At 39.5% G+C, this 131,592-nt stretch overlaps 2 protein-coding genes across 2 annotated transcripts in view; both read right to left on the bottom strand.

The window, feature by feature from the left end:
* Positions 1–15,025: 15,025 nt before the first annotated feature.
* On the bottom strand, positions 15,026–95,959 carry USP32 (ubiquitin specific peptidase 32). Its single transcript, XM_059829268.1, has 34 exons — positions 95,902–95,959; positions 73,337–73,464; positions 64,951–65,056; positions 64,237–64,355; positions 60,758–60,917; positions 49,732–49,863; positions 48,114–48,221; positions 47,224–47,339; positions 46,770–46,832; positions 44,808–44,891; positions 42,034–42,095; positions 41,810–41,912; positions 39,806–39,998; positions 38,306–38,481; positions 37,412–37,552; positions 34,104–34,221; positions 31,681–31,835; positions 30,884–30,965; positions 29,027–29,101; positions 28,273–28,411; positions 27,887–27,992; positions 27,111–27,284; positions 26,406–26,580; positions 25,596–25,747; positions 24,738–24,849; positions 23,968–24,179; positions 22,349–22,533; positions 21,669–21,755; positions 20,678–20,798; positions 19,879–20,070; positions 18,983–19,274; positions 18,083–18,516; positions 17,649–17,741; positions 15,026–17,113 (listed from the first exon to the last, which is right to left on the bottom strand). Exons 1-34 carry the CDS (start codon positions 95,957–95,959, stop codon positions 16,940–16,942), a joined length of 4,827 nt encoding a protein of 1,608 aa, XP_059685251.1. The 3' UTR covers positions 15,026–16,939.
* Positions 95,960–129,629: 33,670 nt separating this feature from the next.
* APPBP2 (amyloid beta precursor protein binding protein 2) overlaps positions 129,630–131,592 on the bottom strand; it is a 23,076-nt gene continuing 21,113 nt past the window's right edge. The window contains exon 13 of the mRNA XM_059829242.1: positions 129,630–131,182. Coding sequence (XP_059685225.1) covers positions 130,929–131,182 — 254 coding nt within the window. The 3' untranslated portion in view covers positions 129,630–130,928. The remainder of the gene's footprint in view (positions 131,183–131,592) is intronic.

Below are 131,592 nucleotides of genomic sequence, written 5' to 3'. Positions count from 1 at the left end.
GATTATAATTAGTCACACAAGTAAAATTATGAGTGTAATTAAGTACAGCAATTAATTGAAATGCCTTTGGGACATTATTTCCCTTCTTGCAGTTGAATGCAATTTGCATTTGAAGTTACATTGTAAAAGGTATAAGATTGTAATCAATTTGCGTTATTTTATTATCTTTTACCTGTTAATTTCTTCTGAAATGATTTAGACAGCTAGTACTCAAACATGGTTCTGATTAAAAAAATCCAAGCAGCTGACACTATTTTAATAACTATGGGTTTTGTTTTCTTACAATCAATCTTCTCCTAGTTAAACTTTTCCATGCCCTTTCTTTTTATCATATGAAGAGAACCTTGCAAAAATATATTAGTTTCCATCGACTGAAATTACCTTCCTAATGACAACACCCATCCACTTCCCACATTACGAAGACTACTCGTTGTTCCCAGCACGTAGGAGAAAGATCTTGATTGATTAGTTTCCAGCTCTGTGTGGTTATGAAGAATTTATGAGAGAGAAGGGAAGGCAGAAGTTTTACATTTTGCTGATTGTGTTGATGTTGAGATTAAGCCCTAAATAAATCATAGTCGTTTTCTATCAAGAATGCCATATCTTTGAAAACCTAGAATCATTTGAGTTTGTTGTACATGAAACTCTCAGCATTACACAAAATGCTTTCTTACCTGCAGTAAAACATCCTGTTTTATGTCCTGGAACCCAACAGTCACTGCTGAACCTATGAATAAACCTGGGAGAAAAACAGTAGGCTCCCTAAGGTACAGGAAAGCTGCTGCTTAAAAGAGCAGGATAAAGACACAAGGGCAAGCACCGAGGTGCTGAAGTCTTCCTCCAGCCCCTGCAGCTGCAGTTCACTGCAACCGATGGCTGCTCGGCGTTCTGTGCAGCACTTCATTCCAAACACATCTAAGTAAAAAGGAGGATTCATCATTAATTTCCATGGCCTCAGAGAATTTCAGTGCTCCAAATCCTTGATATAGCTGAAACATTTTGGGAACTGCGTGTTGGGACAGTCCCCGTCCAAGGAGCGTCCCTGTGTATAGAGAGCTCAGATGAAGCCTACGAAACAGGTTGTAAGCAGAAAAATTGCCAAAGGCCCATTTGCTTCAGTGGTTTTACAACACTTTGATTGGCAGAGAACACGGTGTCCTATCAAGCACTGCAAAAGGACGCCGGTGTCAATCATATAAAAAATCCTGAAATGGGTTTCTATTGTCCTGATTGTCAATATTGCAGTGCCAGAGCATAAACGGGAAGTTCAGGTTTATGATCCCACAGATATGAATGCACATGTTATGGAACAAGTTTGATTTATTTTTAAAAACAGCTATTAAAGCTCATAAAACACAAACATTCAGATTGCATGGAAACACATTTAAAAAGTCAGTGCAATTTCCACTGCAACCATAGGAATGTTCTGAGATCGTGACAGAGAAGAGTTGCAGGACAACAGGCAATCCACAGTTCGTGATTTACAAATGCCTCATATCAAGCTTATTAAAAAGAAAAATCACGCCTGACCATTTCTAGCAAGTACCAAATGACCTCAGTAACTGATTCAGCCTCAAGAAAGAGATGTCAGCTTGGTGAAACCGAGTCGCTTGTTTTGCTACACACATAGGAAGTTTATAAAAGGGCTGTGCAACAGAAGTATATACACAGAAGCAGCTCTGACAGATAAAATTCTTTTACGAAACAAAAAGAGCACGCACAGTAAGCTATATAAGATGGAATTAACTCTTCCAATAGGTCATTTCCCCCTCTTTGACTAAGACATATATGGCTAAGTAAGTCTTAACTTCTCCAGAAGATATAGCTGCCTAGAGTTTTCAACTTTCTGGCTAAACAGACTAAGTACAGGCTTAAAAAAAAAAAAAAAAGACTGAGATAAGGGTAAAAAAACCCCTACACATGAGAAAGTAAAGGTTTACTTTACGAAAGTTATTTTGCAAAATTGGCCCCCAGCAGAGCCTGTAGAAGCGATAGCGTAACTTGCTTCTCCATTTAGAAAATCAGGAAGAACAGTACAATAATAAAATCTGCCAGTCGCATGGGCAATGCTAATAAAAACTTCAGGATCAGTGCCTGCTTCACTGTAACTTACTGCCAAGTTCCCGTCAAGAAAGCTGAAATGGAATGATTAACACATCCTGCGCCCTCATTATGGAGCATTCAATTACCCCAGGATACTCCGTGGCAAACAGATCACTTTCGGTACAACACCGTACTACGCTCTCCGCACTGCACAGTCCATCAAAGCTTGGCCAACGGCGGGCTGCTTTTCTGCACCTGATCCTGGCGTTTTGTGTGTTGGATTTTCTCGTCTTCAAACTCAGCTGGAAGGGACTTTAAGAAAAGGCAATGCTGTTATGCCAATGCTTTTAATGCTTCTGGGGTAGAATTTGTATTTAGTAATTTTTGTAAGAAGCTCCTTGCGGCACGTTCTCAATATCAACAGTGCCGTTTGCTCTTATTAAGAGGAATTCAATCATCACTGTTGACTTCTAAGAGTAGTCTACCATCAGGAACATTATTGCTAATGCTGGAAGGACAGTATTTTCCCCTTCTCCCACCCCTTGCTCCTTTTTTCCCCCTTTTTTAAAAAACAAAACAAAACAACAAACAGTGGCACAGAGCAAAACGCACCATTACCAGTCTTTCATATGAGCAAACCAGTGATGTAATACAACTCTTGACTCTTAGAATTATGCCTTTCCTGACAGACCAGAGGAGCTATAGGAACTAAGATTAAATGGACAGAAGACAATGGTAAGACTCCAGACTTCTGTACGCACCTATATATAGGCATACACACACACATCTATACATCAGTGAAGGTAGTAACACATGAAATAAAAGGAAATGGTAAGTACATTTTTAAAACATAGAAGGATACAAGATATAGGGAGGGTATTGTAATATACAGCTACCTTGTGCACAAGAAGGAAAGGTTAGGTTTCAGGAGTAGGTAGCTACCTTCACCTATAGCTGAAAGACTCAATCACATATAAATAAGCTTTTTGTAATAGCATTTACTAGGTGCAAATTCTAAATTGGAACTCTAGCAGCATTCCACAAACCCAGCCCGCTGCTCCTGCGTGTCATGTCATGATACAGTAATGTGTGTTCTTCAATTATCAATTCATTGGGTCTCCGCAAGATATTCTGGGACAGCGAGTTGGGGAAGTGGGGCAAAAATTGACCCAAATCAAATTTGTGTTCAAAAAGATGAAGATTAATAGTGAGCCAACCTGGAAAAAATTGTCCTCTACAAAACCGATTATAATAGCAATTTTTTTTTTTTAATGATCTGTAACAATTTCCATTAGAAATTATTTTAAGTTCATATTTAAATTTCAGTCTTCACTGGGGCAGAAGGCAGGGAATCCAAACACTCGCAGCTAGTGGGACATTATTGGGATGGAATTTGACTTTTTTACCAGTATGCAGTACACTACTGGACTCTGAAGGCGGGTTCCTAGCACCTCTGCCAGAGACCAGCGGAACAGCAAGGAATCCAAAGACAGCTTTGTAAATCACGCCGAACGGCACTGCTCCCCCCAGACCACCACTTCCCTAGAAAGCTGCTCTCCGCTGGTCATGTTTCAGAGTCAGGCATTTGGGCTCAAGGCATCACCACCGCTTTAACCCAAATCTATCTGGAACACGATTTGTTAAAGCAGGGTATGTTTTTACAAATTAGATCAAAGTGGTTTATGGCATCAATTTGTAACCCTGGCAGGGTCATCTATGCAAAGGCCAAAGGTCCAAAGCTGATAGACTGAAGCGCACAGCCAGGGAATAACCTGATACATGAGGGTCTCCCCAGCACAACACTGTAAAGACTAGACGAAAATACTAATATTCTGAAATAAAAATTAAATTAGGGCCCTAACAAAAGAAATAAAGTCCCATATAGGGTAAAGCACAGCACCGAGAAGTTAACACAGCCATGTAGGGTACGAAGGGTATGAACTCCTGCGAAGCTTTACTGTCACCCCGCTAGCAAGTGCATCGTGTGCTGTGGCAAGTTAAAGTATTGAATACATTTTTCAGACTGACCTTATAACGTTTATCAGAGTGCTGTGGCTTTGAGGAAAAACACGTGCGAATCACAAGGCTTTCAGTTAAGCTGTGAGAATAGATGGCACCAACCATTTGAAGAACCCTGGCAGAAATAAAGGCTGTGAGGACACTTGAGAACTGTTTCACTCTGAATCTCTTCACTCTGAGCCAGGGCGTACAACTGTGGACGTGGAAAAAATACAAATAGGACAAGTGACTTGCCCATAACACACTCTGGTTTTGGTATTCCAATTATTTGGGGAATCTAAGTAGTAAAACTGCTGGAAAATATTTGGTACAGCTCGCAAGGGATTGTCAGCCTAAGTCAGTTCAGCTAGGGCACGTATTCTACATTAGAAGTCGTCGTGGTAAAGGGAACTGTAAGCAGGCTGAAGGTCTCCGTGAACTGTGCGGGTTGTTCTCTAGCTGACAGGCCAGAACAGCCAGCCAAAATAAATCTGGCCTCTCTCTGCAAGTAGTCTTCCTCAAATACCTTCCTCTGGAGTAATCTTTTATTTTAAGCAAAATACATAAACAGAAGAAATTAATGTCAGTGTTTTACCATTGTACACATGAATCCAAAATACTCATCACCAAAATAAATTATTGTACCTGTTTGAAATGGTGGGAAACTTCAGTTTTCCGTTCATTCAGATGGAGAACATTTTATAGTACGACATTCCTCTGGAATAGTATATATTTTCATGAATTCAGATAACAGTTATCATACATATTTTTTCATATCAAGGCTACATACATTAAATTTAGTCCCGTGGGAAACAGAAAAAGAGCCTGATGAGAATCTTAAATGATCATTTTTGTGCAAGAGAAACACACAATGCCATTTCCAATGGCTCTTGCAAGAGCCCCTTAAAGCAACAGCTTTCCACAGACTTCTAAAAGCAACATAGCAGATATTTGTGCAAAGAATCTATTTTCATATTTGAATGACTGTAGCCTCTTTCTGTAGGTTGGTAACTCTGTGCAGCATTTTTCCAGTAAGTGGTGTACAGCTGAATTATAAGACAGAGAACCCAGCTAAGAAAACACTCCCCTGTCCCCCTTTTTCCTCTTTTTTTTTTTTTTAAGCACAGAGCAAAGAAAAAGAAGTTTTGTTTAACAGACTGGAGCGATCTGAAAAATCAGAGCTCAGGTTGCGTACGTGTCAGCTTTTCCATCGCTGATACTGTTTCCTTCAGCTATTCTGCATTTATTTTTAAAAGGTCATTAAGCAAGACACAAAAGGTGAAGTGCAATGTTACAGATTTATAACCTGCCCGAGCACTTGTTAGACAAAGGGTCAATGCTGCCTTGAACACAAAAGCCTGGGTAAAGCAGGCGTCTGGTTGCTACCCTGGAATATCAAAGCCTAGCAGTTAAAGGAAGCAAGACCAAACCCAGCTGAGAGTGAAATACATCAGGAGGGGATAGGCACATCTGTGCTCTGTCCCTTACCTTCCTTTAATCAACTCTTACTATATTTCATTTATTTATTTGAACTCTACTCTTCTTCACACCCAACCTGTCTTTGGCTGTGTTAGCCTGCCTGCCACCCACACAAAAAAGCCAAAATATAGCTAGCATTTTTGTCCCAGTTACATCAAATAGGTTAAACAACAGTCCAAACTTCTTATCCCTAAAGATTTTGTGCTAAAAGCTAATAATTCCTCAGGTCACTCTTAATTCTTACTACTTTAAAGTGCTGCTAGTTTGCCTCGTGCCTCGTTAAGCAGTCAAATCTCTGGATTATGCTAAAAGTAAAACTGAATGCCTACTTCAATTGAGTCACTATTTGAAAATACCATATACTCTAAAGGCAATCGTGTTCTAGCTTATATTTCATTCATAACCATTTAAAGAAATATAATTAGAGGGAAAGGTAAGAAGTTTAAACACCCAGTGTGACATCTTTGTTCACATCTCATGGTCAAATTGGTCCTCTGATGTGCTGCCAACTCTTTATCAAAAACCTTCCACTAAAATTGTCTTTGTTACAAGTTAAATACTGGGGCTGCCTATGCTCTAAGATGCTGCGGGCCCACAGATTTATTCCCTTGCGTAAGTCTTTTAAACAGGAACATTTTTATAATCAGAACTGAAGATAAAAAGGCAAGACCACACGGCAAGAAAATTACAATTCACTTGCTTGTGAGAGAGGTCATAAACATGAGCGTGCGCTAACGGTCAATGAGCATCATTTGGGTCTTCCTGTGTGGAATCCTTTCCTGCCCCTTGAAGCAGCACGCTGATACAATGTGAATGGCTTTGATTAAAAAGTCTCCATGTGAAAAGGAAAATATCATCTAACTTTCTGTTCGGTGTGCTGGTGGATCACAAAAGAAAAACTCCATTACTGAGGGAGTGGTGAAGCACTGGCAGAGGCTGCCCAGGGAGGTGGTGGGGTCACCATCACCGGAGGGGTTCAAGGAACGTGCAGATGTGGCACTGCGGGACATGGGTTAGTGGGCACGGTGGGGTTGGGTTGGTGGTTGGACTTGATGGTCTTACCAAGGTCTTTTCCAACAGTAGTGATTCTGTGATCTAGATGAAGCATTGAGCCATGAACAAATTGCTGCATGAACATCTGAACATCAGGGCTTAAAAATTCAGCCAGTTCTGCCCTTGTGAGTTCGGAAGGGAGTTCAAATCCTAGGAGAACACAGGCTGGAAGGGCCCCCGGAGGTCTCTAGTCCGACCTCCTGCTCAGAGCAGGGCCGGCGTGCAGCCAGAGCTGGCAGCCGAGGGTTTATCCAGGCGGTTCTTGGAAACCTCCAGGGACAGAGGTTCACAGCCGCTGTGTCAGCCTGTCCCCCGCTGCACTGCCCTCTGGGCGAACAAGTTTCTCCTTGTATCGGGTCAGAACTGCTCTCACTTGAATTTCTGTCTGTGGCCTCCGTCCTCCTGCCTTGCACCACCAAAGAGGCTGGCGGCATCTTTGCAGTTACCTCCTTGTCTGTCCTGGCCCGGAGGGGGCTCGGGGAAGCAGACGCTGTCCTCTAGATGTGGCCTGACGAGCGCGGAGTGGAGAGGGATAATCGCTTCCCTCAATCTGCTGGCTCGGCTCCTGCTAACGAGGCTCCGGCTGCTCTTGGCCTTCCTCACTGGCAGGACACTCCGCCGGCTCCTGCCGAGCTTGCCGTCCTAATCTTTAGTTTACTTTGAGGCTGCATCGCATCAGTGTATGCTCATTCAACCCCCATTGCTGAGCTCTTCCTCCCTACCTCGGGCAAGCCTTCATGCACAAACCCCGTGTACTTCGCTCTCCCCTTGGTACCCTCCGGCGTGGCCCTGGCACCCACAGCGGTGCACGGGGACTGCTGTCAAAATGTCAACGGAGCGCTTTGGAGGAGGGATCTGTCTAACAATGTAAGGGCCAGATCTCTGTAATCACACTGTTCCTTGCATTGTCTCGTTACTCCAAACATCGCAACACAAACATCATTTGTAAAGCTTTCTTAATTTGCCACTGGTGGTGTTGGATCCTGTTTCTGGCTCCGAAGCAGCAGCTTTCCTTTGTTGTTACCCAGTTAACTAACACGCGCTCTTCGGTTTTCCTGCGGTTTCTCATTGGGAGGCCAAGGTTTATTTATAATACATATAAATATTTTCTCCATCAAAATGCTGCATTAATGAAGGGACAATTTTTAATCTGCAAACCATCTCAACCATTGTATGCTAAACACAAGGAAGGTTTAGATGAATGCTGTGCTTTCTAGATCATATTTCAGCAAATTTTAAACGAGATCACCCATGTACCCAGAGCTACTGAAATACGCGGCCAAACTTCTCTCTGATGTTAAGATTGACTTAAGCCTGTTGCCTCAAACTATTTCTTTGACTCCAAACATAGCCAGCACATAATCCACCACCTTTCCAATTTACTTGTCAGTTTAGTTCCCGTTTTCTACCTCAGTTTGACCAAAAAACCCTCAAATAGGTGGTGTAAAGACAATATAAGTGGCAAGATAATTTGAGGAAATAAAAAGCTATAGAAGAGTCAGTAAGAAGAAGATACGTATCTGCAGACAAGATCTGAAAGTCTAGATAAGATGACCTGACTGGATAACCAGAATACTGACAAACCAAAGTAAAAAGAAGGTATTTAAGAAGAGAAAATATCTTAATTCAACTTTTTTTTTTTTTTTTAAATCAACTGTACCTGCAAGCCTGAGGGCATGCCCAAATTCAGTGACGACACTGCTGTGAGCAGAAGGCTGGACTGGATCAACTCTTGAAGCTCCTTCCAACCTGAATTATTTTACAATGCCATAGTTCTATGCAGAATTATACACCACGCCATCATTTCATTTATATTAAGTCTGTGTTACACTCTGTGGAAAAGGCAGTGTTAAAAAAAACCCCTGATCCCTTCGGTTTGAGTAAAAGGGAAATGTATCTGTTCCTTTGACGAGGGAAAATGAAATCTGCCTTGGTAAGCTGCCCAGGCTTCCCACTGTCTGGGAAAGGGAGAAGCGCGTTATTTTAGCATGTTACGCAGAACTGGGGAACAACTTACTGAGAAATGTTGGAAGTGGTAGTGTGCAGAGCAGTTTGGAGATATAATTTCCAAAAACCAGACAGCACAGTCAGTTCACCCAAGAGCTCTATGAGCTGTCTCATTTGTACCTTGCACCCAATAAAAATCTAATGCTGAAAAAAAATTCAGCAGTCCTTAAGATAAATAATATTGCTTAACTGAGTACAAGGAGTCCTATATTTTCAGAGCTCAGACAAACACTTTAACAAAGGCTGTGAGGCATCTGCTGCTGTATTTATTTTTTTTGCAGGGGATGGAACTACATGAACTCTGATAAACAAAAGCAGCGTGTGACCCACCTAGGGACATCTGTTCGCTCTGCGGTCACGGTTTTTAAATACAGCGTTAAAAGTGAGAAGACGAGGTTCAGTAAGTCAGGTAACGTGGGACAGGAGATTCAGCTGCCTTAGCTCTGTTTTTACAATTTTGTAGTGATGAGACATGAATGGCTGGAACCAGCACTGAGGTGATGGTTTGTGTCTAAAGACTAAGGAGAATGTTAGAATCTGAGAGTTTTCAGACTGCTGTTAGGTACCACACAGCGCTACTCGCTGGAAGAACCCCACGCCGCTCCTTGAAACCGCGTGGTCCCTGCGTCTGGCCCCAGTCGCTGGCAGGGAGGGAAGTAGTGACTTCGATGGAAGCCTACGTGGTGGTCATCAGACTGGAAACACGCAGTAGGATGGCAGCTTCAAATCCATCGAAAGGAAGCATTTAAGTGTTAGAGATCTGTCTGGAATGATCCTAAATACAAAAGAAAGTTGTATTTTGCCATTATTTTTCCTCATTTGTATTCTACGTTAACAATTAACAGAGAGCGCCTGCTGGATGTGCTCTTGTACAAATGGATGTTCTTTACATACTTGTTTATTTATCTTGTTTTAGTCTTAAAATTAGTATCCACACCCACACACACTTTTGTTGTCTCTGCACTTCCCACAGACTTGAATAAACACAGGAAAGCAGCTTGGGTTGGTTTTATCCCCATGCCTGATCTGGGGGCATCACCGCCACGCAGCCATGCGAGATGCAAATGCCGCCAGCAACCGATTGTGTTAAAGCACAACAATTAACTGCAGTTTAACAAATTAATAGAAATCTTCCTTGCGATTTTCAGTCTTGAAGCCACTTTTCATGAAATCTAAATAAAAGACTAAACTTGATTTTCCAGTATCTTTCAACTATGCCTTTAGGCAAACAATCACGTGAGCCTATGCCACATCCTACGGACACCCCGACGTCCTGCCCCGTTACCTTTCCTCAGAGCCTACCAGTTTTGGTGGCCCAGACAAAAGAACTAAATTGCAAAAACTAGGAAAACTGATAAAGTCTGTCTCAATGATAAACATTATTTAATCCCCAAACCCCAAGAATCTTGAGTTTGTGTGTCTATATAATAAAACAGCCGGGATGTCACCCATCTGTTTTAGTTTCTCTGTGAGCTACTGAGACTCGTGAAGTGAGCACCCATCAGCGAGAGCAGCATCTCTAGATTCTACAAATATGCTCAGAAAATTTTGATTTCTATTAAATCCAGAAGTATCCTTAATATATTTTCTAGTTCGTGGATGATTTTGCTCAAGGGACCTTATCAAACATTACTTTTAATTTTCACAAACAGGAAATCTTCTACACATGAAGAAGGAAGTTGGAGGCTTGTCCCAAACAAGAGGCACAATCTTCCAAGCTTCTGTCAGGTTTTTATTTTCCTGAAACGATAAATCAGCAAGCATGGATGACTGCATTTTACTAACTTCTTGCTTCAGTTTACTGGACTGAAGGGAATAAGGGTAACAAAAGCTGCAATTAATACAGACGCTGATCCTATGGGCCCTCGGCCAGCCAGGCAGCTGTGCCCGCGGACCGTGCGCTTTCCCAGGACACTTGGTGGCCGTGGTCTGTAGATAACGGATAAATCGATGACACAGAGAAAAGCAGCAACACAACCTGCTGTGCCAACCACAGGGAGTGCAGGGAACAGGAGGATACACCGCCGCCATAACCAGCAACTTCCACCACAGATGCAAACAATAGGATGAAGATGAAAAATACTTCAGGAGTTGGGCTTTCAAGATTTAAGGGGAAGAGACAGCGGTCAACTCCTTTTGGTAGCAGGGCATTGGCAGGAGCTGGTGCATGCGTGCTTCCCGTCACGCTGGGGGAAAGAAGATTTTTTTGTATGAGAAGGTACTTTTCCTGCTGCGTCTTTCCCCCTCCCTCCCAGGAGAAGGACCAAAAGCCATTGGGTTGATGGACTTTACTCAAGGTTTCACGGAAGGCTACCTAACCACCTCCAAGTGTAGGCCACGTATTCTTAGCACTTCAGACACACGTGAAGGTACATGGGCAGAATTCCAGCACAGCTCATTTCACAACTGCTCCTATCGTACAAAATGGGCTCTGCTAATTTCAGAGTCCTCGTCTGAGACGTGTACAGTTTTGATCTGGGAAGTAAAAGGCATTCAACAGCAGAAAATGGCTGCAGTTTTTTGGCAGTGATATGATCCCTTCATCTATTTAATGGCCTTTGGTACACTTCTGAATCAATAAAAGCTTTACTGCTGAAAACAGCACGTATGAACATCTTTGGTAATTAGAATTTTTAGGTTTTTTAAATTGCATTTTCAATACCTAAAAGCATTAACAGAGGAAATTCATGATAGGAACAACTATAGATATTTTTTGATTCAAATTAAATTTTCAATATTGAAAATGCACAAATGACTCAAACGACACTGTGGAATTACCACACTTGTGAAGAATGACCACTGTGAATGCTCTGAAAATTTATCGCTAGGCAGTAAAGACGACTGCATTGAGCAAGTGTCATCATTTAATGCTGCACAAATGCTCCAAGTGCAGCTGATAAGTATAGCAAGAGATGGCTTCATTTCCAAAAACACTAGCTTCTCTGGCATCATCCTTGGTGATACTGATGCATGCTAATCCTTGGTTGAATACCCATTTAGCATCTTCAAGGGCCATAAAGTAAGAACAATAGTTCATTTCCAGCTAAACGTAACCACACTGTTTTTGGAACCATGCAAAAAAAAAAAAAAAAAAAAAGCCAAACAACCCCAAGGGATATGTGACTCCTGCTAGACCAGCTTACTGTGGACTTTGGTCCAGTTGCCAACTCTAATAGATTTACTTCCTTTTTGGAAAAAAGCACGACTGTGATTGCAGTAAGTCTCTCATCGTCAGCATCTGCTCAGAGGAAATGTCTCAACACTATATACAATCAAGCAGAAAATACATGAGCAAACACTCATAGATGCAGAAGCATGAGCACGCCAAGACTGTACATAAAGTACCTTCAGATCCTTGTTTCAAAGGCACCACTTCCAAGAGCAAGACTTTCATGTACGTAAGGGATCATTTCACTGTTGAAATTTATTGCTTTCTAAGAGTAAGTGTCATTACTATTAACAGCAGTACTGAACAAGGGATTCAACTGAGAAAATAGCAAGCAGACTTACCTTTTGTAAACAGTAGAAGAGTTTCAGATGAAAACATAGTTCAGGTACAGTCTGCTTATCAGAGTTACTGGAGTTACCGTTCCCTTTCTTTTCAGGAATCCCATGAACTGACAACTGGATTCACCTTCTGAAGTTTTATTTTCTACTAAACTGCAATCCACCTGCAAGTGCACATGTCCAAGCAACAGCAAGATCAATTCTGACCTCTTACTCCGGCACCTTTGTCTCAGAGTTTTTTCCCCCCCAGAGACCAAATGAAAGATTTTCGCCTTTGACTTTCCACTTTGTTAACCTCAGGTCTTGCATCAACTGAAACCTAGCAGTAGGATACATCTAAAATACACTGGCATACATTAAAATACTATCAAACACACACATGCATCATGAATGGAAAAGATTCTAGAGGAAATCTTATATTCAACTTTGAGTAAAAAGCCCAAATATTTTCTCAAATATTCTCTTTCTTCCTTTCCTTTTTAAATTTCGGTGTTATGATCTGACCCGTGCAGGGAAGTGCTTCCTCTAGCAGTAACATATCAAATGAGCCAGACTTCCAGTAGAGTTTGTAAACTCAGGTTGTATCCTGTGCAAAATTTTCCCAGGACTTTTTGCCAGTAGCATTAACCTCACAGTTCACAGAATCCTCAAGGTTGGAAAAGACCTGTAAGATCATCAAGTCCAACCATCAACCCAACCCCACCGTGCCCACTAAACCATGTCCCACAGTGCCATGTCCACACGTTCCTTGGACACCTCCAGTGATGGTGACTCCACCACCTCCCTGGGCAGCCTGTTCCAGGGCTTCACCACTCCCTCAGTAAAGAAATTTTTCCTAATATCCAGCCTGAACCTCCCCTGGTGCAACTTGAGGCCATTATTTGGATTCATCATGAAGCGTATCTTCCTAAAAAGCCATTGTTAGTCTCTGTTTACATAAAACCCCATCTTATTTCTGCAGGCAGTACTAGAAAGTGGGCTTCAGGATGGCTTCAAGTTTTTTCCCTTCTTAAAGAAAAGAAACCTAGTGGCACATTTGCCACAGCTTGTAAGGAAGAATAAAATGGAACCGAACACATCGCCCTCTGTATTGACCACAGCCACAATGCAGGGAACTGCTACAATACGTAAACGGAGGCGTACTTTCAACAGTTAGATGGAGCCCATGACCTCCTGTTTTCCAGCCCAAGTTATCCTGAGACTTTACAGACTTAACAGGTTACAAAACACCACCAGAGGAAACGATGACTGCCTGTGCTACAGCATGTCACTCTTCCACAGGAAAGAATTTCCTTTGCTGGCGAATGAGGCCATTCTATTCTCCACCTATGCAAACTGCTATCTGCAGACGCCCAGGCATCGACACTGAAGCAGTACAGACACATTATTTCTTGTCCTGTTATTGTAAGCTATATTTACTTTTTAACTTGCATCTTTCCTTTTGCTTCTATGTCTTTTGTATGAATCGTATGTTGAGAGAGCTGTTTCCATCTGATGGAAATGGATATTCTGCTTGACCCAAGATGCCTATTGATCAATTATACAAGAACAATTGAACAAATGCTAACACGCAGAATTACTAAGTGTCATTTACTTCAGATTCTATTATAACATGAAAAATTTTAACTTCAGGAATTGTTCCCTCTGGTGAGCCAAAACCTTGTGCTAATAAGCAATATGCAGATGATTCCCACTGCAAATCAACTTTGGTTTATTTTCTCATTTTAACGGGTTAAAAATAAGTTTTTTCATGAGAGAGCGTTGTGGAACGCGAATTCGGGTTCCTGTGGCAAAGCAGACAAGGCGGGGAGTGCTGCCGCCGCGGGGCTGCGAGCACCGTTGCGCTGCCCCAGGTCCAGCTGAAAGCAAAAATTCAGCACATGCCATTAAAAGATTTATCTCAAAACTGCCTATCAGACCCTCCAATGATGGAAGTCACTGCATGATTTTCTTATAATCCCATTCTTTCTGGAACATTTTGAAGCAAAGCCTTTTTTTACCTACTTTTTTGTTAAACTCAAAAGAAGCCTTATTTACCGCAGCATGAGAAACTGGAATAAAATTATTACAGCTCTAATTTTAATTGTCCAAGTACACATACAAAAATTAAGCAATTAAATATTTAAAAAGACATTTAATTTTTCTCTCTACTTCAATAACCTGCAGAAGGATTCTCAAGGGTAGGTGAGAAGGGATTCCATGTGCAGCCACTGTGCTTCTAAGTCATCACTGATCTCATTTCAGATCTATCAAAATTACACCACAGAAAAATGTGAGAACCACTGAATTAATGCAGTTCAGTGCACTAGTTCTTCAGACTTGAAAGAAGAAAAAGTCTCACTCACTCATGTACACAGGCACACATTTTAAACAGGATTAAAGGACGAATTCTAAAAAATGGAACAAAATGTTCTTAAAAGGAAAACTAAAATAACTTAAAAACAAAACTTAGAAGAGTTGAAATATCTTGGTACTTAGAATTAAGTGCTATGCTGGACAAACCACAAAGAATTGCTGTATGCTTACTCACACATTTCAGTCTTTTGGATTGACAAATCCATTTAAGCTAAATGAAAACAGTACAGGAACTTCAAAGCAGGAAAACACCTATTAAAAATTATCTGACAAGAAGTGACACTTCATCTGCATCCACAGTATTTAATTTGTTTGAATAATATAGTTACAGATAAACAGGTTCACTCCATATACAATTACCGATACCTTTTTTTTTAATACAGCTCATATTCCAGTACATCAACACTATTTTATTTACAAGGTATTTATGTACATTAACATCTTTCTAAAGTCAGTGCATTGTCAATAAGTTTTATACAATAATTTACAAAGTGAATGTAGTTAATAGTTAACTTAATAAATTTACTACTAATTCATGAATTAATTTAATTTAAAAAATTAATTACAACCAATGTAACAAACACAGAAGATCAAATAACATTAGTAGATTGTGCTACCTGCTTAAATAAAACATTTTAAAGTAAATCAGTTGAAAATCTTTCACTTTCCATGGAGTTTGTGTAGGGAGGAGTAGACAAATGGGTATTGAAAAAGCTTCTAATCTAGAAATTCACAAGTCATATTTGCTTTTCTTCAGTCTCAATGTTTATACCACTTTTAAGATAAAAGACCATATAGGATAGGGAGCAACACTTCACAAGAAAGACAATACTTCTTTTGGAACTGATCTGCTGTTCTCAAAGAGGCACGACCTCCAACAAAGGCAGGGAGGTTTTTGCCTGAGTGAAGACAGCAAGATCAGCTGACATAATTTCTTAAACAGATAAAACTCAGATCTTTCTGGAAATTATAAACTTACTGGTAGGTTTGGCATTCTTGTAAAACACATTAAAACGAATCCAAACATTTATTTCAGAGATCAACCGTGTAAGTATCAATTTTGTTAGTGAAGAGACAAATTCTAAAGAATTTGGAAGATGACATACGACAAAATTAGTAAGCTCCTTAGACTCAGTTGAAGAACAAAAGGCCAAAAGAATGAAACTTTTATCTTCATTCAGATATGCAAATAATTTAACACTGAAACTGCTTAAAGAAATGCCTACTCAAAAAATAACCATCTTTTTTCCAGTCTCTGCTAAGACTCAGTCATGCTTTCCTTCATGCAATAAGCCCGTTGACTTACAAGAGCTTGTTGCAAGGGCATGGAAAGCAATTCTGGTTTAATTGCAAATATATGCATAACCTGTACCAAAAAAGAAAGTTTGAAAAGGCAACCAAATTTTGAAAAAAAGAAACTCCATTAAATTATGAAACCAATAAAAAAACCCACCATCCATGAATGCTACGATAGCTACCTGACAGCCACAGCTTCTTATTTGTTTGAAATACACAGTGGATAATTCACAGCCATTCACTCCAGAGCCCTTACAACAACAAAAACAAACTATGTTTTTGAATTTAATTATACGGGTTTTTAAAAGTGCAAATTTAAAAGCAACACCAGTCATGAAACATAACCTCAAGCATGTTTCCTTCCAAAAGCTGGGAACATTTTGTGCAATGTGCACATTTTAAGACACCATGCGTGTAATCACAACTACTCTTCAACCTGAAGTTTCTTCTTCAGGCATTTCAAAAGTTTGAGCTAGCACTCTTCAGGCAGAAAAGCCATTCCTGAAACATGTTGATCTGCACAGCCAACACGCGGAGAAAACACAACTACAATAAACCATTCAAGTCTAGAAATTAATCTCTTCTCAAATTATGATTTGGTTGTGCTCCCAACATACAGAAAGAAAGCAACTGACACACGAGCGGTGGCAAAACTGGAAACTTCTTCTACTCTTGATGATAATTCTTTAAATTTGTGCACTTTTCATTCTCTTGCTTTCCCTGTTTTGCCAATAAAATGCAATAAAACTGCAGGAAAAAGGAGGTAGCAATATCATGTTGTCCAAAGACAACACTACAATTTTTTTTTCCCCATTATCTTAAACATAAAGAGAGCCTTAGGGGTTTGTTAGAACAGTTGGTAAACTCTACACTACTTTGTTTAGCTCCTATTTGGACTATTTAATTTAGCTCTTATTTGGTCCTAGTTGGCTTTTGTCAAACCATTTTATTTAAAGGCCAATGGCAGTCTCAGCCTGATGTCTAACATCAGAAATGTTTAGAGCATGTAGTGAGATAACAGAACAAAACAATACTATCCTTATATTAACTGCTATTTAATTAGGGTTTTCTTCTTGTGCTTTCAGATCACAGGGTACAATAACTACACTTAGGTTATCTGTTTCAATAACATTTTCGCCAAATGTAAGTTTCAGGATGTTATCCCTCACATTCTCAGAACAGTCCATGGAAGATCATCTGCTTACTGTAAAACACAGTACTTCTTATAATCTGACTCAAAATCTTCATCCATGCTGCTTGTGTCTGCCATCTTTTTGCCGTCTATCTTTGGCAGAAATTGTGCATAGTCTACCCCCTGCTGCTCATAGAAAAGAATGTAGGCAGAGTCGGTGTCGATTTCATCGGGATGCAATTCCTGCAAAAGAGAAAAACATGTTCTGAAATACGCAACGGGGCAATTGTGCTACTGTCACTGAACTTAAAATACACGTAATTGCCCTAGAAACAGTATTTTTCACTGGCTGTTTACAACAAGAAGAATCACATTTTCTTTCTCCTTTATTATAGTTATCAGGCTCCATTATTTACTTGTAAAGTATGACAAATTTTACAGTGATAAATGCGAATACTTAGAAATATCAGAACATAATTATTCAGTAATTGAATACAAAACTGCTAGCATCATGAAAAAATATTCTTGGACTTCCATTTTTAGTAATTTTTCCATCTTTGTATAAAATAAGCATCTTTCCTTAACCATGGTAGCAGCTGATGAACAGATGTTAACTTGAAAAAATCTCATGTACAATTTCAGTTAACAACCTCAGCATTTATCCAACGCAACTTTTGAGATGCTCGTGATTTCAAAGAACAGTTCTCACCAAATGTAAATCTCTTTGGCTCTAGGTAACAAAGATGAAAATTATATGCTACAAAAGTAAATGATTTACCTTACAGCTACTGTCATTGTAGCAGTACCACTTGTTGTTCGGGTTTTTGGCATAAGTGACATAATGACCCCCTCCCATAATTCCTGAATGGCACTGAAGAAAATGAAGAAGAAAATAAATTCTGGATCAAACATCAAAACTCAGAATTCACAGAATGAATGATTCACAAATTCACAATCTTTAAGTGACTGACAATGGTTCATGACAATCTATACATCTGGAGCTGACTAAGCTTATATACTCAAGCAGAAAAAACATTATGCAGAGATGCACTTTTCAGTTGTACTCAGTTTTATGGCAAATTTATTTTGCTGACAATGGCTCTACTTTGCTCTCCTTCTCCCTACTTTTTGTAATGAAAACAACAGAGTAAATGCATTTAATCAAAACAATGCCACATAAAGATAGTTTACTTGCATAAAAAGTCAACTTACCGAAATTGCATATAGATTGTAGATAGGGTTAACACATACTTCTTCTCTTTGGTCATCTGTAATATCATCCTCACTGTGGTTGTCAATTTGACCATTGATACTGCCATTACTATATGCATTCTGCTCACAGATGTATCCGTTGGCTAGAGGCATCTCATTGTCCTGAGCAGTATATAGTTCACTCTGGCTACCACCCAAAATCTGCCCTCTAGTAAGAGCATCACCTTGATCAGAAGTATATCTCTGTTCCTGGTCAGTACCGTTCTCTTTACTTGCATCCAAGTTTTCTTTGCTACTTGACAGTTTGTTTTTACCCAGTTGTGGTAGCCGCAGACGCCCTTTACCTCTTCCTAAAGTCCTTGGGCTACTGTTTGGGCTACTGTTTTTACTTGAAGGACAGCTGGTTCCACTTTTCCTTCCCAAAGACGGAGATGCTAAAACAGAAAACATGTGGACTACTAAGGTAAGTAAACACATAGTCTAGATTTTTTTTTAAAAAGTGTTTTTTGAATAACGAAACATTAAGAAATACTGTTTCACTGCAACTAATGAGTAGTATACAAAAGTAAAACTGTATTTGTGCACACACATACATACACCTATAAACTGAAATTTAACTCTTCAATGCAGGAGCACATTCCTCACTCTTAATCCATCCCACTTACACAAGCAGACAGTGCCAATATCTGTTATCACTGAGTAACTTTTTTTTTCTTTTTTCTTTTTTTTTTTTTACGGTAAAGCTTCACTAAGCTTTCCAGGGCAAACAACAACAGAAAAGAGTGTTTAAAAACAAAGGTAGTGCTTTGGCCAAACAAACGTTAAAATTTTGTTCCTAATATAATTTTTTCCCCCTCCAAATACCAGTATTGACTGGAATTTTCCCTAATTATTACCTACCTTTGATATTATTCAAGACAGTAGTGTTAAGGGAGGATGGACTTCTGTTCAGTGTATCTCCTTCTCCTGGTGTGTAAGTGATCTGCAGATCTGTTTTTCTAGACTCCCCTTGGAGAGTCCGTGGTTCAGGAAGGCTTTCGACCTGGAGCGTTAGCTGCTTTCTTTGAAAATGACTTGGATCCCTTTGTACCAAAAAGGCACTTGGGTCAAAATTTTCTCTGGGAAATTTAACAATTTTCTGAGATTTTATCCAGCGGCCATTTACGAACTGAAATCTTTTCAGGTGAATGATCTAAGGAGAAACATGTTAGAGAAAATTAAAGGAGGACAATTACATCATAGTGAGTAATTTCACTGTTTAAAAATAATTTTCCCCGAAACATACACATTTTATCATATGCTAATAAAAAACAGTAACAATGCTGTAATGTGACAATTTGGATTTTCAGACCAAGCTGGTAAAATACAGAGCTAATATTTTCATGGGGAAATGATGGAAAAGGTTGCTTCAATTCAGTAATCAGCACTGTGTGTTTTGAATAACCTACCAAATTTGAAAAGCAACAAATGCAGGTGTTACACAACCAGACAAAAGATCACGTTACTGGAAAGACTTCCTAAGCGTGAATTCTAGATCAGAACAGATGACACTGAATGCAAAACACCACCATTTCCTGCAATGTATCAGCTAAAAAGATTCAAAAAAGGATTTGAGGTTTGTTTTATTTGCCTGTGTTACAGAAATGCATGAAACAAACTAAGTCAATGCCCCTCCTGAGACTGTGAACAAAAGCAAATCTTCTTATTCAGAACAAGGAGACATACCTAGCAATTCAAATTTGTGATCAATGTACTTTGGTTTTGTTGCTGTAGAGGAAAATTACACAAGATCATACCAAAATAGGGGGAAGTCTCCAAAGATCCAGTTTTTTGGTGGCCAAACAATGGGTCTTGCATTTGGAACAGTAGTACATCTCATCCTCCCCCAGTTCTTCCTCACTGGTGAAGGCTCTAAGACAACTATCTAGATTGATGGGCTCTGCTTGAGCTCGTCGGCTTTGTTCAACACTTTCATGTTCTTCTACAATCTAAAGTGAGACAAAACTGTATCTGACTTGGAAACATACAAACTGCTCAGAGGAAGGCTCTATTCACAGTATCATACAAATAATACCATATAGTTATGTAGGATTAAAGATAAAAACCAGGTGCAATAAGTTTTAGCAGAAATTTAATTTCAATTATGAAGAGGCAGACATACAAATGTCTGTCCTTATTCTTGGGTTCTGCTTACAAAATTATCCATAAAGCACAAGTTTATAGATTCAACTCACAAGTTTGAACAGCTATTCTACATCAACTCAGCTATAGGTTTACCTTTAGATATGTTTTGTTGATTCAAAGAGGAAACAGATTTACTCACATGCATAACTTTTTATAGCACTGGTGTGCTTAGAAAATACAGACAGAAAACACACTGCTGTGGTTTCTTAAAAGCTTCCCTTCCACGTTACGGTCAAGTAAGAGGTATAACATGAAGACATTAATTTATCTAGAATATACTGTTCAATGATTACTGACTTTATTTTAACATTAAATGGACAAAAGAAGCATCAATTGAAAAAAAAAATTGGTGAAATGGCGTGTGCTTCAGAGCTATTAACAAACAACAAAGGGTTTGTGTTGAAATTTTACCCGTTCTTGAGACGTCTGGTAGCGCAGATGGAGTGCTGTTGGATCCCAGTCTACAGCAATGTAAGCATTCCCAACACAAGCTCTGTCTTCTGTGCACTCAATTTTACAGCCACGGCAAAATCTAAATCAAAAAGTTAGAGGTGGTAAGTAAACTGCCGAATAACTAACTTTTACGTTACTTCACACTCCAATTCTGTGCCTTGTTTTGTAACATACGCACCCTCAAAGTTTCAGGCCTTGCCTTCAGTGTAAAAAAGAGGCATTTTTATAAAACAATAATCAGTGTCAGTCTGCTATTTTACTACAACACTTCAATAGAGATGAGAAATTGAAGCAGTTGGGTGAGCTCAACCATCTACCTGCATATAATGCTGACCAAGCCTACCTACAACACCAAAAAACTACAATGCTCTGTCTCCACAAGTATTTTACAACATGATAGCTAATGTACTTTATTTAACTAGCTGTAAGAGACTTTTTTTTTAAAAATGAGTATATGGTCTGAATAGCTTCCAGCAAGGGTCTGGAATTTTCGTTAGCCTGTCTTTGTTTAGGGAAAATTCCAAGCATGCTTCCAGGGTGAATTTCTTATCGGCCATTTTAGTTCTTACTCTTCAAATGGCACAGGAACTAGTGAGGGTAGATGATTTACATCTAAAAGTTTAGTTTCGTATGAAACCCCCACAAATCATCCAAATATGTACACCTATGTGCCTGCATATATACACACATGCATAGAAAATATTGTAAGGCGTTAAGAGGTTTTTCATAATCTGATGTCTGTCTCCTAATTTAAAGTTTCTGTGTCAGCAGAGCTTTCAGCTCTCCAAGTCCTAAAAGCCATACTACAGTGAAAGTCTTCCATGTGAGAGTTTTGGTTAAATTAGATTCCAGATTCTTATTGTTTGATATTACCTCTGACGTCTGAAACACATCACAAACCTTTCTGCTGGAGTGATTCCCTTCCTTAAACCTAAAAAGGACCATTTACCTGTACCATGGACACCAAGCACAAGAATTTCCATCCTTTTGAACTACCCTTAGGGTGAACGGATACTGATATCCCATGCTATCATCACTGAAACAGAAGAGAATGCAACAGGAAATATGAGCACTCATTCAGACTGCCAATTACATTCCTTCACTATGCTTGCTATGTTTACTTTAAAAAAACCACCCACCCACCCCAAATTATAATTTTGATCAGATTAAGCTGTTAAAAAAAGACCTGCCTTTACATTGCCTAAAGTCGTCAGATATAATTAATTATCAATTGCTGGATGAGAACAAATCAACCAATTTGTGTAAAGCCAACCTTTAAGTGCAGCTAGAAGGTATGCTACATTTAACTGTATTAAAAAGGATTAGAAGTTTTTTTTAATTATTGCCAATATTAAAATGCAGGACTCTAAAATGACTTCTTACAAAAATAACCCACTAAATGGAATCTGCAGGCAGAAAGCATTTGGGGTAAAAGCGCACACAATTGTTCCTAAAGTTGTTGACATTTAAAGCTTAATTATACATTAAAAAGCGTACGTTCATTCAACAGAGGTATTATGAGAAGTCAAAACTGATAAAGATGAAGATTAATATAGTTTTAAATCTTGTAAGCAAGTCCAAGTCATTGTATTACGTAATTCAGGCCAAAGATTGAGATGCCAAACTCACCAGTCCTGTGCATGATTACTAGCTTCCTGAGGCGGGAGAGGGCTAGCAAGCCTGGAAACCTGAATCCACACTGCATCATACAGGTCTTTTTTCCGTGTATGAACTGTACAAGGAACAATTAGCGGCATTCCAAAGAGACTAGGACGATTCTTCTGAGATGAAAGAAAATATAATTCTGTCCGCATCTGCGTATGTGAAATAAAAGAATGGCTCAGATGTAAGTATGCATTAACTCACATTACTGTAACTACTAGGATGATTACCTTGTTACTTATTTCAGGCTTTGGCAATTAAAATGGACCATTATTTCTATTAAAAGTGCTCCATTTCAGCAATTTTTTCTAATAATAAATACTGTACATTTTGATCATTGACTTGAAAACTTTTTTGTATTTTACAATATTATGGCAATATTATTTAGGCATTAGACCGCATCGAACATAAATCTGTATTTCCACCATGTCCAATATTTTATATTTCATATGAGGCATATTTCTTATTTTTCCCACCACATGGTAATATTGTAATGCAGACATGCACCTAATGATGCTAACATCTGTCTCAGAATGACTTCTACACTAGGCAAGCTTATGTTTGCTAGAGAAAGAAAACCTTTACGTCTAAAGGAGGCACTATAGACTTGTACACAACTTATTCCAAGTGGACAAACTAACCGTCATGCTACACCTCCCATTTATAAGAAAGATTTAACAAGCCGACTTAATGACACTGAGGTACAGCAAACGCCTACCACCTTGCATAAGTTTTATATGTTTAACCCTTTCCATTGATAAGATTTTTGACAATGACAAGTGTGGATTCCTGGAATAGCTTCCACAAACAACTTTTATTGGTTTTTAAGCAGTATAATTAGCAGCTTGTAACAGCTTAAAAGCATTATACCAACCACCTACGAGATTCTGCAAAATTTGAATCAAGATTAACAGTGATGACAGTGGTTAGTGGCCACCACTTGAGAGAATAAAGCAAAAAAACCTCATTCAAACACAGTAAAGAGGGAAGTTAAATGGCCTCCTGGCCCATATCCACCGAGCTCTAAACATCAACAGACTCTAAAGTCTGGACACAGTGAGCACAGAACGCGTGGCTGTTTGAGGTGTTCAGTCATCCAGCTTTGACATTTAGAGTTCAACTTAACTACAGATGCTTTTACAAAGAGTACTTCACGCTAACAGAACGACCCAGGAATGTACCATTTATCTTCACTCTGTTTGCATGTAAGAAATAAGGCTTTTCCACATAATGGGAAAGAAATGCATTAGTAGCTCCTCTAATTAGAATTTTTTCTGCTCAAAGGATCTGGAACATTTCATCAGGGAGTTAGCGAACGCCCAAATATGCATGTCAGCATTAAAGAACTGGGAAGCATGCCAGTACTAAGGAAAGAAAAATACACTAACATTAGACATTACGATTTAAATTTACAAGAGTTGTGTTTCTGTAGAACTTGGCGCTTACTTAAGAGGGAAATGGATTCATGCTCCCTCTTCTTAAGAAATAAAGATTAATTTATCATATGGACATTAAAAACATCCTCGTTGACTTTCTTTCAATGTGTGTTACGTGAAGAATATATAATAAATGCAAAATCTACTAACCATTTTTCTGTGGACTGCAATTATATACCCTGTACATGGACTATCAGAAAGCAAGGGCACATGACCATTGAGAGTCCAGTTGGCAAGGTTACGCTCTGTTCCACATGGCACTACAGTATTTGGCATTCCATTTGGAATTAGGGTTGGTTTAGGAAGGTCCCCGTTCATCATTATGTTGGGTGCTCCATTAGCTGATGGCCCAGCTGAGACATCTGTAGATAGACAATTACATTCTCAATTATCTACAGTAACCAGAATTGATCACAAGATTTTTATCCTTTCCATTCTGTTCAATGCATTTAATGAAATATCTTCTACTCTCCTTAAGACCAACAGCTAACCTTTTAATTTGCCTGCAACTTTGCAAAATCAGAGCATGCAAGCGCGAAGAATAACAGAGGTGTTTACAACCCATATATGAAACCACAAACAACAAAACCAAAACCATGCTTCCAATTTTTTCTACATCCTGCCTTAGAGCCAATCCACAAGTATTAAATATTTTGCTTGTTTCTTGTGTCTTTAACTAAAACAAGTATATAGCGATCCTCAGACTGCTATCCTGGGCATGATCCTAAAAAGGATCACAGACCATCAGTAGATACTGAGAGTGCTCACAGCTTCTCTGTGGATAAGAACTGTAATGTATTTGTCTTTCTTTAATCCTCAGTTTATTTATTACTAAGAAGTAAGGTTTTCTCCCGAATTTCTCCAGTAACTAAGCACTGTGCATTTTAAATGAACAGGAAAATAAATATATTTTCGTTTACCTGTCTGCACAGGACTTGATGCTGATGTAGGGGATCCTGGAATTGGTATTTCAAATGCACACAAAAACCCGCTCACTGATAACCGGACTTTCTGATTGTCTTGAGGAAAGTTCTTCAGTAAAAAAGGGAAAGTTAGTCAGACGTGTATATACTTCTATCTGTGACTACAAACATGTTTTGTTCTCTTGAAAACAGTGCACCTATCAGCTCATCTCTTCCCTCCCATCTGCTTTCTTACATCTTTCTGGAAGGCAAAAAGGGAGCCAACAAGCACACCCCTTTGCAGATCTCTGCCACAAGACCCGAGAGAGTTATCAATGATTCTCTAAACAGACTGAGAGCACCTTGTTTCAAGCAATTTTAATCCTATTCAATGACAGCAAAAAAAATTATATATATACACACACATATACATACATGTTAAAGCCAGTTATTACTTATGCCTCCAACATCTTGACAATGGTTAAGCTCATCATGCACTCTAACTTGAGATTTATTACCTCAAGATGATTTTATCCTTTTTTTCCTAAAAATAGCATTAGTAATCAATTCAGTTAAACTTCTGCAAGCTTCTACATCACTATTAATTTTGTTTACAAGTGCTTTATTTTGGTTCAGTTTACTTTGATTTTAAATCTATTTAAAGCAAGCCAAATTATGGTTTAAGGACAAAATAAAAGTTCCCACAGAGATATAACTAAGCTGACTTTCTTATCACACGTTTAGTTAAATCATTTCACAGTTCTTGTAAGCAAAGCTTAATGTCAAAAAGAATGAAGAAGTATGCCACTGTACACAAGTAACAAACAAAGTACCAGAAGTATTTTGCAGCAATGATTTAATTTTTTTTCTTCTTACCTTTATATTGGAGCTATGCACTTCTGCAAGTAGAATCTGTTCTGGTTTTAGCCCGCAGAGTTCACTTAACTGTTTTTTCAAACCTGTGTATTTTTCATCCATGTTCAACCTCAGACCATATCGAACAGGAGTAGTACCATCTAATTTAATTACTTTAAAGGGGAAAAGAAACACACTGGTCAGCAAACCAGGAAAGTTTTAATGAGAATAATACATTACAGCTACTTACTTATTAGAAAGTATTTTTTTTCCCCACTTGAAGGTATAATTTATTTTTTTTTACCAGCCAATTTTCAAGGTCTGCAGACAACTGTCAGAAAATCTCTTGCTATGTAGGCAGTAGAAAATGGTTTCAAAATTTGTTTCACTTTATCATCTTTCCTTTTGCCTCTTTTCCAACAATTCATGGGTTCTTCATAGTATAGTTCATGACTCAAAGTATTTTTTGTTTGTACACTCCCGACAGCCCTTCTTTTTTGCTCTGGGCAGATTTAGGACAACCTCCACAACACAGTGACCAGAAAGGTAGTTCTCAGAATCTCCATTTTACATGTTTCTGTATTAAGTCCTTTAGTCAAGACTGCAAATGGGCCATCTACACTCTTCTTTTAAAGGTTTTATTTTAGTTTAACTGTATTCCAATGAAAATTCTTGTACTCTGTTATATTAAAATTGTTACACTATTTTTAAGCGTAAGTGCTAACACAAACAAAATTTGGATGTTTTATAGCTGTTGAAAATCTGTTCTACATATACAATTTTTATTTTAGCACTGACAAGTTTATAGTGAGTTAAACACTACCAACTCACCTGTAATTTCTAGGTGCATGTAGCTATCCATTGGCAAAGGCAAGGATAAAAAATTAAAAGGGTCAAATCTAACACTTATATGTCCACAAGTTTTACATTTCACTTGGGATTTCAGCTGCCCATGAAATAAATCGACGACAATGGATCTGTTTCTTCTCAGATGGTTTTCCCAGGCCTAAAATGAAGTACAAAAAACCAACAGAAAGTTAGAAACTGAAGACTACTTGCTGGAACTACAGGAAGGAGGATATGCTGCAAGACCTCCAAAATTTCATTGGCCTATGGAAGTCATATTATTTCCACAGAAGTTGTTTACCAATTTCTAATAAATAGGAAGTATTTCATTTCAACATGAACTAAGAAAAGTTACTTCAATTGACACAATAATCAGGGTATGACATCATTGAAAGTACTTCTGAAAGAATCCATCAGTGATCTTGAAAAATGTTGATACTCCATAATTCTGAGGAGTTGTTCAAAATGATTGTGAAGTATTATCTTTATACCTTTATTATAATACTTAAAACTCATTTTCATTTCAAAGGTGAAATTGACTCCTTAAATCACAGGTCTAACAAGTTCCAAAAGACGGTACAGTCCTGAAAGAGTATTGCCACAGACAGCCTCATCAACAACTTAGCAGCTTAGTCCTGTAAGGAAAAAAACCAGCAAAGAAGCCCCAAACCCCAAAATTTTAACCCATACCTCTGCTGCTACTTCCCAGTCTGGTCGACCATCACTGTCCTTCAGTTCAACATATGGCTTATCGTGAACTCTGTTCAAATCCTCATGAAGACCATCCAAAAGAAAAGCCAGAAGCTCCTGTGAGTCTTGCTGTTGAAAACCATTAAATCTTGGAGCATATTTTGCTATTGTCCACTATTAAAAAAGCCAGAAAGTTACTTAACATCATGTAATAAAAGTCATAACAATAAATCAAAATACTGTAGGCATGACGCATGCTGTCAGCGAGCACAAATTCAATTGCCAAGAGTTAAGGGTAACCCCCTATTCTTCCAGAACAAAACACCATTAGCAGGCAAATGCATAATCTTTTGTCCCTAACAAGGGCTATAAAAGCCACATCTTAAACCACAACCTCTGATACCTATCAGGTAACTCCTTTGACCTTACAACCACTGAACCATGATTATATTCCCCAGAAAGCTGCTCAAGTCCTGAGCACCAGAACTGATGAATCCTGGCCTCCTTCAGATGTGCACCTTGCCCCTGCACAGCCCTTTCCTGAACACCTCCCCTGCATTCCTTACAGGCAACATGACACGGGCCCTGGCTTCACAGCCAACTTTCAACACTTGAAATACATGCCCAAGTTTCTCACTTTCTCTAGGGGAGATACTGAGTTGAGTCCCAGAACCATTACAATATGGGTAACATCAGGAAAAAGTGCATTAAAAGATTTCTGCTAGCCAAATAAATTCTTGCTTTCCACCTTTAAATAACACACATCACAGACTTACCCGCAGCTTTAACGGTGCTATATTCTTCTGAGTTCCACTCCACAACTCCTGCACCAAATCCCCATAGCACTTGGCCATGTGTCCTTTCATTCCTATTGGATTTGTCCTAGAAATCATAAAGTAATTAATACCATACTAAAATTTAAACAAAGTTCAAGCATGGGGATAAACAAGGAAGTGCAAAGGCTTCTTGCTGAACTGTTTTAACTCTCTCAGAAACAAAAGGTTATACTTTCATGTATCTAATCTAGTATCTGCTGTAGCTGATGGCTGGTAACACTGAACTTAAAAGGATTTATTCATACCGTCTACTTCCGAAAGCTGAAACTCATTTTAAATACATGTTACAGCATCTAAAATGCCAACGCTCTCAAATAGAAAATTACCTGTTAAGTTCATAAAGATGTCTTCCTGAGATGAAATACCGCGTTAGAGGTTGTGTATTACTGACACACTGGATACTGGAGTTCATGAAACATGTGTTACCCAGATTGCTTAACCCAGTAGCACCCTTTTCAGTAGGAACTAAGAAAAAGAAAACAATTATACCAGTTGTGCAGATGTGAAAAATTCAGAATGGTATATCAGTAAAGTTAAGAACGTGACCTTTTCACAGTAACCAATTCAATTTAACCTGCTCCCAATTACGAGACTACAGCTAGCACAGATGCAACAGAAGACCAGCCTGTTCAAAATGTCTGCTCTCTCAACTCTACTTAAGTTAACAGAAATTGAGATATTTTGTTGGATCTGGTCCACCACGGACATCAGTACAATCCATAAAAACTATTTTCAGGTAAATAATTATGGTACTGAAATTTCTGGATTAATCTGTTAAAATCTTAACTATTCCTTACCTTAAAAAAATCCAAGATAATAAACACAAAATCGAGAATTCGCTACATACCATTTGCTACTGCTGCATCTGAACATCTACAAATTTATCTGTCTATACATCCAACCCTCCCACATTTCCAGCATTTAAGTTAATAAAACAAGAAGAACAAGCAAAGCAGCACAGGCATTAAAGACCTCTTCCAATGTTAAGAGCACTTATATTAAAAAGAATTGTTTCAACATAATATAGCCTCTCAGATTTTTCTTCTCATCATAATTCAATTACTATGCCGAAACACTTACCTTTATGTCTGTCTATTTTACTGCTGTTTGCTATAAAAGACATCTCTTCTGGCCAGCTCATGTCTTTGTTTCGAACTAGAAAGAGATACGGTATACGGATTTTTAAAAATTGTTTGTTACTTACTCCAGAGAGCTTAAACAGCTGAAGAGGTTTAATTACATTTTCTAATAATTAATTGAGATTAGAAATATGCTTCTTTTTCGTTATTATTTTTGCTAGTTTTCATTTCAATGTTTCCAATCATTATTGGAAATCATTCTAATACTGGCATCATTCCAACCATGCCAGTAACATCTTTAGAAAGCAGCTTTGAAATTTCTTTCCTGTTGGTTAACAAATTTTATAGCACTTATTCTAATACTTAATCAGGATCCCCCAGATTTGAACAAATCTGTTTACTTTGTGAGCGATCACTAATATTCGTTGTTGTTATGAACCAACAAAAGATTTGAGTGTTATTTCAGAACAGGGACAAACTGCATGTGTTTCAAGATAAAGTGGGACAAAAAAATGCAAGCTTTCCTAGACCAGCTTTACCACCGCCTCCCCATAGGATCCCTCTGTAAACCTCTGTCTTGCATTGACACAAACCATACAACAAACTGGTGTAAGAAACTGAGGTAGCTGAAAAGAGGGAGTTATTTTTCACTAGATCACTTCTCACAGCCAGTTCATCAGATAGGTGTCAAGCAGCTGTCCATGGGTAAGGCAGGTAGCATAATACACAGAGGAAGGGCGGACTGCTTCTTTCAGTGTCAGTCTTGACTTAAGGCCGGTTTGTTTATTGAACTACAGCCTCGGGGTTCTGTTTCACCTGATACAGCAAGTTGCAGTCCCTCTCCGCGCTCCGTATGTATAAATTCCCATTTCTTCTCTTGTGTCTAGTGATTAATGCAATGAACTGCATCAGCCACTCTGCCAATTTTAAAGTGATTAAATATGAGCTGAGCCAAGTGGCAAAAAGGATGAGTCCATCTAGCACACCAACCTGAGGTGTAACGTAGAGCTATGCTAAGTGAAACTTGTACAGAAACAATGCAAGACCCAGATTTCTATATAGCCTCTGTGACGTATGGACAACAGTAGAGTGGATTAAGTATGTATGCTTGTACTTGTTTCTTATTAAAAAATTAGCCAAAAAGGTCAAACTAGTTGAAAACTCAGCTGATCCGGGCACCCTGATACCTTTGACAAAGGCTTAACGTATGTGTGACTGGTAGCACTGCCTAGCGTAGCAGCACATGGCAGGAAGGTAAGACACAGTGGACATAAACTGAAACAAGAAGGGTTGAGATCATTTATGACGCCTTTTCACCACGACGAGAGTCCATCAAGCAGTCAAGTCCAAATGCATTGGGTTCTCTCCAGATGTGAAAATAAAAGCAGCTTGTAATGAAAATCGTAGAAATTAACCTGACATGGACTGAAACATGTAGTTTCAGTCACCTTTTGCTTTGTGAGTAAGAATGTGTTCATGCAAATACCATAGCCTGAGTTCTTGTAAAATTAGCAAAAGAAAAATCAGACAATGAAAAAGCCTCAGATGCCTCACACTGCTTTTGTTAAATCTCTGGTATTTCAGTTATTACTGTAGGGGCAGTGGGTTATTTGAAGCTTTGGTATTTCTTCCTGTATTTCTTTCAATACATCCATATATAGAGACAGACATCTATTTACACATGCTCTTCCTTCTCAAAACACTTCCAAAAATAAAATACTTGGGCAGTAGGCCTATATATTTGTGTAGTTTGGGCAATTACAGAAATGGGTACTACACACAATTTACTAACCATATATACACTCATATAAAACTATTCGGTTTTAGCGTGTAAACAAATTATAGGCCCTTTTTATACCTTCTATTACTAAATGCTGCTCATCTTGGATTTTAAGATACTCCAGTCTGTGATCTTCATCATCCAGCAAAGTAAGATAGTTCTGCAGGAGAAAAAATACTTGATATAGTTATTACTTCTAGATTTAAAATTGTCTGAGGATATTTCAATCTCGAAGCAATGAAATGAAAACAGTATTAACAATTTCTTCACAAAAATGAGAGCACCGGCTTCCTACCTATGTTAATTAAATACAGTAGTTCACTGATCTCCAGAAGCATCTAGTTCAATGCTTTAATTTTATGTGGTATTTCTTTAGAATGAGATAATTACATGCACTTAATGATTTGGAGGAATACATTCTGCTTGTTCATTGCAATTTGTTCACATACACATTTGCAAAAGATCCTGGATGGCTGCTGGCTTCTGTGCCAACAAAGCCTACAGCATCATGCGTGTCAATGAAAGAATATCTTTTTATTTCCATTTAAAACAGTTTCTATGAAACTTCCTATCAAGCCTTTTAATAGGTCAACCAATTGCCAATTTTAAAATACATCACAGAATAATTTAATGTTTATCAGGCTACTAAGAAAACAGAAGATAAGTTTTCTGGGTCATTAACACCAAAATCTAAATTTCACTGCTTGGAGTGCACAAAAAACTCTAGAAAATAAGGGGCAAGAATCTTCCAACCTGGGTGGTTAAACTGCAAAGGAAACTTATGTCCACTTTTTTTTTTCCATGCATAGAAAAGAATAAGATATACAATATCCAAAAGCTGATTAAAAAACAGGAAGAAAAAAGACTGACATTACCTCACTATTGTATAACCAGAGGCGCATATCTTCTTCTTTTATACGTAGCCTCTGGGAGAGATATTCATGTATCTCTTTAATTGTTTGCATTCGACTAAAGCAGCCGGTGTAAGCCAACACTCTTTTTAAAGGAGCATTCGGTGAAGGTACATTCCCTGGATTCACAATCATAAGAAAAGGGTAAAAGATAATGCATATACTCATAGGCCAACTGAAATCAGATCAATAACAACTTATACACTACATGTACCAGAAGTACATTTTGTGAAAAAGAAGTACACAGTTCTACTCCTTTTGTTTATGGATAAAATAATGAGTTAGACTGAAAGCTAGTTGTTACTAAACCTTTGGGACAATAAACTTGCTATCACAAAGCAGATAAATTTACCGCCCTTCTTACCAAAACCTATTAGAAAATTGCTCCCCTAAGATTCTCATAGGAAATAAATAATTTCAAAGAAGTCTTAAAAGGCTGGACTATTCTTTTTTTTCTTAAAGGGACAGTATCAGAAACAATGGTAATTTTCAAACTAAAGGACCTCAAAACTTCATGACAATTTTCTTTTTGAGAGAACATTGTAAGTAAAAAATAAGGTCAAAAAAATCAGTCTGACTGTTCTCGGAAGTAGCATGACTTTACTTCAGCTCTTCCATGGAGATGAACGCTGATCTGTGAAGATGAAATCAGCCTGGCAGTTTCACAATAAAAGTATTCTTAAAGACTAAATTCCTCAAAACATACTCTGTGAAGACGCCTAGGATTTTCACCAGAATTTCTCAACAATCTCATGTTTGCAACACAAATTAATCCCATCAGTCGAGACTGTTGCTCTTTTCTATCATATGAGCAAGAGATGAGACGAAGTGTACAAGTTTTATTTTTTAAGCTTCTTTAGTTTAAACTTAGGAAGTTTCCCACTCCTCACAGAGACAGGTCTGTAACATATTCATGAAAAGCTTTTATTATACAGCCAAACCTAATTGGGCAACCACATTACTTCAGTAACCAGAGAAGTGACATTGTTCTACTTTCACTGTCAAAAGATTAAAATAAAATAAATAGCACCATATGAAAAGATGCAGTATCACATGCACTTTGACAAGAGAGTAAAAATATACTGTCATCATCTTTTAAGTCAGCAAAGCATCAGTTTTGCTTCAGTATACCAAGCAAAGTACTCATTTTTTTTTTTTTTTAAAGAAAACGAAAAAGCATTTTCTGAGATTAGGGATCAGAGGATTAGTTATAAGATTACAGCAAGAAAGCATATTCGAAAACTCAAAAAGATTAATAACTGATTGGACAAATAAATTAGTGCAGAGCAAAATAATTCCAAATCGAGATCAAATTTGGCACATCAGAAGATTCTCTTTATTTGAATTTGGGCATTTTAGGATGTCCAAACAAAGCAGTTTCCATTTTATTAGGTCAAGTAGGAAAAATGAATTTGGATAGCAGGCAGTTTCTGTAGCGGAACTTGATCAAGCAGGCAGCCACTATCTACATGTTAAGCTTGAGATTCTACCAAAGCAGTGAAAAACTGAGCATCTGCATGAGATTTTTAAACACAGGCTAACACTAGTAAGGCTAAAGGATTTAATTTTCAGTAGTCAGGTGAGCCCATTTCTGCATATAGGTTACTGTGGATGCATACGTATATCTGTGCGTAGCCAAATGCACATGCATGCGAACATCAGGTGTTTCTTCAAACAAATCCTGCAACACTTTTCAGCTGAAATGTGAAGCTGCAATCTAAAGATTATTCTTATAGCCCATTACTCGTACAATCTTTTGGTGAGCATTACCACCACAACTATGGCACATATATTTTAATTGTTTACACTTTCTACTGAATTGTCTTTCCAAACCGCATCAAGTAACAGTCTTCATATTCCATTAATTCAATCCCTTTCTAAAGAGTACTAAATAATTTTGGGCATTAAAGCCTAGCTGCCCAAGTAACTCAGAACCAGTTGGCTGAACAATGATTTAATTTATTATACCACCGTACTACCAGATAGACATACCCACCCCAATGCACAGATGCATGCATTCTGTGGCTACAAAATTAACACCAACAGGATTATTCAGATCTGCCCTTCTCAGCTGTTCAGTTTATGCAGTGCTCACTTCTCACTTTCAACTCACCAATCTATTTGCAGTAACTACGCGATTTAACTGACTTCACTGAAAATGCTCCCTCACGCCTCTTCCTTTCAAGAGAAGATAGGAGGGAAGCCTTTAAATCTTTACCAAATGCTGATTGTGCCTTACAGTTGATTAGCTGGTGTACAAGCACAGTGGCAGCAAGCTCCTACAGCTGTGGGTCTCGCTTGCTTAGAAACTGCGCACTTGTATTCTTGCTGCAATCTTAAGTTACCTCTAGGTAAATGCTGAGGAAACATTCTCAGGCTCATCATACCCATATTCACCCAGATGTTTGACTGCTGCGTTCGAGTGGCAGGCTGCTGTCTCAGGAAGAGCAGATAGCGAGGAAATAACTCTAGTTCAGGCACATTTGTTTTGCTGTTTTTGATCACCTAGGAAAGATGTTTAAAACACATTTTAGAGACTGCTGTTCCAAACGTGTAGGACATCCCAACAGGAACAGGGAGTAATGATTAAAGTAGATGGTTAAAAAATAAACTATGTTTTACTAGGAGAGGAGAAATCCTCTGAACTTCTTATGGGGTCTTAGGCAAATATCCACAGGAATAACAATTTACTGATTTCTAAGCACTTTTTGAAGCTTATTAATTGCAGATTGTCAAAAGTGAACACCTTATTTAGTGGAGCATAGCTTCCTGTACAACACCATGGAAAGAACATTTTTATAATTCCTGAAATACATGTGAATTTACAACGAACCTCATTAATTCTACTCAGTGTATACTTCAATATAAAAGTTTCACAACTGTTGAAAAAAACTCACACATGCTGAATAAGACATTTGTTCTGAACTTTTTGAACTATAGGATTGAGTTAAAACCTTCATATTGTAAGAGCAGACTGAAATTTACTTTTGTTGCATTTTGATATGTTGACAGAAAAAGCTGAAATTACCCCAGAACACGACTTGCAGCTTTTCAGTCATAATTTTTTGGGCAGGTTTTGCTATCTAGATCCACCCAAACATAGACATACATAAGTGGCAGGAAAGTTCATTATTTTTGCGACCATGTGAAGCAGAAGAAAACACTCAGCTGAAGTTGTGAGAAGCAATATGATGCACCAAAGTGCCATGGTATTAAATTTCATTACAACAAAAACAATAGTGATGACATTTTCTGGAAAGAAACAACATAATAGTCCCTACTGCAGGGTGGGAGACTGGGACTCTGAGTGCCTGTACACGTGGTTGCAATTAATCAAATGATCTTCAAGAATTCGAATGTTCAAATAACTAAGTGTCAAAATATTCCTTAATTATGGACCGGAAAGCTGAAGTTCATGCATACATTATTTATATTTTTTGCAGACAGGATACCCAAACTAAAATTCTCTCATTCTGAATAGAGGTCTCTTTTTCAATGACCCTGTTGCAAAAATCTCAAGCACAGTAGTTTGTGCTGTGTATAAAGAGATGTGGCCTTTTCTGGATCATGAAAGATGCTTGTTTCCATGGAGAATGTGTGGGAGGAGGGTAACAGAAGCCAGTGATTCTTCACTGTAAAATAATTGCCAGTACTATGGCTAACAGACCAAATCATCAAAAATCACACAGCTAATTCTCTCCCATTTGTGACACTGTATATTTGTGACACCCACCAACCACCTAATCTCTGTTGCTACCATCAAAAAAAAAAAAAAAAAAAAAAAAAAAAAAAAATCCCCTCACTTCCTTTTTTAAAGCATAGCTTCTGTAAGAGAGTACCTGACACAGAACAAACCAACCACTATATGGAATAAATCTACTCAACAGAAATTCAAGAAAGTTTCCAATGCCTCTAAGAGAAAACGACTTCAATTTTCCCTGCCTCTAACATCAGCCTACTTTTTTATAAATTCAGTATTAACAATTCAAGGCATGCCAGCCTTAGCTCCAAATGATTATGACCTGTTAATCATTTTGCAATATTACACACAAAGAAACAGAGAGATAGCTGAATAAGTTGCGAGTAAATTACATGATTTAACGACTATCGCTGTATAATTACTGCTTCTCTTTCAGAAATACTGTTGCTGTTTTAACTGCAACCAAAAAAATCTTATTAGGATAACACCGACTAATTACTATTCCACTTAGTCAATTCCATTTAATATATAGCACTTTCACATTTGAAAATTATATTCTGCAATACATTCTGTTTTGTGCCCAAAATTATTTTTCATTAAAGATATTACAGCTTTAATGTAGAAAATCCTAGTGTTAGTTACAGAAAGTGAATTTCAGTTCTTCAAGGTTTTTTTCTTTTAACAAAACTTCTATGCAAACAAGTACAAATAGTACCTTACCTTTGACAGGCTCTTTCTAATTAGTTAATTTCATTGCAAGATTTTAAGTGACTACAGGCAACTAGATAATTGTTGACAGAAACACACAGCATTACCAATTTGCAAATACCTTTTTTATTACACAGTGGAAACACGTTAATTGTTTGTAAAACTATATCACAATTTTATTGTGATACATTGGCTTTTCTGCTTACTGTAAAACGTAAGAAATGTAAAAATTCACTACATAGGAATTATTTGCTGACAAATGAGTATTCCATAAGTTTGGAGGAGTGTTACTGGTTCTGTGCTGAAGAATGTGAATGATCATCACTTGCCTCGCCAGTAAGATTTTCAGTTATTCATTAGAAAAAATAAAGGCAATTATCATAATCCTAGAAGAAGAATGAACAAAAGAACGTACTTTGAATATGTGATCTGCTCAAAATAACAACTGGTATTCACACAGCCACGATACTTAATACTTGCAACAAAAAATCAAAACTGAAGAATTAAAAGAAGAGCCTGACTGGATGAGTTCATCAGGTGAGATTACCAGTCTTTGCTTTTAGCACTGAACATGGTTAACCAGAATCATGCTGATTCAGCCTTAGATAGTAGATGCCAACCCAGTTTTACCATCTATATCTTGAGGAATTGCTTATGATAAATGCACAGCTTAACTGGTCTGTGCAGTACTCAAAAGCTGATATGCCCATACGCAAATTCTTTTTCGGAATACCTACTCTTGCTGCTTTTTAGATCTTCACCAAATCTTGTGCATTGTATTTTCTATGACCCTGAACTCGAAGGACAGCAATTGTTACCTTCCCCCCACTTCATGAAATTGTAAGAGAGAAGAAATGCATTTTCAAAGCTGCAGGTGTCCCAGTTTTAATTTTATTGGTTTTGCAGACCAGTTGAAAATTTATCTTAGCTTTTAAAGATAAGTGTTTTGATGCCAAGTCTTTTAAACTGATCTCAAGTTTACTTTTGTCTGCTTTAGCAATCATGATCAGTTGAGCAGCACTTCTGCCCTGTTGCAGTATCTCCTGGGGTTTGTGCTGCAGCCTTCTGGTAAATATTCACAACTTCCTCCTATCCATGTCCATTTCCAAGCCTGCTTTTTCCCAGCTTGGTCTTCAAGACTTTTCATTTAGACTATCCATTTTGGATGAAGTAGGAGATGACCACAAAGGATTACCTTGTGCAACTGGTAAAAGCTTCAGCACATTAGGTTGTTTATATTATCTCGGTGGTTATGGCAAGTAAACAGTGTCTATAATCACAACTTACCGGCCTGGGCAACGACAGATTTGCTCCATACCAATGGTAAAGTGCTCTCCAAACTGGTTCTGGTACCATTATGTAGTCCTTTCCTTCAATTAGCTGTGGAGATCGCTTTAATCTTCCACCCTCCATTGTTAATGATGCAGCCTTTAAACAAAAACGCATTTTATCAAATCTCAAGCGGAAAAAATAGTATACAGCTACAACGATTTTAGTTCATGAACACAGAACACTTTTCAATTATTAAAAAACTTTTAAGTAGCAATTAGCAACTGCTTTTCATACTGAAAGATGGTATTTAAATGCAACAATAATTAGTGCTCAAGTTTCACTACTTACTATTTCTCTAGAAGGCTGTCCAATATAAAATTTGTATTACATTTCTCTCTTGTGTCACCTACTCCAACAACTTCAGATATCGCATAGAGAAAGCCAGTCTATGCTCATCTGTGTTTTACGTTTTGTTTGCACTAATACTGGAAAAACTGTCAGTTTTGTTTTACTATTTAATTAACTATTTTCTGGTTTTATGCAATAGCAAAAAACTCTTATATTTAGATTGAAAACACTGAAGAAAAGTGTTTAATTGTTAAAATATTTTACAGTTAATGCTGAAAGTTGTGTTTTCATAAATGCCTTTTTCATTCGTAAGTTTTGTGAAGCTGTTTAAGAACATTTGGAATGTTTCCCTTCTCACAAAACACTCCATAGTAGCCTCAGAAACAGAACACAATTTTTTTCCTCTTAAGATAAGAGTAAGAAACCCAAATTTTGTTATATGACAAAGCAGTGGCAATTTAGAATTAAGCCACTAGCTGAAAAAAACAACACATAAAATGCTGTGATAAAAGCATGCTAAAAGATACTTTTCCTATATTCACATGACTCAGATGCATTTACCTTCACTGGTTCTTGTGTTACTAGGGGTTGGTTATCAATAGCTCCTGGTTTCTGAGGATTAAGTTGTAGCAAAGTATTCCCATTGGTTCCAAGGAAACACTGATTATTATTGTCCGAAGTATTATGCTGCCTAGCAAAACATACATCAGTCCCTGGTGTGCCAGGGTAAAGAGTATCTGTAAGAGAATACAAGAAAAAAACCACAATCTCTCTATTTCAGTTCATGAGTCCATAACAAATAAATCAGTTAACCTGTTGTATCCTCTTTTTTTGTTTTTAAAAAAGGCTGTTGAAGAAGTTTGCTGTCCTTCATACTTCAGGAAAACATGCAGCTCTTCCAAACTACAGAGTGACAACTATACTAGTACTCTCAGAAAAGGTAAAGAAGTGGATATACGAGATCCAAATACCAAAGCAGATACTTACACAAATACTGGTTTGAAAACAGCCTAACTAGGTTTGTGTGAGCAAATGTGTTTGGCATTTGCTTGTTGTCTGGATGTTTGAATATCAAACTCTTGAAAATCTTATACAAAAACCTGAATATATATGCAATAATGCCTTATTTTGATTCTTTCCTCTTGAAACAGCACGTATTTCAAGTAACGTGTGGACGTGGCACTGCGGGACATGGTTTAGTGGGCATGGTGGGGTTGGGTTGAAGGTTGGACTTGATGACCTTACAGGTCTTTTCCAACCTTAGTGATACTGTGATTCTGAGATTTTTGTTCTTATAGAACCTCCTTTTGTTATGCAGAACACTAAATCTAAGTTTCGGGTTAGAAAAAAGAAAAAGAAGGAACGTTTAATCTCAAACTTGTGTTCCTTCCTGCTCTTCCTCTATTCCCCAACCCCGACCCCAAAAGTGATCACAGGAATTTATCTACTTTAAATTGAAGTTACAATTTTACGATACAGCTTTTAAAATATCAGATGCAACACTCAGCTGTCTTACAAGGAAAAAACCATCACCTCGAATTCTCACAAGGACTGACTGAAAATCACCACTAAAATTTCTTCTTCTTTCACAAAGATGGCTCCTAGAATCTGCACAAACTTACAGTTTTACAGGGCATGTGATTTAAGTAAGTTTTTCCTAAATTTTTTTTCTGCTTCTTTCCATTTTGTAGTATTTGAGGTCATCTCATTGCAAGACATAGTACAATACCAACTAGGTATGAGCTAGAAACAACTTTATGTGAAGGGGGGGGTGTGTGTGGAATGAGCCACTCAGAAAACAGATGATAAGACAAAAACTATCTTGGAAACAATTGTGGAAACTAATCATAGCAAAAAAGATGAATTCCTGTTTAAACAAGACTGTTTCTTGTTTATCCACCACAGACTAAAAAATCCCAGTAATTCACCGACATCCACATGTAGGCCACTTCTGCAATCTAAACTGTGTTATCTTTTCGCCTGGAGGGATCCATGCAGTATCAAGTTTTCTCAAAACCTGTTCTACATTAAACCTCCAAGGAAATAAGATGTTATGCTTACTGCTGCTAGTAGTCTCTGAGGCTTCTGATGCAGTAGAAATATTATCTGAAAACTTTTCTTCTGTTGCACTGAAGTAATTAAGACCTCCCATTTTGTCTTCTCCCTGTTCTGAAGTATTGGCTGCAGCAGCTATGAGTGAATTCTTACCTCCACTCAAGACAGATGAAGGCTCTATCACAACAGGGTTTGCATCCTAAAATTGGTATGCAAGTAGAAAAGTTAATTATAAGCCAATATCAAAGACATTTAGCATCAGCCAAATCAATCACCAACATTCACAGCTGTGTGACCACTTTTGCATATCACAACAAGCTTTATAGAAAAAACCCCAACTTTCTAGATCTACTGATGAAAAATCTGCAGAAACAAACAGCCAAAATTGTTAAACCAATTGAATAAACTTTTCTGCACAATATAAAAATTGTGAAATACCAGAATTATTTTTCTCTGTCTAGATACATAAAAAGACAACCATCTTAGACAGCTATAATTACAGACTATAAATACTTGAAGATTTGCCCTTGTTGAATTTTGTATGGTTAAATGAGAACAGAAAGCACAAGAAAAGAAAAACATTCTTTCCTCGAACCTGCAAGTCTTCCCTAACTTTGTTTTGCAACAAAGTTCCTTTGCTTCCTTTGAAGAAACAGCATTGCAAAGGCAATCTGGCTCACACTTAGGCAAGATAAGCCTGGGAAAAAAAATTTGCATCCCCCAAAAGCACAACTTGCCAGACCACTACAGACAAGATGTAGGAAGAATCCTACCCAATTTAGAGCACTAGTCACAACAAGAAACATCAATAAATGAGAAAACAGAAGAAAAAGGGAATTAACTGAGCCTTAGAAAGGAAAAAAGAAAATCCATGCAATGAACATCACTGTAACAACACTGGAAAAAGTGTTTTATGTTGTCCCCTATTTATCACATCACTAAGCATAATACCTTGACAAATAACAAAACTGTGCAGTAAAGCTAAAAGTATAAAAATAAGACTAAAATTTATGTTGCAATTACAGTAATAATTTATAGAGTTTCAGGGTAATTCTGAGTGTTCTGTTTGCTCAAGAGGTAGGTAGAGTGACTAGCAGCATTGCGCTATTATGCAAAGGATTAGATATGAAATCTCGTGCACATCTGAGTACTTATACTATGACAAGGATCAAATTACCTAGTATTTCAGGCATTTAAGCCATCATTTGTCCAATTCATTGTGCCCAAAGAATAACCGCAATTACATGGTTAGTTAATGCATATGTTGCAGTTTTCGGAATATTTTTAGTTATCTGTATTTATAAAACAACTCAAATACTTATGTGATTACTTATCACTATATAAAACTCTTTTGAGAAATAGTTTATTTCACTTATTCTACATTCATGGTTGAGTAACCTGCAAAGAATATTTATCTCCATCTCAATTAAATTTTATTAAATTTAATTTTATTAAATATGCTTTCTTTTGCAAAATTCATAGGGATGCTTTAACTTAAATATTTTGTTGGAGGGTATTACAGAGCATGCTGCAACTATAAGTTTTAGTAGGACTCCTTTGAATCACCATCAGGTACCAGACTACATTTCATCATTGCCTACAAATGAAACTATACCAATTCCCTCCTTTATTTCTCCAGAAAATACACAACGAGCATTTGTGGCCCAAGCAAAGTCAAAACCAAAATAGGTAGCTTTATTATCAAATGGATCAAAAGACTTAAGGGAAGTGCTATTGTGAGAGTGTGTTTTTATTCAGAAAAGTATTTTGACATGCAGGAATGATGAAACAAAGTACAGAAAGAGCTGACAGTTTAAGGAAATTATAGTGAAAAGCTCACCTTGTGACAATGATTCAGCAAAACAATTATTTTCCACTAAGAGACAGGAGATGCTTAATTTCAAGCATTATTGGTTAAGCCGTCACTTGCTCCCCACTCTTTTTTCATCAACACATTCACAAATACAAAGAAATCACTTATTTGGTATACATTATTATTATTATACTTACGTATTTGACATATTCTTTCCACTGGTGCCACCATGGCATTGCAATAAGAAACCAGTTGTGCCCTGGCTGAAGGCCATACCTGCTTTCTCTTTCTAACCAGCCTCTGCACATAAAGAACGAACAACATGAAGTATTAGCTGAAAGAGGGAAATTACAGTCCTTCCTTTTGAAAATATCAAAAGGTGATTCTGAAAACCATTTAAGATTCTGAGCAAAAAACACACCTAATAATCTGTCCTTCCTCTTCTGGCGTGGCAGGTCGTAGCCCCAAAACTATATGACACACCTGGAAAAAGAAAGTCATTCTTATAAAGAACTACACCACTATGAAACAAGCATTAGGTAAATGAAAGAAGAGAACAACTCTAATGGGACTTTTCTGAAAACTCTTAATTATGTAGCAAGATTACCTAAAGTTGAACAAATCACTAAAAAAGAAGTATTTTGAGCTATGAGATTCACAATCTGTTCCCACTGTTAAGACAAAGATACCAAGAATGTCAAATGCTCCAAGACAAATTAAGGTGAACAGAAAATGAATTTTCATTATTTTCATGTCTGAAGCACATGCTATGAAAGATCACAGTAACTGACATGGGTCAGATATACAAAAAGTTAAGACGTCTCTATGTAATGGAGGGAGGTAATGAGGAATTGAGAGAATGCAAGCTGCTGGAGGAGGATAAGCCAAAGGTTTAAAAAAAAAAAAAAAAAAGGAAAGGGAGAAAATGGGGAGAAGTGGTTGTAGTGGTTATATAAAGGACTGAAAGGAAAACGAGCACATGAAGAGACCAAGGGTCTCCAACCAATCAGTCACCTCCAAAAATGCTCTCAAAATTGTAGAACGTTCTCTGAACGTCTGATGCTTTTTTTTTGTAAAGAAATGCAGAAGAAAAAGGCACCACCCCCTAGATGTCTACTCGATTTGGGTGGGGTTTTATTCCGAGCACAAGGCAGTCCCAGATGGCTAATATTTCACTCCTCTCTCCCTAGTAAAACCATCCTGGCCTTGGCTGCAGTGACGTCTCTGGCTGGTTTCTTCCAGCAGCTCCGCAGCCACAGGGCATGTGGCAGGGAGTGATGAGCGGAGGGAAACAGACTCTGCAGGAGTCTTTGTTTCCCATTGCAGGGAGGAGGGTCAGCTGTCTTGTCTCCGAGACAGTTTTCAAACTGCTTGCTACTCATAACATGATTTATAGTCTTTTCCTTATGTCTCTTTTGAGGCTATCAATTTGCATCTCAGCTGGAGATTTCTAATGACTGGTGAGATATCTTATTTAAATTTATATTACAGTGTGAGAGACCATTTCACATTCTGAATAAAACAAAGGCCATTAGCTGCTGGGAAGCAACAGATTTTTCAGCACACACAACACAGCTGGCTCTGATGTTTCTTTTTAAACTCATGTAACACTGCACCAGTATCAGATCCTTCATATAAACTAAACCCACTGAAAACAAACCCATTTGTTGTCAAGCTTTCCAAGGCGCTCCACTCAGACTACTTAGCTTTTCTGTCTGCAGATGAGACATACAATCTCGTGACAATTCAAATAAATGCCCAGACAAATCAATGGCAGGCTCTATCCTGTGCAAGTATGCTCCTGAGCCTGCAGCATGAGATGAGGGTGCCTCATAGGATAAAGTTATCAAAGGAAATAAAAATCTAAAACAAAAACGTAGCAACTCTGTCAGGAGAAAAAATATTGTAAATGAGACCTCCAAACTGCCATGTGTAATCATCGTCAAGACAAATTTATTAAACGTTCATTCATTCTACCTCAGTATTGCACAGATACTTGTTAGTTAATCAATATTAAATTATGATAGGATATTTGATGCTAGACAGTCCAAAAATAAAGACAGCCCTTCTTGAGAAGGTTGCCATGTAAGCGAAACCTGATGCAATTAGGTACGAAGAATTTGCAGAACTTTCTGATTTTATTCTTTTCAGCTGTGGCGTAGCTGATGGCCTCAGAATACTCTCACTCAGTCCCCATGAAGTTCATAGAAAAGTATAGGTCAAAATACAATTTATAAAGCAGTCTAAGGTCATAAACAGGAGAATCAGTAGTATGCTATTCAGGTAGCCTCTCACAACAATTATTTATTTTTTAAAAAACCCACACAGCTTGTTTCTGATGAAATACTTTTCTGCTACAGTCTGACCCTGTAAATGATTACGCTTCACTTGTAAGATGAGAACAGAGCCCACTAGTTCTCCCCAGCCCTCCCTGGAAGAACTGAGTGTCATATGGGGCTGGAGGTGAATACTAAATTAGGGCAAATCTTTAATGCTCCATTAGGATTATTATTATTTAAATTCAGAGTATCAAGCACTACAGAAAATGGGTAAGGAACAAACTGCAGTGAATGAAAATACTCTTAGGGGGTTATTTTCTGCACAAAGTGAGCCAGCGCTAAAATATGACTGTTTTAAGGATTTATAAAAATCCAATTCAAGCTCAATTAAAAACAAATTCAGTACACACTTAATCCTCAGCTTCTGCAACACAATAGTGATATGATATCACAGCTTTCAAGGGCTGCTCCATTAAGAAAGCAATGAAAGGTTCCTCAGACAGCCTTAACAAAAAAGCAAAGGGAAAGTGGTTGTAAAGAGTTAGCTATACGTTTTTCATTTCTTGTGTCACCTGCTTGGCAAAGATTTGAAAGAGCAACTGTTTAAGAACACAGCCTTTTTCTAATGGAAAATATAACTGCTGATACATTGAAATTTCTTTTCATTTTGTAAACAGTACACTATGTTAACTTCAAAAAATTATGTGTTAGGCATCTCCATACACTGAAAAGAATAATAATCAAACAGAGAATCATTCCGCCAAGGTAATGCACAATTGCAAAAACACATAACGTATTGCAACAGACAAAACTACAAGTGTGTTGACACAAATGCAGATGCTGCACTTCATGGCCAGGCAAAAAGCTCAAGAGTTAATTACCATAATTTTCAAGTTTAAATTTCCTCTAAACTTACCTGAAAAAGCAGATTTAAAAATTCATTGGCAAGTGCACTCTTCACACTCCATATCTGGTAGTCCTCCAGAGTGAGGTGTCCAAGCTTAGTTAAAGGGAGGAGAAGGAAAGGGGAAGGAAAAACACATCAAACCATTAAACCCGTTTCTATTAAAATGCTCATTTAATGTGTCATACAAGGCATGACAAAGCCAGTGATTTGATAAAAATTAGCATCTACCACTCTGATAATAAAATCTGATCCAATGAAAGAAGAAAAATCCAGTTTTAGCATAACATGCAACCTGAAGAACCAAAAGGCTTTGAGAGTACAGAGGACGAACTATGCACAGCATGTAACCTTTGCTCCTGCTCTCCATCATTCAGATTTAGTACTCATGCCCAACTGCAGTAGTCATACTTTCTTCAAACCATGAAACCAGCAGAAGCAGTATGTGACTGGTCAGAGCAATCACTTTGTGATAAACCAAACAAGACTAAGATGATATAAGACTTTGATCGTCCAAATAAGCTCTGCACATATAGATACTTGCATCCATTCAGAAACCCACCACCTTCCTCAGTGGGCTGGGAAAAACTATTTTGGATCATCAAGTCCTTATGCTCTTCCCTTACAACACAAGCCCTACTAATTCTTAATAACTTGCTTAAAGTTACAGTAGCATAACACTGACCAATGTCAGAGCACCTTCTGATTTTCAACAATTCAGTGATAGGATCAATCTGAATTTTTTATATTATAATTCATAGCCATTTTTACAGCAGTGGCAGTTATTCCACCTCTTCTTACAAGCCATTTTCTCCAGAGTTCACACAGGTCAAAGCTAACATATGAAGAGAGGTTAAGTAATTTATGTAATGAATGACTGCACCATCAGCTCTTTCCAGCAATACATTCATGATGCAACTATGAAACATATTCTGAAGACTTAGTCTTCTTTTTTAACTCTTTGTGGAAGTGAGACTGCTATACACTTGCTTATAAACTATCCTTTTTTAAAAAGCAAGCGATAAAAACCTCAAAGGATGAAAGAAAGAGCTCACTGAAGCTGTATTTTTGACTGCTTTGGTAATGAAAGAATTATAATAAAATATTTGCCTACCACTTTGTTGGAGTACAAGCAGGCAAGACAACTATTCAAACAAGTAATTAAGCATTTCTAGATATTCTTTATAGTTTTTCTTAAATTATTTATAGCTTCCAGACACTCTTCCTAATTAGTGAAGCAAAGGATGAAATAATAGAAACAACTTATATATTGTTTGCAGAAGATAGGCACTATCTCAAAAAAGCAAGAACATAATTAAAGATTTACACACAGCTAACTATAAAGCACAAAATAAACTACTAAGACTTTTTGCTCTGTGTCACAACAGTCATGACAGATGCCTCCATAGTTTCACGGATACTTAGCTCTGAAACAATATTGTCATATATAGTTCACTGGTTGTATATAATATTATTGCAAACAAAGTAGTTTGATAATGATAATGCATAAGTTACTATTGAATTAATAGAGTTCTGTTCCAGCATAGGAGGATAATGTGTCTTTACACAGCATAAAAGGTAAGATACACTAATGCACTACCCCTTTTTTCATAAGATCATTTTTAACGTGAAACAAAAGAACGGTTTCTCCAGAACAAAAGTCAAGCATCAGATTTAAAATTGGTATTAATTATAGACAGCAAAGCCTTGCAAACAGTATACGCTTCAAATTAATTTCATTTGGTTATGTATTTTTGTTTAGTTTCATATATTAAAACGGCTTATAAAATTCAAACGTGTTCTTTTTCTCACAGAACAACGTAGAAAATTTTAATGGAAAACTGACATTTCTTGAAAGAGATTCTTTCATTGACACATCTCTGCTTTAAAGAAAGCACAAGATTTTACTTTCTTATAAATAAACTGAAGATACTAGGGTATAAAAATGACAAGGAAAGAACAGCAAATTCCTACCTTTGTGGTATCATGCATATTCAAAATATCTTCTACAATTTCAGACAAATCCATGTCCAATTCCTTAACAAACAAAAGGATTAGAAAACAGAGTTAAATTCTCACAGCACTCTCTGGAGCTGCATGTGTTCAGAATAAAAATGTAACTGTAAGAAATGTTGATGATACCTCTACATAATTTGCAACTGAGTGCTTCCAGACAGTTGTACTTTTGTACCTAATGTTTCTCTATATGAAACAGCATATATTATAGTCAAATCATTCTGCTTTGGTTAATGGCAGGTCAAAGTTATGCAAGGTAAGTTACATCCAGTTATCAATACTCCTCAGCTAAGGTAGCTGAAGGAAGCCTGCATTTCACTGAAACCATGTTCAAACAATATTCACATTCCTACTTTTGAAGGATGACTTTAAGAAACAGAAGCAAATAAATAAAAAGACAAATATAACTTACAGGTATTTTATCAGTACGGTTATCTTTCCAGACCTCTAAAAGTGCAACCACCATTTCTTTAAGTTCAGTGCGAGACAACACACCATCCCTGTCAATGTCAAAAACCTTGAAGCAAACTGAGAAAAAAGCAAATTACTTTTCTATGTTAGAACTACTCAACAGCTTTTTTTTTTTTCTTGCAGAACGTAAGTCTGCAGAGTCACAAGAATATGATTTAGTGCTGACAGTTCTGATGAGGCAGGATGCATGTGTGGTAGTGAGGAAATGGAGCAGCTGTGTTTAATAAACTGAAATCTAGATTCCTGCAATTCTGTGCTGTGTTTTCTGATGTGACATAGCAGGGAACATATGTGCATCCAGAAACTTCCAGTGAATGATAGCTTTTAAGATGCAGCAATATGGCTTTGGAAAAGTACGGAACAAAAGTATTTCAAAACGCAAGAACCTTGCAGGGAATCAGCTGAAAACTGGACAGTAAACAAGCCAGAACATGCTATTTACCACAAGACAATCAAATAGGACATTTGTTTTGTATTATATATAATAAATAGGTAAGTGTTTGCACTTTCTATATTGAGATATCCACTTCTGCATCATAATGCAGAACACTGCAAAATAACTTCTGAAATAATTTTTTTTCCCAAACAGGTTGATAATTTCTATGAAGCTATGGGTAAGTTACGAAATACAGCCTTCCTTATAAAAGGAAGCCTTGATATTTAAAATGCCTTTAATTTTTTAAAAAACTAAATTTTCTAAAGTCTGTCCCCTTTCACAGACACACACTTTGTTCAGTGGACAAAAATTCTAAAAAGGTGGAAACAACTAAACCTCATTGCTCAAACTGAAAAACTTCCCCAAAAACAACAGTTAACATTTTGCATACTTACACTTCTGTCTTTCTGCCAAGGGTCCCCTGCAACATGCTGAGAGCCCACAGGAAATTTCTTTAAAATCTATGTGATTGTCTCGGTTTTCATCAAAAGCATTAAACAAACCTGCAAACCACAAAAGCATCTCTTGTTACAGCATCTGGCTGAAACAGCTGACAGTCATTCCTAGCATTTACATAAAGGGTTAATGGTTAACATTTGCAAGAAGTACAAACACTTATAACTAAGTGTAATAAAGATAATTAAGCACCACTAAGACAATTTTTAAGGTGAATTAGATCACTCATGTATGGCTCAACAAAGCCGGGGGCGGGGTAGGGAGGGAATCAAGAATTCTGAACTGTAGCCTTATTCTCGTGTCTTCCTTGTAATGACTGATTTATAGAGTGTACATCTAAACCAGTACGGTCAGGACAAGCATTTTCACAAAAGCTAAAGGACCAAAATAGTAAAGGTACTCAGATGCCAAATGCTTTGGCTTTTCCAAAGTACCTGTAAAACTCCTATGGAAAATCGCTGAATACCATCGCAAATTTGGCCCTAAGTGAGTTAGGAGTTTTAGTTACCGGCCTTCAAAGGACTTAAGAGTTCTATTCATTCAGCACATATAACTTTTATCCCATAAAAAATTTTTTTTAGTGACAATGGCTGAGTTGCACTATCCACAGAAGACATATAGGATGACCAGAAACCATTCAAGTTTCCCGATAGCAGCTGTGTAAATGTATATCACTAAGTTAGATAAAACGCACTTACGAGCAAAAGGACGTGGGGATATATCCCTATTGAATTGAACATAAGTTGTGGTGTTTTAACAGCTTGCATCCACTGCAGATGAATTTCCCATTTTCTACTTACTGCTGGCACTTGTCAGTAAAGCTGGCCATTTGGTGATAAAAAAATTGCCACTCTAGGACTGCAGACAAAAACTAGCATGTAAGTAGAATGTTACTTAATGTCCTTATGTTGTGCAGTAAATGGCAATTAGACAACTGCAACCTCCAGTTATTATAAGAGTGGCTTCAACTTGAAAGACCAGCTTGGTTATTAATATATCTGCATGGCAACATACAAATCTCCTGACCAAGTCTTCTGAACAAATTGTTCCTTAACTTACACTATTATGGAAGACTGTTTCATTGACTGCATGATATAATACTGACTTGCATGCTGAATTGTCATTTAATAGATGAAACTCACATTTGTCAGTTTAAAAATGGTCTTCTATTTTATTTCATTCAGCGACAGCAGTATATTTTGTCATTACAGAATCTTAAGGAATCCAATGAAAAATTTTAAACAACTACAGAGCAAATTATACATAAAGTCTGACATATTTTCTGAAAACTAATAAGAATGCAACACACAGAAGCATCACTTCCTTCGTCATTCCAGATTTCCCAACAAATAGAGATTTCTCACGCATCTTTTCTCATTTTCACACATCCAGAACTAAGTGGAATGAATCTCTGTAATTTAAGCTTAAAATACATTTTAAAATAGGCTCACTTTTAAAGCCATAAAATTTGTATGTCAGTAGACCATCAGGTACTGAACACCACACTGAACACCACAGCAACATCACTTCCTCGCATGTTTGAACAAAGTTCCATACCTTCACTCAGAGATGGATGAATAGGAGGAGAAACTAAGGGGGCAAATGTTTCTAAATCAAAACGTCCAGTTCTTGATTGAGCTTTTAGAAGCCAGTATCGTTTTTCGAGATCGATGATGTCGGATTCTTCCACTGTATAATCAACAAAAATAAAAGAAATTTTTGGTAATATCTAGACCATGTTAGAATTCAGCACCAAATAAAAATGAAGCATTATTTTGTCACAAAGAGAAGTGATGTTAGTTTTTTTTATGCCTGACTCCTACATATAAAAATTAAAAATAGGAGCAGCAGAGAAATAAAGGTCCAATTTTACCTTCTTTATCTACAGAATCATCTTACCTATTCACCATCTAGGAGTTCTGCATCAATAACACATTGTCACAAGTGTTTAGAAATACAGAAATTAACTGCTAAAGGCTCCAGCAATCTCTTAATTTTCGCATTTCTTCTTGGTGAATTGAACAGGTAGATTATATGTGCAATATCTTATTTTCCCAAGGTATCTGGTATTTAAATCCTTTAAAAGGATGTGAAGTAGCATTTAAAAAAAAAAATCCCAGAACTTTTATGAAAAAAAAAAAAATTTAGTACTTGGCTGCTCTTGAAAAATTCCTATTTGAAATTTTTAGCCTTCTCATACAGTAATAAGGCTAAATTTTAATGTGACACTTCAACACACAATCTCAGCATTAATTTTTTCCAAATATAAAAGTTTGTTTCACTTTATAATTTATACTATAGATGCACTTAGAAACCCAGTCAACATTGGGGAGTGATTATACAAACCTAGAGGACACTTCATATGGAGCAGCTAATTTAGAGAAGGGGAAAAAACCAAAACCAGCAACGAGTAAAACAAGGTCCTAGGCAAAGGTGAATAAAAATAGCCAGAGGAAGAACTTGTGTTTTCTTTCAAAACTTTATATATAAATGCCGGTCTCCTTACATTTTATCCTTGAGATTAAATACGTACATAAAAATATTAAGTTTCTGCTCAACAATACTTTTAGCCTTTTTACATATGCAAGTGTGTCACAACACTGCTTTAGGTCAGTGCAAATTAATTGGTTCTCAAATAGATACGCAATGACAAAGCTGTCTATATTAAGAACTACTACATGTGATCCCATTCCCAGATGGTTCTGAGCCTTTAAATCCACGCCAGCTTTCTAATAGGTTTAACTTGAGCTATTTGGCCTGGTTTAGCCTACAGAAACAATAATAATCCTGTAAGGCTTAAAAACAGAAGAGACCCCAAAGAAAGTTCTAAGTCAAATTGAAATTTTATTGATTTATTTTCCTATTTCTGTCATTAGGGGTAGTAATTTAATTAGAATAGTAACTTAGGTGACCTACAATAAGCATAAACTAGTTGTAACTACCCCGCAGGCACATCATATAATGCATCAAAAACTACACAATACCTTTCCCTCATCAGCAGAAAGTCTGGAAAAATTTTAAGAAAATATTAATATCTGAAGTAGAGTTGGAGGAGCGGAAGAGGCTAGCATCTTCCTGTAAAATATTTTTAGACAGTCTAAGTAGAAAAGTAACATCAGTGAAACCACGTCCTCCTTTTCCTCTGTACGTTCAGTACAATCACTAGACAGACCATATACTAGCATGCAGCACACCCACACCAAAGCTGCAGTGCCAGGGTCACCTTAAGCTACCGTAACTTCGGGCTGAACAGAGAAAGTTTACCTTCCCCCTTAACCCCAGGCACACGCCGCAGCATCCTCACTTGCATCACTGTCAGGTATTGTGCATTTACGTAGTAAGTGAGATAAGAGAACTGATCCAGAAGAAAAACTAAACTGATTTCCTTTCTCCTCTCTCCCTCAATTCCTTTACCTGGCTTACCATCTCCTGGCTCTTGGTTGGGTCATAGAACCATTTGGGTTGGAAGGGTCCTTTAAAGGTCATCTAAGTCCAACCCCCCTACAACGAGCAGGGATATCTTCAACCTGATCAGGCTGCTCAGAGCCCCGTCCAACCTGACCTTGAATGTTTCCAGGGATGGGGCATCTACCACGCCGCTGGGCAACCTGGTCCAGTGTTTCACCACCCTGACCATAAAAAAAAAGTCTTCCTTACATCTAGTCTAAACCTACCCTCTTTTAGTTTAAAACCATTACCCCTTGTCCAATGCAACAGGCCCTGCTAAATGTCTGTCCCCAATACATAAGGAAGCTGTAATCTAAACATACAAAGGAACGTTATTCTACTAGAAATCAAGAAAGATAAACAGAGTAGTTATTTCTCTGAAGATCAGCATATAGAAATACCGTGGGTGCTTAGGACTGCCACAGATGGAAGCAGCTTCATGATCCTAAGCAGAACAGCCAAGCGATGTAGAACTGCATCCGGTATGTTCCAAGAAATACAGGGATGTCTTGATGATTTAATGACATACCTGCCCCACAACAGTCAGCGTATCAACAGATGAAAGAAAATCTACCAAATAGATACACTTTCCCTCAATTTTGATGCCTCTACAAGTATTAAGGTGCTACAGTTCTGATAAGAAAGAGCTCGCAAGACATGACATTAGAACTAGAGTACCAGTGTTCTGCAGGAAATACAAGAAAAAGTAGATTCACGGAGTGTCAAGAACAGAAATAAACAAAAAGTAAAATAACAAATGAAAGGTAAAACCCACTTCATGAGCCAGAACCTTAAGTACATTAAGAGAATCACAGTACTATTATACTACCTAAACAACTGCACATAAAGGGCAAGTTTGTACTGTACATACACATTACTGCTCTCATTAGCAAATACAAAAGCATTACACTAACTCTCTTGAGCATGACCATGTAAATCACTTTGCTTCCTTTTAATCTACCTTTGCAACTAGGAAGAATAACAAATGTGCTAGTTGCACGTCATTCTTGAAATGATGCAACACTAAGAATATTCAAAAAACATAAGGAAGAGTAAATCTGCAGAAATCTGCTTTCACTGGCAGGTGCGTTATTTATTTTTAAGAACTGAAAGATTGATTTATTTTGCCAGAGAACCTTTCTCAAATATCTATAGTAGAAGCTAGTTGTACTCTGTTTTTTTAAATTGTACTTCACAGATAGTTTCTACAGTGCTAACTTTATTGCTTTATTATTTTAATCTCAGAAAATAAAGGTTATCAGAAAGCATCTTCTCTGCATATCTGTCAAGCAGGGGTTGAAATTCCATGGTCATTTAAAAGACAAAGAATTCTCAAATAATTGTCTTCAAAAGAATAGCTGATAAGTGTTAGCATAAGTGCTACATGGATATTATAGCCAAGGCGGGTCCAGTGTATTGACTTTCTGCACAAGAGCCAAACATTTCAGAAAGTAAAACTGACCAAGTAGTAAATAACATTCTTTGTACTGATTAGAATTACACAGCTTTGGTTGAATATAAGTAAAAACGTGACAAAAAAATTGTAGCCCACTGCAATAGTTTCACTTACATAAAATACAGAGATATTTATTGGATTACAGCACACGTGAAAGTTTAACTCTGTAGTTGAAAAGCCAGCTGTTACATAATTTGATTTCTCCAGAGAAATTTTTTGCACATAATCTTGCACAAGAGTCTCAGGATATGTAGTGGACCATCTAGTCCTCCATAAATGTAAACTAAAAGAAGTCTCTTGCAATTTATGATATATACACATAACCGCATGTGTTATTGAAGCTTAAATGAAGCATGATAAAAGCAGAATGCACTTATTATCCAAACATACCAATGTGTATGAAAAAAATGCCACAGTCTAAAGAGGTTTTATATAGATAAAGAATTTTACCTTTTCAAAGTATAAAATTTTTTTCCTAACGCCCGTTCAAATCACATCAGGAAGTGTGAACTGGGCTTTCATTCAGTAGTTCAAATTTTGAATAACTTACGATTATTTTTAAAAATGTATCTTACATATACAATATAGTTCAAAACATCAGAACAGACTGGCTTTCTAGGCCAAGTAAGTATTCATTTTTGTCAATTAAATACATGATATAATTATTTGAGGTCACATAGAGATATTATGAACCTGTGAAATTTAACCAGGTACTAGCAGTTTACTACCATATGCTATTTTATGTCTCCCTCATCATTTGTCCATTAAAAATATGAAAACCTTTCAGATCTGTAAAATTACGAATAGTATTTTTTAGTTCAATTCTGTAAGAATTAGACAAGTATAATCAGAGGAATGATAATGTCAAGTACACCTCAAGCTACAGTCTTCATATGGTAAAGGAAGAACAGGTAAACATTTTTCAGCAAAAATATGCACCTGAGAAACTGTAAATCTACTAAAAATGAGTTCATTTGAAACCAGCTGCCACACTGTCATTGCCAGTCAGGTTGCATGACAGTGATAAACACTAAAAAAAAAAAAGCATCCTTCATTTTAATGCCTCTTCCATGAAATGTATACCCTTCTTAAATATTAGATAGGCAGCAACCCATGAATGACCTTCTGTCTCTGAAAAATATTTTAAAGCATGTTTTCATTTCAGGCACTATCTATTACAATTCTTTATACGACCAGAATTAACTAAGTATTTCAATATATTTCATTCTTTAATTTTTACCCACCTATTGGTACAATCCTCTCTGGTTCACAGCAGTAGAAGCATACCATATTCCCAACATTTTAACTGAAACTTGGTATGTTTTACTGTTTACCATGATATCCTCCACGCAAAACCCAGTCCCCAGTCGCAGAAAGAGCTCCTCATCGTGCAATGGCCGAGTCAGAACCGGAGACCGAATGACTGAACACCAAACAGTATTTCTGACTAAACACACTTGTTTGTCGCTTTCAAATTAACACACGGAAGAGTCTGGGACCTGGGCAGAGCGAGCTGCTTTGCAAGACATAAAATAGCCTGGGATCTAAGAGGATAACAAAGTGGCAAGATGCAGATTAAGTGACACTGAGGCTTTTTTCTTATTGGCCTAGTCTGATGTAATACTTTCATCTTTTTTCTCATTGAAAAACAGACACACAGCGAAGGGAATATTCTATCTTGAACCAAGATCCTTGTGTGTGTCAGCCACGAGTACCCAGGCATTTATCTAGCAGAATATAGTGTATCACTGCCTTAAGATGGGAACCCATACAGAAGAGGCATTACACACTTCAGTTCCTCTCAAAGCGCAAGTGCTCACACACTTGGAAAAAACCAGCACAGAATGAAATATGCTCTTAAAGGCACCTTTAATAAATAAAAAATCTTCAGAATTGTCTTCTAGTGGCCTTCCATACATCATTAAGAGATGGTGTTTCAAGAGTGGGTACCACAACTGAAGTGGGCAAGCTACAGAACATGTATTTAATATCCAGACAGCCTTTTAATGTGAGCAAAGTTAAGTGATCACTTCACTTTCCTTTTACAGACCCACATCTTCATCTTGCCATAAAGCCCTACAGGTTTATAAACGCCTCTCTGACAGAAGAGGTTAATTCCACAACATTCACTTTCAATTTTATACTGTTTTAAAAACTCACTCTTCCATTTCAGCCATGCTGTCTGGTTATCCAGGGCTTCTCTCATTTATTATGTTAAATTAGCGATAACTGTATGTTCTAAAATACAATTATTATACTGATTACACACTGTCTTACTGCATCTCAGTAGATAAGAGCTGTCAGAAAAAGTAGGAGCATTTTGATTAATTTTTCTGACAACAGAAGAGAGTCTCTTCAATTCAAAGGAGCATTAGGATGCTATTTAATAAGAACTCAGTGACACAAGAACCGGATTAACAAAGAAGTACAAATTACATGGTCTGTCAGTTTGAAACCAGTAACCCCTCTGATAAATGGGAGTATTTCTCCCCATGGGAAAGGAATGAAAACCTGAGTATGTAAGTCCATCACAGACACTGAGAGACACCAAAACGACACAGTCATAAAAAAGGCAACCACCACCTATGATGCAGCAGCAGAAGTATTTCCAGCCAAACGAAGGAAACCAATGAGGTCTCACCTGGAGTCAGTAAGACAGCAATGTATCAGCCAAGTCTGAGATGGAACAGGGGATGGAGGTACCTGGTCTGAAACAGACTTGAACTGAGCTCAATTTACTTTGACAAGAAGATCAAGAAGAAACATAAGAGTCACTTGCATTTATAGCGACTGGTAAAAAGCAAGGACAGCAGAGACTGTGGGAAACCAAGGACAATACTGACAGAAAATTAAAACATAAACTGCCCACAAATACATGTAGAATTTTTTCCTGGAATAGTTTTCCCCAACTGGAAAATAACCAAACCAAAACAATAAGCCTCAGTATCTTATGAAAGGAATGATACAGTGAGCCCCAGGGTCTGCACTTGGGGCAGGAGACCCTTCCACAGGTCTCATATTCCTGCACGTCTGTCTGCCAAACTAAGCCAGAGAAACACGTCCTTTGCAGGTAGGATGGAGTCAGTTCCACTCTGTTACTTGGAAGAGTGCAAACCAGACAGGGTAGGCAAGAAAATTACATCCTCCAGTGGCCGAGAATTGTTGTATTATTGAATTACTGCATTGGACTGAGAGTACCAGAGAAGATTAGGTGTTTAATTTGTAATTATTAAGGATGTATAATGATTCGGGGCAATATTCCCCTACAGAGAATTTCAGTGTTAGTAGTAGTCCCTGACAGGTTTTATCTTTGATTTACATGCTCCACTGCAATGCTATTCAATATGATGGTTAAAAACAAAACAAAACAAAAAAGAACAAAAAACCCAACAACCAAACAAAAGGTACCCAATCATACTACAAAACTGAGAAAATCCCAACTAGTGCTAGCTGGTCAGTACTCAGGTGTAGGAGAGAGGCATATCCCTGAAACTGGTTTTTGGGAACAAAGGTCCAAGAGAAACTTAAGTTATTTTGGTAGCTTCAGATGAAATGATTCATATTTATGACTTAAGTGAAATGGGACAAAATTTGATTAAAAGCAGCAAGTGTGTGCAACTTCCTGTAACTTTAAAATTTCATTTTTAATTATGTGTTGAGAAATATAATTGAAGTCATCTGTATGCCAAAATAAGTGTTATTTACAAATGAAAAATTAGAATTCCTTTGTTTCCCTGACAGCTTGGCTCATTAAGCAAATTTAAATGAAGTCACTGATGCTTTGCAATGAAGTGTTGGCTGCCTGTTTCTAAATCAACATTAATAACTTTCACTACTCTCATCACTGCAATTTTTCATGTCTCTGACATATTATTCAAGATGTTTAATGGGAAGCACACTGTGAGAGGAGGTAAGGCTTGGTAGGAGAGCCTGAAGCTTGAGCCAGGAGAGGGCGTGCTGTGACCCAGCCGGAGGCCAGCAGCCAGGTGAGAAATTGGTAATCGCACTAGCAAGTTTCACAGATTAGTTTTCATTTTACAGCAGAAGAGATTTCTTCACACTTTCACTGTATTCTGCTAACAGCGTTTGCCTAGGCTTACTAAGCATTACTTCAGTTACCTGTTCTCCCAAAAGGCAACCATTATCCTAGGTAAAAGTATTAAAAACAAGCCTTGGTTTAGAGAAAAGGAACTGTCACAACAGCTCTTACTGTTTTACACATTCAGCTGTGTTAAGAATACTTCCGTACTAAATTTCTCATTCTTTAGATTGACCTGACTAAACTGCAATTATTAAACTGAAAAAACAAACCAGCAAGGCCCCAAGTATTCATACTTTACTGTGATTACTTCCAAGTGCTCAAGCACTTACATTCTCCTTACTTTTGCATCTGTTGTACGAGAATCCTATACTGTCTCAAATCACAAGGGAAATCATCAGATACGTTATAAAGAAAGTATTTGTCCAGACCTTGGGGAGGCTGGTTAGTTCACCAGCAGGTTAGTTCAACAGTTCATCTTCCTACTATCTTAAATTCCTGTCAGTTCTCCACATCTGTCATTTGAAAGATACAGGGCTGCAGACATCATAACACAGCACAACTACTTTCTAGTTTTCTTATTACAACACTTAACTGGAAAATAACAAAAATACAGTAAAGTTTAATTTTATCTAGAGGCCCAAATATAACTGTCATATGAGCTTTCCAAATTTGGTTAAGTATACTGAGCCTGTGGACAGTATGCAGGCAAAACATTTTACTGATTCAAAAATACATGTAAGCTACATAGCTTTCTGGAATACAATGAAAAGCTCGACCCCAGATCTGACATGCACTTGAAGATTCAATAATCACTTCAAACACTCAAATATTTTATTTTATTTAAGCTTTTTAATCCTAACAATGGAAAACTTAATTTTTCACTCAGTTCTACCTTCATTACACTCAGCCAACAGCTTATAAAAGCTGTCAGTAAAGAAACAGAGACCACCACCAACTACTAGAAAACACTGAATTTCTCAGTAGTCTGATGCAATATATAGCAACAGAAATTAGTATTTTTTTTCAGAAGTTAATTTTTTTTCCCCCTGAGAACACAGGTTGTGTTGAAATACTCAGCAGAGACCCAAAACTCTGCAAACATATTTCACGAGGCTTTAAAAATCTGGTAACTTCTCCAACAGAACATGTAGCCATATGAACTAGCATACGTAAAAGAGCGACCACACATGCATGTTTCCTAGAAAAGAAAGACGACTAAACACTTCCTTCTGTAATTCGGTTTACAGTATCGGATGCTGCAATATGCAGGAGTGTTATGAAATTATTATAAACCACCTTGATCATAGAGAGATTAAAACCAAATACAGGAATATTACTTGAATTTCTAACCTTAAACCATAAGGAAATACAAGCTACACCTTTCTAAGAGGCAGAGTGAGTTGAATCCAAGACTGAAATGTCAACAAAGATAATGGCTCCACTGAGGTAGGATCACTGAGTCTACTATGTACATTTAAACAGAGAGTAAGACAGTTGCTTCATGAAGGAGTCAGTACACGTAATAGCAATTAAGCAAGATTTGAGACTGTACAGTTGAAGATGTCAAAGAGGTAACTGGAAGTTAGAGAGGACAATAGTATTTAAATGGAAAACAAACTACGCTCCTGCAGAAGGCGTGCTCAGGAAGGATTGTAAGGCTGAAACAGCAGCAGTGACACTGTGATTAGCTGATAGGTCCCTGCAATCAGAAAGGCTCAAACGTAAACTGAGGTACTTGAGGCAATTTGATTTGATAGAGACTGATTAAGTAACTGGGATTCTGTTAAGCCAAAGGTTGAAAAATGTGAGATGAGAAGATGAAAATACTCTCTCTACAAAATGAAAAGAAAAAAAAGTAACTACTATAGTAGAAACAAATATAAATGGAATCACCTGAACAATTTTTTTCCAAGAATTGGAACAGATTTTGTCCCCATGCATTTCCTCATCCAGTCTCCGTAATTTTGTTTTTAATTATAGCACGTCAGTCTTAACTTCTCTATTTTTTTGTTTAAAAACAAAAAAATCTCTTAGCCTGTAAGTTGAAGGAAGGAAGGCTTTCTTCTTGATACAAGAACATAGGTGTCGGTTGGCTAAATTAGAATATTATGCTTTTCAGTCTAAAGACAATTTCTTTCTTGAATCATTTATTTTGCACATCTGAAATAGCTAGGAATACAGTTGAGGGCCTGGCTGCAGATGGTAACAGTGACAGGTATATCAAAAAACAGAAGTGAGAACAACACTAAATATGAAATAAAATCTATTAAAACAGTAGCTCTTAATTTTTTTTTAATTATAAACCTCAGTTTCAGTATAAATAAACCTTCTGCAAAAAGCATAGTAAAAATTGTTCAGAAGAAGTTTCCATTTCAAAGCATGAAAAAAAAATAAATCTAAGTAATCTCTGAGGTAACATTCAGAGGCCTGAGGTAAAGCTTTCTTTGAACACTCAGGGCAAAGGAGACTTGACAAGGTTGGAGGCATAGCAGATCTCAATTTGATACAGCTTGAGAGATTTTTCCCAGGGCTGAAGTCTAGCAAATTCAAAGAGGTTTGTTGGGTTTTTTTAGCATACCTCTTTCTCTATCTTGTCTGTTAGACCTCAGAGTATTTAGTGGTCTTCTGTAACCGCAATGTCTACTGCAGTCTCTCATGTAATGCAAATAAATTACCTGACTATAAACTTCTAATTTTATTATGCATTTTCATTTCGGATGGTCAGAACAGAATTTTAATGCCCATATTTAAAACCAAGAGAAAAAAATGTACGTTGCTTTATTCAAGTAACCCACCCATTAAAGAGATTAAATGCCATGCTCACACCAACAAAGAAAATCTATGAGAGTACATAAAACACAACCAGATTGCTCAAATCACTGACATCTCAATAGCAAACATCCTTCTCCTAGGGATACCAAAGTCCCTTAGATGCTTTACTGTAATGTATCCTTATATTACACTTGCACACCAAGTATAATTTATCAGCGTTTTGTTTTTCCATTTAATTTAAAAAACAGCTGCTCCTTCTTTTACACTAATATAGACATAAGGAAGCATTTCTTCTTTGGAGATTATTCCTAAATGCAGATCCTGAGGAGGCTTCTCTTTAGTTAATTTAGTTCCCTGACTACATCACATGCCAGGAATATTACTTACTTCACTGCAGAAAGCAAATTAAGAGGTAATACTTATTTTTGAAACGAGCATTATTTTCAGAACTGTCTCAATAGTTTTACGATCCACTATATCTGAAAGACCAAATATAAAACCAGTATTAATGTCAAGTGACTTTAGATAAATGTATTTGTCGAAGAGAAGATATTTTCCTTTTTATTCCTTTAAAATTTGCTGGGTAGCAAACTTCTACTATGAGAAGTGTTGTAATCTCAGTATTGTTATCTCTTAAAAATAATGACCCACTGCGTCCTTGTACATAACAATGTTGTACAAGTTACACCACAAAAATCAGAGAACAAATTAGCACAGAGAAGAAATTTATCTCGCTGAACAGAACTGCATGTATCTCATCAGAGTAGTGAGATTTAGTGAACAACTACAGCAAGGCAACAGCTTATATCTGTGAACTCTGAAACAGTTTTAAAAAATGCACATAATAAGAAGCATCGTTTACTTACAGTGTGTGACTCCAGCCAGGGTTTGGTAGAAGGTAGGGGTATCACTATCATCAGTGAGGGTCACATACACACCTCCAGAAAGCAGCCAACGGGAAAACGTGAAAGCATCTTTGTTGTGCAGTAGCCAAACCCTAAACTTCTCATAGTTTACCTTTTCACCCTGTAAGAAAAATAAGAAAATGTGAGCTGTTTTTCTCTGCTTTCTCAGTACCAGTAAACAGGAACCATCCAGCTGTATGAACAAGAATTGGGACAATCTCCCATAAAAATATGTACTAAAATAATTTTTTTCTTTGGAGCCATGCCTGTTTTTCCATTTCATTCTGAAATACAGCGCTGGGAGGGAAATTAGACTCCTCAGCTCCCTCTGCATTTCAACCACCTACTCAATGTGGCCTTTGGAAAGTCTTTTACTCTGAACCTCAGGTTAAGGGGATTAGAAGAAAAATGGTTACTTAAAACGCAAAATAACAGAGGTTATTTTTATGAACTTAAATTTATTATGATAGATAAAAGCTCTTCATGTGCCAAGTAACAGGTGCTATAAAATCATAAACATTCTGTTATATCTGCACAAGTATATAAACACTTAACATAGAAAAATTAGATTTGTGAATAACTAATAGTATGATGAATCACTGCAGTAGCATGTCAATTTCTTTGCCTCTATTGACCAAAACCCAATTTGGAACATACATGTAAACGTGACATTCACTGGATATCCTAACTCAGTCTCTCTTGCTGGATGTCTCATGGAACTGCCTGTTCAGGAATACATTAAAAAAAACCCCACAGATTCACAGAGTTTAAATGCTGGAGAGGCTGTTTAAACAATTTAGTTGAACGGCTTCCAAGCTGTGGCCATGAAACCATAGGGATCACCAGACTAATTTCTACAGGACATACAAAACTAACTAAAATAAAAGCAAACCTATTACCAGTAGACAAACTCATTATATGGAGATCCTAATCCCCATGGGAAATAAACAGGGGTCTGCAAAGTGAAAGAGGTTTCAAGTCACAAATTATTTAAACTTCCCTAATATCACAGACCATTAAACTTCACTGAATTACACCTCTACAGAATCCAACAATTTGCATTTGGCCACGGACTATCTGCAAGTGCCAAATGCAGAAAATGGAAAACCTACTACTTCCTTTGCCAGGTTGCTCAAATGGTTAATCACCATCACTGCTAAAACATTTGCGTCATATTCCAATTGTAATGGATTATTTCAGGTTCCAGATACTCATTCTTTTTATGCCTCTTTTTCCTAGACTAAAGAGTCTTACATTTTTCTCCAACAAATACATGCAGAAATACCCCTACTATCATAGACTTCCACATAGTTATAAATCAAGGAAGTCAAGATGCTACAATACTATTCCATCATCAGTTTAATCTGTGTATATATATCTCCACACTACTGACTGACAGCATGGTCCCAACCTTCCTCTTATCAACACTGTTTCTGATCCTTCATCCCTGCTCTTTCGTGAGAGCAACCACATTAGTGCAGTCATGTGGCAAAACAGATCTAGCTGAAAAATAACCTACAGGATTAGGAGCTACAGAAAAGGGGTTTACTTCTCAGCCAGTCAGTTTCCCAATCCAGTTCATCAAGGGATGATATAAATATTTGAGCCAGCACAAGGGTAGGAGAATGAAAGACAATCAGGAAAAGCGTAACTCAACAATGCGGACTTTGCAAGATTTAACCCATTATGGAACCACTTGCTTCAGCAAAAACAACTCTACTGCCAAATTAACAGAGAAGAAAAAAGCAGCCCACAATTTACTTTTTTTTTTTTAATTTCTCTAACAGTTTGGATCAGAGAGAAGATAATTTTCTCACGACCTGTTCCACTCTAATTTCCCTCTGCTTTTTTAATTGCTTTCTGTAAATGGAGCAAGAGCTGTGTCACGTTTCACTAAGACTCTGTGTTGTTGCAATTGATTAGAGGAAGGACAAGGAAAAAGAGGGACAGGAAAACTTTGGACAGGGGCGAAAAAAGCATTTGAAGCAAGTAATGTTTACAGCTGAGCCATGACGGAACTTGAACAACTAGAGCAATAGAGGTTATTAGTGAATTTGTCTCCTGTAGTTCAGAAACAAGAGTGAGGAAGACTCAGATATATTTTAAAGCTCGTATTTCTAGATGAGTACATGCAATAATTCTGAAGGAAAGAATAGTAGTACCTATAAACATCACCCTTGAAAGCATAAACTCATCCGCCATACGGCAGGAAGGCAGGCCCACAGCAGGAACATTAAACTTTCTCACTCTCCAGCAATGACTTAGTATGATTAAGAGGCCAGTAAATCCTGCTGAGTGGCTTATTACACTATTTCATTTAAAAAAAAAAAAAAAAAAAAAAAAAAATCAATATACAGCATTTTCTTGAACAGGAAAATGGTACGAAGCCAGATTCGTACTTCTCTTCCTGCAAGTCTTCATAAAGTATTTCTGGATTTCTTGGACAGTCTGCAATTAACTTTTAGGGTTTAATTCATCACACAATATTGATGGGAAATTATGAATAGGAAACACTGAAGCGAGTCAGGTCCAGAAACTGGACTGCAGTATACATACGATTTATGATTTCAGCCAAGAATGAAGAATGTAATTGTTGCCTACAAAGCCGACATCATACCACCGGTGAGTCAGCCTCAGCCAATGCCCATAACCAAAGTTATTTTCAATACAGTACAATAAAATTTTAGGTAGTTAAGTAATCTAATCTAAAATAAAGCTTCTAGTCCATCAGTTTTTCAGTGGAATGTATAATGATGACTAGATTTTGCTGATCCATAGTCCTCTGATAACAAACAAAGCAACCAAAGCACAAAAACCTGATAATTCATCAGGATCACCAGTGCCAAAGAAGTATCTGTGAATATTTAAAAGTAACAATAGCCTGGTTTAGACAAGGACTTCAGCAAGCTTCATAAATGTTACACCTCTTAAACAACCTAAAGCATAAATAAATGTTGTAGCTCCTGGCAGGCACAGTGAGACAAAAGTAATACAATAAAACTATTATTTTTAAGCAACCACTGCTGGCAGGCATGTGTAAATCCAGGATGCGGATTTTCTTTCCCCTCTCAGATCTGTGTTCTAGATTTCTTCCCCAATTTCAATAAAATGTCCACATTAATGAATAAAATTCCACCAGCAATATTAGTATTTAAATTTACTGGATAACATGATTACCCTTGGGAAACGGTATCTTTAAAACTAGCACAGTAAGTAAAGCAGCATGGAGAATGCCTACATTTATATACCAAGCTGCTATTTTCATCAATACAAATTACACGTAATATTACAACACAAAAAATACGAGCTTCTACCCAATTTAAACAAGGTCAATTTGTTCCCATACATGCACAAGCATGTATATGTCAGAGAAAAACAAACTACCCAATGTAATTTTCGCTTTTCTGTAAATGCAATAGGATAAAACCTGTAAGAAATACCTCAGAGAAACATTTCTTGAGTGACTCTGGGACTTTCCCATCAACCACATGCAGCATCTTCTCCATCTCTTCACGGACAACATAACTCCCAGATTCGTTAGAAAAAAGACTGAAAATGTCTGAGGAAGCAGAGATATGTTTAAGCAACTATGGTAGTTACGTTTTTCAAATATCAAGTTTACAACTGGCTGAGAATGCCGAAAGCTGTGCAACAACTGAAGGACTAAAACCTTAGATTGAATCAATTTCAATATAGCTCCACAAGGTTTAGGTCAAGAAGTATCTCCTTTTTCTTTTACCACTGTCCACTAATCAAAAGGAAAATAAATACTATCAAGTCAGATTAACAATGAAGACAAAACGACAGAAGTCAGTAGGCAGATGCTTTCATTTGTTTTGAAAAATATCAATGCTGTCCTCCTTCCTCTGCCCACATACACTGATCAACAGTCTTTCTGTAGGATTCTAACATTTACATTCATAATGACTTATCAAAGATTTCATTTTGGTGAGCATAGAAAACAAAAATGTACTGAATCTCAAAATATACAGCTAAAAATGTCTAAAAATTACTATCTTTATTGGCAAATGTATGCCCTGGTTACATATAAAAATAGGGACTTCGTATACCACAATTTATGTTTGCTTTACGTAAGTTTATTTTACACTCACTATCCACTACCCTGTTGTTACTGTGTAAATTACATTACTTACATTTTGCTTTCTCTTCCTCTCTGCCTCTTGTAAGTAGAACTAATCCAACTATCAAGTTATTGAAGTGCAGCCCTTTGGATATTCCTCCAAATGAACAGTAGATAACCTAGAAGAATAAAACAGAGAAGTTAACCAGAAAGTTAACAGGGACAACAGAGATGTCAGAACTAAAAGCAACAGCTTATACTGAGGCTCTGTCTTATGTGGTTTTTAGGCTAGTCACCTCACATTCAGCTAAACACACTTTTAATATTAATTCTGTTACACTTTTGTAGCTATTCCAGCACATATAAAATAGTCCTTCCAGGGTCTTTTATTTTCATGAACAGCAATATAAAAAAAATTGTTAGAATCCTTCCAATGAAGACAGCTTCTTGCTTGCTCACTGGTGCTATTTCCCCAGACTTCTTTATCAAGGTAATGAAGATGAACTCTCCTCCAGACTAGGCTTTGATAGTCTCAAAGCCATCAAGAGCTTGTTAGAGCATGAAGTGTTTCATTGCCCCAATCACAGGAGATGAACTTCCAGTAAGCCATCAAAAACTACCGCTTCAAAAAGATGTGACACACACACAAAAAACCCCACCTTCCATCAACTATACCTTAACTATCTTAACACTGCAACTGTTGCTAGAATGACTGTTCCCATTTAGAACCCTCCTCTAACAATAGTATTTAAGTCCTCCTTCCAATAGAAAGCAATAGAAATCAAGACTTCTATTCAGAAGTCACTCGAAGATCCACAGAGCAGCCACCAGGAACAATGCCGTCAACGGAAGGGCTGGAGCATTTACCTTTCACGTGAAAGATCTGTACACTGCAGCTTAACTTACTCAACAGTGATTCAACACTGATATATGAGATATGAAGGAAGTAAGTAATTTTAGGACACACAGCAACTACTTTTGGTAAACAAGAATTACCAACTCACTCACTGCAATATATTACTTCACCTTACCTCTAGCACTACAGAGCACAAATTAAAACAAGTATGCTGTACTGCTCTTCAAACATGGACTCCTGTAAACCCAAACCTATTCCTACAAGCACCAGTACTTTATCAGTATCACAAGACAGAAATCTGCATTAGGTATTAGAATTTAAAGCAGTCAGAACTTGTAAATTATTCTTACATAGAAGAATTATTTCAGTGTCTGTGTCTTTTAATTAGATTTTCTTATAGGTATCACACTGAGCATCTAACCATAAAGAGAAAGTATTAAGCCTAGCTGATGGGGAACTATTACTGTGAAAGACCAGAACTAAGTGATTTGTCACTAATCATACTTTGGATAGCAGACTTATTTGCTGAAATTGTTTTTTAAATATAACTTTTTCCAGGGGGAAAGATAACTTTGTTTTTAAATATAACTTTTTCAGAGGGAATGATAAAGGAAGAGAAATCAACTTCTATTAAGAAAAGTGTTGTGCACATTTTAAATAGTATTTTCTTGGCTTGCATCTGAATTACATTCTAAATAAACAATATCAAAACCAGGATGTGTACATGCAGTTACGTACTGCTTTTTCATTTTTCTCCAGAAAAGCCTTGAGTATATTCTTTATATGAGAATTTAGCCAAATAGCAATTGCTGACTTCAGAGGTCAGCAGAGCTTCAGAATTATTGTGGACAGATTCACTATTTTGTGTATTACCCACAAAGAAGTGTGAATCATTAGTAAACCATGGAATGAAACCCACAGATTTTAACTGCAACACCTGCATCCCTTCCCCCTGCCCTTTGTTTGTTTTTAAATATATGAGCTACAAACAGACACAACTCTAAACAGCTAATGCAACATTTTTAACTTTTTTTGACCTCCTAAACTTTGTGAGGATTTTTTTCCCTTTGAAACTACAAATGCTTGCACAACAAATTTTAGCCTTTTTGCAAGCCTACCGAAGAGGCTAGGACATCTGGGGGCCCACAGACAAAAACCCACCAATCTACAGAATGAAACACTTAAATTTTTTAAAACTTCCACCATAACCATCAGGAAACATTTACACTCACTGCTGATTAGAAAACAACAGTGAGAGATGGTATGTGCAATTGGAGTGACACCCATCTTCTAGGCTATCAGCAGTTCTGGAAAAAACACATGTCACTAACCTCATCTTAAGTGTGTGACATCCTGTCAATCTACCCAACAAGTTAAAGTTTTAAACACATCAAAACAATCTACTTTTAAACCATCATAAACCAAAATCACTAATATGAAAATTTGTACACTCCTGTAATTAGGACTTCGGTTTTGAAGTATAAAAGTTGTTACAGCACAAAATCTACCACTGTATGAGGACCTCTCACAAATAGCAGAATTAGGATCATAAACCTACTGGATGCATCCAGTGAACACTCTAGAATAATGAATTTATCTTTAAAAAAACAGGGGAATAATTCTAAACCAGATGTAAATAAATAAATCAAAGCTACATTTAAGTATAATTAGAATGTTGCCTGTCTTTTTGCAGGCACATACTGCCTATAGTTTGGGGTTTTTTAAGTACTTCCCTCTTCTGCCTCTCTTAACACTGTAGTTTCATTGCTGCTTTAAACCAGTGCTCGCCTTTCCCCTGCCCCCAACAACTCATTCCCACCCACACTCCCCTTCTGACATCTACGTCAAAACAAGGATTCATGTAGCAGGACTATGAATGAAATCAGGGAACCAAACTGGGTTTAAATTAACCATTTGTGTTACCATGTTTCACTAATCCAGCTCAAAGTGGGTGACCTCAGGGTGAGAATAAGTAGCCAGGATTAAGCTGACTGAAACTGGTACAAGACAACTACATAAATGACATTTCAAAAATTGCAAGAGAACTTCTATATACTACCATAACCATGTAGGACATTCTGTGTAATCAAGCGCAGTCTATTACCAGTTGTGCCCTTCACAGGAGTCAGACAGCACAACACTACAATGACATGTAGTAAGGAGGAAACCAATTCTCAACAGCCTGAAATCTCTTTGCAAAACCTGAATGCCACATCGCCCAAAATATGACCAAAAAAAAGTTACCATCTCACTGACACAGGTCTATATGCCAGGGAATTGTTTACCAAAGATCCAACAACCATCAATATTTATTACTCGAACTCTAAGCTAAGAAATCAGTAAAGTACTTCAAAAGAATTTGTGCCTTTTACACTGATAAAGCAAAATGTAACAAAATTTGTTGCCAAAAAGTTTATTTACCTTAAAACAAATAACTGAACACTGGAAACAGACATCAGAGAAAATAAAATCTTCCTGCATTGTTAAAAAGAGCAGCTTCTGAGGTCATCTGCTGACCACTATTTGTTATTAATAAAAGAAAACTTAGCTTCCTTAGTAGTTTTATCACTTACAATAAAGTTTCATAAATTACTTGTAAATCACAAAGTGACAGTAATCTCACACTTTCCAGAGACAGCTCTGAATAAAGATGGAAACAAACTGACAGCAGTTAGAGGAAACCTCTGTAAACAGGTGCAGTAAGATCACTGCGAGGCTTTGAACCTGTAGTTTTTTCTATTAAAAACAGTGGAGAATATATCAGTTGAAAATTCCCCCAAAATATATTATATGCCTACTGACTTCCACATCTGCTGAGGCTGGCACATGTCTCCTTTGAGTCTCAAGAACAATGGTGTGGGGCTCAAAAATGAGCTGGGACTCTACAAGTTCGCAAGGTTAAGTGGAACAAGAAGTTAGTTACTGGAACCAAAATCCCTCTTTATATGCCCTCTTTCCCCTCCAGCAGCAGCAATCACAGTGCTGCAGCCAGAATCCACAAGGACAACTAAAGGGTGGAAGACAAGGGTTGAATACCAGAGCCACATGAATGAGTCACTGCTCTTACTATCGCAGGTGTGGTCTCCATCTCAAGTCAAAATTAAGCCAGGACTGGGAGTGACCAAACAAAACCAGCCGTGGGCCTGTCATGGGCACTGGATAGACCTGGCTAAGCCACACAGTGCTGTAGTGGCAAAACGAAGAAAAGGAAATACCCAAGACAGACTAGCTACCTTAGATTGACAACAGTAACTGCCCTTTATGCTTTGGGTAGAACAAGGTGTGGAAAATCTACCACGGTTGCCTTTCCAGCAATAGGAAGCAGACTAGCAAAGTCCATTTGCAGAACGTAGACCACCTCCAAAGTAGTACTCGGCAACAAGTTACTAAAAATTTTTCTCAATTTTTGTTCGCCTCTCTACTATCACAGTTATTACCAGACATAATGCTGAAGCAGACAGATTCCCTGAAGACACTTACCTCAGCGTAGTTCTGCGTGTTACCTGCGGTAAATCCTCTCCTTGTCCACCCATCAAGCTATCACATTCATTGCTACCCACTTAGGACTATTAAAAGATGTCTGAAGGCAAGTAAATGTAAATGAGACTGATAACACAGAAGGATCTAATTCAATGGAAAACATTATGTAGAACCTGCAGTTTCATTCTACTGCAAGAGACAGCGCTACCTAAATACATTAACTTCCCATAGGGTGCTCAGATCATCCTCTTCTATTACTAAAGTTTAATCCATTTACAAATGCTTGAAGGGCTAAATTATTAAAACTAAATTTGTGCTCTATTTGGACATAATGATTGTATATGCTTCATGGACAATGTCACAGCAGGGATTTGAATTCCACACTTTCTACTTCTAATCATTCTGATTTCACAAGATGCCTTCAAGGCTACACCGCATATGTAAGCAATTTACCTTTATATTACATTGGAATAATTTTTTTTTTAAAAATATGCAGTTAGCTCTGCTGAACACTATAGTTTAAGTCTTAATATAACTATTTTTGATCAAAAAAACCCCCACAAAGAGCACAAAAAGGAAGAGAATTCTTACATTTCAGATTAACAGGACTTCCAAGACAAAAAATATATATATGAATAAACAAAAGAAATCACTGGTTTTCTTTCACAAATTTTTAATAAAATATGAACATTTCTTTACACTTTATTCTTCTCCATCATTCAAATTTAACCTTTCTGTGCTTTTAGACTTTTTAAGAACAGCTATTTTATAAATTACCTTGAATAAAGCCATCTCCTCTCCATCCATCTGAAAGCGTATTTCTATTTTATACCCATTTCTGAGCTTTTCCACTCACTTCTGTTGAACTTTGTACATCTCAGTTATGATATCAGTTGAATGCCAAATATTACATCTACATATTATTTCAACATAACACATTGACTGCTCATGATATAAACACAGAAAAGGAATTCTATGGATAATGTCCAATATATTAGTATTTAACATATGTAATTACAACCATTGGCAGATGGCATTACTTTGAGTTTACCTGCTCAATCATTCTTTGGGAAGAGTTTATAAACACTGAATAGTCATACAACAATATATAACAGAGATTAGTTTGCATTTCTAAGGAAGCAGTTCCACAATTTTTCACATGTGTTATTTGGAAAACTTTTTCTTATAAGATGCACTGTCGAAACATGATGCAATTTTGTATTTTCCAAAATTACTTCATACTGTTGCAGCTTTACTTAAAATAGCCACACCCAGACAGGATCACAGCAATTTACATTTCAGAATGTAAAATTTAGCATAATTACATGGTACATAGTCATATTTTTTTTAATAAAATTTAAGTCCGACGTGTTATGTTTCATGGATAACCGAAGAGTATAACAATACAGTTCCTTTTCTGTTAAAAGTCTCAGTCTATACAAACAGCTCCCCCCAGGTCCAAATCCCTGGCCCTGTGCCCATACACTCTAGTAAGCCTGCTGGAAGAGTAGCAGAGGATGCTCAAGGCATTCTTTTGGCTCCTTTCTCTAGAGTATGAAATGTCAGGGATTCTTTCCTGATTTTACCCTTATGACCCCTCTTCTCTCTTAGTCCTTGAGAAGTCTGTGTTCTTGTTCTTTTGGCAGTCCCCTCAACGTGTCCTTCATGTTTCTGTTAGCATCATCCCTCTTCTCTTTGCATTACTTGGACTGCAGCTTGTTAACCAATTAGTCACATTTGGAGAAAAAGATGCGTTGACACTTAACTACTTAGTAAGTATCACAGAATGCTGTGTATAAACCTTCTCACAATCATAATATATGTAGGCATATATAAAAGGTATAATCTCATTAGTCATTTAAATGACTGCATGGGCCGAAGTTAGGAGGTCCTTTCTCAACATTCTTCCCCTCCTCAGTCTAAAATACAAAGCTAATACAAATGCTTTCTTGAAATATTATCAGCATTCCATCCTTCCACCTCCTCTGAACAATACTTTTTCTATCAAGGTGCCCACAACTGCATACAGTAATTGCATTATTTCCTTGGATTTAAAAATAAACAACGTGTTCATCCATCTCACCACTCGACCAGCTTTCCTGCAGTTAAAACAATGCAGACACAGCACATCTCTTAATTTCATTTAATTAATATCGTCAACTCCATTTTTCCAAGAGATCCTTTCAGAACATTACCGTCCTGAACATTTAAAAAATGTGTTTCGCGTGCATGAAAATCATGCAAATTCTTTGACCAAAGTTCCACTGGCTTCAGTTCACTGTTTTATGTCCCTGATGTAAAACTCTGTGGTTTTAATTTAATGAATTCCTGAAGGCATATCACTACTCAGATATGAAAAACTATTATTCAAAGCATGCAGAAAAGACAGCCCAGCAATCTGAGGCTCAAAACGATCAATTTTAATGATTGAAAGGCTGAAAACTCAGAACAAGGCTTTGAGCTGCCTAATGACTTTCCCTGCCTTTCCACATCCTGAAGCCAGGAATTACAAAGCATCCCCCTTTATGGTATGAGCAGAATCAAATCCAAGTTTTGTCCAAATTTACAGTATTCAAGCTCACAGTACGACTACTGCATTGCCTGAATATGAATGCTGGAAGTACACAGTAATTTGTACTAGAATTTTGAGATGTCAGTGTGCCAGTTTTGATGACATGACATCAAAAAACAATTATGATTCTTCCATTAATTTTATTTCACCAACTGGAAACCAAGAACTGCAGCATAACTGTAATGAGTGTTAAAAGACATAATCATCACCAAAACTGTCTCTTTATTTTTTAAAAATATGTCCTTAAAGTAGAATGCAGCCAGCAGACATTTGAAAATCTGGAGTCTCATGACCAAAAACTCGTGACCAAAAGTTTACTTCATCCAAATCAGTAATTTAATCCTTAATACTGGCATAAAAGGGATAAAAAAAGCACGTTAACTCATAATGTAAAATTCTCAACATTTTCTATTATTTCAAACCAATCATATACAGTGTAGGATACATTTTTTGTTTAAGCTTACAGGCTTCTAACAGTCAAAGCATCCAGACAACATATACAGAAATTAATACTGAAGACATGCTTTAAGCTATGGGCAAATCATATACTTTCTTTTGATTTGATAGTGCTAACACACATTGTAATTTTTCCCTGTTAAGCGCTTGAATACCCACATAAAAATCAAACTGTCAACTATTATTACAGAGGCGAGTAACATCATCCTCTTTTTCAACACTTAGGAAAAACAGAAAAAATACTGGAGAAAAGATTAAGCTTTGAAAAAAAGTAACTCTCTACCACAGTGTTAAAACACTTTCCAATGCACACTTCACTACTCACATTATCTAAATAAAACTGGAAGACTTGTACGCTGCCTGTGAGGTCAATAACACTGAAGATACCAGAAATAGAAGCTGTGATTAGAAATGACATGGAGCAAGATATCATTTGAAAGGTCTGGCTAATCTTATTCTTCCCTACCAACAATATTTTAATTTCTCTCTCAAGACAAGGGTAACACTATGAAAGAAAATAATTTTCTTTAAACATGCACGTGTGCAGGATGGTATTATTTTTTTAGCTATATACACACAATATTTATATCCATGTAGCATATTTTTATTCTGGCTATTTTACAGTTAATTTATAAATTTATTATACATAAAAATAATTTTAAGAGCTTGTAAAGATTAATCTGCACTTTAGAAAACAAAGTAAAAGCTAATGGAATCTCAGAGAAACCAAAAGCAAGTACATCTCCAGGGTAAATAAAATCCTCTGTTATAGTGGCTACATATAGTGTTACAACTTCCCAACAACCTTTTACTTCCCCAAATCTACATCTGCATATTCAAGTTTAGTTCGAAGTCATCTACTACCTATCGGACGGGCTGGAAACAGTAGCTCAGTCAAGCACACGTCACTGACAACCATGATCCAAGTCTGGAACATTATCTTCAGATAGAGAACGTACATGGTGATATTGTATGAAAAATGGAAAGAAATTAAACTATCTCGTGCATCTATACAGGTATATTTGTGTGTGCACATCTACAGGTCTACGTTATCAACTGCGTATGCCTCCCCAGAAAAACAAGTTCATAGATTACCTCAGCAACTTTTGGAGGGACTCCATCACCAAGAACTTCCCTGATGAAGCACTGTTGAGTCATATAATATGAGAGTCCACAAGTTCTCTTGAAAGCATCTTTCAGTCGCTTTAGCTCTATGTCTGTAACTGTGTTGAGTGAGAAGAGAGGAGGAAAAAAAGATTTGGTCAATAAAGACGTTGTAGAAATGTAACAGCTTAAGGACTCTCAAAATCCTATACATCTTACGTTTACCTTTGCAATAAAAAGATAGGAAGGAACTAAATGCATGATTTCACCTAAATAGTGGTAAAACTGACTACTAGAAAATGAGATCTAATAATCTAATCTTCCCAAAAAAAGAGAAGTGAAGTAGACCTAAAAAGTTAACATCAATGATTACAGCAGTTCACTGCCTAAGTTTTCTCTCACTACAATAGCGTATTATAATTTGTTCTGAACTGAGCACCATTACTGTCACACAAAAGGAAAACAAGCTAGCTTTATGACCAGTTTTACATTGCATGTAAGCCAGAGAAATGATCTGTAACCAACAGTGGTGAATATTAAGAGCAGCTCCAGCAGCACGCTTCAAGCAGTTTCATCTAGCAACCAGCCTACTTTTCTGTATTTAAAAAAAAAATATTTAATCACCACTTACATGCTCATAAGACAGTAAAGAGAAGCACAAATTTAACAGGAAGACTACAGTTAAACTTTGGACTAAAAGTAATTCTTCACCTAAGATTTTCTTGCACAGTCAAAATCTGATTGCCAGCTAAAACCTGTTCAAACTTGTTCACAATCTATGAATGTGAAAAGTTTGATGACATCCCATTTATACATGCACATGAGCTTCCTGAAGAGCAGTCCCTGCTTTCAAATTTTACAAGCATAAAGCAACTTTCTAACAAAGTGTTTAAGGAGCAAAGTATCCCACTGAATAAAACAAGTCCTTTGTCAAAAATCAAGTTGCAGAGAATAACACACTATGACCTAGACCACACGTAAGTTACCATGTAGTGCAGAAATAGCTATTTACCATCTAGAAGCAAAAATAAATTATGCTGTACATGATAGCTATTTCACTGTATTTATAGTAAGGCATTTTCCTTACCCTGATATAAGAAGCCAGACAGAAACAACGCTGACATGGCCAAAAGCTTGTCAAGCTTTTTGTCAGCCAAAATAAAATGGCACACTTGAGAGCTTAACCCAGCACTCTCTTTAGAAATTCTACATTTCAATTAATTCATTCATCAAAAGAAAAAATCACTTCTTAAAAGTAAATCACATTGACACATTCCTCCCTAATTTTAATCCTAGTCAACACTGAAACAGACTAGTGACTCCACTCAACAATTGTGTGTAAAAACAGGAATTGGGTCATGTTTCTTTTCAAATTTTATTCTAGATTCTGTGTACTTTTGACCAGAAAAAATTTCAAAGGATCTAAGAAATAAACCTAAAGTGTGACCTACACAGCACTGCTGCTATCAATTAACACGGATTTGGCAAAAGACACACTCAAGTTATCATCACCACATACCTTGTTTTAATGAAACAAGCATACTTCAATTATAAGGCAGAAGAATGTTGGTATAATACTGCTACCTGGCTTATATAGTGTTTAAATTTCACTACTTCATATTAACATCTGTCCATAGAGCCATTTTCTTTCTTTGTGTCTTTACATGTGATGTTTTAATAATGAATGCTCAAACACTGTTAGGCACATCAGTTCAAGTTTTCTTCCAAGATTTTCCCTAGCTAACTGGAAACAGACTCTCAGATATGATATTTACAACCTGAACTGACATTCTCCACACTCCCCAGCTCTTCTGAATTACAGAAACAGGAAGCAAAATAAAGATTCTGCAAAGAAACCGACCCTCACACTACAGCCTTCCCTCCAAACATGTGCAAAAAATTAACAGAAGTGCTTCACATCAGAGGGATGCTTCACCTCGTCTCCTCCACACCTCTTATGCACAACGTAACTCCAGCAAATTTTCAGCCAACAGGAACGACTCCCTACCGTATGTTTAATGAATAAAAGCTTGGGATTGCTAAGGGGACATAAAAAGGGCAAGCTACTGGCTTCATTATTTTGGCGAGGTAAAGCAAACAACCTAGATCCTAGACAAAATCTAGCAACAGTTCTTTGACAAAAATATTTTAATTTATTGTATTTTTTTATATGCATGAGCACACACACACACTTTTAATAAAAATAGATTCTACATTCTGTTTTTTTTTCTCCGCCTCAATTTTTTTGAACTCCTCACCAGTTAATCTGATCTGGTTTGTGGTCATTTGGCAAAAAAGTTTATATACAAACAAAGCGTTAACTAACAAGATGCTTACGGCTTTACACATATTATAATGGACTTTCAAATAACCTAATCATTGCTTACTGCAAAAATAAAGTTGAAACATACACAACATATACAACCACTGAATATAGCATTGTGTCATTATCGATGTTTGCAGGTTTAGTTTCCTGGCTGCATAGAAAATTCAAATAATTTTCATAAAAAATTAGGAGGGAAGTATTTTTTTCCCAGCATTCATTTCTAACTACCGATTTTGTGTCCCTTGTTCCAGTTCGTTAAAGTTTCTCCCCAGCATGGCAGCATGGTGGGGAGGAGCAAAGGAGGCTCCGTATGAACTCGGCTGCACACCGGCACAGCGCTGCGTTCCTGGTGCACCGACAATCCCTGCAATTTCTGGGCAGAGCAGTTTCACACAACTCTAGTTACCTTCCAGCTGCTGTCATTGCTGAGCCCACTTACTGCAAAAGCACTTCTCCATAGGAACACAAGTACAATCTTGCTGCGTTATACTTGCACACTGTTTTCTTGCTAGGATTAATCAAAAGAAATGTGACAGCCCATAGCCATATAAAACTTCCAATTACTGTTTTAATAGAAAATTTTATTTATCCAATAAATGTGAACTGACTGTATGTAATAGGCGACAATAGAAAGTGATTTTAGTCAGTCAAGTACTTTCATAGCCATAAAATTTACTGTCCATTCCTGTATGAGATTTAACTGTATTAACAGAAATTAAAGCAATTTGCAACCTGACAAGCTTAACTGCAGACCGTGTTAGAACTCCAGAGGTATTTTATGTATCACCTTACATCCCTAAGTGCATGAAACAAGTCACATGTTTGTAGGAGTCACCGAAATGCGACCACCCCTCTGGTGACAGAACTGCGAAGAGCAGTATTTCTTGTGCTAAAGTCTGACATAACAAAGTGCAGTGAATTAATTTAACCTTGGTAGAGCTGCTGTTTTGCGGTTTCGCAGGACAGAAAAGGCCTCTACTCTAAGCAAATAGGTCTCACTATATTGAGTAAAGACAACAAGCAGAGCGTTGAAACTTATACCAACTACATCTTGGGAATACACAGTACTCCCAAGAGCACCGCAGGCAGCAGTCATCAGTACTTCCTTGAGCACCTACAACTGCCGAGCGTGCACTTCAGGCACTGTTCAAGAATAGGAAAATCCCATACATACACATCCACCGTGAAATGCAAAAATGGCTGGACTCCTACTGAAGGCGAGGAGAAGGTTGGGAAGAAGACTTGCCAACCAATACTACTAAGACCTTCAAAAAGAACCGTCCGTATATCGTTTAATAGTTGATGATAAGTTGATACTGCTGGTCCATGTTACATTTCAAAAGAAAGTTATTAGTGCTAGAGACCACTTAATATTATTGTTTGCATGCAGAAACTACAAAACAGGTCATGGAATTACAGGAAAGGTAATTACTTCCATTCCTTCCCAGGATGCATTAAAATGAGTGATGCTGGCCATTTAAAATCATCTGCAAAGCTTTGTAAAAACAAGTTCATTATACATTTAGATCCAGGCACATGAAAGTACTACTGAAATGAGCAGAGTATAAATCAAAGATATTATCAAAGTTTACTATGAGTCTGGAAGACAAATAAAATATTTGAATACAAAATCCTAACACCAAAGTAGCAATTATTCAACACAGAGATAGAACATGATGGCATGCTGAGAGGAAATAAAACTAAGTCTTAAATTATGGAAGTAACATTTCTAGAAGGAATACATCTATTGCTATAATAATATTAAAAGTTAGAACACTCACACACCCACAAGCTACTTTTTTTCTCTCAATTCCCCAAGTCCTGTGCAGCAAGCATCATAGACCATTGTGATAATTTCTAATCCCACCTTTAGATGTAAATGTAGTTAACAACCCTGTTTTCTACACTGACTTAAGTTCCTTCATTAAGTATACTCACTTTTTCCAAAAGCACAGTCTTACCAAACACTTGCAGGAGACAGTTGTCTACAAACACCTAAGAAAAGACCATTCACAAGCTGCTTTCGTTAGACATACAGACACTACATTACTGGATACACTGTTGCTGCATTCATAACCTGACAGTGAAAAACAGAACACGTAAGACTTCCCAAAATAAGTTTATGGTAGTCAACACAGCAAAAGCCATCTCCACATCGCTCCTACCAATAACAGGTGGCACAACCTCAATATTACGACAGAGAAAGCAATGCAATTGGAACTGCACACCTAATTCTTTACACCTCAAGACTATAGAAGCAAACTTTTTATTGTGTGGTTCTAATTCAAAATAATAAAACCAAGTTTCAGTAGTTAGATACTGTATTCTAATTCTTAAAAACAGATCTTGCCTACTTCCAAAAACAACCATTGAAACAAATGGTCTTTTCCACAAAAGAAAAAGTCACAGACTACGTCATTCTGCCTAGGCAACTTTACTAATGTAAACCTCCTCAGTGCTACCTTAGCTGGCTGGTTTCCAATAAAGTTAAAGACAGTTTAACAGAAGATTAGTGCTGCTTCCAACTCTCCAGGGAATACTCGAGCTCCAGTTTGTTTAATCAAGTTTAAATGAAACCATGCAACCTCAGCTAAAAATGTCACTGCAATTTACAGTAATTGTAACAAACCTTCAGCTCATTCAACTGCCCAGGATATTTTCAGTTGAATAGTGTTACTTAAACTTAATGCTGTTTATATGGATTTATGACTACTATTTTTTTAAACTCACATCTGTCCAGGTAATGATTTGCATAGTGCCTTCCAAAACAATCCCGTACTGGAAACCACTCTCTTCCACTGCTTTCACTCCACATACTTATCACCAAGTAATCCTGGAGTTTTCCTTTTAGAATAAACTGTATCTGAAGCTCAAACTATGCAAGCCTAGATGCCCAACTCCAGACTTAAACTTTATTTTGCCACTCACGTAAAACTGACCTGAATTTCAGATGGGATCCCCACCAGCTGTGTCACTGATACAAATGGGAGCTGCAGGGAACCTGTCTCAGAAAAAAATGCGCTACATTTATGTAGAAGCCTAATATTAGATACCCACATTCTGGACATTAGATAGAATGTTCCATTTGAAAAAGGAAGACAGGAAACACAGCTGAAGTTACTCCTCTCCTCCTCATCCTACTTAAAACTCACAGGGGTGTGTAAAAACAAGGTTAATTATCTGAAGTATTTACCCTCTAATACTCAAACTCTGTAACATTTCCACGTGCTCAATCAACTACTGTCAAATTTAAAGTCTGTTTTGTATAAAAATTGTGCTCCAAATAGTATACCTAAAACAATAATTTATGTATCACACAGTTTCTCTTCAGGCAGCAGATACTATTCTTTTTGCTTACCCATTCTGTAATGTTAAAGTACATCTTTAGATGTACCTTAAGTTCTGTTTAACTAAACTAAGCTGGAAGAAATCAACCCTTACAGCGGAGCTTTGCCAAGTTTTGTAGACACGTTCTCTATTCATTTTAGAAACTTTTTTCCTTCCATATCCTGTAGCACCAATCCCACCCCCACCTTCTTGTCTTTATCTTGGAAAGTTTTAAAATGCATTGTGAGTAATGTATAGTTCAACGTACAGCACAACCTCTGTCACTTTGAGACAAAGGTCATACTGAAAAGCACAAGACAACTTTATACAACAAACACCTGTGCAAAACTCAGCAAACTGGGAAGCAAATACCTGTCTTGGCAAAAGTTACTCTGCTGTTACAAGACTACTAGTGAAATTTATTAAGAGTTGTCCTAAAAATATAACTACATAACTAAATACACCTAATATTGATACTTTTGCTTGTTCACTTCCTGTTTTGGAAAAAAAGAGATGGAAGAAAATCATTAGATCAAAGCCAGTTCCTCACTAATAGAGGTACCTACAGTGCATACTCTCATACTTCCTTAGAGACTAATGAATCTAAGCTAAGGTTTGTACAAATTACCTCAATAGTATGTTTTATTCAAATACTGTAGGAAAGTAGTTTAAATCTGCCTTTATTTTATACATATATATTGCAATTTGTTGAGATAGAGAGAGAGAGAGAGAGATATATATGCGCAACACCAGGAACAGTACTGAGGTCAATAACAGAAGAACTGCCATGCACCACAGCCTCCGCTTGGCACCAGTAACTAACTTGCACCTAAAGCAAGAACCAACAGAGTAACTTATCTTTCCATCTTTCAGCACATGGCTGCTCTCCAACACCCTTGCAAAGAAGTTTAAAGATTTACAGCTGCACTGAAGAGAAGCAACACCAAAATTTATGAGCAAGCACTGCTGCTTAAGATGCAACAGTTCACACGTGCATGTTAAGCATTGTAAGAAACAAATATTCATTTTGGAGGCAGCTTGTCTAAAGGTAAAAGTGGTTAGTCAGGCTTAATGAATTTATTACAGCTTATATAACATAATTACTATATACCTTGCCTGTGACATGTGCAATGAGAGTGAGCACAATAAATGCATTTTAAATTCCTATTTAATATTTATTATGAAAGTCAGACCAGCCACAAAAAATACCTTCCTTTACAATGCTTCTTCCTCTACCCTTCAAAATCCAAGCACAATTCTGTAAAAAGCTGTGGTGATACAGAACGAGATACAAAACACAGCTTTCTAAAGCATACAGTTGTCTGTTGTAGTAAAGGATAAGAATAAAAGCATAGCATTTGAACTCTTTAATACTGCCCGAGACATTCGGGCAAAAGACACTTAACCTCTCCATTTCTTCTTAATTGTCTCAACACTAAAATTAATATAAATTCTAGTCTACATCAGACAGATGTTTGATAAATGATCTAAGACAGTCTGTAAAAGTACTATAAGCTGCTACTAAGGAATTACTTTAATCAGTGAAAAGGACAGAATCCCAATAGTTTAACTGAGGGTAGGTGGAGTTACTCTGCCATGGCTACTATAAACTGACAGCCAATTAACATAATCTGTAACTAAGTGGGCACAGAAACAATGCATGTATCTGTTTTCTTTCCTTTCATCTTACTAGAGAAAAGTAGCGACTTGAAATCAAATCACTGATTTGGTAACCTCTATTTACACCAGAATCACAGAAGTAACTTGCAAATCATCACTTCCATTAGTATGAGTAGCAGTAACAGCACTAAAAAGCTGATAAAATCTTATGTCTCAAAAGCCTAAAATATTTCATTTGGCTACACGAAAATAAATTATTTATTCTCTTTTACAGGTGACCAGCAAAAAAAAAAAAAAGCCAAATCAAGGCAGAAGACCACAACGTATCGGCAATGCTGAAAATCAAAACAGGAAACAAAGTACTGCATAAGCAGGAAAAAAAAAACAGAGAGGATAAAAAGTTCAGTTAAGGTGAAGGGTCGAGAAACTTTGAGCTCATCTGACTAAAGTATCTTACAATATATCTAGTAGAGCTGGTACTTTCTCCCAGAACTGTAAGCACCAAAATGCCCACAATACTCTACAAACACACACACACACAGAAAATCTGAATTTCCAATGTCACTACCGGATGAAAAACAGCTTGCTATGTTAGTGTCTTAAAAAAAAAAAAAACAGCCCTGCAGATCTCAAGTATACAGAGCAAGCAATAATTTGCAACCATCAGCATAACATTGCATTTATTCTTTACTAAAAATAACCAAACCTGAATTTTAATAAAACAGGCAACTTGATCATCCTTCAGAAAGCAAGCAAAAATTCACCTACCTCAAGCTCTTCCTGACTTCCAGGCTCAGGTTTTAATAATTCTAATATTTTGATTTTTAAGTGACAATTTTACAGGTTCAATATCAAACTCACAGGGCATATAATTCTCTAACCAGACTATTATCTTCCCTGTAATCACTTGCTCAATATTTCCCCCAGGAATCTTCATCCTAGTTATACATGGAAATTTTATTACTTTTTTTCATTAGTCTTTATTGTGACTTAATGGCTGCAGTTATGAAGTTGTCAAGAACCAAAGCAATTACTAAAAAGCTTCAAAGAGGTAAAATGTGCAAGTGAATGCAAAGCATGTTTGGAAACACCCCCAAATAGGAAGAACAAACTGCAAAATACAATTGAGATAAATGAACCAACTATGACTAAAAAGACGATCTCCACGCACACCTGTCCCTGCCAAAAAGCAATCCACTTGAAAATATTTTGGGGGAAAATACAGACAAAAAAAATCCTGCCTCCTCTAACAAAAAAATTTAATCTGCTCTTAAGGAATCTTTCCTAACCAGAGTATTGAAAATGGCACCATTCCAATTACACAGGGCCATCTCACTAAAAACTTAACAGTCTTAACATGACACTTACCAATAACAGGAATTTAAGGATAACAGGAAGACAGTTTTGGTATTTTAAAAGAAGAAATCAAATTATTCAATCCATTTGTATTTTTTTCCTCCTACCTATTTGGATTTTGGTAGTAGTGACTCATGCTGGGGATAAAGCTTTTCTTGGTTCTATTAGACCTAACCATAATGCATAGCAAAGGTTTAACATCTTGTGTGCGGAGAACAGAAGATTTAGCTATTACAATAGGATTTGCCAATTTTGTGTAACATGAATACTTAGCATTTATGTGACGCTTTTAATCTTCAAAGAGCTTACTTCTCACAGTTACCATCCTCAAAAAGAATGCTATTAAGTATTATTAGCCTGTTTTATCCATCTGTAAATTATCTCCATCAGGGCACACACTGTCACATTGCTATTTGGATTATGTTTGCTTCAAGCAAAGCTAATCAGTACAGATTCTGTGACAACCCTCCCCATAAGACTAGTGGGGATAGCAATTGCTACATAATAGCCCCAACAGTGAAATAATCCTCCCACCATCTGAGCACTTAAATCTTATTGGCTGTATTTTATATCTTCAGGAATTAAAGGAGCCTAGTTTCATATGCTTACCAGTCCAACCCTGTAAGCCACAGAAGAAACCTGAAAAATTCAGAAACCTCTGCAGATCATTAAAATAACTTACCACACATACGACCGCAAATTTAAGTGCAATAGACTGCAATATTGGGGACAGAAGTAAATACTGTTATCAATTCAAGAACTGGTAAACTCATTCTCAGCAATTTCTAGCCCTGATTAATCACAGGATGCCACCTTTCCCGGCCACAGGCCCCTGTCAGCACATATCACTCATTCCAAGACGAGGTGCTGTTACTGCTCTAGATGCTCTGAATAAACTAGTGCTGGCGCTGGAGAAGAAAAAACGCACTCAACTGGCTGACCAGCACGGGCAGGTGCGGGAACAGCACAGAAAAGGCAAGGAGGCAGAGATACAAGTTTTAAACACAGAGCATAAGCCATCTTGCAGCAACAGGAACCCTGAACTCCCCTCCAGAAGACAGAAGCATGGACAAAAAAATCAATCAGGAGTTAATGAAGCCCTAAAAGTAAGCAACCCTGTCTGGGATGCCTATATTCACCTGAGCATTGTCATCACTCATTGCCCAGTTTCTAACCTCTTCATTCCTCATTCTTCTTTCCTTTTCCACTACTATTTTCTTCTGATGCTTCCACATAGTTTATGTAGTTCATATATTATTTCCTAGGACAATGGTTTTAAAGCTCTCAATCTTTTCAGTATTTGGAATGGTTATTTAGTCCGATTTACATTAGAAACAAAACTCTGCTCTTCTAAGCTGTCCCTTCATCAGTTTTCCTGGCAAATACACTGAAGGCTTGTGTTGTCATAGGTGAGTAGAACAGCTTCTGTCACAACTCAGAAAAGCTGCTTCCACTTTATTACCACCATAAAAATCATCTAGACATTTATGCTTGTTAAGATACACAAAATTACATTAAATAACTTCTTTCCAAGAACTAAACCGCCTGTTAAAATGAAAGGCAAAGGCAAATGCCAACTATGTAAATGCAAACACCACATAAGGACCTTGCTACAAAATAAACTGTAATATAACAAATATTTCATACCCTCTCTTCCAACAGTGTCAAAGATACGAAATGCAGCTATACTATGAATTGTTCTTTAATTAAAAAATACAGTCTAAGCCTGAAAGTTAAACATAATCTGCAACTTCTGCATAGGAAGGCAGTGTTTCCTATAGCCTTTAGCGAGGACTAAAGGCAAGGAGTTCTAACTTGCGATTACTGGTATAGTTTTGATCAAGTATTTACTCAAGTGTTAGTCTCTGGCAGCTAAAAGAGCCAACTCTAGTTAAGCATAGTACTTAAATACCATGACAAGTAAAGAATAATGAAAGATTCAGACAATATTTATACACTGCTAAATCTTAATTTCTAAAGTTAGAAGAAAAAGATTACTCACTTAGAAGTCAAGTGTTTTGGCACAGACACATTACACACATGTATGTATACACACAGCTGATGGACAATAAAAGGCTCTGTATTTTGAGCCTACCTATTCTCAGTTCTTGGGGATACATCTGTCTAAAATATAATCTCAAACTCAGATGCAAAGTGAACTATTTTAGTGTCAGGTCACAAATTTATGTCTTGTGTTACACTGTTATAAACACATGGTAACAAGTTTGCTGCGGAATCTGTGAATGCCTTAAAAATAAAAGGAGAATCACAAATAGAGTCACTAGCCTACATAGTCAAGAAATAAAATAAAAACTAACACATGGTTAGTTCTGCAACCCTATTACATGTTTGGTAGAACACCAAGAACTGTATCAGAGATGGTTTTTGACAATAGCAAACAATTAGCGTCACTATTTCCAAACTCCATTTCCACTGCTGCATCTCCTGCTAAGAGAATTCTCCATAAACATCCAAGGACTAATATTATGAAGAACTATCCTGAAAGACGCCACACTAGTTTTAAGTGTATCTGTGCTCTATTACAAAATTAATCTCTAAAAATATTCATCATTAGATGAATACTATTCCTAAGGTCTTGTATTTAGACACACCGTATAACAGCTGTATGGGAAACCACCTTCCAGTAATTTTACTGTCACTGACAGTTTAGATTGATGTAATGACTCAAATTTCAGAGTTTCATTTAAACAGACTGTCCATTGTTTCACAGAAAAGAAGTACAGAAACTGGTATAGCAAAGGTATTAGAATGACTTTACACCAAACAGCTACAATGCCCTGAGTAGCGTCAGCAGTTGGAATCTCTCCCTGAATCCCTGAAGAGACTCACAAGATATCCCCAAGGACATTACTATCTCTATTAGAAGAGTACATTTACATAATAAATTATGAACATTTTTATATGAAGAGATATTTATCAAATATTTTATATTCTGCTTTTTAACCTCTATTCTTGTAATACTCTGACTTCTGCAGTTATCTAGCCAGTGGTCTATATTAGAATTAGTGTATATTATGGTTCCTTCCTCCTTTAACCTATCTACATTGCAATCTACTCATCATTTAAGGAGTAATGTTAGTTCACACAAGACATTTACACAAGTATTCTTTAAGCAAGGTGATTAGAAGACAACAGTAAATTGCAGGTAACAAAGAAGTGGGAAATTTGTTAGTGGCGAAAAGATGGATTATAATTCTTTAGGAAAAGAAAAATCACGTTGTTAGCTGCAAGACTGGAAAACAGGGACCAAAAAGTTCTTACATTACTTTTCCACTCACAACAACCTTTGTTAACATCCTCACAGAACGCAGAAGCAAGCTATATTGACTGCACTAACTGCTGTTGATGATTTTTCTTAAAGCAATGCTACTTCAGCTACGTGAACTGCAAATCCACTTTTCTAATTTTTAAACTAAAATCCAGGATTTAAGTGTATCACATTGTTAGGGAAAACGTGGTAAAAACCTTCTTTACAAGACTAGGAAATTTCCAGTGCAGAATAAGATTTTGTTTCTGGATAACACCTAACAACTAGAAACACGGATTGAAAGGAAGTGCTTCTTCAGCCCAAAATAGATTCATGATGCCGTATTCAAGTTCATTTTTAGAACAAATTTAATCTGCAAAACTGAAGTTCTCATAATTACTATCCCAATACTTCCAGTTCTCTTTCTCTACATCCAGACTTATTAAATCTGGCACTTCCTGTTCTGCTTAGGTTTCTGAGTTTCTTCCACATTTTTTTCATTCAAGGTTTCAGAATTTTAGAAGAACAATTTTCCAAACTAATGCAGTAAAATTGATCACTTAAAACAACTGCCAAGAATCCAACTAAATCAGTCTTCTGATCATTTCTAGAGTTCCACTGAGACAGATAAAGAATTTCAGTTCATGACTTGCGGCCAAAACAGTCTGCCACAGGACAAAACCTGAGCATTTCCATTATCACTATAAATTAAGATAAGGAATATCAATTCGAAACACAAAAGAAATGTAAGCATACATTCTATATTAAATACTTAACATGAAATTAAATTGTATGAGTGGATGACAACTGAAAGACCAGCTAACAAAAAGACAGATACAATGTGAATAAAAAACACAGCTTGTGAGGAAGAATTCAAAAGGGCTTGTAATAGGTTTTATTTTTAAAGGACGAAGAATACATTTGTATGCAGAATGCAATTATCTCTTATTTTGGCCTGGTGACATTGCCTCTCATAACTTCTGGGTCCAATTCAGACTCTAAACTAAGCGAAACAGCTTCAAAGGATCTGGACATTAAAGAAAAAACTCATCAAAATAAACGTTATACAAGACACTGGAAAGTATAGCTTCGTTTTCCCTTTGTAGCTGATGGTTAGAGGCATGTATGGCACTGACAGATGATGTGGCTGCCTCACTCCAGACCAGTTCTAGACTGCCCTTCTCTGCAGCTCCTGCAGAGAACCTGACCTGAAGAGAAGTCAAATCCCCTTTTAAGGTACAGAGTGTCTCTCTGACTGTTTAAAACCATTCTAAAAGTCAAAATTGAAGTGTATGGCAATGTGTAAAGCCAGATGGTATTTCTGCCCATCTCCTTAGTTTGTCTAAAGTTACCCGTTATGAGTAAGGGGCTGCCCTGTTAGTTCCAACAGCATCCTCGTCCCAGAAACTCTGGATGGTTTGCAGTGTGTTCCACCTTAATGCAGTGGTGAACACATTAACCTATGCAGCTTATGAATACCATTCCAGAAAAGAGTTCGTTATTTTGCCCCAAATACACCACTTGGTAAGCACAATGAGTTGTTAGCCTCATCAGCACATTTCCACGTGACAGCAGAGGCTTGTTATGTGTTGCGATAGGCTAAAAGGAGAAGGGAGAGGAGGATTTAAGCATCCTAGAGATCACGGCATGTCACTTGATACGTCAAGTCACCCTACCTGTGATAGCTAATCACTTTAGTGGAGGTAATGATTCAGGTAAGTAACTATTTCAGTGCTTTCGCCATTTTTACATTAAGTAATGCATACAACAGGAAATAAACCCTGATCATCACAAACTGCCTTGATTGTCATTTGTCCAAACCTTTCTCAGGCATATCCTATTTTGCTTCAAAACCAGATAAAGGCCTTGTTGCAAATGTTAGCATATTTTTAAAAAGTAATTTTGTTAAACTATTAGATTATTTAACCAAGAAACACACATCTCCATCTTCTAGAACTCACCCGTATGTCAGTATTACACTAAAATAATGAACGCAACTTTTTTAATTGTCATTATGATGAATGACAATGTTCTACACATAAAAATGCTGTGATTGATTATAACTTGCATCATTTTTTAAACAGATTTGGTGAACCACTACAAAAAAATATATGCAGACACATTTCATTTCAAACCAAGATCTGAACCCAGCTTATATCCATTAAGGATCAGAAAACCAGAAGAGCTTTTAACACCAGTTTAATAAAACTGCAGTTAAAAGAGATGCATTCTTTCCAAACATGTCCCCACCTATAAGAAGGACTATGCCAACCCTGCTCAACTGTAAACACAAGCTCATAAAAACCCCACTTCCCAGAGGTGTTAAAATTCATTATGTAAAAAAGAAATGCTAAGTATTTTTACACAGCTAAGCTGAAAATGCTAAAGCTATACAGACACAGTCATCACTAACAGAAGTAAGATGTCCCTGAAGAAATCACAAAAGAGAATGTGTGTTAGGATTTTGCCACTCTTTAGGCAAGCAGGGTATTTTTATTCCAGTAAGTGCTAGCAATAATATAGTATTCAAAGTTTTGTGAATTAGACCCTTTCAAAATCTTAGGCAGAATCTACATTAATGGATTTTTCTTCTACATTCATCTTTGCCCAAAGGCTTCATTGTCTCATTATGTAAATGACCTTTTCATATGAAAATTAAATGTTAAAGATGCTTTTGGTAGTTCTTCAATACTGCAGATATCACATGGACATTCACAGTAATTCAGGCTAAGTATAACTTAAAGAAAAAGCAACTGCTTCAAGGAATATAACAAATTAAGTAATAACTTGTTTTTGAAATACTCTAAAAATTGAAAGTCTTATTTAGAATTAACCTCCAGAACTTTCTTTCCCATATAGAAACTTAAACTAGGAAATCATCAGTTTTATTATGAACAATACCGAAGACTAGATTGTAAAATGCAGTTCTGAAAACACATATGCAGAACTTCAAGACCTGCATATGTACCTTCAGCACACTTTCCACCTCATTGGATGTTCCTTGTAGAACCCAGGTAGCAGTCAACACCCAACAGGAGCTCACCTAAAGAGAGGTTGGACAGTTCAAATCAAACGCCATGTGCTCCTGAGTAGCCTCCACTGAACACCAAGTCCCACATGTTACGCGAAGTAATTCTGTAAGTTACCACAAGTAGTTTAGTACTGCTAGCTACCTAGGACAGGAAGAAAAACTCTCACGCTTCTTCTACTCGTTAAGAACACCACTGCATAGGTGTCCATAAGTACCTTACTCTGTAAGGTTCCATGGCGAGACACCAAACATTCCCTGGTGTGCTCCCAGTCCCTCAGTCAGCAGCAGTGAAACAGCACTGCAGCTCCCAACCCAAGGAGGAGCATAGCACCTACCTGGCCCAGTAGGACTCGAGTGGATGCACAGCTCCCCACTAAGCAAATCTTTAAAATTAATAGACTACTGTTAAATAACCCAGGAGACCCTAAAAAAACCCAGCTGGGTAGCTCTGGTTTACAACAGTCCTTGAAATAACTTAGTGGACAGGAACTATTCCAGTATTTGGAAACGCAACACTTGTTCTACCCCTCCTCCATTTCTTTTCTGTATGCTCACTGTATTTTGAATTTCTTCTTGGACCAAAGAAGAGCAGGATTATTTTCAAAATAATTAGTAGCTAATCATACAGATGCCATGATAAGAGTTCAAGGACATACAACTCATTACACCTACCTGGCACTCCCCATATACCAAATTATTGAGAACGAATGTATGAATTCACAACCTAACCAAAAATATACTCAATTTTCAGGACATATTCTGGCATTTTTAATACAACAGACATTAGTAACATCCATTTTTTTCAAATACAGGAAAATCATAATCAGTCCTATCACAAAGCAGCAGTTGTACAATAATCTTAATTTATAGAATTAAATAGACGTATCATGCCTCATCTAATCACATAACTTGCTAATGCTATGTTCTTTTTTATTCTCACAAAGCTTGTCATCCCTTCACAGGTCCATTTTTTGAATGTGATTTCATTTTTTTTGAGTACTAAAGAACTGAATGCCTTACTTATTTTATGAAATGAGACAGTAAGCTGGTTTCCCTTTGAGCAAAAGAAAGGAAGTGAGGGTTGTTTTACTCATTTCTCCCATAGTGCCAGCAGCCAGAAAGCCTGATACTGTTACAGGTCAAGTACAACAGGATGCAAGTAGCCCCTTTTTTTTTTTTTCTTTCACATTTCATTAGAGATGCTTCATATCATTTTGAAAAGCTTCCTAGTTTCTATTTTTGTCTTATTTTATTTTCTCTGTAGGACACTGTCAGGTAGATTTAGGACCCTGACGTTATATTTCATAAAAACAAGGCTTTACGAAATTCAATATGAACAGAAATATTTCATAGAATCTACCAGGTTGGAAAGTATCTCAGGAGGTCACCTAGTTCAACCTTGTGCTTGAAACTGGGTCAACACTGAACTCAAACCAGCTTGTGGAGGGCTTTGTCCAGGCAGGTCTTAAAAACCTCTAAGGATGAAAGTTCAACAACTTTCTCTGGGCATGTATATTTTTTAAAAAAAAAAAAAAAAAAAAAAAAAAAGCCTGCTGTTACAGGAGTAAAAACTAGAAACTGATTAGAAAGAGGTGACCATGAAAATAACTGATTTCATTGATTAAAATACAAGAAATATAACTGTTGCTTGTTCTGCTTTATGAGCTGCAATATATACAGGCAGATAATCTATAAAACAAATAAATGCTTTGAGTACTCAATTTTAGTCTACATCAAGATAAAAACATACATTACGTATATAATAGCCTGATAGTGTATTTTAGCTAATATCAAGGTGTTTAACACTCAAAATGAGGATTTGTTCAGCTTATCCTCTAACACCCAGCCACCATTGCTGGAATGATATTATCTATTTATGCTCATTTGGCAGCTTTCCTGACCGCTTTGATTTGAATCTCTAGTAACATGCTGACAGGACAAAAATGCATCTAACATTATGAGACTGCTATTATTTAGAGACACGATTCACCTGTTGAAGTGAGAAACCAGAGGACTCCCAGCATTTACTGAATTCCAAGGTTTTGAGGGCTTCTTGCTTTAAGACGTTCAACGTTTCTGGTTTATGAAATGCCTACATTCTTAAATCCTCTTTTCTCAGACTTACATCACTGTGTGCGCATCCACCATTTGAGCACTTACCAAGTTACTGCCGTGCTTGGTACAGCTGGACTTGAGAACCATCTAAGAATTACTAAAAACCTACTAAAAGGTATGTGATCAGCTCCCTCAGAACCACAGCACTCACAGAAGCCTAAGCAGAAGGCAACGTTTTCCTCTAATTCGTAAGTTTTCAACTAGTATTTCATAAAGAAGTTCTAAAGACCACAAAAGGCATCTCAGGAAAGGAAACTTACTGTTAGTTGACTTAAGTTCACTATACAAATGTTCCTCATTTCCAATAGGAAATAACTTGGGCAGTTATAAGTAAGAAGAGGTTGAAAACCACTGAGTACACTTCTCTAAACTTGGAACCTGAAGTCAAAGAAGAGAAAGTGGTCACTGCAACTTAGCAGATGAAGAATTACAGATAAATAACCTCTCTTCTAATAGTAGCCTCTTTTCATCAGTTCGTGGAAGCTTAAGTAGAATTCCCCAAGTCACTTGTGCATTGTAGTAGATGTTCAGCAGAGACTACTGAGGTATCCTCCCAAAACAAGCATCAGAACTGAATGCCAAAGTTGTGAAATAATTACTGCTCTGTGAATTTGAGTGGCTACTTGCAGCTCTACAGATTTATAAACAGGAAGTGTGAAGCTATGCATTCATACCTGCTTTAATCATATGACAGAGCCCTAAAGTCATCAAATACTGGCTGACATAACAAGTCTCGCTGTATAATCTAGACTGTCTCAACAGTGGATCCTATTCATTCTGATTGCTAAAAAAAAAAAAAAGAAAAAAGAAGGCAGAGAGAGATCTAGGCATTTTCATCTGAAAACTCAAAGCTCCTTCAACAGGACACAGGTTTATATCCCTAGGAAACAACATAACCTGAAGAACGTTCACCTGCCTATGGTGTTCAAGCACTTTTTCAGATACGAGAGAAAAGAAAGTAGAACAATTGCCTTCATGGGATATAGAAAGAAGAGAATAAACCACTAAAATGATTCCCTGATCATTTTTCCTAAAAATGCATCTGGGATTTAAAAACTTACTTTCATAGTCTGGAGTAATAAAAAGTAGTCTTCTATGGACTCAAGCACTGAGTCCATGGATTTTGTCACCAGGTTGAGATCAAGACAACCTCAAATAGATGATTATATATTTGCACAAGTTTTCCATCATCCTTTTGTCAGATTTATTACATCTGTACGCTTGAGGATGGTAATGATCAGTCACCAGATATACATGCCTTGATTTAAATAAAACAAATGTAGCTATTTTTCAAATTCAATCAAGGCACAAAAGGTCATTAGCAAGATTTATCCTCTGCCCATCACTTAACATTAGTCATTATTGGAGAGCATACTAACTAACCTTTTTGTGGATTAAAGGGGGTTTTCATTGCTTTGATGGGCTGCTTGTTCTCCAACTGGTAGAATCTTTGAGACACACACGCAGGAAAGAAAACTGTCTTCAAAAACTACTATTTCATGACCTCTCCAGAGGCAAATCCTGTGAAATTGATACGCCTTTTGCCTCAATATTAGCTGGCATTTTAATTGCATGCACATTTTCGAAAGACGGTACTATTTTTGTTCTTCATTTTTGCTCTTTTTCTCAGAGATCATTGTGCACAAAACAAAACGCAATGAAACGGACCTATCAGCAACCACGCATTTCTCCAAACGGTATACTCACTGATCACGCTGATGTTGTGGCAGTTGCCCTTCTTCCACCCCAGCATACATGCAACCAATATTTTACCTTGCCTTAAGCAGAAAGAAAACCCCGCCTTCCTCTCTGGCACAAATCTGACAGATCCATGATTGTTCACTGACATTTCTTTTGTTTAAGTGGTTACCTGACTGAATATTTAGCATACATAAGCTGAAAACGGCCTGAGTTAGCATGACCTGCTCTAAGTAGTGTTCACAGAAACTTTGACTATAGATTCTACACTCTCATAATTTTCAAGTACCTTTACAAATTTATGCTCAGTCTGCGATTATATTCTGAAAGTTACTTAAGCAGAATACATTAACAGTCACTGGAAAATAGAGTCCTTAGGGATCTGAAATAAACTGGACATCCATACCACATAGCCATCTCTTTCCTGGGGAATCCTTATTAAAATATTCTATACACAACACAGCATAGTGCAGGACCTGCTGTGCTGGAGCTAACATGACAGTAATGGAAAGTTCTTCCTTTATAAAGTTTTATTGGCCCAAAGATAGCCCTTTAAGGAATCGGGTGTCAATTCTGCCAGCAGAACAAGTACAAGATAAGGCAGACTTTAGAGCGCTACCTCCTTGGCATAAGCTTAGCAAGGCCGAACACTGGGCAATTCTCAGGAAGAGTGAGCAGCCAGGCAGCCTGATGAACAGAATGGTAGTAGAGGAGTCGGAAATCAGAGGCACACATTGGAAAAGGCACCAGACCAAAAAGGGATACCCACCGACCTAGGGAAGCCTGCCTGCCTTGCAGCACTGCCCTAGGAAGAAAACTGCTGTTGGAGCTCAGGGCTAAAAAAAAAAAAAAAAAAAAAAAGCAACAAACCCAAGAGACACATTACCACTTTATGCCATCACAAACTTAGTTTGTTAAAATAACCAATAATCTTATGCCCAGTTTGAAATTAAGCACTTCTTTTACTTCACCTATAATGACATGTCCATGAATGTCACCTCCTTACAAAGAAGTCATCCTCAGAAGGAGGTCTACAGGGTCAGGAAGAGCTCTCACCACAAGTTCAGAACCCATACCTTTTCCACAGCAACAGGCAAAGTAGTGCTTTTGGCTACTATAAATAAGATGACCATAATTTGGCAATATTCATAACAGGAGAAGAGATGTCTAAAATAGCATCCCTTACTTTTCACCCCCAAACTATGCAACCGGACACAGATTTTTACAGGGCATGAGGAAAAAAGGGAGACTAACAAGACTGAGTGTGATCTGCACTGGTGGACACAAGATAACTTCATCATGCCCATCCACATGACCACATCATCCACAGCGCAGTCAGCTGTCTGTGCCAATGAGCAGGAAAAAAAAAAAAAGAAAAAAATGCAGTACTAGCTCATGCTCAAGGGTGAAAAAGGCCATTAACACTAGACTGCTCTCACATTTTCATCTCCTTGAACAGAAGTTACATTTTAGCTACAGTTATTTATATTGTGAGTGTTTAACCACAAAAACTCTCCTCACCTTCACAACCTTTGGCTACTCCCAAAATGGAATTGCAATAAATAAAATTGCTGCCATGCACTACCTAAAAGGCAGCCTTATGTTCTGAAGCTTACAGAACCTGCAGCACTCATTGCATTTTTCCAGATACTCTCAGCAATCGAGTCTAAAACTAGTGCCTCAAAAATATGACCACAACATTCTGAATGATTACTACTTTTACAAGTACAGTTAACCGCTATTGATTACATATGAAGAATTCACAGTTGAAGAATTTCTACAGTATCACCTAATATAAAACTTACTCAGCATTTAACAACCAGGACACAATGTTAGAGAAGGTAGATGTAATTGGACATAAATATATTTGGCTTTCTTTTTTTAATATTTATATGTTTATCCATTATCACTGTTTGCTGTTTGTGTCCACAGAAATGCCCCAAGTACCAGCATGGTTCTGTGCAAGTAAGAATGGCCTAACAAATAATGTTTTGATAACTAGCCTGTTTTATACACACAATGATTCAGTGGTTAAGTAAACAACATAGTTATTTAGCAAAACATCAATTTATACTAGAGAGCCTAAAACAACCTTTCTGTTCTCCTACAGAAAAACAGTATTAAATGCCTCATACGGATAGAATAACATCAAAGAAAAATATTACATTCACTGTGCAAGAAATAATTTTAAGTAACTTGAAAAAAAAAATCAATCTTATTTTCATGTCAAGTAAACTTTTAATTATGAAACATCCAGATCAACTTCCTAGATTTTGAAGTAGTATATGAGTTTAAACCTAACTTTAAAATTCAGAACATTTGGGTTTTCTTATTTATGAACTTTGGAATATACATCTTGACCAAATGAATGTATTTTCCACCAAAGAGCTTATTTCAAATGCTTCCTGTTATATTCAACTTCACACCTCTACCAAGCTACACATATGACTCCAGCTCCTCTAAAAATACATACACCAATGCTTTTAAAGACTTCCTATACTTTCACTAGAAGTGAAATTCTTCAAGGCAGTTATATTTAAAATCTGTAATGAAAGTGAGTTTGAACCACATATTTGTTTCTTCTGCTTGCCAGTATGTTGCTCCATTTCCTATCTGACATGGCATCCCTCAGAAGGTCCACCATAAAAAAAAAATTAAAAATATTTATTAAAAATTCCATTTCAATTTGTTTCTCCTTCAATTAACGCTCAATGTTTCCTCCCAGTTTTCCCTTACCAATCATTACATGCTTCTCAGATGTAAGCAGAAATAAAAAGGGCAGCCATGTATTGGTTTGAATTTATCAATTTTACCAATGCTTTAAATATCAAACAGGTGAACTGCTCTAACTGTCTGTATTACACCACATGAATTACAACCGACCAACAATTATAAAAAACTATCCTCCTTGCAAACTATTTACTGCTGAAAATTACTGTGCCTCTTTGTCCTTGGACTTGGATATCAGTTCTAGAGCGAGGTAGCTGACAGGGTGTAGCTTGCCTGTCGCCTTGGAGCCCTGCAGCTGCAAGTATTCAGCATTTAGCTTGTTTATGTTTCTCCTTCCTCTTTAAATTCTCCAGGAGGAATCTAGAAATGGACTAAAACAGCAACGTATATAACAAAACACACGAGCCACATCCATCTTCCAGCCCAGAGATGCAGATGCGTGCTCCCTATCACGGACAGCGCAAGTAAACACGAGGAGCCAGGAGGTATGAGGCAGCCGTGCGCTGACAGCGCGGTGAGAGGAGCAGCACGGCAAGTCCTGCCACATCGGGATGCCAGGATTTCCCAGCGCCCTTTTCCAGGGCAGCCGGGAGAGCCGGCGAGCCACAGGCAAAGGCAAGGCCGAGGGCTGCGAGACAGCGGGAGGGTCTGGCGGCATCAGCGCCCGCCGGGTGCCTCTGCCCGCCCTCCCCGCCCGGCTGCCGGCTGAGCGGCGGGAGCGGGACGGCACCGGCGACTGCTGCCAAGGCGTGGAGGCGGCGAGGAGAGGAGAGGAGATCCTCCCCGCGGCTGCTGCCCGGGCCCCATTATTACGATAGGGGAGATAAATATATAAATAAAGGGGGGGGGGGGAAGGAGAGGAAGGGGGCGGGGAAGGAGCCCGAGGGAGAGGAACGGCGCAAGTGCCTCCGCGCCGGGGTCTGTCATGGTGGTGCGAGGAGCCGCCAGACACCGCCTCGCCGCGCCGCACCGCACGCTGACAGGGGCAGAGCGGGGCCCCCTCCCGCCGCCCCCCCCGCAGGCCCGCCGCGCCCCCTCCCCGCCCCCCCCCGCGGCTCGCTCCGCAAACCCCCCCCCGCCCTCACCCCTTCGCAGGGCCTCGTCGTAGCTGAGGAAGCCGATGCGGGACTCCTTGGCGCCCATGATGCCCCTCAGTCCATGGCCGCCCCCGCCGGCCGGCTCGGCGCCGCGGAGCCCGGGCTGCGCCGCTAGCGACTCCGGAGCACAGGGCGCGGGCGGGGGGAGGCGGGGCGGGCCGGGGCGGCCGGGGGGAGGAGGCGGCCGCGCGCCCTCCCCGCCGCCGCCTCCATGCTGGGTCACGTGAAGAGCCCGCCCGCCGCGCCGCGTCACGTGACGGGGAGGGCTGTTATGGCCCGGCGCCGCCGCCCGCCTCTCCCTTGGCGCTTCCTAACGGACGTCGCGCGCCGAAGCCGCGGAGGGGGCAGGCTCCCCTCCCGCCACAGGGGAGCGCCCCGCGTCACGTGACGCGGCAGCACCCGCCTCCCTCTCGCTGCCCGCCAAAGGCGCCGGCGCGCGGCTCCCGCCTTCCCTCAGCTGTTGCCGGGGAAGGGGGCGGCTGACGGGAGCGGCGCCGGCAGGGCCTGCGGCCCCCGCGCCGGGCAAACGGGGCCCTTCCCTGGGGAGAGCGAAGGGCAGGGGGGCTCGACAGAGGCCGGTTGGGGCCGGCGTCTTCGGCCCTGCCTCAGGGCCGTTAGGCGACCAGCCGTGCCACAGAAGGTATAGAGAGGAAGGGCCTGTGAGGAAGGGCTTTCCCCCACTCACACGCTTCAAAATTTGGCACTTGCGAAACTGTCAACGCTTTCCGTAGGAGCGTAGACATGCACCGAGGGAGAGGCGCAAGGCCACGGTGCAACGGGGCCCCGGGCTAAACGGCCCCTGGGTCTGCACCCTGTGCCTCAGCCCCCCTCATACCTCACAGGGGTCTGCGGCTCTCCTCAGGAAGTCCTCTAAGGAGAAGTACTGCAAGCGTAGGGTGGCAGGAGGAAGTTCCTGTTCCATTAAAGTGTCTTTTCAATGTCTGAAACAGAAACACGGACTGAATTGTAAGAGGATCAAAAATACCTCTGTCCTTTGCTGTTCTTCAGCATGTTTGCTTTTAGTATTCAGTCCAATACTTGCACAGAACGGGAGGATTTCCCAAACGGCTTTGTTACAACATTAAGCCTGATAACACACCCTGGGTCACTCCCGAGCAGAAAATAAGGAGTTTGAAAGAAAACACTGATTTCCAAGGGCGGCTTGTTCCAAGAATTGTTCCTGCACAGAAACAAAGCCTGTGAAAACACCAGCCACAAGTCATTCCCTAAGTTACGGTTTCCGTACTGAATGATCTTACCACATCAGAGCTGGAGAAAGGTCAAGTCGAAGTTACTTTCTCGCTGATGTAAGTTCATGCATAGGTATTTTTATAGCAAACATTCCAAACAAATTTCATATCTGATACGCAAAGCCAGGAATGCCGCTTACAGAGAAGCAAGCTTGAAGGACAGATTTCTCCTCATGTAACACTACTCAAGTGCAAGGGCACTACAAATGAATTAAGCTTCGTAAAGCCTCCTTACATTTTTTCCTGCCGTAATCTGAATTGTTTATCACCTTAGATGCGTGACAAAGAATATAATTATTACACTCAAGCATAAAATCTGCCACAAAGGACCTTTTGCCTCTCTGGAATATAGACTATGGGGGTGAGGGGGGAGCTTAAGTGCTTTTTAAAAATATAAATGAAATTGTTGGGAACATACTTCACCCACCAGCCACTTGTTACGTACTTATCTTTTAAAAGAGGATATAAGCTCCCTTATATCCTCTTATTCCTATGCTACCTTTACATATCTCTCCTCAATATAGTCCGTCACCCAAACAGCTTTCAATTTAGATACAATATAAACTCTTTAAAATATTTGAGAGAATGATCGACAAACATGGCAACATGTCAATCAAAAGCATAAGTTGGCAATATTAGAAACAGCTGGAGAGGTCTGTTTTATCTTGTGATTAAATGAAGTATTCCAACCCCTACCAATGGCATTCCTTGTGCCATGCTCCATTTGCAGTGGATCGCTTTTTTAAAGTATTAAACCGTGTCTCCTCAGCTGCGAGTTAATTCCTGATTTCGCTGTGGTATTCCAGTGTGACCTTATGTCTAGTAATAATCTTTTAATGTTTTGGTTGCTCTTCTGAATTACAAAGATAACAATACATAGAGAGTCCCGTTTTGCTTGGAACAAGCTGCGCTGGGATACAGCCAGACCCAAACTGGCAGAGCACTTGCAGAAAGCAATTAGAGCAGGAAGCAACTACAATGGTGGTGTAGAACAGCTTCACGGCAGTTTCTTCTAGTTTTCACTCCGATTTCTCCATGACTATTTATCCTTTCCTTACCTCCTTTAAGTTTCTTACTTTCGGTAATTTATATTACTAAACAGCAACAACAAAACCCCAAGTAAGGAGGCACACCACAGAACTGACGTAATGCTCCCAGGCCTGTTTCATCGAGACATATAGGAGTGGAGGAACCTGCCGCGACAACAATTCCCATCCGACGCCATTGCAACCACCACAGTTTGTAACTCCTGTCCTGCGTCTACTCAATTCCACATTGCAACATGGACAATTATCAATACCCCCTTCTGTATATTTACAGAAACCCGTCTATCTCTTTTCAGCTTTCAAAAAAACTCAACAAATTAAGCTCTTCTACAGTTGCCCCTCTCTAAAGAAGTACATCATTCCACCAGTTCTTAGCAGACTCCCTCTATGCCAGTTTCAGGTCACTTTTTCGAGTATGGATAATCAGACTTTTATTCCATTTTCAACTGAGGCCTCACCAGCACTTTGCAAAACTATTCCATTTTTATCTGTTTTGACAGAACCTCTGCTTGTAGCATAAACAAACCCCGTTCTCAGGCAGCAGAGAGTATTAGGCAGTATAGGGTTTTTAATGACAACTTGTTTACTTGCTAAATCATAAAAAAATGAATGCCTAAAATCATAATTACAAATCAGATCCTGCCACCATCCTGGCTTAAAGTATAGTCACAAACAGCTGACTTGGTATTTGATACAAATGAGGAAGCAGAAACCTCTAGTGAGGAGGTCCTTCCTAGAGGAAGGAAAATGGATTGGAATGATGGTTAATAATGATGGTTAACAATCCATATTTTTAAAAAAATGCTGTTTCCAAAAATGGTTAAAAACATGTATTACATTAAAGTTTGCTGCTTTTCACAGCTAGCTGAATTGTTTGGACTTATACTGCATTTTTGTATGACGTTTTAAAAAAATGCAAACTGAAGTGACATCTCTTATGTCCCAGAGATACAAATTATGTCTAACAAGCAGTAGAATTTTGCTTGAAGAGTGCTTTAAAATAGTTTACCTGATCCATTATATGCACCATGGCTTGCACCAAATTTAATAACAAAGATATTCTAGATTGGAAAATCAGACTGGAGGCTTAGGATGGCAGTGTCTTTGTTCAGATTAAATTAAGCATGTTCTCAAAGGCACTGAAGCAGGAACCTAGAGATAAGACTTTGTATGCTAACCATGGATTAGATCTGGCAGTAAGTTTTTAATGAAGCCTTATTGGGGAGCATAACTTTATAGATGTTGCTACTATTTAAATGCTATGTCAAAGGTAAATCAAATTAAGATACAGTGAATTTAGACTTGTGTTAGATGAATTGAGCTCCTCTCTTCTGGTGGAAAAGTGCTATATATGCAAATCTAACTGTAACTGGCCACGTGTCCTTTGATTGCTGTGATTTATTTAATTATTCACTAATCACAAATTAATTCATAAGCACTTAGCAAATCTCTTTAAGTGTCTTTGCATCATTGTCAAGTATCTGTGGAAAACTAGACATTGACTGCTGCACAGAAGCTGCAGGAGGCTTGCAGCAACCTTGCCTTCTTCGCAGAGCAGCTGTCAGTCGCCAGGAGGGTGGTTGGCAGTCCACAAGGCTACCAGGAACTGGGGAAAAAAAAAAGGCACACAGGCTTCAGCTGAGGCTGAAGTGGCATCTGCTAAGGAGAAGGTGTTTCGAGTTGCATTGAAAAGGCCTGAACTCAGAAGAGATAAACCAAGTAAGTGTGGAACTGCTGCAGTGAATCAAAAACAATTCTGAGAAGAGCAGTGTAAGTCCCTAGGATTTCCTGATTGAAAAGTCACTAAAAACAGGAACCAAAAATGCAAGTTCTAGGCCTTGCTCTATTATTTGCCTCGAAATCTCTGCATCTCTGTCCCCAATATCTGTCTCCCCCCACCATCCTAGGATATTACTAATTTTTTTTAAGGATCAGTTGATTTTTGCAAACTACTTCAAAATATATAAATGTATTATGCTCTTCTACGTAAATGCTGCACTCTATTCTCCAGAATAGTTGCACTCTTTATGTTAAGGATGATATAAAAAAAACACAAAACATTAGGCTAGTCTTTAGCACTTGTACTTAATACAAGATTAGGAAGTGGGGTTGAGGGGGTTTTCAGCACAAAGATGAAAAAGCAGCCAGAGAGCTAGAACTAAAGCTGAAACTGCCAGAAGTGTTGTATAGAAACTGATGGCCCAACAGACAAAAAAATACAAAATAGCATGAGGGGATGACGAATTGATAGAATAATAGGAAAACTCATGTCAAAGGCCTAGGTCAAATAGGTCAGGAGGGATACCAAATTTTGTACTTCCGCAGAATAGTAGCCCAGAGCGCCAAAGATTCTCCGACTCTCCATATTTACAAAAACCAGAATTCTGCTAAAACTTGCCGTGGGATGGGTCATCTTTAGGAATTTGTATATTAGGAACCCAGTAAGGGACTTTTCTGGGTTTTTATTACTCCAGCAAGTGAATTTCTGATCATCTAAATCATATTTGTGACTAGGAAGATACGTGAGCATGAGAATGCTCAAACAATCATTTAGGGCTTAAATTTTTACATGTCAAAGGTCGGCACTTCAGCTTGCCCTCTGTTTAAGAAACCCTTCCTTGTCTGTCTTGATCTGCTCCAAGGAACTGGAGACACTGAGGGGAAGTCCACCCTAGGCATTTAAACTTGACAACTTTTTTCTTTTTCTTTTCTTTTTTTTTTTTTTAAGAAAAAACCCTAAACCCAAACAAAACCACAGTCCCACACTAGAAGCACGTAGAAAACTTTGTTTTCTCAAATGGAGAAAATGCTCTCACAGAGCAGAAATGTTAAGAGTAGAATTTGTAATTGCATTTAATGGATTCTGGTCAAACAAGTCCTGCTCACTGCACTAGGATTTATTTTTTTTAAGACATTTATGTGCTTTTGAAATGTAGATCCCAAATCTCCAACACAGAGACAGCTAACAGAACTGTCTTCACCCCTCAGTCTGGAAGGAAACTTGGTAAAGGACTGTAAGAGCTGATTATCATCTGTGATTTGCATTTATTGCCACTAGAGAGGCTTGAGACACACTGTACAAACATGAAACAACTTTCACCCCTTGCTGCTTCACAGACAGTCCTGAATGGAGTGCAGCGGAACACATCTCAAATATTTGAAAAGAGCAGGAGGTGGGAGAGATATCAAGGCGCAATTGAGAGTGTGCATTCACCCTAGGCCTGCCGTGTTCATAGCTAAACAGTTTCATGTCTTTCTAATTATAATGAACTGACAAATGAGAAAAACACCTCAAATCATTATCTGCCAATCTAATTCAGATGTTATCAGAGGGAGAGGGGAAAATACAAAAGGCTTCCTCAAAGAAAAACAGAACTACATATGCAAATTGCAACTTTTACCATGTCCCACATTTTCTAGGAAACAAGTGGTTTATAACAGTAGTCAGAGGATGACATTTGCTACAGATTTATATGAACTGGGGGGGGGAGAACATATTCTTACCAGGACCCTCCTATGTCACGTTGTTGTCATGTAAGCTGTACTCCCACTACTGCCAGCAGGAACTTTGTAGCAGAACATTGCAGGGGAAAAGGCCATGGCTTTTATGGTCAAAGCTGAATTAAAAAAAAAAAAGTGAAGAAAACAGATTTAATACTGCTAGAATTCAGTTTTAATAAGCTCACTGTAACTAGCAGCAACAGATAAGAAAATGAAGTCTTAACATATTCTTCTTTCTCAGGTAGCCCCACCCTATTTTTAACAAATTTTGTGTTTATTTTTTAGCCACAAATACTCAAACAGGAGTTCTGCAAAAACAGTAATCATCCCCCTTGTCAGAGGGACGTGTTAATGAATGCAGTGCTCACCAGGGTTGCAGTGTGGTGTAGCCGTGGAACCATCAGAGTGAGGGGATTTGGATTTTTTCCCCCTTTATTTTCGGTAGGAGGGCACTTCTCTTTTTACACCTGCCCTATAGATCCCCACTTCCCAGCACTCCCATGACTTGCTCGAGCAGTTGCTCTTCTCCACCCACCCTGACACTGCTGCCTCTGCTGTAACAGCCAGGCCCTTTACCCCTGGGCTGGCAATCGTCCCCTGCTACTTCCCAGCAGCAGCAGACACTTCATGCCTTCCTCTTTCCTCATCAGTCGATACTGTGTAAGCAGGGTGGGGAGGCAGGAGGGAACAGCGGGTCCCTCTGCCCCAAAGGGCTGAGCTCTAGTGACAGTACAGCATGGAGGTGACAACTACTGCTATGCAGGCAATAGTGACAGGAGACCTGCTATGCACATCCCCACGTGGCAACCACCATACCTGTATATCAGGTTGTAGTAGATATAGGAAGAGGGGTTGGGACAGCAGTGTCCAGTCCTCTACAGGAAAAGATGGTGAGGGAAGTGGAAGCATCCCACAGGCCTTATTTGGGCTGTGGGCTACCTCTATTTAATTTTGCCACCCCTTAGAAGAGGATTAATTAATATTTTTGCTGAGCCACTTCCCTCTGGAAGATTTTGTTCAGGGAGTTCATGACAGGTTTAAAGCCACTCTAAATTGCTGCTCATATTACTACTCAATACATAATTTCAGCTCATGTTATTAATAGCGTTATCTACACAACTGAGGAAAATGAGGCACGTCACCCGCATTCTTAGCTATATTAAGATTTGTGGGTAAGTGATCCCCTACTTTTACTCCAGTTACCTTGAAACACGCAGAAGAAAACACCATAAGGCACCCTCCACTCTTGATGGTCTCTTAAGTAAAGCTTCCCTGTGCATGGAAGGGTGACACAATCACATTTGAGGCCCACAAAGAACAGTAAAAGAACTTTTTTTCCTGGCAGACTTTGCTGACCTTCCTCCAACCCAGAAGAAACAAGGTGCCACAACTATTGAAAGTCACAAGGTAAGGGTAATGCATTAGAAACTTTTATAAATATCACATCCTTCCTGATTTTCTATCAACCTGTTTGATTATGCTGTATACAGTGATAGTGTGATAGAATTAATCAGCCTGCTGGAGTGAATGCTAAAGGAACAGATGAGCTTTGGCAAAGCTGTTGCTAGCATTGAAAAAGACAAACGGTGACAAAAAAAAAAAAAGCGCAGACCTAAATCCAGAAGCATGTCATTAAGAAAGTGAGACATGTTATGATTTATCAACGTAACAAAAATTGATGGGAACATAGATCTCCCATTTCAAAGTGTTGTCTCTGTGTAGATTAAGATTAGTATCTGTCATCGAGAAACAATGGGAAAAGAAACATGTTTGATAAAAGCAATTCTGTACTCTCTTGTAGACAGAAAACCACTGTGTCATTGGAATGGAAGTAAAGGATTTCTCTGCAGTGCCAGCCTCAGCAGCAAAAAAAAGAGTTGTGACAAAAGGAAGTGCAAATAATTAGTAACAGAAGATCAAATGAAAGGAGTGGCTTTGCAAGAAGCGACTAACGTTTACTCCATTTCAGAAAAGTCCAAATTGCGCTGTAGAAGGAGGATGCTTGCATCGCCCCCAGAGTGCAACAGCAAACCCGGTGCACAGCAGGCAGTGGCTTACCACTATGGCACAACAGGGAAACTTTCCCTTTCAAAGAGCGAGCTTCTTTCTTCTCAGCTCAACAGCTGCTGCACACAGGGTCTCCAACATCTTAGCAGTTTGATTGTTGTATATAGAAAAAGCAATACCAAAGCATAAAACATGTAACAACTTCATGAACGTTTTGCCAGCAGCTGATACAATGGAAAGTGCATCTCAAAACAGCAGGACAGCAGAGTAAAACAAAAACCATGGAGCCAGTACCATCATGTCATTTGGCACGTCCTTGCACTTCCCTTAATTCCATTTCGGATCTTGGGAGGGAAGGCCAAAGCATCATATTTGCTAATTAAGGTTTCACACGATTCAAACACCAAACAAACAAAGGACATCCCCGAACAGAGAAACCTGCCAGCCTTCAGGACCTTGCCAACAGACTGATGTCTCAGTTCACTGCTTTCACAACACAGATAGTAAAAGAACTCCGGACAACTGCATATACAAATGTGTATGCACACGTGCACACACACACACATTTTTATGCTGGTATGCATACTAATCGTGATCCAAAAGTCACACCTCCTGGTTTGAGTTAAGGATACTCCAGACACCCTACAGACAGGGGGAGGGGGAAAAAAAGACATTAAAATAATAGACCTCTGTTTTATGGTATGAAACAGCTAATGACAGTAATTAAGGATTTTAAAGTTCTTTACCAAGTGTCATTATCGAAGATAGTATCATGCTTGTAATCTGTCCAGAATCAATGAAGGACTGCTGATCAAGCCAACAAAGTAACAAAAAAAGTCCGACGGCTTGCCATCTGCTCAAAACCACCACATCACACCTCATTCCCCTAAATACAGCAATAAGCCACAACAGGATGCAGATGACCAGATTGTTTTGCTGTCATTTCAGCTGAACACGCAGTGGCTGTTGATGTGTTACAGTGGACTCTCAAAACCAAACACGACATATCACTGCTGGACAAACAGCTCCTTCAACGTTATGCCTTGCCATTTTTGTGGATTGATTGTACCCATGCAGCAAGGTAAAGCATTAGGAGTTAATAAAAATTTTGCCTACTATGCTAAGTATTTGCATGTGTTTTTATTATATAAAACATATTGTTAAATGATCCATAAAGGCCTTTGGCACTCACTTTCCTTCTGGTTAGAAGCCCAGCTACTCCTAGAAGAGCTTTTGGCCTAGCAGCAACTTTCAGCTACTGTAATAAAAATTAGGCCTGGGATATTGAGTAGACTCTTGAGCAGATTCTTAGGGATAGAAGACAAGTTTAGAGTAGCTGGAGGTTGCCAGATTGTTGCAGCTTGAAAGAGAAAATTGGTACATTCAAGGGAGAGAGCAATTTGAAGTTGTTACAAAGCACTTGGACACCAGGATGATGGGAAAGAGTTTATCTTCACATTTCTCTTCTTCTTGTCACTTGCCACGTTTCTTCCACTTTCAGGTAGTTTCAATTTATTCTTCCATTTTTACCCACACAGTTAACTAACAGCCTTCTAGTTGAGGTTCTGCTGGTTTTAGTGATGAGGTACCAGCTGTGCATCCCTGCAAGCCAGTGCATGGATGACCTTGAAATTTTCCATGTAGCCTATCAGAAAATGCCTTTAAACAGTGTTTCCATCTCCCAGAGAGCATGTCTCAATTTTTAACATTAGCTATATATCACTTTGTAACATCCAAAGCGTTGTGCAAACCTTAGCTAGCTAATACCAACAAAAATCACTCCTCTCCCAGCCCATACCCTGGTATCGTTAAGCAACAGTTCCTCCATTTCACTGAAGCCAGCCTAGGGAGTTCTTTTTGCTTGCTCCTCTGCAGGAATATTAAAACAGAATGAGAATGAAGATAGCTGTTAATTTTGTGTCACAGCTAGGAAACTGAAGGTCTTCAGATCACACTTTCTCCCCAGTCTTTTAATTGCAAAATTATACTTCAAGATTTGACACAAGTCTCTCACCTCCCTATTTTCAAGCTACTAGCAAGCAAAACCAGACAAAAAACTGCTTTTTTTTCTCATCTGCAGAGTGTGCACAATGCTTTAATTTCAAATAGGTGAAATCCTGCTAATTACTAGCATATTCTAACAATCCGTGCGATTTTACGGAGAGCTATGTCAAACTAAACCAAATCATAGGTCAGAATGTGCCAGCCTTTTCATCATTATCACTAATTTCCTTTGTGGTTTATGCTCCCCCCTCCATGTGTCTTACCAGGTTCTTTGAGCCTCTGGCTAGCATTGCTCAGCCGCTCCGTAATTATTCATCACAGTAGATCCAGCAACAAGACATTCACAGCATGTTCTTGTCACATTTTTGTTTAAACTTCAGGTACATTAGCAGATAATAGAAGATTTAGAATTTGAGGCAAGAGACACTGGAATTTGGGTGGAATCAGATGACTAACAGCATTATTGCTAAAAAAAAAAAATAAAAAGAAAGGGTAAAAAAAGATTCTTGAGCAGACATAATGCCTTTCTTCTTTTTCTGGATAAGCACTAATCTAGACCCTAGAATACTCCCACTTCTAAATATGATGCTTTGTAATCCCTTCCTAATTTCTTATTGAATTTTAATTAAAATAATGGGAATGTTCCCTAAATAAGTTAGATCATGACTTCCTGTGGTCCTCTTCCAGATCCCATGCTTTTTGCTTTTGCCATCAGACCTATGTTAACTCAGCAGCGCGTTAACCAGGGGTGTCCTGAGATCCTTGCCTGGCATCCCGAGTCGTTCTGCCCCACCATTCCCTGTAGCCACCCATGGCCTCTTTCCCCGCAATTAGACTCCACCTTCTTAAGATCGAGATGCATCCCCTGCATCTGTGTAGCACCTAGCACAACAGGACCTTACCATCTAAAGCCCCGGCTGTGAATTATACAAGCAATAAATCATCAAAATCAATTTTTTTCTGCAGATTGTTATATAAGCTATGCCTGCCATAAAGTATAAACAGCATAAAACGCACCTCTTTGCATTCCAGTGTGTTGTGGAAGATCATAAAAGCGCTTAATATATTATTTAAGCCAGTTAAGCTAGATAGCACAACTGCAGTAATTAGCAACAATTCTCCAAATCCCCATATGCCAGACAAAGGATCATGTGTAGCATTTTCAGGCTGGTAGGAGGAAATCAGAACATTACAGAAATTAAATGGCACACACTGCTTTTTTTTTTTTCTTCTGCCTATCTCAGCAGAGCCTATGTTTCACTACAGCTACCCCCCTGCATTATCAATACAAGAGACTGAAACCCATCATGTAAAGAAGTCTGGCCTTTTTTGATTTTATTATTTTAAGCATAACAGGGTGTTCAATGCTTTAAGAATGAGAAATGAAGCCACTTCTCTGAACTGCTACATTCTGTAGGCTGGAGGGGAATTTCCTTGTTTGGTTTTTTTTGGTTTTGTTTTTTGGGTGGTTTTTTTTTTTTTAATAAAACCAAAATAAAAAAAAAAATACCCCCAAAACCTGACTTCCTCTGGAAAATCCATGAGCTGAAGTAAGTGTTAAGTGGAAATTTAAAAATACTCCAAGCACTAGCCACCCTTCCTGCATACAGGGTCCGGCACGGGGCAGCGTGATGTGAGGCACAGGTACGGGAGCAGGAGAAAGGCAGGAAACGCAAGGTGGGATGGGCACAAAAAGGGCATCGGTGGCAACAGGGGGGTGAGACGTGAATAGTACCGGGAGACTGAACTTCATTACCCCTTGCAGCCCTGGCACACATCACGTGCCCAGAAGCCTCATCACGCTGCGTGCCAGCGGGCAGCCAGCCCAGCGGCACTGATTGCCCTAGGAATCGTAGCCAGTCTGACACTCCTGTGCAAGGAACAAGATCACTGGAGGCAGATATCAAAATCTTCTAAAGGAGCAGGGACAAGATGGAAAGAAGATACAGATTGGAGAGCCTCTGCCATAAAGGGAGGCTTTGAAACTGAGGGTGCCATTACTCAGAGAGGGGAGAGACCTGATGCAGACAGTCTCCTGGCTCTGAGCCCCAATTGCTCTGACCAGTTGTTATTTTCCGTCCTCTTCGTATGTGCAGATACAACATGGAAAAATGTTTTTCCCCATTGAGTTGTTCGGAGAAAAATGTCAAGACTAGGACCAAAAAACAGGATGTTAGAACCCCTTCTGGTGGCCTGATATTTTATTTCTCTATTGCAAAGGGAGGAAAATCCCTTTTTATTCTTCTACAGTTTTTATTATTTTATGACTTATTTCATTATCTTATTCCTCTCCATTGCAAAGAGAGGAAAAATCTCATGGAAGAGCAGCTGTTTGCTGAGGAGGGCTCGCAGCACGCCCAGGGCAGAGCTCTGAACATAGGGCACAGGGCACGCACAGAAGGAGATCTGCAAGCTCCTCGCTTCGTCTCCCCGGCACAGAGCCGTGCGCGAGGGGGTTGGCACTTTGCTCTCTGAACCAGCAGGGTTTTTCCCAGGAGTTAATTTTCTTTATATCTAACTGAAAAAAGCATCACCAAGTTCTGTGCAGCCTCCCTGAAGGCATCCTGGTCTTGATGGGCATTTCTCTACCAGGTTGTCTCTCTCTGCTTCAGGCTGTTTTCTTCCATTTTTAGACTAGGAGAGCTCTTTCCTTGGCTCCCGAAGCAACTGGGTTTCCCACCTTGTTGTGCCCACCTTGCTGTCAATTTTCAAGCCTTCTTTTCCCTCCCAAGCAGTACTTAGTTCTCCCACCTCTCCCTCGTTCCTTTTTTTTGCTCCCTACTTCTGCATCGTGGCCCCTATTTGGCTTATACATTCGGTGCCTCTCTGCACGTCTTGCTAATCCCGTGCAAACCCCTGCCACATTCCCCGGGCAGAGCTGACCTTTCGGCACAGGCGTACCAGTCTCATCATATTCCAGGCTTCTTCTGTTCATTACTAAGATGGTGGGTGAATTTGTTAGGGAGAGGGAAGTGAACAGGGCAGATATCACCTACCGCAGTTTTTATTACATGATCTGAAAGATTAAAAAAAGAAGTTAAATTATTGTCAATATTAAGAGATACCCAACTTGTTATAGATTTGATTTTATAAGCAGCAGCAAAGGGATGGGCTTATTAACATCACATTAACAATGCTTATTTCCATTTGCATCAAAACCTGAAAACTTCTAAAGCACGGTAAGAAGGAAAGCCTTTAACTATCCTGTTTCTCACAGGCTGAAAGTTGCAAAGTATGAAAGCAGCTGATAATGCTCTTTCAGTTCCTGAGGACTTGAAGCAGCTTAAAAAATAGTTATATGACATTAGCAAACATCATTAATAAGCTCACTAACAGCTGGCTGAAAAGCTAAAGACAAACATCTACAAAACTGTTGAAGCATAAAATAATGTAGGAACACCTGAAGATACATTATTGACAAGGAGGCGTCCAGCACATGAGGTTAGTCACTCGTAGCTTTGGGCACTGTGGAAGGTTTGGCTAACGGTGTCTGCCGGTACGGGAATACTTGGAACACACCTGATCAGATTTTGCAAGAAGTGGATAAAAGAGATGCAGATGTATTTCTGGCTTCTACAGACCACTGGTCACAAATCGTGCTTGGGTTCTTTACCACATGAGCAACTCCCAACACTTACCCAAAAGGCACTCCTGTGGCATATTAAGACGCCTCTAGTAATGCCACATAGGAACAATACCCAGGCCCAAATTCTCTTTCAGATCTCTTCCCCTAATACAAGATTTATTAACTTGAGCTGTATTTATTGGCATCCAACTGCAGGGAGAAGACATGTCTCCAGTTGGCTGTGAAAGTTTTCATCATCCTTAAGCACCAGGAAAGGAATTTCCAGATCCAATTAGCAAAGCCTCCGCCCCTACGGTCTGAGCAGTTGCGCTGAGCATCATTAATCACTTTATCAAATGAAGCGTTCACCACCCTCCTGGTAGGAACAGGTTACTGAAAAACATCCCTCAACACAAATCCTATTTAGTATTACATTGCAATACATCTGGCAACGATGTTTGGATTTTATGTTTAACTAAACCACGGGTACGTGCAGTTGGTTTAAGTATAATGTAAAATACCTGTATATTTATCTGCGTTTATCAGCTCTCCTTCCCTGTGACCTACCGGTAAATAAATATTGCATCAGATGCCTGCGTATATCATATGCAACCTGACTCATCACATCACACGTGGTGTTCATGCTAAATCTGCCTAAAACAGCAAAAAACAAGCAGCAGCATAAACAAAGCATCTTCACAACTGTTTCCTTTTTGGCTATGTGCCTACTCTTGCACTAGAAGAGCTGCCGTACCAGAAAAGTTGCTTAATGTTTGCACTTGCACAGCTCCTGGAAGACTAAGACACTCAAACAGCAGAAATTAATATTCACAAAAGAGCTGTCAGGGGAAAAGGAAACGTTTTCCCCAAGGTGCACTGTTACAGTACAGCGTGTTTGACTGGCACTTAGGCTCCCTTTCCTTGGTGGGCAGAAATACGAGATGTGTAATCTGTTTGTACTCCTGACTTTTCCCCATCTAATTAGAACATTGTTTCAAAGGATTCCTGCTCTTAAGTAGGCTATATAATCCGATAGATTTATATAGATGCGGTCTGGGTTATGCCACCTTCTGACATGATAGGCTTCAAAGTAGAAAGTAACGTTGTCTTCCAGAGGGCCAGTGGGAAGGGGTACAACCAGAGACTTCTGAGGACTCAAAGGCATGTCTCATGCCTGATCTCGCAGGAGATCGTCCACAGGACCTTACATGATGAACAAAACGAACTGAGATCTGACTCCGCGCTACCAAAAAAATTCAAGAGTTGGGGAAGGTTTATAGCTTCAGTGGTCAGAGCACAGCTTTGAATGTTATTGTACAGTTCAACAGTGAAAAAAGGCAGTTTTGCAGCCTCAGCTGTCTAGTCTCCTGCTCTAGCACTGGACTGAGTAGTGCCAGAGAAGACTACTAAGATCACTGCTCCGCTGCAGACCGGGTTAGTGGACAGCTCCTAAAAACAGCGAGATCCCAAGATGAAGGCAGGCCGGGGAAGTCTGTCTATACCTCCTGCCTGTATATTTATGGCTTTGGCTGAGCTCCGAGTGCAGCGTACACGGAAAGGTAGAAGAACAAAGATGGGATTTTCAAGGGGAACTCAAGGCCTTCTTCATCCTCTGAAACAGTGAAGTGTACACACGATAAGCCAAGAGCCTCTCCGTGTTGTAGTCACATGCTCCGTGGAAGCTGTAATCTCACAAGGCCACAGATACGGCCATGCAAATATGGGTTATGCCTGTGCTAACAACCGGCGTATGTCCCTAGGGCTCCTAAATGGCTTTTAATCTAGCTGCTAATGCGTGTGAAAGCTTGTGCTGAAGCAGCTTCATTTCTCTCGTGCTCCTGTTAGCCAGGAACACACTACCCTTCGATACTCTGACTTGAGAGGTGAGGACATAAGCTGGCAAGCTCTTGGTTTAAACCTTTGGAGGCGAAAAGGAGAGGAGCTGCCTGCCACGCTGGGGACAGATGTCATGATTGCAGGCAGCAAACACAGCAAGAGGGTGGTTGGTAACAGGCGTTGAGAAACCAGCTGCATTTTCAACATCGCCTTCAACTAAACCACCTCTAACATAGTCCTCGCAACAACCAGGCTGAAGCAGCACAGGTACACTTATCCGTGCTATCACCACTGCTTCACTCTGCATAGCTTACCTTGTACTGAGTAATACATAACATACCGTAAAATCCTACTATAGGCTAAACAAGTTGCAACATACATCAGATGGTCAAAGCAAACCTAACTGCAAAGCGTTAGAAGAGAATTGTCTTTGCGTCTGCTCAGCACCAGCCTGTGCAAGGCTCCTGCGTCAGAGAGCTGACAGCAAAATTTCAGACGTGGGGGAGGAAGAAAGCAGACACAGGAGGGAAAATGCCGCAAACATCTTAAGGGGAGGGCTTGTCTTAATGGATTTTTGTCATTATTGAATTCAATCATGGGTAAAGGCCAAACTTTACTAAGACACCCTGAAAATAAGAACCTGCCTCTGTTTCAAGACCCATCAATAGGTACTTTCCCAAGACTACTACCTGCACCAGCCAGGCATTTGGCTCGGCGGGCGCTCAGCATTGCTGGCTGCATAGAGAAACACTTGACCAAAAGCATCCTAACTTCTGCCAAGAGCAGTGCCGGTCGCCCCGCACAGCCGTGCCCGGGGGGACCTCAGAGAGAGGGGGCCTTTGTACCGCCCTCGAGATGACTCCCGGTGCCAGAAGCGACCTGGCACAGGAGCACAGCTGAATCACAGCTGCAGCAATTACACTAATTGTCCAAGGGACAAAACAATTGCACTTGTCTGACTGGTCAGGGGATGACGGGAGCCCGACACATTTTTCTTTGTAAAAGCATTTTGCCTTGAAGTAAATTTCCAAAACAAAGTCCCTTTAACTCCAAGCCTTTCCAGACTTCTTCCTGGCAAATGCAATTTATTTTCTGTAAAAAGGAGAGCTTTAAAAGAGGTGTTACCAGGAGAGTGAGATCTCCCTGCTGTTGGCTTTCACCACCATCTGTGAAGGAGGTAACCCTGAATTTCCATTACACTGTGATGGGAATTGAGGTCTCAGCTCCAACCAGCTCCCTGAAAAACACCTAGGGTGCAGCCCAAGGTCCCTTTTCCTGGTTGCACCTCTGTTCCCCATCAAATGGGACTGCCTCTGTTACGGAGACCATCCCCAGCCCCATGCGAGCCAGGCTCTCCGGCCCCTGCTTCCCCGCAGCATGGCCCAGCAGCTGTGGGGGGAGAGCCGGAGAAAGGCCCGTCTTGAACTTGCTGGTGCACAAGCCGTAGAGGAAAACTGTGACTGCTCATGCCAGGAGCTGCACCCACACTCGCAGATAGCCAACGCGGCGCACACAGCCACGCGTGTGACTCAAAGAGCTGCGCTTCGCACCACCTTCAGAGGCCAAAATAATCCAGACGTGAGGCACGGTTACAGGTGCTGGACCCACTGCAGGTGCAAACCCAGCGCCAAGCAAGAGTCCCAGAGACTCCCCCAAGCTCCCACACGTGCAAATAAAACAGAGCAAGGGACCTTTTCCTCCCATTGCCCACGGGAGCTGTTGACAGCACTGCACACCCCGACCGCTGCCAGCAAGGGGCAAATCCAGGGTTCTCTGCCTATTTCTTTAGGACCACAAATCAATGGCAAAACTGATGGGGAGAGGCGATTCTGCCCCAGAGGGCCCCAGTGCTGTGGGGCTGGAGGGCCCCAGCAGTCTCCATGGTTGGTAGAACTCGGAACCGGTGTCCGGGCACCCCGGCAGTTTTGGTCCAAACACAGCTCCGTGGCAGTTGTCCCTTCCTACCCGGCGTGAGTGAGGCCCCGGGGAAGGGAGCGGGGGTCTGTGTGCCATGGAGGAGACGGGCTTTAAGGACGAAGTGGACGGAGCCAGGACAAGGGGCGGCAGCAGGGACGGCACGGCTGGCCAGGTGAGCACGGACAGGGAGATGGCACATGGCGAGAGCAAAGCAGAGCCCAGCCTCCATTTCACCTCTGAAACATGGTTTGGGATCACATTTGCAGAGAAGTCATCTTCCAAGGGGGCAGAGCATGTCAGAGAGGAAAGGACTTCTCCTTCCTACGCACTTCAGCATGTTTTAAAAGGCAACATAAGCTTGTGTTTAAGTCAGTTATATAAGTGTTGCTTTCCAAAAGATGATTGGAGGCGTTACCTACACAAATGTTGACACGGGGAAAACAGCCGTTGCCCTTTGCAAGAGAAAATATCCCCCTCCCCGGGCCAGGGAGGTGCAAGTTCAGTGGCTGAGGATTTTGTTTTGTTTTCAACCTGGCTTTGCAGCAGGTCAGCCACGGTACCTTTGCCATCAATAAAAGCTGCGGATGGAACAGCGTGGCGTTACAATGAGCCCATTGTAACCACATATTTCCACTTAAGAAGTGACTGCCAGCCCATATTTGATTAATGCCATTAAGGAACGAGTGGCCATTGTTTACCTTGTAATTTATTAGAGGTAGGATTTCCAAAAGAGACTTCAAGTAGGCACCTAACTCTTATGGACTTTTAATTATAATTGAATACCTACCATTAAGCACCTCTGAAAACCCAATCTGAAATGATTTGGCAGGAAGAGAAATGCTTCTGAACCTCAGTACAGGGTTTGTCCTTGGGAGTTTTTTAAAAAGAGGATGGAAGATTTGCATGAACTGGAAGACTAACCTATGGCTTTGGCAATTTGTAGATCACCGAGAAGGATCTGGCTGGCACAGCGAAGGAGGCAGCCTTTGTAACAGGCAGCGAGAATGCTCCACCATGCAAGACCCCGCTCATCTGCTGCGCAGACGGCCTTGATCAGGACACCTTTAAAATTGTGAGATACTAAGTAGAATTTAGCAATAGAAAAAGTCAGTGGCATCTCAGGTTCTGGAGAGGGTGGGAGCAAATAAAACCCAGGGGTTTGGCAGAGGGAGCAGAAAAGCAGGACAAGACATTTCGTTCTATAGCTTTCTTCCATGTCTGAAAGTTTTTACCTTGGTTTCCAGTCATCTGGACATCAAACTTCTAGTTTAAAAAAAAAAAAAACAAACCAAACCACAAAAAAACCCAAACCACCACCAACAAAATAACAATAGATTGTTCAGTTTTTCAAAACAACTACTGCTGCATTATCATTTCACATGACGCCATGTGCTCCCTGACTACGGTGGTTTGGTTCCTCTGCATCACTCGCACCACAGCCACAAAGCTCCATCTCACACCGTCCTCCCCCACCGCGGGATATGACCTTCCCATTCCCGGTGCACCCTGGCATAACCGCACACCGCCCCAGTCACGGCCCCCTGCACAAAGCAGACAAAAAAAAAGGCAGGTAAAAGGGAGGGCGTCCAGACCCAGCATTTGCTCTTGCGTCACGTACGAACGTTTGCGACACATCCAAGGTTGGGCCACAGGAAGAAGCAGTGTGAGAAAAGCAGTACAGCAGTTCCCTTTCCCCCTCCCTGGAGAACAGCAGCTGGTTTGTAGCCTGAAATGTATACCTTTCGCCCTACAACCTTAAAAAGGAATTCCCAGTCTTGGAAATCCTTCAATTCCCTTTCCAAATCACCTTCGACACGCTTCGCCCGGGGTGTCACCATCCTTGGGATGTGCAGGAGCGCTGGGAGCGCCTGACAGAGGTTCTGCTGAAGACCCACGTCAGCTCCCCCATGTCCACACAGAGATGCTCACCAAAACACAACGCTCACCATAACACAATGTTCCGTCAGCGCTTTCCCAGCCAGCTATTTAATCAGATTATTTAGTGAAAAGGAATGCCCGAGTCCTGGATTTAAAGCACTGAACACCTATGCCAACACTTTTTCTTTACAGTGCAAGGAACTTTTGAGACCCTTTAAGAAGTCACTGAGGAAACTGCACTTGCCCCAGCACCTCCCCACAGAGAAAAAACTGAAGTACACGAAGGAAAGTTTGACCATAATCGGGGACCGCATCGATCTGTTTCTCCAGCGGTACTGCAGAGCCTCGGAAGTCAAGCACTGGCAGAAGTAAGGCTCTCCTCTTACCCGGCACCGGCGATGCTCCCAGCGGGACGGGCTCCTGCTCCTGCTGCTCCCAGCGGGCATTTAGACACCCGCTTTGGCCCTGCATTTCCAGGCACTGGAAATGAGATTGGGTGTCAACAGGCGAATGGTATAGCTTGCTCTAACTGCTGAATGCTCACAGATTTTGCAGGTAACGTTAGCAGAGGCCGTCTGGCACTTACTCCTGCCTAGCACAAGGCCAATTTTGATGTGCTGCCCATTGGCAACGTCCCTTTGCAAGTAAAGGGGCTCCTTCGTGGCCACCTGAGTTAATGGATGGTCCTTCCCACACTTAGGGAAAAGCAGTTCTTTAAAAGTTTGTAAGCTTTGGGGAGACAAAAAAAAGAGCGTGTGGCGGGGGGAGAAAAAAAGCTGTGCAAAAGGTATGTCAGTGGTTACGTTCACCACACCAGAACTGGGGAGCAGAATGAGGAAGAGGATGAAGTTTGTACTCACATGCACGATCGGCGTGTCTTTCTTTTCCCAAGGATGTTCTGGCGGTTTGTCTCCCTTTTCTCAGAGATGGATGCGAAGCAGCTGCAGAAGCTGTATAAGTACACCAAGAACAACCGAATGGATAAGTTTCTGGTAAGCAAACAGGAAAGTTAATACCCCGCAGGGTGTTCCTGCGGTACTGACTTTAAGGGGATAACTATACCATGCAGCTTACACGGGCTGATCTATGCCAAAGGAGAAACCTGCCACCGAGAAGCCTGTTTATCAACAGGCCACAAATCCCGCAGATATTGCCAGTTCCTACCATAAAGCAGGCGCTGAGCTATCGCAAGAGCCAGCAGCTTCCCCTGGCTCCCTCTGGAAAGCTGAGCTGGCGTCCCCAGCGCTGCAGTTCACAACTTTCACAGCTCTTCGCTGATCTCACGTTTCCAGTCGTGCTTTACAGACCAAATCAGATCCGTAGTTTTATCTGATGGTATAAAAGTTAAACCTTGAAACAAGCAACTAGTTCAGGTAAAGCCTGTGCTCGCCAAAGCTCATTTCTGTGCCTGAGCATCAGCTACATGAAGGAACTGTAATGAACAGCTTCCCAAGAACACCGACTCCGAAGGGTTAAGCCATTTAGGCACACTCATAGCCAACCATAAACATATCTCCTGAGCAAAGGCTGAGTACACCAGGAAGTTCAAAGGTCCACAAGAAACACATACTTTAAGAAGTTTATTAAAAAGAAATTAAAAACAGATCTACAATTAAAAAAAAAAAAGAAGGGAGTCAACTAGGAAATTGTTTTGAGTAAATTAGAAAGCGGTGGCAAGCGAGACCTCGCTGGCTTACCGGAGTATGGTTTGCTTCGCGTTAAAAAGGGAGCTGTGGTCATCTGATAGCTGGCAGTGATAAGGCCATAAATAAGTTTGAGGCCGCAGGTAAACAGCCGTCTCCTCCAGTGAGAGAAAGGGGGAAGCCGGCTATGCGGTTTTTGCTTTTAGTTTACAGGGAAGCAAAACCATTTATTTATTTTTAAGGCTCTAAAAAGATACTCCAACAATGAGGAAATCAAAACTATCGTAAAGAAAAAAAAAACCCAAACAGAAATTCTTGTCGCTATCATGAGACGCCCGAGATTAATCGGGAGATATTAAAAAGGCAACTGGCAGCCCTGGGAGGCAGGCGGCCACAGGCGGTCTCGCTCCCTTAAACTTGTGAGCGCTGCGGAGGGGGAACTGAGCTCCGTTTCCAACACAGCCCTTCTCAGATGCTCCGCCGAGCCCAGGACGTGACCCCGGCTAAGGACAAGCCCCGCTGCTCCCGCAGGGCCTGTGGCTGAGGGCAGCTCCCCAAGGCCACCTTGGAACAAGTATTAAAAAGCAAATAACCCTCCCCAAACGCCTTCCCATCCTCTTGCTCCCCTACACAAAAACACAACCAAAACACACAACTCCACATCTTCCTTTCCAAGTGGGGGGGGGGGGAAGGAAAAAACCCAAATGGTGGGTGACAAGCATTAGTCACGCTGTGTCGTGCGCTATGGGGATGCACCGGCGCGTGCCGAGGAGCGTGCACCAACCTGCAGCCAGCAAGAGCCTGCCGGCTACGGCTGCGCGGCGCCGGGGACGAGGCTGCCTCCAAAGAGGCCGACAGAAGCAGCGATAAATTCTGCCGTTATGTAACGGTTGACAAATGCCTTTTGTTATGCAAGACAAGTGGGAGAAAAAAAATAAGTATCTTCACCCTTTGTGGGAAGGGAACAGCAGCCGGCTCCCTGCTAGAGCATAAACAACCGGCTGCGGATCCGGGGGGACCGGCGCGTTCCGCACAACAGAAATAGATTATTTGGAAACGCCTCGTTATTTAGATGAGCGAGCATAAAAATACAGAATCAATATGTAATTAGTAACCGATTGAGGTTGTCAGCATGGTAATTTGATAATTTTGTGGGTTTTATTAAAGGACAGAGACTAGCGAGCAGCCGTCCGCTAGCCTTGCTCAGCGGTCGTCTTAGAATCAGGGATCTATGTCCCCTTCCCTCACATTTGGGCTTTTAGGCTTTTTTTTAGTTGTTATTTAAAATAAAACAAAACACACAGCCAAATTTGAATGTAAACACTGGTCCCAACTCTCTGTTTTAAGACTTACTGAAAATACCAGACCAGACCCACTGCTCAGCTTAGAGCATCATTTTCCTTTGCAATCTGCTGGCTCCCGGCCACTGCCGAAAGATGCAGAAATCAGCCCCACGTCTCAGCCTGAGAAAGTAAAGAAATAAATCTTCTGGGCTACCTGAGGCTCGGGAAGTTTTTTTGAAAAAGAAAAGTCAAACAGCACGACCACTGGCAACATAAAAATTACTCTTCTGGGGGATTGCCTGGAAGGAGGTGCAGCGCAGGCGGCCGCGCTCCGTCCGGCTCCGCAGTGCCGTCCCACCACCCTTGGCATGGCCAGGGCAGGGAGCCACGGCCACCCAGCCGCCCTCCCACTCACAGAGTGCCATAAAGCGACAGTGACATCCAGTGGCAGCGCACACCCGTCCACAGCACCCCCCCACCCGTGGCAGCGGGGCTGAGCAGCACCCACGTCCCATCACACACGCTTGAGCCTTGCTTCAAACGCGGCCGCCACACGGCCCCGTCAGCTACTGACCATCTCCCCGAAGCGCCTGAAAAACGACAGTCCTCTCACCGGGGTGCTGAGAAGGGTTCTTGCTTTAAAACACAGATTTTAGGTGCTTGGGTAGACTGGGCTGGGCGAGCCGGGCTGGGCGTCCACCCGGGGAAACGGAGACCGCACAGAAAACGGGGCTTTGCGGAGACTCGCTGCTGGGTGGGATGGAGCCTCGGATCTCAACGGGGAGGAACAAACACTTCGCAGGGCGAGGATTTGTGGGGACGGTGCAGTCATTTCTCAGCTCGTTGCTGCTGCCGCCCAACAGGACCATGGTTAAGCAAGAGTTATTGCCCAAGCATGAGTCAATGAGTGCTGTTTGCTCATACAAATATCTTTAAAAATGTTTTGGTTTTTGTTTTCTTTTTTTTTAAAGCAATTATGCTGTCCTTCAGAAAACCCAGATTCAGTTCCAGGGCTCGAAGAAAAGAAACTGCAGCAGCTTTACATCAGTTGGGGTCTCTCCAGAGGTACAAGAGACCTGCAGGAACACCCGGGTCAAGGAGACGGTCACCACCACCACACCCGCAAAGTCACCACCCAGCAGCAAGAGGGACAGATGAGAGGTACTCGCATAGCCAGCGTCGTACTGGCAAGAAGCAGAAGCAGCATTTTCCTGCTCAAATAGAGCCAGCCACGCTTGGCCGTTTTGCAAAAGATCAGCAGGGGAAGAGGTGATGAGTGGTGGAGCTAGAGGAGCCGGGCGGGTTGAACTGCTGTCTCAGAAGAGACACGGGAGTAGGAAGAACAGCAAGAGAAGCTACTGTAGCATAAGGCAGTAGTAAGGAAGGAGACATCCCTTTGTTGGCCCACGTCCATTGCCATTAATTAGTGTCTCTTTACATAGCAAACTGGATACTCAAAACATAGCTGTGGTTTGCCTTTGGGCCCACCCTGGCAAAGCCACGCACGCTTGTCTTCTGGAGCAAAAATGCAGCCCGACCTGTAGCAGGCGTGTTTGCTAACCAGAGTCACTGGCAGCCTGTGTACTCCAGCCAGAACTCCGGCATACGCAAACCCTGAAGGAGGAATGAAAGAGGGACATGAGAAGCATTTGCTGACGAGATCAGCTTTGCCACAAACAGGTGCCACAGTCTGCTCGTGGAAGGAGGATTTGTCCCACATAAGCCTATTTTCAAGCTGCTAAAATGCAATCACATGTCCTGTGGGAGTTCTCGTGCACTCATAACCATCTTGCTTTTCAGCTCTTTTCTCCCCAGTATCTCTATTTACCTCCCCGTCTGGTATGTAACAGCTCTGAGGGAGCACTTAAAATCCAAATTGATACACTAAAAGTCAAAAAACAAGAGCTAGCTAGACAGCGTGATCGGGGAGGCTGAGCAGGAGTCCCACACTAACCTGCGGCCGCGCGGCTCCAGGCAATCCTCCTCCGCTTGTCTGCTCCCCCGGAAGAACGGAGGCAATACCACCCAACCACTTCTTCCGTGGATAAATGCACCAGAGACACAAAGTGCACGAAACACTACGAATTAGTGCAATTGAAATGTAATGAACATAACAAGCGTTTGGGATTGCTGGTTGCTGGAGAGCCGGGGTGATGAGCCACCACGGGCAGCCTGGTGTTCCCACAGATCTCCATAGACAATGGATTTGTGGGAGCGAGCCATATGCGGCGGCCACCCAGCAAAGCCCCCGGGGACAGCTTGGGCATACCAGTATCAGCTCCTGGGAGAGCTACAGCTTCTCAGAGGAGTTATGCCTTCATTTACTTTGTGGGGTTTTTTGTTTTCAAGGTTCCCAGACAACTTCAGAGGTCAACGGAAAGACAGAAATCAATTAATACAGTATCATCACCTGAACAAAAAGCAGAGAATAAAGAGAGTCTTCATGGTTTCCCCAAAGCCACAAAATACTGAAATACTTGCAGTGTCATAGCAACGAGCTTCGACCCAAGCAAAATGAAAATGATGCTATTTTAAACCATGTGATTTTATTTATTATTATCCTGGAGTTTCCTAACAGCTGTGCACCAGCATCCAGACTTGATCAAGAGCATGTAAGTATCAGACTTACCTTTACTCCACCATTCTTTTTGTATAGACCCCAATAACGAAAGAGCAGCGTCTGTAAGGAAACGGGAAGCTGCTTCTTTCCTTGCTACGGCAGAAACCCTCTTCTGACGAGAGCAGGGTCTGTTCCCCATTCATCGCTACTCAAACATACACACGCGTGCAATCCCTCCACGCGGTCAGCAGCCGCACCGACCAGGGAGGAGAGACCGAAAGAGGCAGGGAAGAGACCGGTGTATGGAATACGTTCTGGTAAAAAAAAAAAAGTTTCAGAACTTTTACACATCCACTTGCCATTTCTGGTTTAGGCAAACAATGGTCATGAGCCCGCACACGTATCAGCGTCCTTGGCAGCTGCAGCAGCTGCCAGCCATTGACCCAGGCTGGGATGGCTGTAGCCCCGTTCGACTGCTGCTGCAGAGCTAACGCTTCAGGATAGAAATGGTGAGAGGAGAAAATAGTAACAGAACTGGCTGGTTTGTGCTTGAGGGTTGGCCAGATTTGATTTACGGTGGAACCCAGGTTTTAAGAAAACATCAGAAACATCAATAGCTTGGCAGGGAAGTCTTTTAGTCTGACCAGTAAAAACCCAAAGATCCTTCCTACATGCTAGAAATCAGATGGTGGGGTAGGGGGCTTAGTTATCCTCTTCAGATCTGAACCCAAGCAAGAAAAATCCCTATCTCCCCTTCCAAAGGGATCTAAACACGGGCCATTTTTAGAATCAAGACAAAGGATTTTCCTTTTAAGTGGCACCTTGGATCACATCCACAGACCTTGGCAAGGGACTAAAGCCCATGGCTGTGCTGCCCACAGAGGCACCGCTGCCGAGCGTACACAGAAAGTCGATCGTGAGAGGTGGCGAAGGAGGATGTCACGCGTTGCCTCCACTGGGCAACAGATTTGGCTTCTTGCATTGGGTTTCACTGAGCGTAAGAGCAGATACTTGTGTGGTGCAGACCCGGTTCAGCAGCAGAACACAAGGAATTTTCTTAGAATAACAGAATATTTCTTTTAGCTAAAGGTTTTGAACTTTCTCCATAGCACACGCTCTATAAACTAAATGTAGTAGCGCATCTAGCTGTATCAGAAAAAATACTGTATGGCCTCAAAATGTCACACTTGTTTCAAACGGAACTGAGCAAGATTAAAGCCTGCTCAAGACTTGGATTATTCTACAATTTTTCCAGCAGGACTTGAGGTGACTTAGAAGTGACAGGAAAGCTCTCAAGGAAAACTGAGCTCTGCCAGAAATAACCTCACAGAGTTTCCTGACCAGATGACGTGGGCAAAGAGAAAAGATTTCACCTTCGGAGGTCCCTGCTCTAAATGTCTGATAAGAAAACCTTTGGTATCAACTACAGGATGCATTGGTGCCACTCGTGCATCCTCACGGGGATTGCTTTTTCCTGCTCTTTGATTTTGGGAGCTGGCGGGCAGCGGTGCTCCCGCAGCAGGCTTGCACAACTGCACGGCTTGTAGCGCTCAATGCACGTTTCCTAACTTGGGCTGTTTGCTCTTTTCTATTTAAATGGAGCATCAGGGAATTCATGGAAGTGTTGCACAACCTTGGCTTTGGCTTTTAAGGAAAACAAGATTTTCATGCATTTTACAAAGCGTCAATGCGTAATGTAGAACCAAAGGGAAAAAAAAAAAGAAAAAAAGACACAAAACCCCATTTTCCCCCAAAACCACAAGCCTGAAGAGATGCAAGCAGAGGCCACTGCTGACAGCTACGTTCAGGACAGTGAAGAGCACATTTTGTGCCATAGAAAGCAGAAACTTTGTTCAGAGGGAAACAAAAGATGTCGGGAATAAGCAGAACTTGTGCTGCCCGCGGCCCCGCAGCAGTGACGCCTCGTGGCAGCCGGTCACCCTGGGACGGACATCCCCAGGACAGGAGCCGTCCCCGTCAGAGGCGCACTGGACTTTCTGCCAGCCAGAAAGAGCTCCCCGCGCTTCAGGAAGTCCAAGGGAGCATTTCTCTTAATGCTTAAAAAACAAAAACGCCAAAGCAGCCGCGGACAAGCCAGCCTCCCCCCAGCAGCTCGCCTCGGGCCCGTTTCGGGGGAATTGTGGTCACATTTTGTCAGCACGAGGAAGAGCCCGATCCTTGCTGGTGTCGGGGTTTTGGGCTTTGCTCAGACTAACCAGGGGAAGAAAGTCATTACTGGGAGGCAGCTTTTATGCAGCTTGATTTGTTACCTCCCCAAAAATCAGCAGCACGGCCTCATACCTCTGTTTTCAAGACCAGGTTACGTTTGCCTGGGCAGGAACAGTTCTTGGGTTGTTGTTAATTCTTCCTTCATACCAGATGAAGCTCACAGACTTTTTACGAAGTCTCCTGTTGTTGGTTTGTGCTGGGCAGTTTGGCTTCAGCACTCCCAGAATGTCAACGTTTCCTTGGGGAAAAGGGAAAGAATTGAGAAAGCTGCAGGAACACACGCAGATGCCTGGGGATTTGCATCTTTCACCCATTTAAATTTGCACAGATATGACGTATTGGGCTACACAACCACACCAGGCACTGCCCCAGCCCTGAGGACTTCAGCCTCACCACCTCTGGAGTCATCCTCAGTTTACAAAGGGTGAACCTGGCACAGAGACCTTACCTGGGTTCCGCAGGGCGCAGCACCTTTCAGTTGCACTCGGTCTCCTAACAGCTGGACCGGTGTTTGAAGGCATTTTTCCCTTTAAAAACTGAAATCGCAGACCTGTGAAATGAGGAGGGGCCTCTGCCTGAGCCCAGCGCACGCTGAGGGCTACAACTCATTTAGAAGCAAACCGAAGACAAACTCAAGCGACTCAGAAACCTGACGGTTTAAAACTAAAAGCTCCTAGAAATGCTCATTGCCAACCTTTCCTGGGCTCAGGCAGCCACATGAGACGCTTCTGTGCTGTGACCGCTCACTTGCAGGAGAGCCTTTGTGTTCCCGTGGCTACTTTAGGGAAAAAAGACGAAGAAGCAGGGAAGGGACCACGTCTGACAGCTGACGAGGGCTCCCGCGGTTCACACTTCACAGGTACCCGACAGGCTCACTCAGCCACCGCTGCAGCTCACAACCACCATCTGCAGCGATTTGCCGGTATTGACATCTTCCCTTTGTACCCAGGAGAGCATCCGAGCATTACGGATTACAGCAAGTGCCCAGATGAACGCGGAGCAACTGGCACGCGCAGGGTATCGAAGGGAAAAGCCTTCAGAAGGGCCATTAAGAACCAGAAACCACTTCGTTGTGCCATTTGTTTTCTGCTGGAAATGCTCTCAGGCTGCCCCATCCCAGTGAAACGTGGAGGCTCGGGAGAAAGAGGGTTTCCCTGGATCCGGACACCACTACAAGACACAAGAACCACCACCCCACCCAAAGTCTTGCTACAGTCCTGCTCCATAGACCAGAAGGAACCAGATCACGTATCCGTCTAACTCCTGGCCGCAGGGAACAGAAACCCGCCTGCTCCTCCTCCCGAGGCCTCGCTGGGCGGCTGCGACACAGCCCCTTCCAGGAGCTTTTACGTAGCTGGAGAGGGGAGGGAGCTGCACGGCTCCCCATCAGCAGTGAGTCTTTAGGGAAGTTGCCAGATCAACCGGCATAAATGGTGAATCGAGTTATCAACAAGACGAGAGGGGGGAAAAACCCAGAACCGGAATGAACTATGGTACCGCTCCCCACGCCAGCGCTCTTATTAGAGAGCACACGCCTGGGAACGGGGTCTGGTCCACGGAAACAGCCAGAACTGCCTTTTCTTTGCAACTCAAGACGCTTCAGCTTAAAACTGGTGGTGGATTCACATGCTGCTGAGCTCAACTTCCTCCTCCCTGGGAAAAGGCATTCCTCCTCCTGGGTGTGTGCAGGGCTGGTTTCGTTTTTGTTTTAAAATCTCATTACAGTCAACTATCAACAGCTAAAGGTTTTCTCGCACACAGGCATTACCACGCTGACACAGTCCAGTCTAAATTACTGAACTATAAATACAACTTCATCTATTTTGGGAGTGTGTTGTCTGAATATTCTCATTTAAATCAAGAGAAGAGAAAAACTATAGCCATCAAAAACTTACAGCCCACTTTCATTAAGTGCTTCCGGTTTTTAATTCAGCCCCTGGAGTATCAGAAGATCCCAGGTGAAAAGGCAACGACATTTACAACTCGAGTATCAAAAGGCAGAACAATGGGGCCAGCTCCGATGGAAGCACCCCCAGAGCTGTGTGATCAGAGGTTCATGGAAACCAAACCATCCTGCTCAAGGAAAATGAATCAGCCTTGTACGGCTTCTTCCGGTAATAATGGCAGGGATGGTATCAGAAGTTATCTGACCAATATTTATTCTGGTTTTGAAGTTAACTGGATGAACCGGACACACTCGCAGACTGACCTGCCCTCCCTACGGTTCCTCGATTAAACCAACGTCAGCACAAAGTGTCCTCACGTCCCGGGGAACCGCGCTGCCGTGCGCAGCGAAGGGGTGGAAGCAAGGGGGGCTAACTCACCCCAAGGAAGTGTGCAATTCTCTCCCGCCTCCGAGGAGCCAGCCTGGGCGCAGGCCAGGGCTGGACCCACCGGAATAAAGGTAACGTTGGCAAAAGAGCTCAGAGGAAACGACATCCACAGACCCGCTGCGAGCCAGCTTCGGCGCCCCAGGAGCTGCGTTCGGATCAACCCGACTTCCAGCCTTGCTCTAGCTTACTGTTAAAAAGTAGACGCAGCCAAATACCCCCTGTTACATGTTACGGTAAGGCGGGGGTAAGGGATTTCTCGAACGCAAAGTTGTAACCCAATTCAATGCAGATACTTCAAAATGCGGGAACACTATATTTATTAGGTCAATATTTCATTTTAGCAATACAATTACAGAATATCACAATGCTGGTTACAAACATAGTATGGTTTGATGGTTACAAATAATGTCGGGCACTGCAGTCTGTGAGAAGTAGGATACGAAACGTTAGTCTTGACACGACAAGTAGGGTGGTCTTCAAAGTCTAGTCATCATCAAGATACTCTCATATACACGAATGTGGCACTACAGGTAGAGATTCTGGTTTAGAGGTGGGTTTTGTAGGAGTAGTTCCATTTATACAGTTATACAGTTCAAGCAACATCTTTTTTAAAATGCTATTAAATTAAAATCCCCTGTAGTTCAATAAAGTATAAAAATAGTACTGAACCTGGTAATATTCAATAAAATGTAGAGTTCATTCACATCATTAAGTAGTAAAGAAATTGTAAAGTTGTAGTTACCATGGCAACATCGCTTCCCATAAAGGAATATACATAAAAGAAAGAAGTTACACATATGGTACCTGTGACAATTATTTAGCGATCCAACACCGAACTTGTGCACCACAAACCAAGTTTCTAAATATCTCTATATATTTATATAGTATATATCTTTTTCATCTTAAAATTTACTTTTGAAAAAAAAAATGTGCACTTCAACAAACTCACTAAGGCCACTCATGCTATAGATACCTAGGATTGCAATGAAATATTGTTCAACAAGACCCTAGAGCACGCACCTTTGTATCACCGAAGGGAAACCTGTTTCACTGCCTAAAACATTCCTGAGATTTAGGGACAAAAGCGTTACCAGTGCCGCCAATTTTCGTACGTAGTTTCGTTTATTTCTACAGGTAAAGGAAACGTCTTCCCCGCTTCTCACAGAAATCCTCACCAGGCCCAGAAACACAACGTGCAACAGGCCAGTGGCGTCAAACACGCAAACACCCACAACGAAGAGTCAGATTCGCAACTAACGTTTGGCCACTAATTTTCTTATTATAAAACATAAGGAAAAAAGGAAACAATGATCTTTAGATGAAATAAGGTTTCTGCGCAGGCAGCAGAGGGAAGGATCTCCGTTTAAAGACCAATAACGGCAACACCTCCCCCACGCTATTTGCCGCTACCCTGCGAAGTCAAATCCGATCCACGTAAATCGAGTAAAGTTTTTGTCAATAGCTTCAATCGTGTTTTAGGCACGCTGCATTTTCCTTTTTGTCCTACCAATACATAGGGCTATAAAAAGGAAATCAAGTTAAATGTGCATTTTTTTGTACCATGAGAAGCAGCACAATGGCACCTTTAGCAAATTTCAGACCGCAGCACGTTTAACGAAAAACTTCATTTTTAAAGTTACAAAAGAACACCGTTGTCCTAATAAGTTAGAATTCAACAACAAAACCCCTTCAAAATTATTTAACAAAAACTGTGTGCAAAAAGAAAAAAAAGTCTTAAACAATAGGTATCGATACAGAGTAAAGAGTGCATGTGAAGAGTAGGACACCAAGGCAGACACTTACTGGTAGTGAGTAATATCATGCTATAAAAGTGACCAAACAACTGTTTGGGGCCAAATAGTCACTAGTTGTTTACTTCAAGTAGCTGTGGGATATATTTATTTTCAATTATCTTTCTGCAACTTCCCCCTTCCCCTTTTGACAGCTCTTAAGATCTGTGTACTTTTCCCCTTCCGTAACAAGTCACCCAGAACAGCCCCAGTCCTAAGAGCAGCGGAGGAATCCCCACATCCCCTTCCTCCCTCTCTTCACAAACTGCAGCGTTTGCACAAAATAGGACAGAGAAATCACGGATTCAAACAACATTGTGCTGGAAAGAAAATACTAAGGGTTTAATTTAAACAATAGTTACAATCATTTTCCTTCAGGTGACACCTGCCCTGACCACTTGCATCCAATTACTCTGGTGTAGTTAATTACTTACCTTCAAGAAAAACTGGGAAGCTGCACCTCACTGGATTTCCACTCACAGGTCTCCCCTTTTAATGCCAGCACCAAACAGCACCTGCCCAGCTAGCGGTAGGTGCATTGTGCGTCTATAAACCGCCAATAGTTAATCAACTTGATCTAGTGTTTCATAGTTGGCTACTCGAGTCACAGGGGGCAAGAGCTCCCCCAACGCACAAGGCTACCATACAGGCCCCCCTCCCCAGCGCTCACATTCGGATGCACACGGAAAACCTGCTCTGGGGTAGGACAGGAGGGGAATTCCCCCGTTCTGCCCCAAGGGGAGAGAGGGAGGGGCAGGGTCTGCGCGGGAAAACGACACAGTATGGGGAACGTAGGGGATTACAGCCTCTGCACCTCTAGCTCTGCCTGGTGCGACGGCATGAAATATCGCAGTAATACCCCAAGATCTACTCCAACCACCTTGGCATGGAGGGACAAGTCATGTACCTTCCCCTGAAGTCACCCAGTGGGGCTCCCACTCTCTCAAAAATATCAAACTACAAACTGTAACAGCAGAGACAGCAACAGTGATTAACGACTAACACCACAAGATTTCAAACAGTCTCCAGATGCCAATACAGGCATCTTCCGAGAGCTCAATTTAGGAGATACAGAACCAAACTCTAGAAAGGTCAGGTTTATGTTATTACATGGAGAGTAAGTATTACATCTGCAGCAAGAACAGCATCAGGTGAAGGTTCCACGCTACAGCATGCAGAGCAGGCAACAGAGTATTTTGTAGGCAGCTGCAAAGCTGTTCCGCAAACCTCCTGTGCTTTAACAACTTGAGCAACCAGCCACAGCTACCTTCCTCCAGAATTTACGTGCCTTGGCATGACTGGAGCTGCAGAGATGCTCCAAGGAGAGGTTTAACCCAAGAGTCAAGTCAGGATTTAATTCAGTCACATGAAAAGCACGCTAGCAGTCCTACAAGGATCACTGCAACTACTCTTGGCCAAGTCACATTTCTTGGCCAAAGTCCATTATGAAAGAGAATTCTGGGTGACTTTTAGGACCTTAATTCCTTCCAGACAAGCCAATGCACCTAAGTATGTAACATGCTGGTGAAGCAGCTTTAGGAAAGAAAGAAAAAGTACATCCACCTAGCGAGATTTGAGAATAAAGCTACCGATTAAACAAATTGAACTAATGCACGTGGTTATCGGATGAAATGTAACATCTCCCTGACCTGCCCCACGTCGGAAGCTCGCCTGGTTGCCCTAACTTGAAGGCAAACCATGAAACACGTACACAAACCAGAGCTGAAACAGCAGCAGTGGTTCGTGTAGACCACTGTCACTGGGATCAGCCAGATAATGCTCCTCATCCCAAACACAAAACCTTGAGATCTTTGAGATTCCTTAGCCAAAAGCTGGAAATGGAGACCCCAGACTGGAAACCCTGAGCAAACAAATGGTCTCCAGATAACACAAGTGTAAATCCATGTACCCAGTTTGAAGCTTTTCAACATTTCTGAAGCACAGAAATTACACAGCTGCTTTAGGACAATTTTAAGCACACCTTCCCTGCCTAAGCTCTGACCCTAGTATTACATACTTCATTTAATTTTAAATAGTTTTATAATAGGACTTAAGAAAAGAAGTCATAAGAACTTTATAATTCATCGGTGCCCTACTGTATGGGCATTCAGGGATAAAAAAGTTTTGCCTTGTAATAGCTGAATTTGTTTGTAGTACCTAAAGCAGTCATAAACAAAAATTGCTATAAATAAAATTATGTGTGGATTTAAAATCTAGTTTAAGTCGGATCTTCACTGAACAGCCGCTGAGGATATAATGCAGTCTAAGTCTTAATACCACAGGGGTTTTTTATGCAAATACCTTTTTTCACGTCAGTGAAGATATTCCAAGTATGCAATCATTAAATCTGCATTCACTAATTACACAACTGCCTTTTAAAGTTGGTATTATTCAGCCTTTTCCCAAAAAATATACTTGAAGGCACCAGTATATGAACTATTGGCCTGTAAAATTTCAGTTCTTAGAAGAGCCATTCAGCTCAGAGTCGTGTCCGAAATTTCTATTTCTTCTCTGCACTTTTTCTCAAGGACCAACAAGCAGCTTTCCCTGCCCCAAACTTCACAAACCAACTAAAAACCAGACCCCAAAGAGAACATCCAGTCCGAGTCTCACAGGAACCGTGCCTGCTGAGCCTCAGCATGGACTGACCTTCCATGGCCAAGTTACAAACCCCTGAAAATCAGGGGGAAGGGAAAACACCCAAACCCGACAGAATCCTAACTAGAGGAGCACTGTTTGTGCTGCTGTAAGAATAACTGAGGTAAGAGCAGTGAGTTGTTTCTGGTTCACTATGTCACACAGACTTTCAAATTAGTATTACCTCAACATTAATAAAAATAAAAAAACAAAAAAACACCCAAACAAAAAAACCCACACAACCAAGTAGCCCCCCCCCCAACAGAAGAAAAATTAAGACAAGCTAGTGAGATAGGCATTATTAAAGGATCTTTACAGCTGACTTCTGCTTTTTAAATTAACATAAAGGAATCCATTTCTGGTTGCACTATTGTTTAATGTAGAAACGAAGCATCACAAAAAAGACCTGTTGTGCTTTTTGGCATTTTCCACTGACCCCTGCAAACTGTACAATAAGTTGTGTTCTCCAGAAACATAAAATGGAGTTGGACTGTAATACAAAACTATTACCTGGTATAAACAAGTTACCGCCTCAATTATTAGAGTAAGCCCATTCAAAAAGGAAAAAAAAAAAAAAATGGCTGCAGCAGATAGTTAAGCATTTCTAGTTTTTGCTTGTGGTATTGACATTAATATTTGTATAAGCTTACTAGGTAAAGACATGCCATTGCAACCGCTAAAGAACGTTCACTTCCTAGTTTTGTATCTATTACATGAATATAATTTTGCACTGATCATACATCTAAATGAAATAATTCTACTGTAAAAGTGAATGCAGGGGCAGAAATATTAAATTAAAGCCACTGGTCCAAAAACTGTTTCTAGCAGGCTGGTCCACTTTTGATTTTCCTGGTCCTGTTCAGGAGATTAGCACTCATGGTTGGTACCAAAGAGAACTAAGATTGCTGGTCAACGGGATCTTCTATCACCTACAGATGAACACTGGTCCAGTTCAGGATATCAGAAACAACATACGGTGGTTAGCAGCCTATCGTGGTTCACAAAGGGTGTGCTGCTCTCCAAAGTGGTTCTTTGCCACGTTTCCTCCTAAGGCGGCAGCCAAGGCTAGGGCATTCTCCCTTTTCTTGGTATTTACGGCTACCTTTGCTACAACGCATACAGTAGAAAGACCTTTCTCGTACAACTTCTTCTAGTACAGCATTTACTCTTTCTACGTCTCAGAAGAAAGCTCTTGATGAAACTTTCTGTTCATAATAAGAATGCAACTCTTTTGAACTCAAACAGTTTTATTTAATGTTTTCTTGCAGACTTTCTGCAAAGTAGCTTCTTTTGAAAGAAGAAAGAAGGGTTTTCGGGAATACCAAGTTAAAAATGTGATCCGAACTAAACATGCCATACACATGCTGATAAGAATTTAACACACATTCATCCGTATGGGCACTCGTCAGTAGACTGGACCAGTGTTTCAATGCAAATTCCAGCCCCCAGAGAACTACATGGTTTAGATTTCACAGTATGACTTTTCCCCCTGTAACATGGGAGAAAAAACCCTTAACTGGTTAATTGACCAAGTTCTTAGCTACTCTGTCCATCAGCATTCTGAGACATCAGAAAAGACTGGACCACTTCCTCAGTGGATTGAGGGCTGGTGCTTACGTCCTCCAGAGCATCCGTAACTGAGAACTGCCGATCCCGCAACCGGTTCCAATTGGCCAAAATATTGTGGTATTCAAAAACTTTCTCGTAATTGCCAATGGAATTGTACAGTTTAATGAGACCTCTGTAATCGTATTCAAGTCCACTGTATCCTTCACCAAAAAGCTTCTTTCCTAAAGAAATCCAAAAGAAAACAAAATTAAAAGGTAATCCACCTTTTGTTACATCTTATTTCTCACATCATTTTTACCAACAACAGGAACCTTTTTGTTACGGCAAATCATCGCGTTTTTGTTATGGTAAATCACGAACACAAGCAACACGCAAGCTTCCTGGATGACGGTTTGAATTCTATATACCTTTTCCTTTAAGGGTACTGTAACTTGTCCTCAGGGGCTTTACAAACATATCATTAATTGTACCATAGCTTTACGTGCATAAAAATCTACCAGTCATATAAAGGAGGCAGTCATTTTGTGTCCCAATTTCACTCCAAATTCAATTTAAAGAGTGAAATTGGTTTTCAGTTTTCTACCTTAAAATCATACATTTTTCTGTAATGCACTGTACATGGTAACTGTAT

Source organism: Gavia stellata, chromosome 25 (assembly GCF_030936135.1).
Source record: "Gavia stellata isolate bGavSte3 chromosome 25, bGavSte3.hap2, whole genome shotgun sequence".
Taxonomy (NCBI): Eukaryota; Metazoa; Chordata; class Aves; order Gaviiformes; family Gaviidae; genus Gavia; species Gavia stellata.
Note: the sequence above shows the minus strand (reverse complement) of the source record. Positions and strands in the feature narration are given on the sequence as shown.

Coding starts and splice junctions, on each gene's coding strand:
- USP32 (XM_059829268.1), bottom strand. CDS start 95,959: ATGGGCGCCAAGGAGTCCCGCATCGGCTTCCTCAGCTACGACGAGGCC. Junction 44,892..46,769: donor ATATGCATGATACCACAAAG/GTAGGAATTTGC, acceptor CCTTTAACTAAG/CTTGGACACCTCACTCTGGA. Junction 18,517..18,982: donor TGTCTTGAATAATATCAAAG/GTAGGTAATAAT, acceptor TTTCTGTTTTAG/CATCTCCGTCTTTGGGAAGG.